Source organism: Gymnogyps californianus, chromosome 1, assembly GCF_018139145.2.
Source record: "Gymnogyps californianus isolate 813 chromosome 1, ASM1813914v2, whole genome shotgun sequence".
Classification (NCBI taxonomy): Eukaryota; Metazoa; Chordata; class Aves; order Accipitriformes; family Cathartidae; genus Gymnogyps; species Gymnogyps californianus.
The window spans coordinates 74,718,645-74,861,533 of record NC_059471.1 but is presented as its reverse complement, the minus strand read 5'-3'; the positions used below and the strand labels follow the sequence as shown (position 1 = coordinate 74,861,533).

At 42.4% G+C, this 142,889-nt stretch overlaps 2 protein-coding genes across 4 annotated transcripts; one reads left to right on the top strand and one right to left on the bottom strand.

Annotated features, from left to right (window-relative positions):
• Positions 1-23,987: 23,987 nt before the first annotated feature.
• Positions 23,988-40,791, bottom strand: RP2 (RP2 activator of ARL3 GTPase). Of its 2 annotated transcripts, XM_050901816.1 has the most exons (6): positions 40,651-40,791; positions 32,725-33,390; positions 31,000-31,114; positions 29,746-29,831; positions 26,373-26,478; positions 23,988-24,019 (listed from the first exon to the last, which is right to left on the bottom strand). In XM_050901816.1, the coding sequence occupies exons 1-5, from the start codon at positions 40,789-40,791 to the stop codon at positions 26,395-26,397; spliced, it is 1,092 nt and encodes a 363-aa protein (XP_050757773.1). In that variant the 3' UTR covers positions 23,988-24,019; positions 26,373-26,394. The 2 variants fall into 2 exon arrangements, with proteins under 2 accessions (XP_050757773.1, XP_050757766.1); XM_050901809.1 differs by lacking the exon at positions 23,988-24,019 and having other exon boundaries at positions 25,782-26,478.
• An 18,902-nt stretch (positions 40,792-59,693) lies between these two features.
• On the top strand, positions 59,694-139,117 carry SLC9A7 (solute carrier family 9 member A7). Of its 2 annotated transcripts, XM_050903354.1 has the most exons (17): positions 59,694-59,961; positions 96,868-97,067; positions 98,400-98,477; positions 99,203-99,279; positions 100,275-100,387; positions 101,750-101,855; positions 102,144-102,285; positions 106,344-106,449; positions 106,805-106,893; positions 107,008-107,121; positions 109,559-109,670; positions 111,075-111,228; positions 119,302-119,361; positions 124,333-124,396; positions 126,966-127,048; positions 130,432-130,537; positions 137,356-139,117. In XM_050903354.1, the coding sequence occupies exons 1-17, from the start codon at positions 59,694-59,696 to the stop codon at positions 137,602-137,604; spliced, it is 2,121 nt and encodes a 706-aa protein (XP_050759311.1). In that variant the 3' UTR covers positions 137,605-139,117. The 2 variants fall into 2 exon arrangements, with proteins under 2 accessions (XP_050759311.1, XP_050759322.1); XM_050903365.1 differs by lacking the exon at positions 119,302-119,361 and having other exon boundaries at positions 59,742-59,961.
• Positions 139,118-142,889: the final 3,772 nt, after the last annotated feature.

The following is a 142,889-nucleotide window of genomic DNA, read 5'->3' as shown; positions in this document are numbered from 1 at the left end:
CCCAGCTCGTGCGCAGCAGAAACACGGCGTGCCAAGCTGACACACAGCAAGTGGGGGTGACCGGAGGGACTCGCTTTAAAAGCCCACTGCTGCTCTGCTGCAAAATCCCGGTGCTAACGCTGCCTGTACCCTCCGGCTAAGAAATGCCAAGAGCCTCACCCACGAAATGCGCTGGAGGAGGGAGAGCAAGGGAAGAGATGAAATAAAAAAAAAATGAATAACTGCCTGGATTAATTTTTCAAACATGACTTTGAACAAATTTTTCTTATGAGATGTTTCATTATGGGATAATTCTTTAGTGTCCCAATTGAACCCCTTTAATGTAAGTTTTCCATAGAAACACAAGCAAAGCCCTGGTCGTGGCAGCTCAAATGGCATCATTAAAATGCAACACAGCCTACAACTTTTAAGTGTGAACAAAACCACAGCTTTTGCCTCCCAGCTGAACCACAAAACTAATATATTTTTGAACTCTTCATTAAAAACACATTTGTTTGCTCAGTTAAATGCCAAGATGAACTCTGAAATACCAAAAGGTTCAACTAAAAATCTTTTCTTTCTCTAACCCTTACACTATACAGTCATAATCTTCAGTCCCAACTTTACTTATTTCACCATCATGTACAAATATACAAAAAGCATGAAAGATATAGCTGACCCCACAAAATACCTCTTTTTTTTTTTTTTTTTGAAAGCCAGCCTTAACATATTGATTCAGAAACGTTAAATTAATTCACCTCAAATTAATGAGTGGGGGGCTCTTCGCTAGTAGGTAAAAAACCAGAAGAGTGCTCCCCAGCCTGGAAGGGTGCCAACCCTGCAAGCTCCCTGTCAGCAGCAAGTTCAGGAGCAGGTTAACGAATGCACAGGAGACGCTCACCCTCCTCTCCGCACACACTGTGCCAACAGGCTCCACAGTTCTACTCCTTGGGTGCATTTGAAAATGCAATGGGGTAGCAACAGAAACTGGCACGGAGACACAAAAAAGCAAAAAAAAAAAAAAAATTATAGGAACTAAAGGAAACTGTAGTCAGAGAAAACAAAACTTAGAAATGCACAGTAGCTTTCCATAAATACTGCCTGGAAACTAAGCGTCACCAGGGGAAAAAGTAGCAGGAAGATTTATTTCTTAAAATACAACTTTTGACAACAGAAAGCCATTTGGAACAAAAACCTGTTTTTGCAGTTATCACTACTGTTATACTATCATTCCCTCTGTAATTTACCATAGTACTTACCAACAGCCAAGCCTCCAAAACCAGAATTGCGCTGGTTGAAAACAGTGCTTCGTGCTTCTCTCCTTAACCATCCCACACGCTGCACTGCCATTTTCAAAAAAAAGAGATGGTTGCAGAAAAAAAGATCTGCCAGGGTCCTGGAAAAGGGCACCGAGACAGGACCGAGAGCTCAGACTGTGCATAACAGAGGCTCCGCAGCCTCTCCAGGCGAGCCCCTTCCACTCTGCGCAACTCTTCCTGCCAGAAAGCTTGTCCCGGCACTCGAAGCACAGATCTCCCTTGACGCGGCTCAAGCCCTTTACCAGGTCTCTCTCTGTCCTGGACCCTGAAGAGATCATCCCTTTCTTCTTTACACAGTTTACTTCATGTTTGAACACTTAACTCTTTTGTTAGTACGTCCTAGTCTTTTCTCCAGACTAAGTAAAACCCAGTTCTTTTCACCCTCTGCTCACAGGCCACATTTTCTACATTTCTGATCCTTCTAGTTGTTGCTGCTCCCCACCACCCTTTCTAAGGCTGGCACACAAAATCACTATGAGGTTGTGATGCCCAAATCTGGGTGAAGCCTTCCAGTTGAACCCTTCCCTACACAGAAAATACTCTTTTCTTGCTACGGAAAAACATCCTTTACTGTCATGTGAGTCCCACATAATAATTCTATGTACAGACTCCAGCGTGTTTGCTTTTGCAACAGCACAACTCTGTTGCCTCACGTCCTGGCCGTGAGCAGTTATTGCTGCTGGGCCCATCGCTCCCAGCCTGCAGGTGTGCAGCCGAACCCTCCTGCCACAGAGCTGCCCCTCAGCCCTCTGCTCAGCCCCATCCAACCCCTCCTTCCAGACTCCTTCTCCAATCTGTCAAAATAACTATAAGTTCAAAGCATCTTCTCAAATAGACATGCAGCTCCACCCAGTTTCATCCGGTTATTTAATGAGCAGAGTCCTCATTCCTTCACCCACATCACTGATAGCAAATATTAATTAATACTGGACCTAGGAGAGACCACTTAGATCTCACCAAATTCACCCATCTTGTTTGAAACTCATTAGTAAATATCCTCTCAGTTTTCTAAGCAGCTGCAAACATTCCTGTGAGCATTCCACCTAATCCACATTTCCTTAGCTTGCTTCTGATAACACGCGTTGTCTGATAACTTGCATCACCTCCTGTGCAATTCCCATCTCTCAAGTGACTTTCAAGACTGAATTAGAAAGCTGGTCTTGTGACACTTCACGTCTCCTTCACAATAAATAATCCCATGCATATAACAACTGCTGATGTGGGAAAGGTATTAGAAAATCATTTTATTATTTCCAATTTTTTACAGACTGTTTCGGATATCTAATGCATGTAGCCAGCTCCCCATGGACTACCAGTAACATTACACAGACCTCTTACAAAAGGCAAATGAAGATTTTAATACTACCAAGACAGCATAGATAATAAAGCCAGTAGTTTTCGAGATTACAAATAAATTATAGTATGAAGCAGAAAGGTAATAGTACTCTTCCCCTTATAGTTCTGGAAGAATCATGATAGGAACAAGTATCCAAATACCAAAACAGAATCCATCATATTTAACTGAAGAGATACTTCCAGGCAATACTTATCCTACAGGGACTGGAAGTAGAAAAGAAAAAGTCACCAAGCTTTAAGAAAAGTCTTCTAAAACCCTTACTAAGTATTCATAATAAACAGGGTTGGATTTTTGCTTGTAATAAACTGTGATCTGATGCTTCTTCTTCACAAGCTTCTAACAGTGCTAACTACAGTGAGTATTCAGCAGCTTCTCGATTTTTACCTCTCTTCCACATTGGCTTAGCCAAAAAGTAATTCAGTATAAATTCACAATCCCATTATAAAAATCTAAAGATAGTCCATCTCACCTTAAGGTAGGTCAGAGACGTGGAAAGCACCTAGCAAAGGCTGCAACTTTCTAGTACCTTCACTTACTTCCATCGTCACAAAAATGTTTCATTACACCTTTCCACAGCAACAAGCCTATTCTTAATAATAGCCACTGACTTAGTAATTCCCAGCAACCAATTAAAATTTGCTGGGAAAACAATTTCCCACAGTGGCTTACCCCATTTTCAAACAAACAATGCAGCAGGATGTCTAGAAGGATAGGTTTCATAAGGCAACTAACAAGTAACATCAAGCCGTTTTATGAAACGCTCTGAAGTCCTGGGCCCCTAGGCACTCAGATGGTGACCCAACGCAGCAGTTATTTAGCGCGTGCGTAGCGCCAGCCATTCTGCAAAATACTCCAAACTTCTTATTCGTTGCTTGAAATTACTTGTTACACAATATAATTAACATATACCTGTAAAAAAGCGAGTCAGGGGCTGAAACAACTGCCCTTACAGGGAAAAGCTACCAAGACCAACATACACACAAGATTTAAGTTAACCATCTAACCTAAGGTGCAAAGTTGTTTATATTCTTCGTATACTGGTAGGATATTAACATTAGTGAAACAAAGGCACGGGTCTGTAAGAGATCAGATGTAATGGGATAATTTAAGAAAAAAAAAAGTTTAGGCTTAGCATTAAGGAAACATCCTAGGACAGTCAGAACTGTTGGTCCATGTCCCCAGGGGAAGAATCGGAGGCTGCAGCTCTTGACGTTTAAACAAAGATTGGACAAGAGTTCTGGTAGCTGCACTGCCAAGACAACAAGCTCCGGCTCAGCGTTTCTCAAACCGGCCCGAGGGCAAGGCAACAACAAATGGGATCCAAGTATAAAGAGGAGGACTGCACAAAGTGGTTTATTCGGCCTGTCTGCACTGAGGACTGCACCTAGCCACATAGACATGCTGCTGTGGAGCAGCAAGTACTGTGCATCAGCTACTCCACAGCACATGTGCATATCGCTGCGTGTTGGTGAGAGCAAAGCAATCCCAAATAGCTATTCCACCCTTACGTCTCTCCTCCCTACATCAGAGACTGAGGGATATATATAGACACTGAGGGATGCTACAGTGTACAGCTGCATGCAAGGACAGTTACCGCACACCAGCTCAGGTACGTGCTTCCTCTTTTTCAGGACGAAATGTTAAGGAGATTCATAACTTCAGCCTGGTGTAGGATGCATCTCTCTCCGAAGAGTGGGTACTCCCTGCGGCAGGTCGCATTGCAACGCAGAGGGGTGTAGCAGAAAGGGACCACAAACGAACGTGGCAGAAACCTGCAGTAGAAGAGCTAAATTGGGGTAAAAGTATTGGGAACTGGCAGGATGCTTCCTGAATCCACGAAGCCTGGAATGGGGTACAGGCAGAAGTAGCAAATGTATTTTGGTGCTACCTACTACCAGGAGCTGGAGAACGGGGCTGTGAGCCACAGAACAACAAGAACAGGCTATTTATGAGGATCTGGAGCCAAAAAAATAAATCCAGTTCTTGAGGAACAGGAACACTACAAATCTTGCCATTAGCCACAGCCACGTGTTGGCCAGTTGGATTTTAACTGTCAATCCACCTCATTCGACTTGTACATCCTGTCGTAAACAGATGTGCTTGTGTGCACTTCCTAAAGCTGAGTGATGGCAGTACTATTTCATGTTATGTTCTGAAGGGAGATTCAAGTGAACATTTCAGAAGCAATAATCTAGATGACCTAGAAGCATCTTTTCCCATAGCTAATTTCCATTATTTAATGCAACTATATTTATGCACAGTTATGGATATCTTTAGTGGAGATCTTAAAATAAAAAATAAAACGATTCACCAAGTGTGAGAACTTCTAAAGTATGGTAACAGATGTTATGTTTCTGATGGCACAGCCATGCCATTCTCATACACTCTGCAGCAAGTCCCATGACCCCACCACACACACGAGACTCACAAATACTAAAAGTAGCATCACTGTTTCTTGCTGGATCATCCACACACTGACAATATAAAAGATGAAGGGCCAGATTTAGACTTCAGACTGAAGTAATACCACACTGTGCACTTCAATGCCTTCAAGTTAGATCTCTGGCTCCGAAACAACAAGAAACAACAAACCCCATAAGGCTTTAACTCCCCGTGCAGCAAATGAAAATGTCTTTACAGTGGGACTCAAAGTGCCCAGCATGTTCAGGACGGCCAGCTCACACACCAAAGAGGGAATGATGCCAGGAATCTCTCCTCTCACAGATTCAACTGCTGATTTACAGCCTTATAAACAGATACCACCTTCAGGAATCAGATCCATGCTTGGACGTTTCTTCCTCCTCTCCTCACCTCACACGCACTCTTCAGGCATCCAATTCAGCATTGTGTAAGGCCTCAGCAGTTGCCACACCTGCAAAGGCTGTGCCTCATTCCGCACCTTACCTTCCCGGCCCTCCTCTCCGTCCACCGAGATTCAGCGCCAAACGCCTCCTCCCTCCCAACCCCAGCTACCCTTTTCCCTCAACACCCTTCCCTCGCTGGACTCTGCTGCTGCCTAACTGGAGCACACAAGCACCCATGGCCATGCCCACCACTCTGCCGGGAGACCAGTCTGTGCAAGCTTTTCCTAATCTACGTCGTGCCGTTTAGCTTCGACCACTTACTCGCAGGATGGCCACCAACTGCTGGGTAGTGTCAGGGGGAGCTCGTGCCTCAAACCACCACCAGCTTTCACAAAACAAATGAGCCTGCTGAGCTTGTTTCTATCGTGGTCAACGCAAGTAGGGAAAAAAAAAAAAACCAAACAACCAACCCACAACTGACTGACATCAGTTAGTTTAAAGAAAAGATTAAGAATACTTTATGTCTGGGTTACAGGAGGAAAGCACTCTCACAGTTGGATGACAGTAGTCAAGAAAAGACCATGTCTCCTCTTCTGGATACATTAGGTTGTAATGCTCACCAGTGTACAACACAGGGGTTCATACAGGCTACAGAACATGCGCTTTCGAGTTTCTTCGAAACTGCTTGGGGTATGCGGAATTTGAGTAAAGTAGTGTGGACATACTGAATATTCCTGGCCTTGAAGGTGGTCTCAGTGCCCACAGAAAAATCACCCTCATATCAAAAGGTTTAGTCAGTATTTAACTGAATGATAGTCAGTTCCCAGAGGAAAAAAAAAGGGCAAGAGAAAAGTAACAAAGTGTTAACTTCAGTTGCTCATCACACTGATTTAAAGTACTTTCAACATCCTTCATCAAACTCAAGACACTGGTATTTGTGAGATTTCATAAGGAAAAGCCCCCCGTTCTTTCTTGGTCAGACATCTGATCATCACACCAGCACTCAAACTGTCACCTCCCCCTGCAAAGAAACCCCATAAATAAATAAAGCACCCAAGCTTTGCACTTAGACCACAAAACACAAGGCTTGGAGCACAATCAAGTGACAATTAATGAAGCAGCAGACACGAAAACACAGTAAACAAGACTTCATCCTTTGTGGCTGCAAATTCCATAGCAGCAACCAAAAATTAATTCTCCCTTGAAGATGATCTTAAATGGTCAGAAAGGGTTGGGGTTTTTTTTACTGCTATGAAAGAGAAACCTGTGTCAACTAACTAATCCTTTTCCAAAGCCATTCCTGCTCAGTCAGACAAAACACATGACAAGCTCCGAGAAACAAGCAGGGAAATTTTGGCCTCAGTGGAGTCAACAGGAATTAAAGTCAGTGCCAAAACGAAGCCAGAAATTAGCAAGGCGTTTATCTGATGAATTTGTGATTAGAACTCCTAAGCAACAAAACAGAGTTTATTTCTTCTCAAAATTTCCTGATGCAGACAGGGGGGGGGAGTGGAGGAAGGTGTTTGCAAGATCAATTTGTAATGCAAGAGAAGTATTCCTTTAAAGCACTCGCTGCCAGAAGAGCTTACTGTCAAAAAGAAAAATGTGACCTTTAATAAAATTGCCTATAAATATACCAATCTTTATGATTTCTTGTAGTTTATTAAAGTAAGACTTCCGCTCTATAAAGCTGTTGCCTTTACAGACGCAAAGCTTTTGACATTGTTTAGCAAGGGGTTAAACTAGACGTACAGAGACTGCCGCTCACATCAACAGGCTTCCACCAGTTCTGAGGAGGACAGCAGGTAACGCTGCCCCTCGCAACACGCTGGTATTTCTGCACTTCAGGCACACAAACGGCACCGAGGTCCCCTGTGCTACACTCACCAAACCCCATCAATGACCCAAAGGGAAAAAAAAAAAAAAAGAAAAAGACAACAGCTGGCTTTAATAGGTTTGCTCCCCAAGAGTTTTACATCACTTCTGCTTACCTGAAGCACAAAATCTTCTATAATCCTATCAGTCCTGGAAAGCTCAACAGAGAAAGTAAACACAGGAGCTGAGCTTTTTTTCCTTTGAGAATTGCCATCATGCAGTTAAACTCAGACTGATTAAAGCTCTCATGAAAAGGCAGAGGTGCTACAGAGTACCCTAATGTGGCATTAAAACCTCTAAAAGATAGATCTAAAGATGCTTTATTATGGCCAAAGAAGTCTGATATGGGAGCAAAGCAGGCTCAACTTCCATAGTCCTCATGCAAGGGCTGATAGTAATGCCATTTCTTCAGAATTAAATGTATATGACCAGTCTGATCACTGTAACGTAGTTACGCTAGTGCAACACCTTCAAATTGTTAGAAAACAGGTTTCTTTGATAGAATGAGCTTAATATAGATTCCCTAAAATGATTTCAAGGAGGAAAGAAAAAAAGCATTTAAAAAAAAAATTATCATAGGGTAGAAAATCGTTCGGAAAAGATTTGAGAACAAGTGCATCCTGGTTACTTTTAAGTGTTTTGAAAGTTACTCCATCAAACCAATGCTTTGCCACTGTCTTGTTTTTCCAGTGGTTCCTCTTGATACATAAAAGTAAGTTTGGTTTTGGAACATACTTATTATCTGTACAAAACACACATCAGCAATTGTATTTACTTTAAGTCAAACACACAGATTCAACTTGCTTAACTAAGCACAACTTATATATGTACAGGCATAAGAGCACAGAAGTTTTTGTTAAATACACAAGCAAAATACTCAACGATAACAAGCGTTCACTGAAAAAAGTGTTATATCATGAATGCTTTATTTTTCTAAGAATAGTAAAAAATACAACTTAATTTTTCAGTGGATGATGCTTTTATATATATACACATGTAAACCCACACAAATGTACTAGCCACAAAAAAATAACACCTCACATAAAAACACTGCTGAGGGAAAAGCCCCTCTTTATCAGACCTAGCAAACCTACACAAATCTTACAAAAAAAAAAAAAATCCCCAAACGTCTGCCAAAATATTTTCAGGCTGGTTGCAAATAATCTGAAAGTCCATACTGTCTGGAGTCTGGGACAGGAGACAAATTTAATTTGACCTAGCTGATTTATAGGGTCCCGAGAAGACTGTGAGACACTCATTAGAAATGCTGTTTTCTCCAACAACAAGGAAAAAGTTGGGAAGTCAAGGCAGAGAGAAAAGTGGACAGCCAACGGGAGACTACAAAGGCATCAAAGATATGGCTGGGAGCGATAAGTAGGAACTACAAATCACGTTCAAGTTCTTGTGTGAGGCTTTTTTTTTCTTTTTAATTTACTTTAGACTTTTTTTTCAACTCAACCCATTCATACCTCAAAAGTGGACTGTTTGAAATGTGGAAGTCAAGCATGCAGAAGCAAATGCGCAGAAAACAAATTTATTTCAATAATCTTAAGAAGAGAATGAAATGGCACCTACAAAAGCTATTAGACTTCAGCAACCTGAATTCATGCATATCCCTGTTTACTGTTACATATAGAGGCTTCTGAAAATCTAGAACAAATACACAGAAGACGCCAAACAAAGGATCTAAGACAGCACTTAAGCCAGATTAATCCACGTAATGGGAGTCACGGGGCTCTGACTGATACTGAGCTGATTGTCAGGAGTGCAAGCTTTCTAATAACTTACATCCCACCTTCTGAAGTTTCATGGCATTTATAGAGGAAGAAAAATGAAAACACCACACGTCAGATCTAGCAAAGAATCATATATATTCAGTTTTAAGCAATAGAGGAAAGACAAAATACACTAAGTGCTGATACATAAAGTCATTTTTAACCTCCTCCTCTTTCACTGAGCACAAGCCAGAGTCTTTATATTTGACAACAGTTGTACCACAGCTATTTCACCTCTGTATAGGCGTATAGATCCGATTAGAGCAAGTCAGATCTCCATCAAAATTGCAGAAGCATACATGGATGTAACCTGCTAGTCACTGGCAAAATCTCGTTCAATTGCCCACTGTAAGTAAACTCTTTGCACGCTAGCTGCATAAAAATGTATTTTGATCAATAATATGCCTACTACCAACTTCAACATACTTAAACATCTGAAAAATACCTGAATAAAGAAAAACTTTTAAAATTTTCACAAGATGTCACTGGGAAACTACAGTATGAGATCTTAAAAAAATACAGAAACAACAAAAAACCAAAACAAAACCACCTAAATAGATGGATACCAGTTGCAAAGAGCACACAAAACTATCTTGCATTATTTCTATTTATATAAAAATTTGGAATTATTTCATCCCACAGGTTTTTTCACCTTTTTCTTTTCTTTTTTGGCCCCAAAAAGTGAAGCAGCATTAAGCTAAGGAAGTGCAGAAAATTAATTTCTGTAACGTGGACAAAACATTGTGCAAAAATAACTTCCATAGAAGAATCAATACCATTAAGCAGGAGTAAATTTTACTTCCTATGTATGCCAACAGCCATTACAATATTGTTGCTCATAAACAAGCACCTTGCATTAAGATCAACTTTTTAGTTCCTCCCTCACTCTTAGCACATTCTGTCGCAGAGCTGCAAGTTCAAATTTGTCAGGCAAAATGCTTCACTTACTCCTTAAGATTGCTCATTTCATGCTACGCTGGAAATGATTATCTTGTTAACGTAAGGAAGACTGCAACTTCATTATCAGGTTTAAGTATCTGCCTTTCAGTTGCTTAAATGACAGTCAATTTGATTTTTGTAAAAGAACACAACAGCTCTTGAATTAGGCTGAAGTTGAAGAGTTGCTAGAACTCCCCCAAACAAGGTTAACGCTATCAAAGCATAGCAACACTGACGACCAGTAACCTTTCCCTTGTCAGATCAGCTGTCAGCGGTTCTTGAAAAAACACAAAAAACTATTTTCTGTGCTTGAAATGAGCATTTCTTCTCCTTCCTATCAAACAACATTTAACAAGGTTTACATTGCACTGCGGAGTAATCGCCTGTTATCACTATTTCAGTCAGTTACCTGCTGGGAAAAGAGCCTATTTGCATGAAAGCAGGAACAGGAGTATGAGTTTGTTACTCCTCTTCCCTTGCAAGTACTAATAAAAGTGGGAGAGGTATTACTCCTACCTCTCCTTCTGCTGAGGCTCCTCCTCACCAGATAATTGCTGAGCCTACCATTTTCTTGTGCGTCTCTGTAACTTGCTTGCATACTGCGTATTTTAGCTCCACCAGGTTTTTGGTGGCTTTGTTTGTTTGTTTTGGTGGGTTTTTTTCCATTAAACCCAAAACCTGGCTGGGACATGGCACTATTTCAAACGATGAGTCCTCTACAGCCACTTTGATATCAAAGCCTGCAAATTAACACTGGAAGAATATTAGAGAAATACAAGCAGTTAGAAGCAGAACAATAAAGAGAATTAAAAACTGCAAGTAATCCCACTAGGGACATTTTTTTCCTCCCTTGACAGGATACACACATTTCTCCTATACATTTTTGTATCCAGTGGTTCAAGATGTAAGATTTTCTATACAGCAGCAGAAAGAAATACTGCCATTTTATTCTGCTATACTTGATACGTAGGGAAGATTTAAATATTTGTGCATTAAAAACAATAATTTTCTCAATATCTTCATGCTCTTTAATCGAGCATTATTTAAAAATCACCTGGTCTGTTAAACCAATACTCACATTTTTAAAGTGGTATGAATGAAAGCTCAGAGCTTAGTTATGATTTTCAAGCCTCATGAACACCCGTGTTACTGTATCAGCCTAGCAGTGTATCAACCTAACAACCGAACTGCATCAATCTAACAACCAAACTATCCTTAGCAAAAAGCTTCTAACATTTGCAGCAGATACATCATTTATTTGCATATTTAAAGAATTTCAGTCATCCAGTATTACATGATAAACTATGTATCACAATTAAAAGCTATTTAGCACACAGGCATGTCCTATGCAGAAGTTTTCCTCCCACTACTTGATCATCTACCCAACAGCATATTCCAAAACAAGACCTACCTGTAAATTTAAAACACAGCTTGGAAAACACTTCGGAACACGGTCGCGCAGAATTAACTATTTGCAATAAATGCTCCTGGTCAGTTGTTTCGCTTAGCGCAGCCTGGTAAGCCGGGTACCACCCCTCCCTGTGGGGGATCCCAGGCAGCCCAGCGTCTACTCACCCACCGCACAGCGCTAACCCTTGGAAGCTGTTGGACTTGCTGTGCATCACACCACTCACGCAGGCGTGAAAGCTGCTCTCTAGGACACGAATGAGAGCCTGAGCCTTTCACCAGCAAAGGCTACCACACAGTCAGGAGCTTTTAGCAGATATGACAGACCCTCAGAAAACATTCAAGCAAGAATTTTTGGGGGGTGGGGGGAGAAAAGAAAGGGGGCGAGGGGGGAAGCCCTGGACAGTAGATTAGCGAAATAATACGTAATTCCCTCAAGACCGTGTGACAAGCATATTCATTTTAGCAACCAGTCAGGCATGTGTATAAACCTGTTTTTTAACATCTCCCTACAGCTCTAATTAAAACACAAGGAGGCATTAACGACACGATATGTTATGTTCAGCATTCAATTCAATAAGAAACACAGCTCTGTAATCTAATGCTGTAACAGGTGTACTTTAAAGAAGGAAGCACTCCAAAGTCTTCAAAGTTTAACAAGCTAAGGCAAGCATCCCAGTGTTTAATCCAGAAGAAAGTCACAACAAATAGCATCAGCAGTCACAAGTTTATCCTCCCACCTTCTCCTGCTCCTCTGAACAGGGTGACTTAACAAGTGCCAGTGGAGCCTCTGCAGCCATGCTCGCAGCTCAGGGTCTCTTCCATTTCTTTAAACCCAAGTAAAGCTTGTATTATAGCTCTACAAATGCAGAAGCTTTCGTTAGGCCCAAGATCACACGTCCCAGACTGCTCTAATCCCCAAATTCTTGGTCTCCTACACACTGAAATAAGATCTTAAATGTTGGAAAAGTTCAGATGCCATCTAGAGAAGGGTGACTTGGAAGTAAATAAATATGAAAGAGCAAACAGCCCAGGGAAACAGGGAGGTGGTTAGTAATTACACAGACATCTCTCCACAGAAGTCAACACCCAGGCTGTCACGTTACACTTCTAAAACTTCTTCGCCAGATACCATCTTATAGCCGAAATAAGTTGAAGCATCAATAAAAATAGTATCTATAAACACACTTTTTATGGGTTCTGAACATCAGATGTGCAGTTGTAGCTAGAAGATAGTATAAAGAAAATTAATTTTAAAGTGACAGTGTAATTGATCATTTAACATGGATAAATATAAAAGAAATCACCTCTCCCACTCTTTTTACTTTAAATAGCAGCATTAAGTTAAAATCAGCTGTGTGCTAAAATGCAAAATTTCATATAGTTATCTCACTTTTCAGAGGTGCCATCAAGCCCTACAGATCTCCGGCATCTCCCACTCCCACCTGACCCAGCCTCCGCCAGCACAAAACCTGCCAGGGCCCTGACATAACATTTTATACATCAGCTCTTCAAGATGCAAATAGCATCTGTTGGCTTCCATTACATAAATATCCCCGATAAGAGCTATTATTAACTTGTTAGTTTCCATTTTAAGTAAAGTATGTCAAAATTGCATTTATGTCTCCAATTACATGAAGCCTCAAGTGTTATAAGCACTTCAAATCTTCAGAAAAGAGAAACGTCATACGATTCCAGAGGAAGGGTTCCCCTCTCCAGAAATTCAAAAGCCCCTGAGTCCCCTTAGCTGTAGCTCCCACAAAAAAATGTGGGAGTGGGGAGAGATTAAGCTGGCACGATCAAACAGCAAGTTTTGGCTAAGTCCATTTCTGTCTATAATGCAAGAAGTCACCAACCAAAAAGCAACACCACCACTGAACTAGACAAAACAGCAAGCTTTTGGTTATAAAATGCATGGAGAGAATGATACTCACGCTTAACAAAATATTAACTTTTAAATTTCAGTTGAATACAACATTCTGTTATTAAATTGCCCTGTATTTTCTGAAGAGCGGGCATAATGCTACAGTGTCAAACCCATTCAGGTAAGAGCCCCCAAAACCACAAACCAAATTCTAAAGGAGACTTCTAGGGACTAAAGGAGAAAGACACACCACAGAAACAGAGGTTTATATAACATTTTCATCCATGGATCACAAAAGACACATTACAAAAATGGGTACGCGTTCCTACTCCGGATATATCCCAGGTCTCGCCGAGCTAACCAAAAATGTACAGACATCATGCCGTGCTCCTTACCCTCTGGGGCATGATGGTCAGAAATTCATTTCAAAGATTGAAATACGCTACCTAAATAGAACACGGGGAACATCGCAGGGGTATCAATTTCAAACTCAAGGCAGCTTGTACAGGGTTTAACTTCAGTTCTCACCAGCAGGTCTAACAAATCTAGCCATTTTCATCATGGCCTTGGACACCTGCCGTCACACCAGCCAAGAGTCCAGGCCACCAGTCAAGACACCCCACAGGCCAGCTGCAGCAAGCTCTCTGGGATAAATGCTCTACAGCACGCAGCACGTGGTAGCTACTACAGTGACCACAAGCATGCGTGCCTGCCTATGTGTAGATATATAAAGCTGTACAGGTAAAAATAATACTCAATTATAGCCAAGCAGCCTTTGTAAATTCTCCTCTGTAAGCGAACCACCCAGCTCTATGAAAACTACATGTATTTTAAAAACCAAAATAAAAAGCCCGCAACAATCTCAGGTATCCCAATAAATCCCAGTTGCAAACTTCCTGATTTTCTGCCACAGAGAGGAAGTCCACAGAACCGCAGAGAAGGAAAAAGCTGGGTTTATTCTAACACTACACTGAGATCCTCTAGCCCAGGCTATTACACTCACAGCGGATTTTCATGATTTTAGCAAGATCCTAAACGAACAAGCATCCTTGCCAATAAATGCCACTGCATATGTTCCTGCATCAGCTCTCTAGCAAATCTTTGCAGGTACCTGCTACACGTACATCATGCAAATAAAGCAAACAAAAAAAACCCTACAGTTGTGCTGACTGACCCAAATCAGGGGAATTTTTCCTGCTGGGGGAGGGAGGGAGGCCTGTTCTGTAAAAGGAACCTAGAAAGAGGAAACATCAAATGAACGACAGGTAATAGAAACAGCTGTCATTATTTTGATTACTTTTACTGCATCTAAAGCCCAACTCTTGCAGAAGACAGATTTCTTCTGCTCCTCTTTGGCACTAAAATCAGGGCATGTCATGTCTAGTCTGGAAAGAGGTCAGAAGTTCAGTTTAAAAAAAAAAAAAAAACTTTAGATCCTAAAAGCACTAACTTGCTTTTAATTTGAAAAGGCATTTTCTTAACTAAAGTGACTTCAAATTGCATTGTCTCCCTTCAGTAAGTGCAGGAGAAGGCTTTTCTGACGCCTCCTAAGGAACTCTGTGGCAGGCTTGAAAGTTACGCTGATGTGCCTTCATCCAGGTCGCCCTTTCCTCTCTAAACCCATCCAGCTCTCGCATTTTCGGGTTAGCTCTAACCATCAGTAAGATATAGTCTCGCTTTGTAGAGACTAGCAGGTGTGCTCGAGATGCTCTACAGAACAGCCCACAACAAGCACCAACGTGACGTAAAAAGTTGGCTACAGATAAAACATTTTGCATGCACCAAGACAAAATACAGTTGTCTTAATCTTTCAGTTTTAGTGCAAAGGCTCTTTTACGTTAATAGAGAGGCACAACAGCTTTTAAGTTCCTAGTGTATTTTAATCACAGGATTTCTAATCACAACTGGATGCCATCTCCAGCATCCTCTTCTCCTGAACATGAAAAAAAATACGGCTTTAAAGTACAGTGCAAATTTAGTGAATATTTTAACTAAAGTACATAGCCACTCATTATAACAATTGGCCAACAATAGCTGAACTCTTCAAATAACTATAAATGCTCTTTATAAGAGAACTGTAGTTAAAAACCAGGAAAAAAGCAGCATTTATTCTTCCCATTAAGATGTATTTTAAGGTGCCCTGTACCCAGTTCTCCCATTAATCATCACAGCATTATTTGCAAGTGGTACTTTTGCTACGTCCCTGGCCGCTAATCATACCGGTCGCCACACGCCCGTAAAACGAAGCCATATGCCTTTGCAGAAAGACGAGCAACATTAAAGCAAGCACCGTGCGAGGGAGGAAGGTTTGATTTGGAGAACCGATGTCGGGACCTTCCCGTTCCCATCCCTACAAGCACAGGGGGCACTGGGGCGCTATCCGCCCCCGCTGCCCAGGATGAAACTTACCTCGGCGGCGGGCCGAGCCGGGCCGGGCCGGGCCGGGCAGGCGGGAGGGCTGCGCTAGCGCTTCATTGTCAAACTCAGTTCTAGCAAGTTCCTCGACATGCTGGCGGAGCGGTGCTCGGCAGCGGACAAGCGCCCGGCTGTCTGTCTGTCTGCCCGGCTGTCTGTCCTCCCGCCCGCCCGCCCGCCCGCAGCCCGGCCGCCACGCCCAGCCGCGCTCCGCAGGGCCCCGCCGGCTCGGGGACCGGCGGGTCGCCGCCTCTCCGGGCTGCGGCGAACAAAAGGGCGCTTCGCCGGGGGCCGCCGCCGCCGCCCAGCCCCTGCCGCCCCCGCGGGCACAGCCCGGCGAGCGCGGGGGCGGAGCGGCGGCCCGACTCCGGCGGGGCGGCGGAACCGCCGCAACTTTTCCCTCCGGACGCGGCCGGGGCCGCAGCGCCCACGCCGGACGGGCGGCCCGCCGCGGCGCCCGGGGGACGCTGCCCGGCCGCCGCGGCACGGCACGGCCCGGCCGCCACCCCTGGCCCGGCTCCGCGCCCCCCCGGCGCCCCACGTACCCGCAGGACCCGCCGCCTCCCCCCGCTCGCCGCTGCTTCCTCCTCCTCCTCCGCCCGCCCGGCCTTGGCGCCAAACGACGCCGCCGCCTCCCGCCCGCCGCAGGCCCGGCGCCTCCCCCGCGCACAGGCCCGGCGCGGCGGCCCCGGCGGTCCGGCGCCCGCCCCCCGCCCCGCCTCCATGCGGGCAGCCCGGGCCGCGCTCACCTCCCGCCGCCGGCGCGGCACGGCCCGGCACGGCCCGGCGCGCCGCCGCCTCCTCCTCCCCTGCTCGCCGGCGTGGGCGGCCGCGGCCGTCAGGGCTGGCGCTCCCGCCGCGGCGGCGGCTGCTGCTGCTCCTGCTGCGGCGGCTGCTGCTGCTGGTGCCGTCCCGCGCCGGCGCGCATCGCCTCCGCCCGCCCGCCCGGGCCCGTGGCCGGCGGCGGCTCCCGCCCTGCGTGCCGGCTGCTCGGCGCGCCCGCAGCCAGGCCCCGGCCCCGCAGCCGCCGCCACTCCTCCTCCTCCTCCTCCTCCGGCGGCGGCGGCAGCCGCACAAGAGCCCTATTGTATTATTGACACTGCTGGGCTCCAGGCCCCGCCTCTTCCCCTTCCCTTCCCTTCCCTCCCTGCCCGCGCCGCGCCTTCCTGCCAGCTGCGCCGGCGAGCGGGCGGGAAGGGGGCCTGAGGGGAAGGCCTCAGCCCCGGGCCCCTCAGGCGGGCGTCAGGGCTGAGGGGAGCGAACTGCGCCCGGAACCGGGTGACGGGCGGGAGGCGGCTCCCGCCGCACTCAGGCGTTACTTCTCCCTTCGAGGTGCCCAGCGCAGGTGATAAGCCAGCGGCAGCGCCTCACCCGCGTCCCCGAAGCCACCGGCTACCGAGACCCAGCTTTGGGCTGCACGACTGGGTGGCGGGGGCAGAGGTGGCCGGGCACCTCGCCACATCCCGCATGCCTTCCAGCAGCTTCCGAGGGCGCCACGTGCCCATCCCCGCCCGGTCCAACACTAAATTGAGAGCATTTTACACAAGTGGCACAACTTGTAAAATGATGAGCATAAAGTCTACCTTCAGGCAGCTTTTAGCCAGCTATCGGTGTTAATCGTTCGGCCCGTGACAGAGTTCCCCATCAAAACAACATTTGATAGAAAGCACAGTAGGCAGCATCAGTTAGAATAAAGGAAACAACTGCAAAGATTTGGCAAGCTTCCTCCATTATTAGGCCCCACACCCACACACATTTCCCATACTGCTATTACCAAGTACCACTTGCATCAAACTCACTGCAAACCCCTTTTGCCTTCCTTACCAGAAAGGCTGCTGCAAAGAGATTTATCGGGAGAACACCCTTCGGCTGCTGCAGCCCCGTTCTCCGTGCAGACAGTAACTGAGGCATGGAAAGGCTACGAAAACTCAGCAGAGAAGGAAATCAAACCGGGGGTCTCAAATCTGGGATGCAGCCCTTCTCTCTGGGCCAGGCACAGAGAAGAAACAGCAAGAATATAATAACGAGGAGTACAAAGGAAAAGGAATGAAGAGATGAACAGCGAGAATGGCAGGGATAGTTTGGCATGCCTGTGCTGCACTTCTACAGTGTTTCCAGACAGCAGCCGAAAGATGAGGTGAAACAGATCGCAAGAAAGGAGGCACTGTTTCAGGCCAAATGTTCCATCTAGCTCAACAGCCTCCCACCTGCTCTACCAAGTCACGGGCCCCCTGCACCGACTTCCTCCTGGCCCAAGTGGGCATCCACAGTAAGATACTTCCCCCAAGTACTCTGCAAGTCTCCAACTACTTCTTGCTCAGATTTCCCAAGCAGGACGTGGCGCGTCTGTTTAGTAACCCTCAACAGATCAGTTCTCCAAGTACTCGTCCAAGTCAGCTTTCACTGAATCTGTGTAGGCTTCTGACTGTAAATCACTGCTGGCAAGGACTTCCATGGATGTACTTACTACCTGCTGCAAAAAAAATACGATCGTTTTTCTTTTGAATAGCTGGTTAATATTCCTGCATGTAATATGAAGTGTAGCTTTCTACAAATGCAGTTAGACCGCAACCAAACAGCGATGCTGACACGTATGACTTCCTTCACGCACCAGCAATCACCTCATTTGCCTTCTGTTCATTAATATATACTTGCCAGGAAAACACTCTGAGCAGGTTCAGAAAACCACAACATCAAGTAAAATACCAAGAACGCTCCCCCCCACTACCACCACCACTTGGAATCCTCTATATCAAACCGGGTGGTCCAGGCAGCAGGGCAGGCAATACTGATTTTTAGGCAAGAGATTTGAAGTCCAAAATGAAGAGAATTCAGAGTGATAAAACCAAGTCCATGCGCTATAGAAAAAGACGTGTTTTCTAGTCATAAAAGGAATTTAAAGTCCGATTGAGTTAAACTAAATAGAAACCATTTTCAAGTACCAATATCTTCATTGGATTTTAAAACAATTTCTATTTTTTGTGTGTCCATGAAACCTGCTTAGTAGAGTGTGTATATATAGTGTTTAAAGTATCCGTCATTCTGAAGGACAATGAAGAACGTATATTCCCATCAGTGAAGGAAACATTCCTATGAAGTTTCCTGCCAGATTACTTTATATATGAGTGACTTCATCAGGAGCAGATGCTGCCCAACCCGGGAAAGGTGTTGTGCAGCTATCTTCATTTCCCATGGCTGGAATCACACACACACACACACCCCCCACCCTGCACTGGCTGTCACATGTCAGGAGAAGACGACATCCAAACCTCTAGTTCTACAGTAAAGCCACAGCTGTACATGGTGGGGTCAGGGCCAAAAGATAGGTGACACGGGAAAACCCGTGGCAGAAAGTCCATGCGGTTACTAATTTCAGTAAATGCTTTTATGTGCAAATAAATTTTTCGTTATCTCATCCTGTATAACTTCTAGCAAACTATTTACCGTTTGATAAGAATTTACACAGAATTGCATTTACATTTGCTATGCATTTCTATAGGAACACCGAGCAAGATGAATAAATAGGAAGCAGATTGTACACTGTTGTTCTTTTTAAAAACATATGCAACACAGTTTCCACATTTTCTCGAGAAAGGATGAACTACAGATGCTCTTATGCACCTAGAGAATATAAGGAATTTACAAAGCCAGATGTTAACATGTTGATAAAATATAGCACAAACATGAAGTCTTCCTAAGGGAGGAATGCTCTGGAAACCAGAAGTATAAGAGATATGGTCCGGATAAAATAATGTATACATGTATACCATACTCAGGCTGAAACAAGTCATTATTCAGCTGTACAAACGCTGCCCATAGTATATTAGGGTATTAAGAAAGTTACACTGAAGTAATGTTTAACATCTGAGAAGTAGGGTCACGCAGAGTTTAACATGGACCGGAGCCACAAAAGAAGCATCTCTAATTGAAATACCTAGAAGTATTTCAGTGAATTTCAACAGAAAAGTATTTTTTCTACAAAATTTGCTATCTCTGATCCGATGCCAGAAAAGTAAAAGACAACAAACATGCCATAGTATCATGAAGAAGTAGTGGGGGGAAATAAGAATTGGAAAGGCCTGGGAGGTTAATTCATACCCCTTACCTCCAAGTCCTTGCAGCATTCCCAGCCTGCATGTAGAAGCCTCCATGGGCAGTGATTCTCGTTGACTCTGATAAAAGAAATACACAGATAGCCAAAGCCTGGTATACCACCTTTCTTTGAACTGTGCAGATGCTGCATAAAACTCACTTCATCAGCAGATCAGATACCTTTGATGAAACCTTGATACAACGTCCTTGAAACCAGAGCAAGCATTGGCAGCTACTGGCGAGAGACAGAAAAGCTTAAACTCCCTTATTTTCCTTTCACAATGAGCAAAATCATTGAAGTGTTACCATAAAGCACAAACACCCACCTGCAAATGAGAGAGCTAATTATCACTGTGGAGTATCTTTCATTCTTCCGCGGAAAAAAATGCAAAGCAGAACCTCATCTAAGGACGGCTAGCTGTCTTTAAACCCTCTCGTGACTAAAAACGCTTCTGATACTCACTATTAGAAATAGAAGCAAAGAGCACTCAGAGCTTCAAAAGATTGTCTTTACCTCTAACACTGAATCCAATCCTTTAGCACCTGTTGGGGCAGCTATCAAAAGATGCCCTCAGGTCATAGCACAGCCCTTCCATTTAATCTCCAGAACCCTTTAAAAAAAAGCCCCCGAGGTGGTTTTTATGGAGGGACTTCAGAAATGGGGGGGAAGGTCTCCCCTCATAAAAAGATCAGCACATTCAGACAAAAAAAAAAAAAAATACTTCCACAATCATGAAGCATTTACTCTCTTTAGAGCAAAATGTGCCAGGTTCACTTGCCAGGATCTGACAAGTTCAAAGTTTTGTGCTTAGGGAGATCTTCGATTTATCTTTCTCCTTCTGAGACAGTAACACAGAATGGAGAGGACTGCCAGCAGCTTTCAAAACCTATTAGTATTATGGCTCTGTACCTTAAACACATGCAAGTAAGTACCTAACAAAAAAGAATCAAAGAAAGCATCTTATGCTTGTATTAGTGAGGAAACAAATTGTGTATCTTGCCTAAAGGAGACGGAAAGTTAGCTGCCTCTACGTTGCCATACGTGCAGTTTGGGGGAAATCTCACCTACAGCGGTCAGCATCCATGTAAGTAGGGGGAAGTAAGGCTGCTGCTCCCTTCAGTGCTCAGAAATCACAAGTCAACAGTCACGCCACCCTTCCTCACCCCCCCAAAAGTTTGTTTCAATTTTTTTGTTTTTGAAACACACAAGTTTAGTGACTCCAACAGCAAAAAAGCTTTTCAAGTTTTCGTCACCATGACAAGGACAAAAGGTACCTAAAAATGAAAGTGGAGATTCTCATATGACTCTCTGAACTGAGACTTCATCACCACAATACTTGTGATAAAATGAAGTTGCAAAAGCAGAGAGATACATACCACCGTTATCCAGACACAGAGTCCTTCGAGCTCTCAGTACTGCAGAGGTGACTAGCCTTAAATTTAGCCTCATCATTTGGGTAGAATCTGTAATAGCACATTGCTTTTAGCCTTTGCAGTTTGGGAACATCAGACAAACACTCATTTAAACACTGTTCAAGAGCCTCTTAACCTCACCGTAATTTCCTATCTATCAACTTTACCCGATGCTTTTAAGGACAAACTTTCTACAGTGGTTTTAACAGAAGGATGTGAGGGAAATCCACATGTATTTGGAAGATCTCTTAGACCCTTGACGACACTGACAATTTTAAAGCCTTGTGCAACTGGAAAGGGGATGACTCGTACTTGAGAGATGCTGGTCACATTGCTTAATACATTCTGGGAAGGTACTCAGATACTCTAGCCGTGAAATTGTACATAGCTGGGGATTATCACTGGATGCCTAAAAAAATAAAGGAATGAGCAGTTGCACATTTTTCTTTGTGTAAGCAGAAAACTTCAGAGCTTTTTTTAAAAGCTCCTCTCACTTCCCCCTCCTTTTCTTCTCTCTTACTCAGAACGAGTGATGACTACACATGCATCAGGAAGACTGCATGACCACAAACATTACCAGCAACAGTCTTATGGCAACCAGGCATTCTGAAGAGATGAAAGCAGTAAAAAGCATTCTTCTATCAAACTGGACACCAAGATGTTAATGTCTGGCCTGTTAACATACTGTGACTCCCAACCATTCAGTGAAGCCTCCTGTACATCCTGCTTTTACCAAGTTTGATGCTTGTAAAGTTTTCCCATACGTAGATGGTTGTGTTGAGGCATACAGCTCAGACTAGATAGCTTTAAGAAAAACTTCCAGACTGGCAATACAGCAAGTTATTATTTTTCAGAAATTGTTATCCTCAGCAAATTGCTATAGCTCGTACTGCGAGCTCTGCAATGTCCAGGGAACGGGGTGGACCACCACAGAGCTGCCTTCCAACACACACTGCAGCAAGAATGCAGTACTACAGCACACAACTTAATGAAGTGCTACAGCCCGCTTGCACCATCCCACTCAAATCCATGCATGCTAGAGACAATACTTATGGTCAGCACTTATTTATAGCTGTTAATACTGTTGGACTAGAATTTAGATGTTTTGGATCAGGTTTAAACATGCCTTGGAAGAGCTGTTCCTGCAGACCTCCAAAGACCTATGTCACCCTTATGGATTCAGAAGGCTTACTCATTAATTCAAAAAAGAAATGACACAAAGGTCCAAAGGAGTCAACAGGGAACATGGTAGCAAAAATCCTAGAGTTTAGGAACTACTCAGGCAGGCACCTGGGCTGCTACTAGGTCTTAAAAGATTCATTTCGCAGCGGCTTTTATTAAATCTTTAGGAAAAAAGCCTGAGGAATCGACACCTTCTAGAAGATATTATCAGCCACGCTCATTTAAATATGCACAGAAAGCTGAATGCTGTATGAATAAAGCCTAAACACTTAAAAGCCAGCATTTCAGAGAAGATGATATTCAGCTACAGAGTTCTAGCTCATGTTTAAGTCAGTAAAACTCATTTTTGCCCTCATTAGTCAGAATGACTGAAGCACATATTTTGTAATAAAAAGTTTCAGGCCACTTTTTGGAACTGAAAAAAAACCCCATCTGTCCCAATTACGTAAGTGCAGCCTGGTATGTGGATTACTTTTAAATCCATTATTTTATGCATGGCTATTAGATACGACAAAAGAAAGTGGGTGACTTCCTAGCAATCGGGGCACAGATACAAAGTTTCTGCATGTTAGTATTTGAGGATGTGATTGGTAAAAATTGTGAAAATAGTTAAGGGCAGCTTTGCTATGACTTAGATACTACAGAAAAAAGATTACCAGGCAACTCGGATCCAATTGGGGTACAAAATATTTTTTAAACTGTAAAATTATACAATAATAGCTAAGTGTAAACCAAAAGCTTTGATTCTTTAAAGCTTCACTATTTAACTCAATATATTCAAAAGAAAGTTATATTGGTAGAGGACTTCGTGTTCTTAGCAAACATTTACGCTTCATGAAAGTTACCCTAGACCATCTCTAGTTGGAAGATTCTCATTTCTGACCAGTTTAAAGCTGAGTTTGGAATTTATGACATGTTTACCTGTTTTCAGATGTTAAATGGGATATACAAAGGAATTGCTTTCTAAACGAACAATTCTACTAGTATAACTACCACAATCCGGTTTTGCTGTGAGCACATCACTAGCATGCATCTAGTACCCAAAGAGGTAAGCACAGTTAAAAAGCACAAAACTTTTACAAGGTAAAAAACAAAACAAAAAGAAACAACCACATGCACACACAGATCAGGGAGAAGTGCTTTAACAGTCTCCATCCGGGAATCTCTGTACTTGTATCTCTACAGCTTGATATATGAATACCTTCTTCCATATTTTACTAGGAAAACTGCAGTGTAAAGGTAATCATATCCTCAGTGACTGTGGGGAAAAATCCCTGCTGTCAAAAATTCACCTTTTTTGGAGGACGGATGACTGCAGAGTTAATGCTTATTTTCAATTAGCTGTGAGTATCTATTTAAAGTCCCTGTTCAGGTTTTATACTTAATTAATGTAATCATGTTTTGCAATATTTTATAGTTTTAAAAAGTCTTCCAGAATCCAGAGTTTAGATTTTCATTGTTTATTATGAATCACATTCACAGTGCAATACAAATTACATAAAAAGCTATGCAACAAAACATACAAAGACTACGTGAAGTACGTACCATTCTGTAACACATACAATACCTGATGCTTAGGCTAGAAGTGTTCTTAACACCTATTAGCAAGAAATTGAAGTCAAAAGATAAATAATTGGATTGGAATAATTGGAAACTCCTTCATTACTTAGGTTTTTTTAATTAAAAACACTTTATGTTGGTAAGCAGGCTATCAATGTAAAAAAAAAAAAAAAAAGCAACACTCTGCTCTTTCCTAGCATGTGGAAAAGTTTTTCCACTGTTTCAAGCCTAAATTAATTTTCACTTAGTCATCCTGTCCTCCAGCAAAAGTAGTCACAAAAATCAATTTAGCACTTTGTTTCCAGAGCAGGTTGATGATACAAAAAATAAACTATAAACATACATATAATCACATGTCAGCATATAAGTTTGGACGTTTAGAGACCAAAAGGTCCAATATATGCACTGCTTAGACAAATTACACAATGACAGTTCTGAAGTACATTACACAATTTTAATGTACTGTCCATACCAGAAAAATACATTTACTGTACACATCTAGAATAATTCCTGCAAATGTTCATTGATGAGTTGTGCTAGTACTTTGGAGACCAATCCAAGATTTTTAGCTGTTTTCACAGTCTCTCCTCACACATATAAAAAAAATCCTGGCTAAGTGCAAATAAGTGGTAATTTCCACTACCAGTCAGATTCTGGTGGCAGTTTGATTTTATTTCACTTTGTCAAATAAAAACATTTCACAGAAGTGACACTTTTCTTACCTGCAGTACACCAATGGTTTAGTGACTTCAGGAGATATTCTTCCTTATTTAATCTATGCATAACTTTAACAAGAGGTCCTAAGGACATATTCGCAATATATAGCTTAAACTAAGGGCAAGCATTTGCCTAGTAGCAACAAAATGACAGCTCACATCATCTCTGGGACATGACAGAATTATGAATTTCAGGAGAACAGATTCCTTCATGTGCTAATTCTAAAAAAATTAGAAAGATGTGTTTTTAGCCACCCACTTTTGGAGCTCCAGAGCTGTGAAACTGATGAGTCGAGCCTCATTTTCAGTTAAGATGCACAAGATCTTCCCTTTTGACAGATGACCATAATGAGGAAATTATTGCTTTAGCACCTCAACACAGCCCCAGTCCGTTCAATGGATTGTAAAAGCTACATAAACTGGCAAGCCACAATTTTAATTAAGAAATTTGGTTTTGTGCATCTGCACACACAATCTGTTCAAGTATTAGAGGGCTTGTAAACCTGGATATAAGCTTTAAGTTCGTGTAGAAAAATCAGTAAGGATGTAATATGCAAAAATAAGTCAATCATGTATTTAATATCCATATAGATTTGCATTCTAAATATGCACTATATAGCAAGAAGCATCCTTACTGATCACTATTCAAATGCATCTCCCAAAATGCTAGTAGCAGTTCTTTGGTCTGTTTTTAGAATTAATCTAAAATAAACCCTACAGCAGCGGGTAGTACTTTACAGCCAAATTTTCAGTACTACTACTGAGCGTAAAACCCTTCTCCTGGGGTCTAGGGAGGAAGAGCTTTTTTAATGCCATCAGAGCCCTTTTCTGACTCCTGGTTGCTGTATGTCCCTTCTAGCAAACAACAACGGTGCCAGAGACTTATTGCTCTAAGTCCAAGGGAACCTCATGCATATCCCATACATGACTCGGGAATACCAGAGGCAGCTGTATCACCATAGACCCTGAGTGGACCCTTAGAGCATCTTCAGCAGAGCACTCATGCTCAGAATTCACCTCAAAGCAGAAGAGCCTGGTGAGTGCTCACTTACCAGAATGCTGTTATGACAACTCTCAGCATAAATGCTGCTGCAAACAACTTTATTCAAAAAAGATGCTGAACCAGAATAAGCCAGATGTACATTTTATAAGTCACACACTGCTTCTGAAAGCATGCTATAAGGAGAATTCATTTCAGACTAGGCTTTCAGAAAAAGTCAACGACTACAGCTTCCTCCCTGGCCCCCAATGAAGACAAATTTGCATGTGGGAAAGTTTTGAACACTGAGTTTCACATAAATGCACTTTCTAAACAATGTGTCTGAGTTAAAGATAACAATTACTACTGCATCAAATTTGGATCAGCTTTGCACTTTTCAAATATGTATTAACATTAGACTTTGACAAGAAATATTCAAGTGTCAATAGAAGTTTAGAAATCACTGTAAAAAGTTAGTAGAAAACCTCCATTGTTTCTGGAGTTGAAATACAAGTTTCAAACACAATGCATGTGGGGAGCTATGCCATTTACTCCAGTTCAGGTAATATGGTATTAAAACCACTAATAGCTTTATAAAAGGGATATATGAGAAATACAAAACCAAATGACAAAACTTCTCAGATACTACTGCAATATTCAAGCCAAGTGACATCCAAGTGTCGAGACAAACCGTACGTGAACACCTTCATGTTAAACTTCACATTCCCATCTGCATGTCAGCAAAGTTGTAGAAATTGTCTACATCTTGAGATGCTGATGCCTTGCTCTCCGATACAAAAACCTGTTTTATTAAACAAGGAAATAGTTATGCATCACTAGTAAAGAAGTTCAAGTAGTCTTTGCTCATTTGGAGCCAGTAATGGTTATTTTTATTTTTGCATTTCATGAGGGGCACAACTCTGTTGGTTTCCGCTGTGTGACAGAATAGTCCTAGAATTCTCTCAGCCCTGATGCACCCTTTGTTACTGTCACCTGTTCCTAGACATGCTAGCTGCAGTAACCCTAGCCTTCCACTGATGGGAATTAAAAGTTTGGGGCCTGATTATTCAGGGGTCACAGCTTCAGCTAGTGTCCATTTAGATGTGTTTTGCTTGGTAAAGTGAAACTCTGTCCAGCAGACGGGGGAAACAAACACACAAAAGCCTTAGACTACCATTAAGCTTTCCTTTAACAGAAAGGCAGAGTTTGTAAGAGAGACTCCCTTGCACTATATTCACCTCAAAAAACTTAGTTGCTTCTTCATCAGATGTTTTTTTTTTTTTTTAAATAACTTCAATTGCATTTGCATTTTGCAAAATTGATCAACTCACGTGAAAGTCCGAGCTCTAGGACAGTCATCTTTGAAAGCTTTCAGCAAATCAACTACAAACGCCTTAGGCAATGCCCAAATAATTCAGTGTAACAGTCTTGTGGCTGTTCATCAGTCTCAACATGCAAGTGATAGCCTCAATCAAAAACTTGAACTGAGTTCTTACTATCCTACATTTTCTATACCTCAAGAGGAAATCATCACTGTCTCAGCACATCAGTGTCGGCACAGCCAACTGAGCTATTCTGAAGTGCACTGGGACTGTAGGAATGGGTTATTCCAGATTACTGTGCTCCTACAGTCATCACTTTTCTGCTTCAGCTCAGAATACCACATGAATGTAAACTATGATAGTTGCTTGAATTGGTTTATTTAAACTATATTTTAAGATGAATATCCTGTTGTCCAGTAAACTTCAGATTTAAAAAAACAGATTATAGCATCACAAAGCAAGTAGTTTCCTAGACTGTTGCTTGGACGCACGGTAGACTTCTGTTTGAAGGGACTTGAGAACATCTGCTAATTATTTGGCAGTTGTTTGGTGCGACAGCGATTGGTACCATGGTCACAACAGTTGAATACCTTCTTTCAGCATCCTTCCCTACCAGGATACTACAATTTACATTTTGCAGAGTATTTTATGAATAAGTGATGAGACGGAGGAACAATACTAGAAAGCATGCCAAAAAAAGTGCAGAAGGTCACACCAGAAAGAATGTCAGAGGTAAAGAGTGCAGACGTACTTAGTCCACACAATAGGAAGTCTGCTTAAGTGCATAGCGTAGAGCTCTCCTTGTAACATGTTGTTTCTACCAAACAGCTCAAAAAACTCTGGTGGTGCTATTGCTGAAGAACTTTTCTACCCTTACTAGAGCATCTCCAGTTGTTTATCAGATTTATTTCAGAAACAAAAACCTGGTGAAATTAAGGTTATTAACAGGTGAATTTAATAATTTTTAACTGTGGTTTTCAAATGCAAATGTAGCTACCTGCTTAAAAGCAGATTAATCTCCTGCAAAGTCTTACAGGATACATATCTTCCTGAGAGCTTTTGACATTGTTTATTGATCAAGGATACCTATAATTCTTTCTGAGCACTATAACAACTCTCAAACACAGTAAGGGCAGCCAACAATGAGGTGAAACCATTTTACAGAGCATTCCTGAACCTCCTAGTAGTAATAAGTCTGAAGTTTGTTACTCCCTAAATCGCTTCTAAATTATGACCCAAGAAAGAAATACATTTTCTAAAAGATGTATACTTATGATATTCAATTATCTAGGGATCCATGCACAAACCCAGTGTTTATCAGAAGTTTTGGAGTTACATTTTATCAAAATAAAGATATATACTTCTCAGGAAGCCCAACGTTCTGCTTCTTAATTCAGTGCAGCAAGTATTTAATAAGTGAGGTAGATTTTACTGTGGAACCAGGCTGTAAACAGAAGTTTTAAATCCAGATGCAGTAAGTAATTTCACCTTTGGAACTGAACCCAAACACTACAGATCACCTCCAAGAACAATGCTTACTTCACAGCCTGAAGTGCACAGCCTAAGGTTTCTGGATGCATCTCATATCAGGGCATTCATAGTGTTATTATAACAGACACCAGTCATTTAGTGAGGAAAATATAACATTTTATTTGTTCTAATAATTAATATCACTTCAGTCTTTGAATAGAGATAAAGATCTAGAACCACCAGTGAATTAGCTACCCACTATCAGCTTTGTTCTGTACGAAAAAAAAAAATATGCTAACCACACTAAAAAAAGCCACTGTAAGCTCCTGCTTAAAGAGGCCATTTTTATGGTAAAATTTGCAGTGATGACTTTTGGGTCACAAGAAGAATCAGTGACATCACAACACTGCCCAGACTGTAGTTCTAGTATTCTCCAGGCTCAGAGAGCCAAATTAAGGCCCGCTACACATCAGGTTTTTGCTGGTGCAATAGCAAACACGAAAAAAGCAAATATTAGCTGCATTTCAGATGACTTATTACAATACGACTGTTTTCCAGAAACTGGGCAGTCTAGTTCCGAGTAACTCTTTCGAAAGGAACTGAAAGACAGCAAGGAGCTGTATGGACACTATGTCTCAAAGACATTCTAGTCGTCTTTGAAGAACTGCTTGAAAGCAAAGGGTTTGTCACTTTCTTGTTATCAGGAGTGCTCTAATTGTTTCCAGAAACTTTCTCAAAACCATTGCCACTCAGAGAAATGGGGATAGCAAGCAAAGAGGAGGTGTGGTGTAAAGCTACAGTAAAACAAGCTGACAGAAGAAAAAAGAAAAATGCCTTTCAAGGAAGGCATTCTGCAATATCCTATACAGCAAAAGTAAACCGTGAAAAAAGTTGAAATCCCATCATATTATCTTTGTCAGGGTTTAATAGACTAGCACAGCACAAAGCAGACTTCATTAAAAGACTTGGAGCAGAGCTTTTCCCCACTATATTTATAGAACTTGTTTTTACTATTATGTGAAATAACAGTTTTAAGTGGAAATCTTCTATTCTTCAATGTATATGGGGATTTAGTACTCTCTTTCCTAGGGCAATTTTTCTTGTGTCTGACAGGCAACTTAAGTTTTCAGTACAAAAAAACAAACCAACAACAAAAAACCAGGATATTCAGATTTTACTGTTCAGAAACCTAAAAAGATCGTGCAGTACGTCAACGCTACAGCTTGACCATGAAGTATCCTAGACATTCTGTAACATTTTCTGCCAATAAAGCTTACCTTGGTCCCACTAAAAACATCATTTATAGTGCTTCGACATCCTTCCACAGCACCATCTCCATTGAACTCCAAAGCAACCACTGGACCTAGAAGATAGTTTCATCTAGAATCAATACTACTTGTAAGCTTGGCATTGAAACAGTAGACTTCTCAACTCATAGGGAACTGTGAAGCTTGCAAGAAGCATTTTATGGTTTTTGATTGAGCAGCCATAATGCAGGATAAAGAATTAAAAACACTTAACCATAGCTTCAAAGTACAGTGTTATCTGAGAAGAAAATATCTGCAATTCCATGCTCATTTTTGCAGAGATTCTGGCAGGACTCCAGTTTTACTTCTTGAAAGGCAGCAATGGCACAAAAATGCTAAGGAGCACAGGGCATCATGGAAGTGAGTCAGACTATACTGCTCAAATAGTGAGCCATTTCACAGACATCTGGAGTAGGACTGAGTCATTCAGGCATTTTTGCCTCAGTCCCAAGATAGCAAACTACCTGATTTTTAGACTTGTTCTCACCCACTGTTTGCAGATCTCCTTTCTCTGGTTTCGTTCTAACACGTTATTTCTTCCCACATGGGTGCAAAATAGCCCTTAAACTAGACTGTCATCTGATAAGTCCAGTAACTTTTGTCCTGTTGCAATGAGCATCACAGACCTCTCACGTTACTATGAAAAAAATGCATGTTGCTACTAAGTTTGGGAGCGTGTATTGAGCTTTAGCATATAACAGATGGCAAGATGTCAGTAATTCTGCAGGAAGAGACAAAAACCAATTACAGTCAGATCAATAAAAGGCTTTTGAAATACTCTGACAGTACACCAGTTATAAACAGGAATTTAACACTTGCCTGGTTTATACACATCTATACTGATTTGCTTCAATATGTATAGAGAAACACTGAACATCCAGGTGGTTGAGCAGCAATGGCGATAAGTTAGAAATAGTGTAAAAACATGAGCTTCTTTTGACCACCCCAGACAGATCTGCATGTGCCACTGCTCCTGAGCTATGCGGTTGGACCACTAGAGGGGGGGCAGAGCCACAAAATACATGTGGAATAGCTCATTTCTGATGCCTTCACGAGTTTTGGCTGGTTTAGGGCCTCACTGAGGCTTCCAAAACTCATCTCAACTGGCTTTACACTATGCCCTTGAAACACAAATTTCTCTTTCATTCCTCTGTCTTCTCCAGAACTCTCTAATGACAGCTAGATTTCTATATCAAGAAGAGAAAGAAAACAGCACAAACTCACCTTTTTCAAGCAGTGGAATGAATTCTGATGCACACTGCTGGAAAACTCTGTGAGCATCCTCTGCCTTCATCAAGACTTCTTTAGTCTGTACCAGCTGAAAGCCTTTACCAGTCATCTGTTAACAGAGAAAGAATTCATGTTAAAAATTCTGCTAAGGCAGAGAGTTCAGCTCGAGTATCCAGGTTACACTGGAATAGACCCATTTTCCCCATTCACATTAAGCCACAGAGCAAAGGGACCCTTTTTGCTCTTTTCAAAGACCATTTGCTTCTTCTACATTTTTGTTTATTTTCATTCCATTCATCCAGATTTTCTCCTCCGGCCTAGTGCACCTAGAGGAGTAAATGTGAATGGTTTTGTTTTATATTATGGCCCAGGGTTGTGTTTTTTTCCCCACAATCCCTCACAAGCTGAAACTAATGGGAGTTAAAAGCATTCAGCATCTGGAGTCAAGCAGTTAGTTCTTATTAGTCTGCAATAGTTCAGTCAAGCGTTAGCTCAAAGTCTCATCTATCCACAGCTGAAGTTTTCCATTTTGGAAAAATAGTTACAAACTTTCAAACACACACAGCTTTTACTTCAAATGTGATGTGAAACTAAAAGCATGTGGAGAAGGAGCAACTGTATTTGTACTTCCAAAGCATCCATTAATCTACAGAGCAGTAAGATTTCCGCAGAATCTAACTAGTCTTTTAGCATCTTCTTAACTCTAATTTCTGAAGAACTACTAACACAGGAGAATACATCTATTACCCTCTTTACTGTAGCTATTCCTTCTTCAGAAAAAAAACAACCCATAAGTATCATTATCTCCCTTCACTCAAGTAGCTGTTAGTAACTCAGTTCCATAAAAATCCAGCTGGGCAGTGAGGGTGCATGGAAACACCCTAAAGCTTCCTTTCCTTGCAGTTAAAAACCCAAGGGAAAGAGCTCCATCGGTTGTTTTGTTGATCATACAACACTGGGATCAGCAGCTTTTGCAGATATCTCTCTCAGAAGCTGTAGCTCATGGTTACTGGCTCTGCTCTGTCATCCCTGGCACTCCAGGGTGCTAAAAGCAGCCAGCCACTCCCAGATTTTAGCCCCAGGAAAGCCCAGACTCAGCCAAGCTTGGGAGCTGCTGCCTCACAGGGGGAAAAAAAAAAAGAAAAAAAAAAAAAAAAAAGACAGCACCAGCTATTTAAGTAATCGAAGACAGCTGACCAGCCGTGACAAACACTCACTGCCTCTTCCAGAAAAAAAATTCCAATACTGGGTGGCAGGGGGATACAATTTAACATGTGTTTTTTAAAGTCTCTGTTAGTACTTAAAAAAGTTTCAGGACAGACTGTTTTGTTAGCTGTGACTTTTGGGGCAACAAGCTAACAAGTTAATTGGCTATATCCCTTTCACAAGCATTGCCAATCACTCTACATCTGGCCAAGTTCATCAAATCAACTCCACATTTTCTTCAGAACATAGCTTTGGTGTGCCGTGATGGAAAAGTACGCTGGAATTATTAGAGGATAGATGTGCCAGTCACAGCATGTCAGCTGTAAAACAACTGCCTGATCAGATGAGCTCCAGTCTCTTACATTGCTTTAAGGTTTTAAACAATGCAGTTGATCAGTATGGTTAGTAGACAACCAGAGCCTCTGCGTTCTCCCTTCAGGGAGCACCAGAGGCTGTCCAGAGGAAAGTTCAATCAGAAATTCAAAAAGCTGAACGCAGACAAAGGTCGCTTACCTCATCAATTAACTTCCTGGCATTTGCAGTTGTGTAGTCACCAGCAAAAAACACAGCCAAACACGATTCATCGCTGCTTTTCTGTCTCCGCCCTCGAGTTATTGGTATTATGCTCCTCGTAGCATCGGTAGAAATTCTGACAGCTTTCAGCTCCTCAGAGCTGGGCAGAGGAACATAGTCTTGGACTACAGCATCCTCAGGCAAAAGGCCCCAATTATTTTCTCCTGACACAGGTGTAAAGTCATGGATGTTGCTCCATGTGTTATTGAAGATACTCAGTCCAGCATCTTTAAATTGTAAAGCAAGCTCAGGATAATAGTACTGGAAACATCCGAATTTCATCCCTGTGGAGGACTCGATAATGGGCTGGGTGGCACAGCACAAGAATACCTCCAGCTTTCTGCAGTCCCGACTGCGAAACTGTTGGCAGGCCACTACGCATTTACAATCTTTGCAGTCACGGAAAAACACACTGCCTTTTATTGGTCCTAAAAAGATTTGGCAGTTTACGCAGTCATCAATAGTGATTGTAGCAGAATGGTCAAATATGTAGATACTACAGTTCTCACAGTCCTGAATGACGAATTGTTGCCCTGCTACTTTTCCAGGCAGTCGACCCACAGTTTCGTCTTTAAGTCCGGAAAAAGTGTAATCTTTGGGGTCAATCTGAATGAGGAAGAAAAAAAAAAAAGAACGTGAAAGTCTTCACATACAGAGAATATTATAATGCTAAATGTCAAGTGACTTGCATTAATTGAGGTAGCACTGAATTGTACAGGATAACCTGCCAGAAAACTCTTCCAAGAATGATGAAAGACCAGAAGCAGCTCTTTTAGCTAAACTATTGGAATGCGCAGTATTGAGGTACAACAAAGAATTGAAACTACGCTTCTGAGATGCTCCACGAAAAAATAAACTAACTCAGTTTGTCCTCTAATAAAGAAAGGGGGTGGGGGAGCTAGTTTTCTCTGTGAAACTCTAAACTGTTTCAACAAGGATGATGGTCCTGGGTATTATCATAATAACTGTAATAAATGAATTGGCCAACATACTTAAAGATTCATAGAGCTAGAGATACACAGTATTTCCTTTTCAAGTAGCTTGCTTTGTCATATTTTACCATACCTCAACACGTTGCAAGGAAACCTTGCTGCTTTCAAGCACTATCTCCTTTATTATGTTTGCAAACTACAAAGAGCTCGCTTATTTGTGCCACAGCATTATCTTGTGCCAACAACTACAAGATTTTTGTGCTAACAACAGCTATGTGATTGTTTTAGCTACGGCCAACAAGCAAACGTTGGCAATGGTGGTGCAGGGGGCACATTTACAGACCTCTCCTCCTCCACACTCCAGCATCCCCCTGCCAGGGAGGGACACTTGAGAGAGGCTGCGACTTTCCTTGGGACTCTCCATTGGGGAGCAGCAACTGAAAAGCCACACAACACCCAGGACGGTATGCGATACAGGTGGACAGCGTGAGTAATACGGCCCGTGCTGTCGTAACACCAAAGGAATCTGAGCTGGCTCATTTCTAGGTGTACGTAAGTCTCAAGACAACTACAATTCCCGGAGCAAATTCTACTCTGCCCTCTTGTGAAAGCTTATTAAAATAGCACTTAGAAGTGTACAAGTACCTGAACTAGTCTAACACAAGACCACTTCACAAACCTGCTATTTGATTATCAGCCCAAGGCCCCTAAAGTTTGCTGCACCGTAATCAGTGTTAATGTATTACAACAGTTTCTGTATAGCCCAATTTGTTAAGAAACTCCTCCTCCTCCTCCCTAGCATTTCAAACACTCACATGAGATTTAGAGACCAGAAAAAGGCATAAATCAGGATGAGCTAGTGCCAGACATTCACTAAACCAGCTCAGCCTAGGCAGTTTTTGTCCAGAACAGCTAATGGAAGCTAAAAGTCTCTACCAACCAATAAAATGTACTCCTTTATACACAACATATCTGACCTCCGGACACGAAAGGAGGTTTGCAGCTGATGAATCTTCCAAATAAAATGCAAGTTGAGACAATGAAGATGGCTTCCTAGAAATCTCCCCTCAATCATATTTAATACCACTAGTACACATCCAGGAAAGCTAGTTGGAAGAGTTACAAATAAAATTGGGAGGCTCAAATGATAAGGGACACAGCACGGAGACTGAGCCACACAGTATGATTAGGATTCAAACCCTCTAAGGTCTTAAGTCTTATGTAATGTTACATATTTGATCCATATATATTTATACTCATATTCTCTCATACTTGAGAATATAAGTACCAAAATTGTTTTTGGACATGTTCTTCCCAGGCACCTCCTAGAACATTTAGGTATGTGTGTGTATATATATATGTTGGGTTTTTTTTTTAAATAAGCTTGGGAGCCAGGCTTACTGCCCTCAAAACAGGGTACAGAGGAACAGTTACTTCTCTTAGGAAGGAGAAGTTCAAAGTTTCCGGAACTTACAGCTTTTTTGAAAGTTGGCACCTAAGCATGTCCTTCTAAATTGCTGTGCTCTAAAAAGCTTCTGCAGCAGCACTAGCTTGTCCGACACGGCAGCCTTTACAGAGATGTGTGAAACTTCAACTTCACCTTGCAATTTTATTTAGGCCTAGGTGAAAAACACTGGTTAGTCAGCTAACCCACAGCTTACAGACAGTTTCAAATGAGAGTGCTTGAGAAATAGTAGTTGAGTTTAATGATAAACAAAGTCAGCTTATTACCAGATTCAGGAGCTCAATTTTATTTCCTTGATGTAAATTAAGAGTTCTGCCCTGACACAACTCTTACTTCTCAGTTTGTTCACCACACTAGGGAGTTTGCCAATTTCCTTTAATTTTGCTTTGCAGTTTTCCTTTTAAAGATAAAGAGTATTTATTGACTAACACTGCCATACAGACTGGGGGGACTGAATGAAATATTTATCACTCTCTCCCCCCCACTGGGTTATTGCCCCTGTGAGGAGGGGTAACCCAAGAGACTGTAGCAGATCTGAGTGTTTCACTTCCCCTGGGTAAAAGAAACACGCCAAAGAAAGGAGCATGAAGGCAGAACTACAATTTTGAGGACGCATCCAACAGCTGTTAATATGCTCATCATGGAGTTTCACGCTCACCATCTCTGAAGTCTGCAGCTATCATCACCAGGTTAATATTAAATCACTGTGTCCACCTTCCTTCCCCTGTCAGTCGGCGCTAACTGCTTCTTAAGTTCTGTCTCAGCAACGTAGCAAAAAAGCAGGCTAGGAAAACGAAAAGCATCAGAAGAAGGTAACATCTGCAGCCTCATACAACCATAACCAGGGCAATGTAGATTTCTCTGCCCATTTATCTGGTGCAACTTTTGCTGTAAAAATCTTAAGCATGTGGCAGGTCGGCAAAAATCAACTGTTTGATAACATCTATTTATCCTTTACATTTGGATAAAGCTTCCAAGAACTTTGTCCAAATCCACCCATCTCACCCAGACAGATGCTTTACTCTCCACCCCTTAATACATTTTTAAATGTCTTTTTTTCCCCAGGCTGGTATATGTCCAAATGATGACAGTAGTTATAGAGGCAACTTTTAATGATTTCAGCTGAATTTAAAGAGTTTTTGGAGTAGATACGAGTCATGCATCAATAGATATGGGCAGAGCCCAAGGGTTGAAGCCTTCTAACGGAAGTGCTATGTGTAAGTTCAGGAATTGCTCCATAGAGTGACCTAAAATAACCAGATATGATGACGAAAAAGTAATCCCTGCTTACACAATATTCTTCCCCCTCAACAGAAGTACAGGAGTCTCATCTTTGGTTACCAGCGATGACATCGGTGGTAAGTCTGTTACAAAGGACTGGAGGACAAATTGTAAGGAGCAGGGATTTTAAAGAACAAAGAAAGGAGAGAAGTGAAGGCAAACAAAAGTTTGTCATGGTTGCTTTCAACTCTACGAAGTTCTGCTGCAACAAGTGCAAGGTGTATTAAGCAGCTTTCCTTCCTGCAAACACTTGTCTTGCAAGGTGGTCAGAGGCCAGACCTGAAGGCTGCAGACAATGTACGTCTCTTCAGCCACCATTATCCAGTTTACTGGCACCAAGACTAGGCAGCTCCCGTTTGGAAGAAGACTCAGAAGTACTAGACCCTCGCAGTTTTCAGTGGTAACTGTGCCTAGAATCACCAAGGATCCCAACAGCTTCTTGAACTCTTTCTGGTATGAGTTCATGTCTTAACGAGACTTTTTCACCGGGTCCATCAGGAAAGGAGTTTTAGTCAGCAATGATACACCACCACAGATATGAGAAAGTACTGCTGTTCTTCACAGATTACAGTGCTCCCCTAGTTACCTGGGTCTAGCCTGCTGAGCAAACAATAATTTGTAAAGTCTTTCTAAACCACTTACACTAAGGTCTTCTCTTTTAAATATCATTCTCAAAAAATCATTCCCTATCTCTCTAAATCACAACAGAGGGCAGTTCAGCTATGGACTTATATACAGGCGATGACATACAAGAGTTGGCTGCTGACCCAGTGACATTAAAAGCTGCAGCTATAGGGTAGGCACACAAACTTAAGAGGCTTTACATGCTATTTTTATCAGTAGGGGAATTAACAGAAAGGAAATAAGCAAGAAAAGTGCATTCCCAGGCCTAGACACTTCTGCATATTCATACTTGCATGGGTTTGGTGCCCTTAAGCACTGAGTTGCAACATTCTCTGGAGACTGTTTGTTGAAGTTACTCACCTCTGGCAGATTTCTACATTCTTAGGCAACAAGAAAAGGTGGAAAGAGGGACAGTATGTGCAGTTTGCAGTCACTACCATACAGTTTTTCATCTTGGAGCATCTCCTGCGCACCTTGACTATAAATGTGGCTGATACAACAGTCTGAATGCAAATTTCATTCTATTCTTTGTAATCTTCCCCTCTTCCAGAGGGCCGTAATAGCATAAAACAGTCATTCTCATACTTTTCTGAGCAGCAAACCATTGCCAAATACTGCAGATAGGAGAAGAGGAAGAAGAAAGGAAGCTACTACATGCCTATATCTGACTTAACTGGAAATATTGTTTAATATGAACCTGCTGACTGTTTCTCAGTTGACAGACTACGTTTTGAGAAATACAGCAGTAGTTCTTCTAGTGCACCAGGAAGCATAAGGAAGATGCACTGGATTTAAGGACAAAATATTTCATTGTTTAGTTAGAGAAAAAAAAAAAAGGTGATTTTATTTATATTCCAAAATAAAATATAAAGTGGCTACCTAAATGAGATCTAGCTAGTTCAAGATGCCCATGTCAGCTCAGACCACTCTAGCAGAATCCTGAAATGTAAGGTAACTAACAAAAGACTATCTATGATTTATGTAGAAAGTTAAACCTCTGAGTTTTTTTAAACTGTTTGAATACAGCCATCACAGCCCAATATAGCAACAATAGCTGCATGTTTCCTATCAACTAAAGCAGTTAAGCTGCAAGTCAACCAACACAAAACAAAACCTTACTTGTTCGTTCTAAAAGGAAAAACCATCTGGGAAGGAAAGTCCCTCTAAGCTTTAAATGCCATTGCGATCATAATTAATCCAATCCTACTTCTTTGAACGTGAGACAACAGCAAAAAAGACGATGCGGCTTTTTGTTTCTTCTCCTGTAGAGAAGGTCACAGCACGTGGGTGTATCTGACATCACGAGACACAAAACCCCAGTTCCTGTCTACACGTACCCATATTCAGTTACTGCTGTAGTTATCACTCTGGTCACGCATGTAAACAATGTTAGTCACGCAGAAGGTAGTAAGGTAGGAAAGAAAGAGGGAGACCAGGCACAGAAATACCATCTTACATTCCAGGTGAAAACGTAGCTGAAGAAGGCTGAGGAGAGCTGAGCACCACCAAGTTCCTCTCTCACACTTGGTCAGGTGTCTCAGTAGCGCTTTCCTGGTTTAATGTACTAAGCATACACCCAAAAGTCCAATGAAAGATAAGGCTGCAAAGAGCAAGAGAAATGGGCTTAAATATTAAATAGCCGTTCTTGAGCTGTACAGTACAAAATTAAACAGCTAATTTGATGGCTTCCGCAGTTCAGTAGCACAGCCCAAACTCACTGATTCTTCTGGTTTCTAAGAGTCTTTTATAGAAAAGGAGGAAGTTGTGGTACATGCAATATATTACATGCTTTTTTTTCTCCATGGGGATAGATTGTTGGTGCTGTAATAGCCTCATCTGTTAGCTTGAGCCTACTTCCAGCATGTTAACAACAGTCATCTCCTTAGCAACAAGGCTGGCTGTTCTCTGAATCAAGTGTTTCTATGTCCTGACTTTCCTCCTTTTAGTTTTGGAAGTTAGTGCCATATAAGCAGACTGGGTAAAAAGTCTCAAGTCTCATTCATATCAGTTGAGCTTTAGCTGATGAATTCGCTCTAAAATCAAATAATATGATTTCAAATACTCATTTAGTAATTTACTTCTGCACAGAGCTAAGATTTGTTCTGCTACTCTCAAATATGGTTTTGGTATAGTCTCCATGCAAGTAACAGGCTGCCATCCTCCCCTTCTCTCTCCAACGCTCCACTGCAAATATCCAGTACCAAGTCAAAGCAACAAGCCCAACACAGATCAACCGTCTTTATCCTCAAGGAACTGATTCCTCCGGGCCACGCGCACACTCTCTAGTTCATCTCCATCTGAGCTTGTCTTAATCTACTTGGAAGACTTAAGGGACACCCTAGAGCACCTGGCCAAGTTTAAAAAAGCAGCAAGCTAAGCATTCAAATAAGTTCACGCATTTTCTTTTCTATACTTGTAAAATATGGCCTAAAGGTTTGGGGATTTTGTTTGTTAAAACCACATCAATTAAGTTCATGGCCTGCCCCATTTTCTCTTTCCCCCACCCAAAGGCAGCTGGAGAGGAGGGAAGACCTAGCAGGGCTATGATGTCATGATATATTTAGGAAGTGAAACTTGAAACGAGGGTGGGAAGAAATACATTTAATCCAGCACTTAAGTGCTTTCCTGCTTGAGGCTTCATGATTGCCTTCAACAGGTCAGGAAACAGCACTGGGAAAGATCTGTCTTCATCTGTCACTTCAGGGAGTGATAGGCTAGTTCTAGTTCCTCTAGCTTTTCAAAAAAAAAAAAACAAACAAAACAAACAAAAAACCCCACCCAAAAAACCACAACCTAAACAAAAAGAACCCAACAACCCAAACAGCCAGGCAGGAAGAATAAATATTATTGACAGTCAGGACACAAGTTTTACGCCTCCACTGAAATACCAGGTGCGGGGACTTGGGCTCACACAGGCACAAACAGCTACCCAGCCACCCACTAACTGCCGTTACAGTGGTTTGCTCAGGTGAAGCACGGGCCCACGGGACTCCGAGCTGTATCAGAAATCCCGACGGCAGGCAGCATAAACTCACCACCCGCGGTGACTGTCACAGCCAAGCTGACGGCCGCCACCTGCCTGGATGCGCAGCGGGAGCTGCCCGCAGCATGCCATCCCACCGCGAAGCAGCAGCAGCAGCAGCCGCCGCCGCTGGGGTACGGCCTGACCGGGGACTGATGCTCGCACAGGCGGCAGCCACGGGATCCAGCGTGCCGCCCTCTCCGCTTCCACAGTTTGAGACCGCCTGCTAAAACCCTTAGGCTAAATACTTTATTTTTTTAAAATAAATGCACTTAACTGCACGGACCGAGCCGTAACAGAGGTACCGGGGCAGGTGAGCTCCCTGCCGGGGCGCCCGGTCCCCCCCCCCGCCTCCGCTCCCGTGGCGAGCGGCCGCCGCCCGGCGCAGGGGCCCTGCCACGGCTACAGCCCCACAAATCCCGGGCGACAGAAGACAGCGAGGCGCTGCCCGCCAAGACAGCCGATACCCCCCGCCCAGCCCCAGCCCCAGCCCGCCCCGGCAGCGGCTGCCCGCGGCCGGGGGGCAACGGCCGCCGCGGTACCTTGGCTCGCTGGTCCCAGCTGTACTGCGGCGCCTTCCCCTCGCCGGCCGCCGCGTCTTGGCCGGCTCCCCCCGCTGCCGCCTGCTGCTGCTGCTGGCCGCCCTGGGCCGGCTTCCTGCGGCGGGAGAAGAAGCAGCCCATGGCGCCGCCGCCGCCGCCCGGCCGGCCCGCGGGGAGAGGCTGGGAGCGCGGGAGCGCGCGCCAGCGTAGCGCCTCGCCGCCCCGCCCGCTTCCGGTTTCCCCCCGTCTCCCGTAGCGACCGCGACACTTCCCCCCCCCCGCCCCGTCCCGCTCCAACCGTCGGCGGGCGCCCGGGGAGGCGCCTGCTGCCGGCGGGCGGGGCGGGGCCGTCTCTGACAGGGGGAGAGGCCCCGCCGGCGGCGGGGGGTGGGGGAGGCAGCGCACCCCCAGGGCTGAGGGGACCGGGGAGAAGCGGGAAAATGCGGTTTTTCAGTGACTGCCATCGCCCACCCCGCTGGGTGAGGGTGCCCTCGCACCCGTCCCGCAGGAGCGGGCTGCCCCGGCACCGAGCGCGACCCTTACCGCTTCGGAGGGCACGGTAAGTGCTCGTGAACCAACAACCCTAACGGGGTGGAACGGCTGCCGCCTGTGGGAACCCCTGTCCCACCTGAAGCCGTACGCGGGTTGAAGCTGTGGGAAGTCGGAGGCAAAACGTCAGGTGCGGCACGTAAATATAAACCGACTAATCCTACACCAGGTCATTTTCTGTCGATGCAACCTGCATTGTAGGCAAGTGCGTTGCCCTCTGGATGTGTGACACCACAGGGATCGTCGCCTTGCTCGCGCTTCTGAGAGGACTGCGCCAGAAGACCCAGCTTCCTTGGCTTCTTGCAAGTGTTTCAGAGCACCAGCAGCAAGTGGCAGCATGAGAACCCACGGTGTCCTACTGCTTTGTGCCTTCCTTTGCAAATAGTCGGGCTTTCAATGTGGGTTGTGGTTTGTTGTTTGGGTTCCCCCCCCTCCCCCCGAGAAAAAAAACCACAATTTTTATCAGACTGTCCAATCATTCAAAGACATTTTCCCCAAGATTTTACAGATTTGATTCCTGGGGGTAGAGGGGAAAGACTTCAGAATTGTCTCTGACGCTTTGTTACCCAGTGGTGGGTTGACCTCGGCCAGCTGCCCACCCAGCTACTCACTCACTGCCCCTCCTCAACAGGACAGGGGGAGAAAAGGTGGAAAAGCTCGTGGGTCAAAATAAAGACAGGGAGATCACTTACCATTTACTGTCACAGGCAAAAGAGACTTGACTTCAGGAAAATTAATTTAATTTTTTGCCAATTAAAAATAGAGTTGGATAGTGAGAAACAAAGATTAAATGAAAACAACACCTTCCCCCCACCCTACCACTTTCCCTGGATCAACTTCACCCCTCCATTTCCAACTCCTCTACCTCCACACTACCACCGCCCAAGCGGTGCAGAGGAGTTGGGGAATGGGAGCTGCAGTCAGTCCATAACAGCTCCTCTCTGCTGCTCCTTCCTCCTCACACTTTGCTCCAGTGTGGGTCCTTCCATGGGCTGCAGTCCTTCCATGGGCTGCAGTCCTTCAAGAACTGCTCCGGCATGGGCTCTCCACGGGCCGCAGTTCCTTCAGAAAATATCTGCCTGCTCTGTTGTGGGGTCCTCCATGGGCTGCAGTGTGGATATCTGCTCCACTGTGGTCCTCTCCATGGGCTGCAGGGAAATCTGTGCTCTAGCACCTGCAGCACCTCCATCCCCTCCTTCTTCTCTGACCTTGGTGTTCACGCTGCTGTTTCTCACTTTGTCACCTCACTCCTCTCTCTCACACTGCTACGTAGTGGTTTTGCCCTTCCTTAAATATGTTTTCCCAGAGGTGCCACCGGTGTCGCTGAGGGGCTCAGCCATGCCCTGTGGTGGGCCTGTTGGAGCTGTCTGGAAGTGGCTGTGTCCGGCATGGGGGAGCCCCTGGCCTCTCCTCACAGAGGCCAGCCTTGCAGCCCCCCGCTGCCAGCGCCTGGCCGCCTACACCCAATGCATACCCACTTACAAAACTTCAGAGCCATTTTATGTAAAATAAAGGATGGCATTCCTGCTGTAGGAGCAGAAGAGGAAGAAGAAAGGAGAAGCCCCAGAAAAGCAGCAGAGAAGTGCTCTGACAGTTGAGCAGGCTGAAAGGCTTGCCCAGCTCAGGGCCCCGGGGACAGCAGAAAGGAGGAAGCAAGACCAATTGGCCAGAAACGGTTGCTAAGGAAGGGGGTGACTGACACCCTTTTTGGCATCAGCTGTACTGCGAAACCTTACGCCTGGGCAGGTGTGAAGCCTGCTCTGAGCTTTTGATGCTACAGTTCAAGTCAACAGCTCAGCCAGCGCTGCCAACGACAACACAAAGTACAGTTTTACGTCTCAGCTACAGTGTGGATTTACTCTATGAGCCACTCGTCTGGGTTTCTTGCGCACTGGCTGGCTGGATCCTGGTCTTTCACCGAGCCCTCTGTGCACCATCTCTTTCCACGGTGTGTCCAGCTAGGGCAGCTGGAGACAGTTTGCAACTGCAGGGAGTCTGATACACCATCACCTCTTCTAGCTCACTCTCTTGAAGTCTAACAGTCCTCCCAGACCACTGTGTAATTTACACAGATTAGTAAAGTTCTGCGGTCTTTTGGCAACCAGGCTTCTCTTTCTGTACATCCATTAAAAAAATAAATTATTTTTAATAGAAGGAATAAAAAGAACATTTGATACATTTTTGTTAAAAGCTAAAATATAATTTAATTAATCTATGCAAACCCTAAAACTACATTACCAGAACATTGTTACCTCACATTAATGGATTATCTGTCGTAACAGAGGACTTCACAGTCCATGTGTGTGAAGAGACTTCTTCCCCTACTGAGATGCAGCCGGCTCTACAATGTAAAAAAAAGGATGAAAGTAAAATAAGGATAAATGTAAAATACCTCATCACCGATGTCAGTAATGCTTCACAAAGGTATTTAAATGCAAGAGAAGAAGGTAACTTTTACATTTCTAATGAGCAGATGCAAGGCAAATGCAGGTTTCTGAGTTGGGATTTTTCCATGCTGCCATGACCAATATACTTGTCTTGCAAAATTATCAGTCCCATAAAAATACAGGATTTTTATATGGCTACAGCGGATCAGGACAGACCTAGGTTTTATCTCTCTGTCACAACACAACCTTTCAAGCTCCAGGGTGTTCCCCAACACCAAAGCACCAGAATATTTATTCCAGACCAAATTAATATGACTTGTGATTTATGACCACATGACTTCTTAAGAAATTGCAAATGCCTAGTTCAATTCTTCATTCTCTGTTCATATGCCAGCCAGACCCAACCCTCTTGGCCTCTGAGATTTGATACAATCATAGCCCGAAGTGTAGTAATACAAGATTGCAATAATACCATAGTCACTACCAACCATTATTATACTTACTTTAATTTCAACAAACTGCTGTAATTGGTGATTTCCCTTGTGGGGATGTTGTGAAATAGATCTAATTACAGTCTAATACAGAGCTTTGTGATCCCCAGACAGTAGTTTCTAGATAACTGAAAAATAAAACATTTTCATTGTAAAGGTTATATTCTAAAGGATTTGGTGAAAGAGACTTGCCAGATCCATACCTTCTGGGCACATGCAGCTCACAAGGAGCCTTTCAGACCTCCGTTGTCCTTCTGAGGAGGGCAGTGACTCTGTTTCAGCAAGAGAGAAGTCCCTCTCAGGCAGATGGGCAAAGCATGTGCATGGGCTGTGTCTCTGTATAGGCTGGCTTTTATCCCCACATAGCTTTGTAGTGCCTGCTTATCCACAGGTAAGAAGATCCTAACTCCCTTTCCTCCTTTTCTTGTTTGACACTCTTGTGCATCACCCCAAAGGCACAGGGAGGGAGCTGTTCTCAGTAAACGTCGGGACCTGGAAGTCTGCCCGGGTCTTGAACAGGTAGCGTAAGGAAGCGAGAGCTCAGTGTGTGCGCACCTGCACTTCTCCTAACACCAGGAAGAATCAGGTTCGCTCTGTGCTGTTGGAAGCTTGCCAAAACGCACAAAGCTGAACTTTCACAATCTTCTTCTTAATGAGATTCATTGTATTCTCTGTGTGTGTGTCTCTTAAAGCTCTTGAAATCATATCTTTGCGACAAAATCTGAAGGGTGTCTTGTTTAAAGCAGGTTTTTAATCCTGTTGGTTATAGAGAAGACCTTGAAAACATCACCTCTAAGACATGAAAATCAAGAAGACAAAACAAAAGAACTTAAATACTACTACTTTCTAAAAGCTCATTTCATGTTTTCTATCAGGAAAGCTTATAAATCCTGTGCTTGAGATCCTGGCAACTTATCTAGAATTGGTATAAAGCTTTGAAAAGGATTCCTCGTTAAGATTAGATTCACCTATACTCATATGAAATTGTGAATTACAGATGAGACAGATTACACCTGACAGTGGCAATTCCTTACATAGCATTCAACAGAAAGGAAGGGAAGGATACTTTACTGCTGGGTTCGCTCTCTGAGGCTATGTTCTGATACACGTTTAAGACAGAACTGTTACAGAAAGCATCTCTTGCCTCCAGCTGTTTATTTAAATCCCCAACCACCTATGCAGTGAGACAGCACAAATGTTTGTACAGACATGTGGTAAACTGTGTTGGGGAACTGATGAATGTGAAAAACAACCATTTCAATTAGACTTCTGTGCATTTGAGTCTCATACAGACACTCTTTTTTTGCAGAAGCAGATGACAAATATACTGAATAGTATTTTCAAACAGCAGTCATCACATACTCTGAGATCACATTGCCCTTTTTTTGGTCTCTCTAGCAGATTCTCTACTGCCGGAGACTCTTGCCAGACTGAACACCAACAGAAGCTAGTCTGGAACTTGAGACCAGGCGGAACAAATAATATGGCTAATTTTGTGATAAAATACACTAGAATCTATTTTGCATTGCTATTGGTGATTTTGGACTAACGTCCTCCTGTTTTTCAAGCAATATATGACTTTCCAGCATCTCCTTGCATATAGAACTTAGCCCTCGTCACCAGTAAATTTGCTGAACCACACTACTGCTGGTCAACAAGAGAATGCATGTTTTTTTGTAGCTGTCCCCAGCACAGAGTCTGTTAACTGTGATATACAGCTTTAATGCTGGGGTTATTAAGTGGGAACAATGGACAGGTGCGCCTGTGTCCCAGGTTACTGTGAACTTACATGCTATGATAAGGAAAAGCACAAACAGCAAAACTGAATAGTTCACATTTGCTAATTTGTTTGTTCAGAAATGACCTTCCACATATTCCCAATGTAAATTACCTTCCCTGTAAGAAATTACATCATGTCCACACATCTTTTTCTGTTGCTGGTGTTTGGGACAAAGATGAGCAGAGTTCTATGCAGTACATGAGACTCAGACAGAGAGCATACTATTTAAAATCATTCTTAAAAGGCACTACACAGAACTACAAGTAATTTCAGAAGATTTTTACTGAAGATCTAAATAGTCAACAATTTTAAAAAGGCATAAATTAAATATTGTTGGCCAAATGAATGAAAGAATCATTTGAAAGTAGACCATAATGTATTTTATCCTATATAGTTGAAGTATATATCCTATTATTAGCATAATGGACAGCATAATGTATGATACAAAACCCACATTAATTCTGAACTTTGCCACAAGCTGTCTCTGGCAGAAATTCTGTAGCTGAGAGGGTCACAATCTGCTTAAGGGCTGCTAATGTAGTGAGTGCACTTACTCAAACAGAGCACAATTAAGTTTTCGGCTATAAAGCATATTCTTGTTTAGCAATTACAGGTTCATAGACCTTACACAAGAGTCTAGATCCCAGATCCTTTTTCGTGATATGAAGAAAGCTGCCATAACCAGCATGTTGCCCAACATTCCGCTTGCCAGAAAAGCTTGCGTTCCACCTGAGCATCTAGCTGAGGCAGACAGACTCTTCGGTTTAATGTTAAATGAAAATGCCATGTAATGACAATAAAGTTTATGGAGTATATCTTTTGTGGTTTATGTTTAATGGGGCAGCAATTCAGATAACAAGCTACAGTGCTGATTCAGCAAGGCATGTATGCACATGCTAAAACCTACAGATTTCAGTGGGATTTAAGCAAGAGCAAAGAGTTAGGCACATAGTTAAAATTAAGATGAGCTTTCACGGCTTGCTGCATCATAGCCCAGCAGCCCTTACTTTCTTCCCTAAGCTTACAGGACTTCTTTTGTTCTAAAGAGGCACTCCAGTTCTCTTTGTATCCTAGTTAAAATTGGCAAGATCATCTGCCAGCATCTGCCTCCAGTTACGTCTCTTTATCCTTTATCCAGGTCTCTAGCACCTAACGTTGGGGTGCTCCATGGAGCACTGTTCCAAAGGTGGGCTTTTAAACAGTTTTGATCTGTCACAGTCATCATGTGGAAAAGGAAAGCCAAGAATGCACTGAGTAAAGGTTGCTTGCTCTTATCACTTAATACCTTGCCATTTTTAGAGCGTAGATAACTTTTTGACTGCAGAAGGATAGAGGTTCTGTTTAGTTTTTTTCTTGCTTAGTGTCTGACATAGTATCAACCCTCTCTCACTGTTGGTTTGAGCTGCTGCTGCGGCACCGGAGGGGGATTGCTGAGGCCTGGGGCAGACACTGTCCTCCTAATTCTGGTGCAGGAGACCATCAAAGACGGGTAGTTGGAGTTAGCAACATGTTAATTTGCTATTGTACAATTCATCAGAATTTGTCTATCATCTGAAGTCTTATTTTACATTGTTGCACAGTCTATTGATGCTCTTCCAATTTCAAGCTCTTAAAAATAATTTTGTGGAGTGGCTTTATCTATGGTGCCAACCTGCCATGCACATTGTCCTTGTGGGTGAGCAGAGTGGCTGCCTGATGCTCGCGGGGAGACTGGCAAAAAGTGAGAAAAGTGGGATCTCCAACAAAAACGTAGGAGACATCACTTATCTGGACCTTGGTAGAATCCTGGCAAAATATACTCAAGGGCTGCAGCAGTGCTGGACTCTGCCTACATTAATTTTAGGGAATTACACAGGAATCTGTAACCCTGAACAATCCCCACACAGGTCAAGATTTTTATCAAACTTCATCAGCATCGTAATGAGCCAGTGAATCAGATCTAAACTACACATTTAAATATTCATTGTTAACTGTAAAAAAGTCCTGCTGTTAGAGTAAACAAACACAGGATTCCACTTGTTTTGCCTTTTCTTCCCTTTCTGTCTTTCAGCAGAATGTGCAATAAACATTCTAGACACTGTTTTTGGAAATACTGCTACGTCACTGTAAGACTCTGAGGAATAAATTAGTTAAACTGTTGATAACACAAAATCGCAAGGGATTCTGCAGAGATAGCAGATGGAAAGAAAATACTGAAGTAATTATTATTTGGAAGAGTTTAAACTCTAAAGCTTGCTTGCATATTAGGAAGACTCATTGCACTAAGACTGGTTTTCAAATAATGTAATTTGTGCTGAAGGAGCAAAAATGTTCAGTACAGAAATCAATGAATTAAAATGGTCAGACAGAGAGGAACTGGGGTGGAATGAAAGCTATGTTCTCTTGCAAAATAGACCCATTCACCAGAGAGAGGTACGAATTAGACAAATCTGACATGTGGAAAGACCTTCCTCTCAGTCCAGACAGATAGAAACACAGATTTTAATACTGCAAGGTGACATCCCAAAGGAATTCTGTGATCCTATGCAGGGGCAAGTACACTCCATGTAACCTACATATAGTTTAGGCAAATTGATCTTGACTTAAAGGTCAAAAGAAGGGAAGCACAGCCATGTCATGAGAATCTGGTGCAGAGCTGGCCGATGAGCAATGGGAAAATGGGAAATGTCTTTGAGTTCAGGCAAATGAAGTCTCTTCTCATTCAACCCTGTGCTGTTTTGATGAATTTCAGTCCCTCTCTTTCCAGGAGCTCAGGAGTTATTCAAACTGCAGTAACCTCTCTAAAAATTTTTCAGCAAGAGAGGCGTCAGGACAAGGCCAAATAAAAAAAAGAACCAAAGTCCAGTAACGATGGCTGACATTGGGAATCATACTTTACTGTTTCAGACCTATTCAGCAGGATCTATGTCCCCAGCAAAACAGTCTATTAATTATCTCTGGTTTTAATCAGATAAGGAAAAATCTGTCTCTCCTCTACTTCTGTAAGTGACTGCACATCTTCAGGGCAGGCAAACTATCGAAAAGTGCCCTTTTTTTCGAGTTTGCAGTACTCACTGGGATCCACTGCTGCCAAACAAACTAGGTTCGTGGGTAGGTTTCCTTAGCCCTAGCATAGTAGGTCTACTAGTTAGATATGTAACTCTGAGTTTGTCGCCTGAAGAAATCTCTTTGTAGGCAGTGAAGAAATACTTTGGGATGGCAATTCATCTCAGATAAGCACTTTTGGATGGTAGGTAACCCGACCTATCTATCTCAACTGTCTGTTTTTCTTTGTTAACTGTAAAGTCAACGAAGGGTGATGAACACAGACTTAGACTTAAAAACTTTAGCTGTCTAAAGATGACCTTCCAAAGCTGTTTTAGGTAAATCACACTTTTTATGCTGAACTGTTTATCATTGATTATTTCCAGCAGTTCTCTTTAAGTTATAGGTGCTATACATAAATGAAACCACAGTCCATGCCAGAAAGGGCTTACATCTGGAAAGCAGCTAAGCCAAATCAGCTCACACACACATTAAAGAGGTGCCTGCTATAACAACTCAACTTCAAACAGCTGGCTAAATTATACTCACTTGTTAATTATGAAGGTGATGTATCTGTTTAGATAAATATAATCAGTAAATAACCCTGGATCATACCCTGAAACAAATCCATTAAAAATCTTATTCAGGCATATGAAAAGAGGTTCCAATTTAAATACTTTTGTAAGATAAGGCAAACACAATGTTAATTTTCTGGATTACACTGGTTTGTCGTAAATTTTTTATATTGCCTGTTTAAATTGATTTTCTTTTAAAATAATTTTTTTTGAAGTTCCTCTCTCTATTTTGCAGTTATTGTCCTGGTTTAACCCCAGCGAGCAACTAAGCACCACGCAGCTGCTCCCTTACTCCTCCCCCATCCCACTGGATGGGAGAAGAATTGGGAAAAAAGGTAAAACTCGTGGGTTGAGATAAGAACGGTTTAATAACTAAAGTAAAATATAATACTAACAACAATAATAATGAAATATAATAATAATAATTGTAATGAAAAGGAATATAACAAAAAAAGGGAAAAAAAGGGAAAAAAAGAAATAAAACTCAAGGAAAAAAACCAGTGATGCACGTGTGCAATTGCTCACCACCTGCTGGCCGATGCCAGAGCAGCAATCCGTCCCTCCCAGCCAACTCCCCCCTGTTTATATACTGGGCATGACATTCTATGGTATGGAATATCCCTTTGGCTAGTTCGGGTCAGCTGCCCCGGCTATGCTCCCTCCCAGCTTCTTGCACACCTGCTTGCTGGCAGAGCATGGGAAACTGAAAAATGCTTGACTTAGCATAAGCGCTACTTAGCAACACCTAAACACCAGCATGTTATCAACATTATTCTCACACTAAATCCAAAACACAGCACAGTACCAGCTACTAAGAAGAAAATTAATTCTATCCCAGCCAAAACCAGGACTGCTATTTACACACCAGAGGACTAGAGAGGAAATAATAGAAAGCAAAAAGCAAATAATTAGAAAACATAAAAAATACAGCCAGGTGCCGTGAATGTAAAAGAAGTGCACTGGAGAAAGACCCCAAACCCCAGAATGTGAGTGAAACCGAACTTAAGTGAAAATAAAACAAAATATGTCTTCCACAACGAGCAACTGCACTTCGTCAAAATGTCCATGCATCTCTCTCAGTTGCGGGAGAGCACTGAAATACTTTCCACTGACGGGCTGTTGGGGACTGACTCATTGCACACTCAGTGTGGCTCAGAGGCCGCAGAATATGATGGATGAGAAGGGAAACCATGGGAACAGGCCCCATAACTCTAAAGAACGTAATTTGTCTGTCTCAGGATGTCCCGCAACCTGCTGGCTGTCCTGCCAAGAGGCTGCGCCAGCAACTCCCTGTGAGAATGCTGATCTCCTCCTACCGTCCTGTGGGAAAGCCTGGTTTCCTAATCACACAGTCATGTTCAGTGTTTTCTGTTGCCACGTTCGTTGCCATTTCCACCTCATCTTTGTGCCAGTAGATTCTTTCTGGCAGCCCTGGTCCTGCCTCTCCCTGCTGCCAAAGCCAGTATCCCAGGCAGCGTGTCATTCCAAGCCTCCTTCTCTTGCTGCGGGGACTCCGACCCTCTAAGGGGATGTCAGCAATGACGGCTTCACCTCTTCAAGGGAATAGGACCCACACAAACAGGGAAACAGAACATTATTCTTTTGCTGATGTTAAAAGAAAATGTTACTCCTCTTTGATTTTCTGAGTTACTGCAGAGAAGACATTGTCGATTTTACCTCCTGGTTCTCATTGCCATTCCTTCTTGCAGTGGTGTTGTCGGGTTCCTTATTTCTCCACATGAAGACAATAGCAGGAGAGATTAATGACCATGTGTGATTAGCTGACAATGAAAGCATCTCTGCAAGACATTTGCGCTGCTGAGTGTTTGGAATTTCTGCTGAATTAAAAACTTTTCTCAATTTTATCCTGGCAGTGGGACAAAATTTGGGCCAGCATAAGTCTGGCAGTAAGGTGGGGTACAGCAGCACAGAACTAGCACGTATGTGATAGTTCCTCTGTAACCTTGGCTTTTCCCCAACCGTATCAGACTGCTACGAGTGACTTTGACAGTGCCTTGGGCTTAATACCACTAGAGGTCATGCAATGTACTTATTATCTAAGCTGCTTTTGAAAAATACTCTAATCTTCCACATCTAGTAGATGTATTTGTACTGACTGTATTTGCAGACACTGCTTTGGCCTCTAGATGTCCCTGCTCTGTATGCATGTAATAACCATGCCACAATAAATCACCCCATCTGTTCTATTGCCCAGACTTGGAATTTATCTCAAATAGCACACAACTGGGGAAGGATGAGGAATTGGGAATATGCAAGTAATATTAGCATGAAAAGCCTTCTTTATAGAATGAAATATCCTGCCCACTAAAATAAGGAATAAACAGGGAAAGACAGTGCAGTGTAACATCAAATCCTTCATTACAATAGCCCAAGCGGTGGCTTGTGTCTGACCTGACTACTGTGATGCTGATTCCACTAACGTATCTGCCTTGGACTTTTCCTATCGTGGGGGTACAGCTTGAGATAATATTGATTGCATCTTGAAGCAGCTGACAACTGCTGTCTGTCTTTTGATTTCAAGCCTTTTGGTGTCTTTCTCCTCTTTGCCTTTGGCCAGCAGCCTAGCAGTCAAGCAAATAACAAACACCCCTATTTGTATCATCCACATCCAGCTCCACCTCGAATAGGCATGCTTTTAGGGAGCTGTCAGACTTCACATTGTGTCACAACTTGGCCCAGCCCTACTATCATCATTTTTCCAGTAGATGCAGATCTGTTGTGAGAGGTCTCAACTGTTGGAGCCAGCATGTTTTCCTTTAGAGCTTGCCGGTGGTATTAGCCAGGGTCCATCAGGAGCTAAAGCTTGCCCAATGGCACTGCCCTCACCAGCCCGAGTTTGCTTATTCTTGGAAAAGAACAACCAGCTCCCAGTACTGTCATCACCTGATCTTATTCTGCACTTATGTCTGATCCTCATCTTTCAGCTAGGCAGCCCCTTCTGCCTCCCTGACTCAGGGTTCTCCCAAGTTGTGGGGAACTGGCTGCCTGCATAGCCTTTTGAAAAACATGTCTCCAAATTTCCTACACGATTTGGCAGACCCTGTAAAATGAGATCAGTAATAGTCAATTAGTTGTTTAGTTTCCACAGTAATAAAATCGGTTGTTTAGTTTCCTCAGTAATAAAAATATACAATTAAATTGTTCTCATCCTTTTGAAGCACCATTCTTAGACTTTCGCCAGTCGGGAAAACTCTGGAGATAAGTATTGTTACTAAACTAGATATTACATTCATAATCTCATCATTGATAATCTAATCTCATTTTATCATACATTGATAATCTCATCAATGTATATAAATACCTGAAGAGAGGGTCTAAAGAGGATGGAGCCAAGCTCTTTTCAGTGATGCCCAATGACAGGACCAGAGGCATTGGGCACAAACTGAAACACAGGAGGTTCCCTCTGAACATCAGGAAACACTTTTTCACTGTGGGGGTGACCCAGCACTGGCACAGGATGCCCAGGGAGGTTGTGGAGTCTCCATCCTTGGAGATGTTTAAAAGCTGTGCAGACATGGTGCCGGGCAACTGGCTCTAGGTGGCCCTGCTTGATCACGGGGGTTGGACCAGATGACCTCCAGAGGTCCCTCCTGACCTCAGCCATCCTGTGATTACTGGCCAGTTAACCGACATTCTGTCACTCTCTTAGTAAGTTATTTATGTAGGAGATTTCTTAGATTATACAAATTGTATTAGTATATTGTTAATAATTCAGCCCTTTCAGCAGAAAAAGAGCCTATGGAAATACGGCAGGCAAGTCATACCTTCTTACCAAACCACTAGGCTTCTTTCAAAACTGCAGAGCACAGTGTCCAGCATGATGGGAGCCATTTATCACTCAAGCTCGCTTCTCCGTGGGTGTTTTAGGATCTACTATTTACAGGTGTGCTGGTTTTGGCTAGGATAGAGTTAATTTTCTTCACAGTAGCTACTATGGGGCTGTGTTTTGGATTTGTGCTGGAAACAGTGTTGATAACCAGGGATGTTTTCATTACTGCTGAGCAGTGCTTACACAGAGTCAAGGCCTTTTCTGCCTCTCACACCACCCCACCAGCAAGGAGGGTGGGGGTGCACAAGAAGTTGGGAGGGGACACAGCCGGGACAGCTGACCCCAACTGACCAAAGGGATATTCCATACCATATGACATCATGCTCAGCATGTAAAACTGGGGGAAGAAGAAGGAAGGGGGGATGTTCGGAGTGATGGTGTTTGTCTTCCCAAGTCACTGTTAGGTGTGATGGAGCCCTGCTTTCCTGGAGATGGCTGAACATCTGCCTGCCGATGGGAAGTGGTGAATGAATTCCTTCTTTTGCTTTGCTTGCACGTGAAGCTTTTGCTTTACTTATTAAACTGTCTCTATCTCAGCCCACGAGTGTTCTCACTTTTACCCTTCTGATTCTCTTCCCCATCCCACTGAGGGGGGAGTAAGCGAGCGGCTGGGTGGTGCTTAGTTGCTGGCTGGGGTTAAACCACGACAATAGCAGAGCTTGTCTTCCTGCGGAAGAAACTAGAAGTTCCTGATTTTTTTTCCAGAACAAGAGCAAAAATAAGTACCTTCAGACATAGCTTCTCGAGATAGGTCTAACTTTTTTCTTTGTTATGTCTAGCCATGCCTCTGGGATGCCTAATTCAGATGAAGCCAAGATACTTAGCATAACTTTACTTACAAAGATTCACTTTCTAGCCTATGCAGTGCCTACAGGCATAGCGTATTGAGCGTGTTCAAGATTTAATCAAACATAATTTTGACTTTCTGTTTCTCTATCAAGAACAGAACAGCGGGCTTTTCCAGGAGAGCTCTGTCAAAAGATTTAGTATAATTGTACAAATATAGAATAGAAATATTTTATAAAAAATTTGAATGCCACAACACTGTACCCACATTTTTCCCAATCTTTCCTCCTTTGCGCTTTAGAACTGCGTTTGAGGAAACCTTCTGTAGGCACTGTTTCTGGTAGTGGCCAACTGATAGCTGTCAGTAACAGAGCATCCATGTGCATGCTTGCAGTTTCAAATGATGTTCACATAACTCCTCATAGGGCTAGACAAGATTAGTTTTGTGCAGGAGGTCAAATTATAGTTCATGTGCCTCAACCGAGGCTCACTTGCTCTCTTTCAGAACTTTTTCAGAGTCTTCTGGCACAAGTTGAGCCGTGGCACTAGGATATTGACTTGTTTAAATAGTTATGGGGAATGTGGTGAGGAGTGATGAGTGATGAGAACAGTGATCACTTAGCTGCTTCTTTGAGCAATTATAACACTGAAAGTCATAACCATGATTTGCACCTGCAAAGGGTAGTGAACTGCCGCCTTCTGAGGAATAAGAGAAAACCTGCTTTTTCCCTGGTAGAATGACACTTTCTGATATCACATACAGCTAGAAAGGAAAGGCAATCTGTTTGGGTATGAGGGAGATGGCAGAGCACCCTTCTGTAGATAAAATTTCTAGTCATATCCCTCTCAGACACTTTGAAAGTTTACCATGACATAAAAGCTGTGAGATGCAGCTGCACAGTGAGTGACTTTTGCACCTTGCAAATAGCACAGAACAGCTTTTACTCTAGCTAGACTTTTGTCTGCTGGAAAGGCTAATGTTGATTTCTGCATTTGCACTGATGGAAAATGGCAGTTCTGACATTTTCTCAGATATACGACACCTCTGCAGAACTGGTACTAACAGAGAAATGTGTCACAATTGTTAGCACTTCCAACAAACTGGAGATTGGAACAAATTTGTTTTTCGGTAAAAACATGACATGTTCTTCAGAATTTAATTGCCGAACACTTAGTCATCTTTAAACTCATGTCTGCAATAGGGCATGTTTTATGGGATCCCAGGGTGTGGCGACATCTTACATGGACACAGGAATGTAGCCCACAAGACGATCCCACTATTGCCGGAAGTTGGCTATAGGTTCAAAACGGGTTGCCATTTTAAAGTGCAGTAATGGGAGGTTTTGGCTTAAAGGGGAAGAAAGGAGAAAGAAAGGGAGGCGGTAAGGAGAGTGCTGACATGCTAGCTGCTCTGCAAGGTTGACCTACCTGCTCATCAACTTGCTACTGCATTCTGGATTGATGTGCTAGAAAATCTGAGTGTGCAAGGGAAGTTGCATAAACACGCCACATATTAAGATATGGATTTGTTTGATTTTCCAGGTTGTTATAAGCACAAGCAACTGTGAGGCCTTTCTCTATCAGAACCAGTCCTACAACGGCATGTCAGATCAGTGAAAATCTCAGAACTGCTGCTTTCATCAGCACAAAGGGCCACCCTCAGCAGACTTGCGTAATACAGAAAAGGTCTCGATAGAGTGCGAGCTCTTCAGTGTTACTGACAAGGAGTGGACAATGTTACTGCCAATAGCTCAGAGAGAGAGCAGCGCTTGAAAATAGGAGCTCCCATTTGCCTCACATGACATTATTCAACTCTGGGAATAAGAATAAACCTGAAGTGCGTATCAGTTCATGTGATAACAATGACTTTCATAACAAAGGAAATTATAAAAATGCTGAATGGACTATTTGATGGTGCTTCTGGTGGGATGAACTTTTTAATAAGAGAAGACTGGCAGGCAAAAGGAATGGGGTGGGCTGATCCATATCTCTCTCTATGGTGTTTTGGTCAGACTCATGTGAATCAATCCTGCTAGTCAATCATCAACTACGTGCAAATGCACATATTTATTAGCATTTAATACCCAAATCCTCCTGCATCCCTCCAGGTATGGCTGAACTCTGTTGAATGGCTAGATTTTGTCCTTCGCTCTATTTCAGTGCCATCTCATAGCTTTAGTTTTAAGCCTCTGATACCTCTGTTGTGATCCCACTTGGCCATTGCCTTCCATCTCCCTAAGTACACATCATTGTTTCTGCCTCAAGTGTGGCCTCTCAAACAGCAAGCAGATCAAAGACCTCTGCCTGGGACTGGATAAAAAATAACAAATGGGAAGAAAGCAGGATTAGAACAAAATGACAGTTTTGCTAAGCAGGCAGGCTGACTTCTGCAACATACATGGTGGCCGCCAGGCAGAGGTAACATCCAGGTCTCACCTGTAGAGAACATGAAGGAGGTTTAGCGCAGAACAACTTGGGAAGGCAGGTGGAGGCCTGCCAGAAAAAGTTTGGAGCACAAACTGTAACCGCAGGGTTATCACAGTGACAGAGCTACCCCTTGAGGTGAAATTACTGATGTTCCTAATGGACTGAAAACACCACAGCAATCTGCTAGCTACACTGCTGTAAGGAATTGAGCTGTGTGAACACAGCTGTCTTACAATGATGCAGCCTGGTTTACAGGGATGTATAGACAAGCTCAACTTGATACCTTTTTTCTTATTTGATATCATACGCTCCAGATGATCCTGTTTAAATCAGTTAAACTATTCATGCACCATGATACCAATCCATGAGTGTAAAAAGACAGCAAACTTTGGCCTGTATGAACCAAATATACTGTGCATATCAAATTCCCTGGCAACAACATATTAGACAGAACACTGAGTTGAGGAGAACTTAATTACATCACTATTAAACTTTGACGCCCTAAACGGACAGAAACTATCATACTGCCATCACCAATTTGTGTATGGGATTTAGTTACATCCACGTAGTCCAGAGTAAGGATGAGTTGTGCCCAATTTTATGCACAACAGTGGTGAACATAATTTTTTTCATTCAGTAAAAATATTTTGGGACAGTACGTACTGATGTATTGATTTCAGTGGAGGTGTTCCTGGGATAAGGTGATACCTGTGCAGAGGTTACAGGGGCAAGGCAGCAGTGAAAACACCAGTAAATGTGAATATGGAGGTTTAAAGCTTGTGCTGATGGTAGCACTGACACGCCAGACTATGGATGAATGCTTTCCTCCACAAACAACATAGTTCAGCTGGGGGGGGGGGGGGGGGGGGGGGGAAGGAAAGTAAAACTGGGCTAGTACGCTTAACTATTAGAAGAATTGCCTGGATATTTCTCATTGTTGCCTGGAGAGCAAGAGGCATAGTGCATAGTGAACTGTGCGAATGTTGAAGGATAAAACATAGGTTGGTGGTGGAAGACTTTGCAGAAAGTAACTTAAGACCCTGACTGCAGCTCAGCTGAGAGGTAGATGAAATTACAATATATGTGGAAATTGTCTTCTTAAAAAGAGCCACCATACACTTAGTGACAGACTTTACCCAGCACTATGCAGCACACAATTAAAAAAAACAGAAGAGAGCCTGTTATTGCCATTCAGGTTTTTATTTTACAACTTTATCAGCATTATACATACTTAGCACTGTATTGCATACCTGTAGTCTGCTGTGAGGCCTGTAGGTTGTTATATCCTAAAGATATACATTATACTGCATGTAGGTTGTATATCCTAAAGATACACAATAAAGATTTAGCGGTATAATGCTCTCATTATACCAGAAATGTTAATTTTGAATGTGAGATTTAACGTAAGGCAGTCTTGAGGCAGTAATTTTTAATGGCTCATGTAGGTTTAAGAGCTAGGTCTTCAGGGCAAGTTAATGCTTTTCATCTCTAAAGAGGTTTACAAATGATGGCACTATCAATGTAAACTTTCAGCCCTACACAATCAAATATTTAAAGGTAATTGCACATAATTATACCAGATTTTGAAGGTTGTTGAGGAGTTTGCATAAATACCATATTTAAAAGGACTACATATAAATACAAATGTGGATTTACATAGCTGTCACCTTGAAATGTTCCTAAAAAGGTGTCTCCTAAACAAAAGTATATGTGACAGAGACAATTCCAGATCCACTTGCAGGAGGAGAGAAACTTTGGAAGAGAGACTCTTGTAACTAGAGAACCCCAATAAATACCCTCATAAACGGCCAGGCAGCAACGTTAAGAAAGAGGACAGCACTAAAGGAGATAGGATCTGCTGTATAACTAATTAAACATGTGGCCAAAGGTATTCTGCTTTCTTTTTATGCAAAATAATGGCTAAAATACATGTTAGAAGTTGTGACTGAAATTAACAATTCTGGGAGAAATGTCACAGGAGCAGAAATGTCTGCACTGCTCACACCACCACTGGAAACTGGGAGGGAATTCCTGGTAGCCAAAGGCGAAGCACACTCCTGCTGAAGCTGATAAAAACCAAAAACCCCACAAACCTGAGTTTTACAGCGTTTTGTATTTCTTTAAAACCAGACATTTTCATTACTCGGAATTCCCCGTTTTGTTTTGTTGGTTTTGTGGTTTTTTTTAAAGAAAGGGTTTGCGATTCATTAAAGAAAAAAGCTAAAGGAGAATGTCCTGATTTTGGCTTGTTTGCAAAAAGCAAAAAGTGATTTTTCTTTCCCTCCCCCAACTCGAGATCATTTTAAAACAGTAGGCATATGCTCTTTTTTTCAGCAAAGAAATGTCAAATGAAAAATATGGACTAGCTCTATTAATTTCCTACAATTGTCTTGCTTCCTAGAAGCAAATCTCCAATAGGATGTATTCGGATGGAAAACCCCAAGTTAGCAATTTGTGTTTAGTAAGTTTTCCTGTATCTGGCAAAAAAAGAAAAAAAGAAAAAAGAAAAGAAAAAACTCCACGTGGGAAAACACTCGAGTGAGTATATTCTCACTCTTTTGTGAGAACTTTTGCAAATTCATAGAGACCCAGAGCGACCAGTGCCTGCGTTTATTTCCTACCAGGTCTCACGGAGCCCATCAGCTCCTGGCCCAGCTCCGTCCCGGACAAGGGCAGAGCGGGCTTCAGGGTGATGATTTTCAATACCGCACCCGTGTAACAGCTGCTCACCGGCTTGCTGTGCGACGCGGGGAGAGCGGGACCGAGAGCGGGACCGGGACCGGACGGACGGACAGACCCGGCAGCGCTGCCCGCGCCGCCGAGGCGGCACCTGGGGTTCCTGAAGCAAAACCGACCCCGCGGCGGGGTAGGGCAGTTCTCACCCACCCCGGCGCCTCCCGCCGCTTCACCTCCGCCGTGCGGGGGCGGCCGGGACGGGCACGGAAGGACACTACATCGTCACGACGGACGAGGCTACACTCCCCGACCGCGGCCACCGCCGGCGGGGCTGCGCCTTTAAGGGGCCGGGGGAGGCGGTGGCGGGCGGGCTCCTGCGCGCCGGGGCCGCTCCCTCCTTCCCTCCTCCGCCGGCCGGGCGCTGGGCAGTGCCCGCGGGCCGCCGCCGCCGCGGGTGTGGGACGGGAGCCGCGGCAGCCTGCTCGCCCGCCCGCAGCCATGGCTCTGCCCCTGCGCCGCCGGCTGCCGGTGCTGCCGCTTCTCCTTCTGGCAGCCGGCGGGCTGGCGGCGGCGGAGCGGAGCAGCGGCAGCAGCAGCGCCATGGAGGAGCTCGCCACCGAGAAGGAGGCGGAGGAGAGCCACCGGCAGGACAGCGTGAGCCTCCTCACCTTCATCCTGCTCCTCACCCTCACCATCCTCACCATCTGGCTTTTCAAGCACCGCCGCGTCCGCTTCCTCCACGAGACCGGCCTGGCCATGATCTACGGTGAGTCCCGCCGGGGCCCCGGCACCGCGCCTCAGCCCCGCTCCCCGCCTCCTCCCCGGGCAGGCGGCTCTCTGAGGGCCGGTGTCACCCCCAGCAGGTGCCGGGAGAGGCGGGGGGGGCGGCGCGGCGGCGGCGGCGGGCCCCGGTGCTCGGCCGCGCCCCGCCGTGTCGCCGCGCCGGCGCTCCCTGAGGAGAGGCGAGGTGCGGGCGTGCGGCTGCGGCCTCGCGCCCCCCTCACGGCTGGCGGGCGACAGCGCGGGGGTAGGCCGCGCCCCGGGGGGAGAGGGAGCCCCGCCGTGGCAAAGCCGGTCGGTGCCGGTGCTCCTGGATCGCCTCCCCTCCCCTCGCCGGCGCCTTTCCTCGGGCCGGGGGCAGAAGGAGAAGGCGGGGGGATACGGCCCGCTGCCTCCCGTGCGGCAACAGAGCCGTGTCCTGCGCAAAGGTGCGCCCTGCCACCGTCCCCTGGCGTTGGAGTGGCTGTGCTGGCAGGGCACGGCGTTTTAGTAACCCTCCCCGCTGTAGAAAGCGAGCCTGCCGGTTGTGCTTCTAGAAGTTTGGAGTACCGGGCCATGCAGGTCATCGCAGTAATGATTTTGGAAAGTGTTATCCAAACACCCTCACCGTGCTGTGGCACGCAGTGTGTAAAAAGGGGTGCGTTTAAACTTTGATGCTCTGGGGTTTGCTCACTGGCTGTTGGCGTGCCGCTGTCACGGGCGGCCTGAGTTTGCTGGTTACCGACGGACTGCAGTGACACCCTAGACAGCGCCCACAGCTCGTCTTGAGCCCACTTGGTGGAATAAGCACTGTACTGAGTTGAGTTTGTCCTCTCCAGCCCCCTTCTCCCCCAGTGAATGGGAGCAAAGGGAAAATAAATCCCTCAGCAGAAGCTGTGTTCTCCCCCGCATTTGTGGGGCGGATGATTCAGAGGAGCTGGGCTCTGTGCTGGTACTGTTAATGGCTGGCGCAGAAGACCACAGGTGAGCCTGAACCCGCGGCACGGAGTACTTGCTCCTCGGCGAACTCGTGCAATTGTATTTCGTGCGCAGTTTGCTACGCAGAGCATAAACAGTTGCAATAAGGAGCAGCCATCCGTTTAAAAAATGATTTGTCTGCTGGTGATTGGCTACTGCCATAGCACCGGGGGCACTTCTTCTCCTTCGTGAGCTGAATCAGTTCCTGTTGAACGGTGTGAAACACCTGCCTCATGTTGGTTGGGATAAGCATATTGAGGGTAACCACAGATGAGAAATTCGGCACTCAGGGGGAGAGGGAAGGTGAACCGTTTCCTCCCTGATGAGTACTACTGCTCTTGAGAGCTATGTGATTGCTTGCAAAGCAGTGGAATTTTCCTCTGCTGATGCTTCACTTAAACCATCCCAATTTGCTCTTAGTCACTATCTCTTTGCTGCATTGCTGTGTATTTCACATATGCTTGTTGCTGAAAACTGACAAATTAACGATTGGGCATATAAGTAAGTTATGCATTAGCATGATAATGCTTAGCAGCTGAATAGTGCTCAGGAGATGGTAGATTAACTGTATATGTGCTGATTGGAAGAGAGAGGGTAAGGTTGTATTGAAGATGTTGTTTAGATATTACCCTGGTGTTGTCACCTTCAGAAAGTTTATTTATGTTTGAAGACCACTTCAGTGATTTAGATGGTTTACTTTTTGGTGGAAATCTTGTATACGTGGGAGCGCTAATGTATGCAATACAAGTATGAGGGCATCAAGGGCATTTGGGTATGCGTTTTGATTAGCTGTGTAGGAAATAAGAAATTATTCAACTGGAGAACTTTTGCCTCTCATTAAACTCAAACTAGTTTAAGATCCAGTTCCTGATCGATGAAATGGATGCTAGAATCCCAATTTGATGTACAAGTGCTGGTATTCTGTGTTAGCAAAGGCACTACACTGTAGCCCTTTCTGCACCACAGGCAGCACTGCCAAAAGAATGATTGGTGTGTTGCATGTTCTTGGTGTGCCGTCGTTTAAATCATTTCGTTTTCATAGATCCTTTCTCAATACACCCACCTTCTAGATGAGCTCCTTTAGTATACCAAAATACATGCTCTTGTCCCTCCCAAGCAAAATGACTCTTGCCGTGTCGTGGCAAGCGTCTGAGGAAACATGTTTAGCGAGTTACGTTCCTTTCTAACACTGTTAGCCTTCATGCCAGTAAAGCTCTGCTGAGGCCTGGCCTCACTTAAGTGTTTTGCAGACCTCCTTTAGAGGAAAGAAAAAAACATAGCAAGTGTCATAGTAACTGTCTGTCATACTTCTGATAACTAGGCTTTATTCTTCAAATAGGAGTTTCTCCTCTTCCTTCTTTGTCACTTAGAGGATGGCAGTTAAACTGAGAGATGGATTTCTATTTTGCTGATAACTTGGTATCTGAGAAATGCATGTTTTTCAAACTATGTATGTATTTAAAATGCATATATTTGATCAGTCTGACTTGAACACAAAATTATATGGCAACATTTCAACCACAGAGTTTGTAGTCCTAAAACCACAAGTATCTACAATGAAACGGTACTGGGTGTCTAGGTGCTCTCGTAAGGATGTATTTCACAATATGTTATTGGTGTAGGCTCCACACTCTGCACACTAGGTAACTTTCACACAGTTTTATGGTCAAGTCTACAGCACTTGTACCATTTGCATTCAATTTTTTCTAACAGAAAAATCGAGGTGTTTCTATCACAGCAGTTTTCAATGCTACGTGCGTAAGTGGCTTTCATTTACAGAAGTAAGCTAGCACTTCAGTGCTGATTAATTTTTATCGTGGAGACAATGACCTAGGAAAAACTGTCTTGTTGCACCTAAAAACCCTCCAAAACTGTTGGTTTCAAAGTGATGAATCTTTGGATGATTGTATTAGATCAAATACACATTTGACCTGAGCTAGTTAGAACTGCAGGTCTTGATGGCTGCTTGTTTCTTTTTCTCTTTAAGAAGAGGTGATGGAGCTGGATTTCTTTTTTTCTTATCTAGCCATGTTAATTTACAGTAATGTGCAATGAGACCTCTTTCCTTGAGTGCAGTAGGAATCGGGTGCCATGACACTGGCTTGAAATGGTGAGCAGGGAAGCTGCCTCCAGCCAGACCTTTAACTAACACTTCTCACTTATCTTTTCTGAGAATCTGGATATGAGCACATCCTGTTCTACTTTCATGATGTCTCTGCTGTTGATTTGATCATGTTTCTGTTAAAGACAGCATGTGTTTGACCGAGCTAAAAAGACCTGTGGCCCAAGTACTGCTGGTGCTGCTGAAGTCTGCATTTCTTCCAGACTTTGAGTAGCACGTTTTCTGCTGCCCATTGAATGAGAGGCATCTGTCATGCCTGACAGTTTCAGTGTGGTGGTCTAATTACCCAGGCCTCAACAGAATAAAGGCTACTGCCGTGTCCAGATTTGCTGTGTTTTATATAACTTCATTGTGCTAGCTGCTTCGATTGAAGATTGAGAAGTCATTAAAATCATTATGTAGTCTTTCCATGTTTCTGATTTCCTGTGTTGTCACTGTCTGTTCAACAGACAGTCACTGCTTGCTGTCTGTATTATTCCGATGTGTTAAATATCCTTCTCTGGAAACATCTGTTAAGAAGTGAAATAACATGAGGTTGACATGAGTGTTTAATGACTTACAGTGCTGCTTTTTTTGTGATGTGCAACTTAAAATCTTATTTTTGATGAAGCAATATGAAGGTTACAGACCTCAGCTGCACATGCTAGATCTGACAATTGTGTATGTGAAAGAGGAAGTGACCTAACTTTTTTGAACATCTTAAAATACTTTGCACCTAAAGCTGCAGGTTCAGGTGCAATGCTGATTTGAATTGATTATGTACCATGTCATCACACTGTGATTATCCGCAGGTCATCCCACAAGATGCATTTGGCTTGTAAAGTGCTAAATACAACTGAATTCTGGTCTTGAAACTGTAACAAGGGTGTTGCTCTGTGAAAGTTAAATACTTGCATGGGGCGAATGTTCTGCAGCTGCTCCAGCAACAGTATTACTAATGCAAATCATTATGGAGCAATTAAAAAAAAAAAAAACCCAAAAAAACCAAAAAAAAACCAAAAAACTGAAACAAAAAAAACCCCACCAAACAAACAACCCACAACATAGCAATTAAGGAATTGAGACTTTGCTGACACACGTATGCCAACTTGTGATAGTGATCGTGATGCTCGCTTTTCTTTGTGCTGGTCTGAGTCTGAAGGGTAAAGTGTTCTGAGCTGTGTTTTTCCTGAAGAGGTTCAACTCTGTGTTTCGCAGGTTTCTTCACGCTCTGCCGAGGAGCATCCCCACGTGGTAGGGAGCCACAGGACATGGACTGTGCATCTTGAGAGCCCAGGGAAGAGCTTAAGGATGGGAAGTGATGGTTGGTCCCCTGCACTGCTCTTTAGGAAGCAGCTGTCTGGATATGTAGGTGTGTCCCAGCAGATCCAGTGGTATCACTTCCATTAGGCAATTAGTTTGTCCCTTTCATAAGTGATAATTTTGGTAACTGGCAACCCACACATCAGCGGAGGTGTCGGTCCTACCAGGTACCTTCTCGACTGTGGGGTTGTTCTGGTACTGCCGGAGGGCCACATAGGAGGTAAAAGCACTGGAGGTAAAAGTAAAAGCAAAACTGGACTTGGGTACAGAGAAATAAAAACAATATATGAAGAGGCATATAAAACTTCTATTACCTTTTGTGGGTCAGAAATGAGAGAGATGAGGTAAATGGTCAGGATAAAAATATCAGATTTATTGTGAAATACTCTGTATCAGACAAAGTGTCTGTATCCACAAAGTAGGTACAGAAAAGGCCTATTTTTATCTCATCTGGCTGCAGTGCTCTCTGTTACAATTCTAGTCTCTACGCATGCTAGAGATGACCTAATACATCTCCACGGCCATCAAAATAATGGCAGTGTTGGTGTTTAATAAGCCACTTTTACACAACCATTCTAATACTAGATTTAGGAGCATAACTCTGAGCACCCAGTTTTGAGAACATTGTCCTTTCTCTGGCAACCTGCATGTTCCTCCTGGATATTCCTTTAAATCACTTGGTTACAGGCTTTCAGAGTGAGTCTTGCTCAATTTCTTGGCTTCTCAGGACATTTTAATCGTATTGCAAATCTTGTCTCTAAGCTTGTTTTGTGGCCTGTGACTGGGTGGAACTTAAAATTTTGTCTTGTGAGAGATTTTGGAAGAAATGCTATATCTCTGTTATTAACCTACCTGTATTTCAGATTTGCTCTTCAGGTGGGGTAGTTGAATGGCTTATAAATTGCTGATGTTTCTGAAATGTCTTTGGAGTATAATTCAGCTGTAGTCCTCCGAGTAGTGATTTTGTGAGTGGGAGGTTTTTTTGTTGGTTTTTTTTTTGAGGGAGGGCAGTGGTTTTAATAGCAATTAAGATAAATTAGTTCATTTTAATGTTTGTTAGCTTCAGCTTTATGAGATGTTCTATTGAAGAAGCACCAGAATACCCTTCTGATCACCAGCATGAGCCAAAGAAGAGAGAAATGGCAAGCCTGGATTTCCTCTATGTGAGGAAGCCTTTGGTGACATAACTGGCTGTTAAAGCTGGTACTGCTCTACAACACCACATGGTTGTAGGAACCAGGCGGAGGCTGAAGGGGAAGGTGTTCCTTTGCATATACTGTAATTCTCATCTGAATTAGAGAGTTATGACAAACAGATGCCAGTTCTGTAATATTGCAGAGCTTGCACACGTGCCTGCCTTCTGCTCCTGCATGCATGCTCAATGACTGCTTGTGTTGGTAGGAGTGTGCTGAACTGAGGGTAGGTAACCTGATGTCTGGTGCACCAGCTGCTTCTCGGACAGTGAGGTGGTTCTGCAGTGCATGACAGGTTAGCGTTGCTCTCATCTGGGCCCTGTAGGAAGGAGCTTGAGGCTTTCCTTAGTCCACTTCAGAAGATTTTTTGCAACCATTTCCAATTTTTCTTTGCTACCTTGCAATAGAATTATGACTCTAAACAGGTCCTCCAATGAATCTTCCTAAAACAACACAAGGACTGAGCTCCTCTGTAGATGCAGAGCATCTGCAGCTACTCTGGTAGCTTCTGCTCTTGGTGCAGGTGAGAGAACTGAAAAGGGGACAGTGAGGGAGTGTATAAAAGCTGTCAAGTCCTACAGGATGCCCAAAGCTGCTTCAGGTGCTGATAGTGTCCCCATCTCAGTGCTGCTCTACTCAGTCATTGGGGCTCTGTATGTTTTTGGGAGGAGGTGGATGGGACAGATCAGGTCTGGGTTTTCAGCTGTCTCCTTTCCATTTGGTAAGTTAGGCCTTTGTTTTATAGATGATCATAGATGGGTAATAGGGAGTGTTTCCTTGGCTATGTTAACAAAAACCCATGTAGGAACTGGTGCATAATATTATCTCTGGGTTTCACAATACTGCATTGGCTTATACCTTATGCAAAACAGAATGAACAATTCAGATATTGTTCTTTCCAATATTTAATTAAAAAGAATTGTGCTGGACTGAACTGATTCAAGCTGTGCCTTCTCTTGCAGTGTGTCTTTTATAGACCTTTCTCACTTTCTGTGCTATAGGAAGACTTGAGCATCACCTTCACCCAAAGCAACTACCCACACAGCAGGAAGTGCCTCTGGTTCACCTGTACAACCAGTCCTGCGCAGCATTTAGGTGCTGGAGTGCAACCTGTGAAACACCTTTCTAAACTACTGCATGTCCTGGGCTCACTAACAGAGGTGAAACTCTAGACTTCTGCTGTGTGTGCTCCCAGCACAACTGGAAACAGGCGTAAGCCTTGCCTCTGACTTAGTGCGGCCCAAACTCTCCCTTCTTGGTGGACTAGCCTTGCCTCCAAGCCGGGATGGTTTCCTGCAGCACACACAGATAGCTCTGGAAGCAGTGATGGGAAGGCTCTATTCCCTGTGACAGAAGAGTGTCATGGTTCAGCTAGTTATGCTCCTCGTGTCCTCTGTCCCACAAACCTCGCTTTGTGGGTGCATAGTAGTCCTTTTTCCCCATCCTTCCTTCTGAAAGTTGGCCTCCCCTTACTAACCTACTATGTGGAGTAGTTCAAGACAACATCGTAAAGAGCTGGGTGAAACCTTTCCCTTGCTTCTGGTAGGGAGATATTTCCACCCCATCCCCTCCTATCTGAACAACCATTCTCTCCATTAGGTAGAGGTGGCAGTATCCACCCCCCTACAGATCTAGAAACCAGAAATCTGAAGCAGGAACAACAGGTCAGCCATCATTAAAAAAAAGTAAGGCTCAGAGCTATGGTGTGTTATAGGACACCTCCTGCAGTCCAGAACTATGTATCTTGGCCTGTTAGGGGCCAGAAGTAAAAATATTTTGCAGTTCCTATCTAGTCCTTTAACAGGTGCTGCCTATCATGGATGCTCTTTCCTTGCTCACGTGCCGACTGCTGTGAGTCTGGCATTGAGCTGCTGAACTGTCCCTGTGCGTTCAGGAGACAGCCTCAGTATTTAACTCAAGGTTGTTGTTTCCACTCTGACAGCCAGAAATACCAGCTTGTAGACTTAATTTTTTTTTTTCAACAGGGTCTTTATTTGTGACTCAGGATTAATGCTTTATCCCCATTTAATATTAAATACAGCCTTTCTCCCCCTGCTTTAGACTAAGTGGTGTCTATATTGAAAGGATGTGATACAAGCAATTATTTTTTTAGAAGGGTATTTATCTTGAAGGTGTTTTTACTGGTGTTGTAAAAAATACACAGTTCTCAGCAGATCAGATCTTTTCTGTGTCTACCAGAGATGGGTAATTTAGCTCAAACGCACTGCTTTCCGCCCCCCCCCCATTAAAAAGCACTTCAGCCTGCAATTAACTGAGTGTGAAGGGAGAAAAGAGAAACGGTATAAAACTGCCCTTTTTTTTTTTTTTTTTTTAAATGCCCTGGAATCAGACAATTCGCTTTACTTTAGAACTGCCTAAACGCCCTTGAAAGCTATGGTGGAAGAAGCTGGGTTCTTTTTATCAGGGAGAAATAGTTGAAGGCTCCCCCTTAATTAGAGTAGAGGAGATGAACTGTGCTCTTAGCTAGGGGAGGTGCATGGTTTCTGTGCTTTCTTCCTGGCTTCAGTATTTCATGTTTATTTTCAAAGGCTGGGTTTAAGCTCTGCATTTCTCTTGATACAGCTGTACGTGTGAGTGATGCATAGAAAAAGATCGCACCCCTACCCGGTAGGTCTGTCCTGGCAAAGTTCGTGTAGATGCAGCACTGCTGCCAGAAGGTGTTTGTGGGCTTACTTGTGCTGCTGCCACGGATGGCCCAGCAATGGGGTAGCTCTGCCGCCGCTGGAGGGTCCTGCCTGTAAAGCCGTGCTGGCGGGGCTTGCAGGTCTGCTGTAGTCTGGGCTGCTTCTCCATAGCTGCCACTTTCTCTGCTTGCAGGGCTTTCAAACTACCCCCACCCTGTTGAAACAGATTTTAAAGGCAGCTGGGGACCACTGAAATACCTGGTGCAAACTTTAAGTGCACGTAACGAGTGTATTACTAGTTCCTCCTCTGTTACCTTGTAAGCCCCTTGGGAGGGGGCAGTTTGAACAGCAGAGCTGTGGGTCTAATGGGCACCTTGGTATGCTGACTTTGTGGAAATGTTTAAATAAAGTGGTATGCTTATTCTGAGTGCCATGCCTCTCCATAGTTGTCTTCACTTCTCACTTATGCTTAAAAAAATAAATGGTACCGAGGAGATTTTTTTTTTTTTTTTTTTTTTAAGTGGATGCTCTTTGACTTGTTCTCCTGCTCTTTCATTATGAAGTTGGGGGACTATTCTTAACAAAAAAAGGATGGAAACAAAGGAGCGTGGTATAAATGTATTCTAAAATGCAATTAACTTGTCTGTGCATAAGATGACAGTCTTCAATGTACTGGCTGTGTGTGGATGTGCAGTGTATGCACCTGCAACTCTTATCTTCAGCTAGTTACTGATGATAAACCTGCTCGTGTGGCTTGGTGTCCTCTATGTGTGAGATTCTTCCCTGTGTAGGCTCTGCAGCAGGGCATGCTGTGGCCGTGCTCAGTGCCAACACATTGGGAGTGTAGTCATTGCTTCTGAGGCTCGGATGCTATCACATTAATTCAAGAATTGGATTAAATATGAAAACTGCTGTTAACCTTTGCCATTGCTTTGAATCTGAGATACTAATAGAAAAATGTTATAACTGATGATAGTTTAAAAATATCGTGTCCCACAAGGATATGACTAGCTTTTGATTTGTACTCTTTGAATCCATTAGAATGGATACTATCTGTTTCCACACTAATTCTGAGAATTTTTTTTTTCCCTCCACTTCTTAGCACTTGATATCAAGTCCTTCAGTAGTGAAAGGGGACATGCATTTAAAGTGTCATATACCTCTCTGCTGTTGTTTTACTGCTGCACCATCCTTCCCATTTGCTCTTTCCTTCATGTCAGTCTTCATTGTGCTTACTGATTGTGTAATGGCCTTTCTCCTGGGAATAGTTTCCTTATCCATGAGACAGCTTGACTATTCTTCCTTAAATTGCCTTCTTAGTGAGCAAATTGTTAGTGTTTAGCCCCACAATCCACCTTCTCCTGCAGCTAGAGATCTTGCTTTACAGCCTTTGCTGAACATACAGATCACTTGCTCTGGAGTTGGACACTTGCCCTATCCAAAACTCTGCTGAGGCTGGAGATTGTGTATTTACATTCCCTGTATACCCAGCACTGTTATTTGCAGTCTTAGGATCTGGCTGTTTTTGTAGGTGAATTACAAACTCTGCTTTTATACACTGTGAAATATTTTTAAAAAATTAAATTTGGAGAAGTAGAGGCTTCATCTGGGCATGTTTGAAAGTGATCTGGGTTGGCTTTTTCCATATAACGGCGATCATCAAAGACCTAGCTAGGTTCTACCTAATTGATGCTGTATTTGCTTGTCTGTGTATGAGCAATGAAGTTGATAACCTAAAGTGGTTGAGAGAGAATACAATTAACGCTTTATGTTTGCTAGTAGATACCATATTTAAACTTGTTATTCTTGGCCTGAAATACCAACTTATTCCAGCTGACTTTTAGCTTTGCTATGTAATTGACTGTTTCTAAGTAGCCTTCAGAAGCTGGACTCAATAGAGGAGTTTGAACTGGCACATGTAGGGATCTCCATGGAAGGGGCAATCACAAGAGATGTGGAGCAGTGCTTGGAGTTGGCATCACCGGCTACGCTGCAGTTCTGCAACGGCTGGAAAATACAGGAATAAGCATGGAGGAAGAAAACTTGTGTAAACGCTTATTCCTGTTGTGGAAGTGCCACCTGATCGTTCCTCCTGGGTTATCTTTGATATTCTAGTTGAATATTATGTAATCTTGTATATTAAGAGCAGAGGAGGGTGACTGTATGTGACCTTCCACAGACTTGTCTGGCAAGGTTGGCTGTAGCATCCTTCGCTGGCTCACAGAATTGAAGCAGGCACTTCTGCTTGTTTAGCTTGTCTTGAAACTTTATACTTTGGCAGTCGTGACTGCTGCACAACATAAAAGGTATGGTTTTGTCATACCTATCTGCAATACTAGTGTCTTGCAGGGAGCATATTCCCACCAGACACTGTTTACAGCGACTAGTTCTTGGAAGGATGTATTTTGAAGACACGATAGTGTGAGTGAAGTAGCCTTAACTCTGGAATAGATTTTCATATGGGCAATTGAGTGTCAGTACAACACTTCAGCCTAACCATTCTTGCTTTTCATCTCTGCGTGGCAGTATATCTAACTTGGCAAATACTTTGTTTATGAAGCTGATTTTTATCTCTAGAAACTTTTAACCTTTTTTCAACCATGTTCACATGTGTTAGAGCAATGTGTTTATCTGCTCAGCCCCAGACACATTCTTTAGACTTCAGGAGCTTGAATGGAAAGATTGTGCTTCTGTATCAGGTTTAGTTTTTCTCTGAAGTTCTGACTTACCAAGTTCTCGGGGTGTTTGCTGCTCCCAAATCTCCCTCTCTGAGAGAAGGAGCCTCCTTAGAACACACACAGATTTCTTGCGCTTCCAAAAAATCCGGTGGGTGACCATCCTCCTAATGATTTTTTTACAGAGATTCATGGATATAAAATTAATCTTTTCCTCAGCACTGCATGGCTGAAGAGCTAGTGAGTGATTTCCTACTGGTGACCTGCTTGTTAAGATGCAGTAACTAAATATAATTGCAGCATACTCAGTTTTTACGTGTGCCCGCATGAAACAGCGAAATGTCGACATAGATATCGTGGTGATACCTAGTACTTGATTATGTCCCCCTTCTCCATACATTAGCCTCAGAGAACCATAAAAAGAGTTTATTGCTCTTGCTGGCAAATGCTTGAGTATTTATTTCAACGTTTTCAGTTTTTGATCCTAATAGTTTTGGGATCTCTTCCAAAATGTAAAACATAGGACAGTTACATTTCTTGTTCTCTGTACTTCAGATGCAAATACCTAATCTTCTCATTGCATCAGGTGCTTATGATGTCAGATACATAAGTGTTTTGTCAACTCTAATTAGGAATAGAGGAAACTTTGCATTACATGTTGTGTGTACGTATGACAGAGCCCCTCTCATAAAGACTGGGGGTTGGGGCAGGAGGTGTAAGGACAAACTACTTCGCGTTTATGAACACTTTCTCCTTAGCCTGTTGAAGCTAAGGCCCCCCATCAGGGCCTTAATCTTTAGGTGCTGCTTAAACTTATAGTTATGTTCTTAAAAACAAAAACAGACAAACAAACCCAAAAACCACCTCTGAAGCATTTGGTTTGCTACACTCACTGGCCAAAGTCATAGGTTCTCTTTTCTCTGTTACCAGACCACAAGCTGTTTTTCTGCATTAGATGCTACCTCTACCACAGCTCCAAGAGAAACTAGGGACTCAAAAATTTGGAGGATGATGTCTATATGAATTTTGGTAGCCTCCTTTCCCTCTTCTTTCTTCATACATGAAGTGCTGACAGATAAATACAGATAAATCTTGTCCTCCAATGGTGCCTGTGGCTTTGACTATTCTTTTCTGGTCTTATCTTTTAGCTCTCCTGAAGGAAGTACTATACTTATTCTGCCTGCCCGCTTTTTTGTGGGAATCACTTAAAACTCCTTCCTTGTAATTTCTCTGCTTTTCCCCAAGGCGCATCCAATAGCTTATCTTAATGCTGACAACCTGGATTCCTCTCCATATATCAATCAGACCTACTTCCCCCCCCCCCCCCCCCAGTCTAAACTAAAAATCTTTGCTCACTTCCCTGCCTCTTGGGAATGTGTGGGAATTGGCTCAAGCTCAGAATGGCTGAAATAACTTCTTGTCATTTTTTTTCTTCCTCCTGCTACTACAGTGTTGTCCATCTCTCAGGCCAGTTCCCTGAGCACTGCTGAGCATCTATACCTTGTCTTCACCTGCAAGCTGTTTGAGCTGTGCGGGTTCTTTCTAGGTAACATATATGTAAGATATTAATTCCTATCTCTCTCTACACAGCTACAGTCCAGGCTTTCATTGCAACGTTGACTCCTTCGACGTTATGCTTCTCAAGGCACAGGAGAAGAATCGTGTTCAGATTAAACTTTTGCTGTTTGTGTTATAAGTAACTTTTTTTCCTTGACCCTCTCTTGCTTTGTTGCTGTGTTCTCAGCTGTCCTCCTGGTTCGGTGGGGTTTTTGTTTTAGATTTTTTTAATAAATGCTATATGAATCTGTTTTTGCAAAGTGCAAGGTAAAGAAGCCACTGTCTCTAGGAATATTTAATTATAACAAGAATTAAACTAACATTATTTAACTTGCTAATAGGCTGTGTCAAAAGCAAGACCTACTTTTCAGTCCTTGGACTTCCAAAGAAGGCTTAAAGTTTGACTCATGGGCCAAGTACAGATTGCTCAGCTATACGAAGAAAACTTGGACCACTATGGTGGAAGTCACCTAAACTTGGATGACTATTTGCAACCAGGGTTATGTCATAGAATTTTCTTGGAATGGCGAGTGAGGAAATTAACTCAATTTGTAATACTAGATTGTAACAAATTTGTAAAAAACCCAGTCTTTTAGTGAATCTAATCTTCTGAGATCTTCAGAACCCTTAATTGCAGAAGAGGGCAATGCTTAAGAACAAAAGTTGGCAGCTTTTGGAATGGTGGCAAAGTGCCAGAATCCAAATGATGCAATATCTGCATGGTGTTTTCTGGACGATTTGATCCTTGAACTGGTCACATTTCTGACCCACGTGTGTGCAGCCACATGCAACACGCACGCCTCAGAGTGGAATTACTTGCTTTCCGGAATAACCTGTTCTTGTGTAATACTCTCTATCTGAGCACGGAGAGAGTTTTCTGATGCTTCACTTGATTGGAAACAGTATTTCTTTGCATTTGATTTAGTATAGAAAAGATACTGTTTTACATGTGGAGATGGTATTTTTTCCTAACGACACCAGAAAAACTTGTCAACTAAAGAAACTTAGGTGCCCTCTTTCTATTGTCCTGAAACATAAACTGAGTGTATATTGTATGGAGAACATAAAAGGTCTATCAATCATATATTGAAATAAATATATGATCAATGGCAGTCTGATGCACCTTAAGTAATCATTAGGTATACTCCTAAATTTGACAATTCTTACTATAGGTGATTTACCTGTTACATTGTATTTGCCTTACTGGTTGAGAAACTTGAAACAGCAGCTTGTTGACAAATATGGATTTATGGGAAGTTCCTGAGCAGACAGGGGTTTTATGTGGTTCAGAGGTGGTGGGCTGATGTGACCAGGAGGGTGTTCTGGGGCTGGTAAAAAAGATTGGGAAGATCTTTACTCATTCCTGTTAGCACCTGTTTGCCAGAGGTCCGTTCTGTAATGCTGGGCTTCGGCATTAAGGAACATTAATTTAAAAACAATATCCTATTTTTAAAATGTCTGAAAAAAGCTCACTTTTGTATTGTAACTTAAACTAACCAAGTTCCATGGACTTGGGGTTACTACTAGGATGTCACATTTGCAGGACGTGTTCTGCTAGACAAGTGGTTGTATTGACCAGGAAAATTTATCTATGACTTAGGGTTTGATGTGCTTGAGGATTGAGCAGCTTTGTTGTAAGCTTCAGTGAGCAGGAGATCAGCCAGTACTGAAGAAGTCACCTACCCTGTCTGGAAGAAGTTGCAGAACAAATTTTTGGGGCAACAGGTACCCCAAGGAGAAATGCTTGGCTGAACTTTATCTGCAGAGGGAGATTTAACCAAGGAGAAGGTATTGGATTCAGTTAGGCTTATCGATATGGGCTGAGAGACTGACTATGGGAAGACACAAGTAATCTGGGGGGGATATGAATTTTTTTAGGGGTGACAAAAAAATGGCTGGAAAAAGTAGCAGCTTTTCTGCAAGGAAGAAAAATATTCTGATTACTGGTCTAGGCTTTTCATTGCTATATTCCTGTGCTATTTGGCAGACCTTTCTACGTAGTCTGTGGGTCACAGTCCAGTAACCTTAAGTCTTTGAGGTGATAAATAGGAAATCCTGAAAAAGAACACTTTCCCTCAGGAAGTTAACTGGGGAGGAAGCTTCTGGCTATGGCTGGGGTTAGGCTGTTGAGCTATGTGGTATATGTTCTCAGAAGTCAATGTGAGTTGCACCACCTGTGAACCACCACAGCTATATTGCTCAGCCCGTAAAAATGTTTTTAGTCACCTGTTTATGCCACTGCTTTTTTCTTTGTACTCCTACTTGCTTGGCACACCTAGCATACCTGAAGGGATGGTGTGATAGCAGGAGGCAAGGGAATGGTTGGGCCACTACTACTCATCAACCTAAAGTTAGGATCCAATTCTCCTCACTATGCTTTATACCTGTTTATGTGGGATGAAAAAAAAAAAAGTGTGTGTATGTATTTACAGATCCATGAAATACCATATTAGCATCCAAGCATTGTAAAGCCTTAATAATTTTTGCCTCTTAAAGATGGAAAATAGTACTGGATCTGAAGTACGCAACAGGAAATGTTTGCTCAAGGCTGCTCGTGAAACTCTCTGCTGAATTCAGATCATGAGTTGTGATTCTGTCCTTACTCAGTGATTTCCACCAGCATTGTCTCTTCTGTTCAGGGAAAAGCAGAACCCTCTGCTCTGAAGCAGTTGCTGCTGTGCATGCTCTTTGCTCCGGTAATGATCATACAGGGCCCCAATTAAACATGATCTGACTTTGCATACCTTAAATGTGCCTGTAACATGTCCATGATTTTTGCTTTATAGCAGCTGTGCAAAGCAGGCAGGCTGCCATATCCCTTACGGGACAAGTGCGGGTGCTGGAGTGCTCTTTCCCCATTGCTGAGTTCTAACCTGGCACAGATGCATGTAAGTGACTTCTTGTGCCTTTTTTTCTAGCCAACAGTTATAAGGAGAGATGATTTTTTTTTTTTTATGGGTGTCTGAGTATTGATAAAATAGTTAACAAGGGAGTTTCCTGGGCTTTTTTGGTGTTTGCCATGAGTGTCGTAGTATCGGGCACTGTGTGCATTTCTCATAAGATCCACTCAGTCCTTTATTTCTGTTTGATTCAGTGCAAGATTTTTAGCTACTGTTGTGACAGGAGAATTGTGGCACACCTTGTTAACTTTCAGTTGAATTTAATGATAAATCTTCCACTTAGACTGCTGGAAAAGATGATCTTTTGCTCAGAGAGTAACCAAAGCTGAACCCAGTACTCGAAGCAACTCTTTTCATAGTGCCCAGTCATTATCCTGGTTTCTGAGTATGTAGATTTTATACATTTAATGATATTATCTGCCAGATTTTTTTATTGTTACGTTTGTGGTCTAAAACTTGGCTGACTGCAGTCTGAGTGTTTTCCCAATGATCTGGCAGTTCAGTCTGTCAGCATTTAGCGTGAATAACTGGGCCCACCTTTTGTCTATCCAGAAGGTGACACTTTCTCCTGCACCCATCTGGATCTCGTAACCTGAAACATTATGGTAACAATGATAATGCTGTACTCGTCCTCAAAGTTCTGCTGTTCCTTCTAAAATATTACAGTTATTTATGCCAGAAGGAAATGATAGGCTAAATAGTCTACTTGCTTCCTTATGATAATTAGCTTTGATCTCAAAACTGATCCTGTATATCCTGTGGGTTTAATAGCTAGGTAACACTTTACTGTAAGGAGCAGTTATCCAATTTGAACTTCCATTTATTATTGCTTAACCTGCTCATATTTTATAACAAGTCCTCTTAAATTGATACAGCTTGTTAAAAGCTTTGCAAAAAAAATGCAATGAATGTGCATTTACTGGGTTGCATTATCTATTGTGTAATCTATTTTTAGAATTTGGGAGGCAATTTTTTATTCACATTGGGTTATAGCAGAAGCACTGTGCAGCTGGTTTGCTGCTACTTGAGGGAAGGCTCACTGAAGCGGTAATTCTCTCAAGGTCCTTGGCGTGAACAGACATCACAGCAGTAATTTTTCTTTTCTCAAGAACTAGTTTAATTGCTACAGCTTCAGAACGTATCACTGTCAGGAGCTGATGTGAACATACTTTTTGTACAGAAGCAGCAGAATGCTCCACAGTGCCTGTAACAGCGTTTCAGCATATCCGTAACCTCATTTTATTTTTGCCATTCCTTCTTTCTGTGAGTTATTGATCCCTAGACACAAAGGAGTGGGGAAAGGTAGTGTTTCTGTGTATTTGGGAGGGAGGGTGCTGCGAAACCACTTTATTTATATGGAAGCACTTTGCAGCTTTTGAAATACAGTGTCTGAATGATGTAGTGCTTCATAAACCCTTTTTGACTCAATTTCCACCATCTTCCTGTTTTGTTTTGAAGAGTGTGTACGTTTTCTAGCTGACCGTTGTACAGATCAGCAAATCTTCAGTGCATGCTCTGAAAGCTTGGATTTTCTTTGGATGGATTTTCATTATGGCTCTATTGCCGTTTCTTTACTAAAGAAAGCCTGCATTCATAAGGATTACTGCATCTGTGAAGGATGAAGAATAAGTAGGAATGATGAACTCCAGTGGTCATGAATGGACGGATTGTCCCAGGCATTTGTTCAGTTGTCAGTATATTGTGAAGTATTTGGGCTGGCAAAAAATGTTAGCTTTGGGTAACATACTCGTTTTATTAAAAGCACAGTAGAGTACTCGGAGAGAGTGTATTCCAAGACAGCATGTGATGTACTAGTGTATCTCTCTTCTTAAGTGTGACTGGTTTGTTTATTTCTCACTAAAAGCTTGTAACTTTAGATTTTAATTCTACTTTCCATTGCCAGGTGCACTTGTTTTATCAGACAAGCCTTATCAAAAAGGTACTCGCAATTCAGAGTGGGATGCTGCGTTGTGTTATGCCAGGAGCACTGAAGAAGGAAGACCTTGCTGTACTGGCTGAAGATCAGAGTTGATTCTGGAGTCTGAAATGTTCCCTGTGTTCGCAAATATAAGTAGTACTGTGACCAAGAGTTGTGTGCCTTCAGATTCTACTTTGCCCCTGTTGTGGTGGGTGGTAGTAAATGTAAGTTTTTTTTCCATGGTGTTCTGATAAAGCACTTTACCGGTTCTACCCTCAGTGATACTAGTCTCTTCTAAATACAGTGTTAATCAGGAGTAGATGGTCACTGGGCAGTTGGTGTAGTCTTACGTAGCATGCAGCACTTTGCAGTGCTCCAGTACCAGAGCAACTAAATAACATCTCACATTACCAGTTCGCTCTTGATAGAACAATCTGGTTCAACTGCGACCAACGCTTTAAATAGATAAAACATTAGACAGCTAGTACAATGTCAATTAAAATAAAGAATTAGAATGAAATTGTTTGGTAAAGCGTTTTGCAGGGTATGGGTACCTAGTGTGCCTGGCACTGACTGTGCAGATCAGCACGGACATGTCTCTTGTGACTGACTGGGGCTTCTGATTCCATTGGTACTAACTGGTTTAGCAACTGCACAAACCAAATATAACACCTCTTAATATTGTATAAAAAATATAACGCTTATGTGAGTGTTATTTATTGCACACAGTATTAATATTCTGGTCTGAAGAAGGTTTTCTTGCCTTTTGAGTTTTCACTATGGAATCTGTTCTGGTTGAGTCAACAAGCAAACCTGGGGACTTTCATACAGCTGCTGAAGTGGCAAATGTTAGTGGTGCTTTTTGAAGACATCTATAGTTAAAGAGGTAACCTTTCCTGAACAGTATTTTGCTAGTGACAGTTTGTTACTGTGCTGGTTTTGGCTGGGATAGAGTTAATTTTCTTCACAGTAGCTAGTATGGAGCTATGTTTTGGATTTGTGCTGGAAACAGTGCTGATGATACAGGGATGTTTTAGTTATTGCTGAGCAGTGCTTACACAGAGTCAAGGCCTTTTCTGCCTCTCACACCCCCCACCAGCGAGGAGGGTGGGGTTGCACAAGAAGTTGGGAGGGGACACAGCCGGGACAGCTGACCCCAACTGACCAAAGGGATATTCCATACCATATGACACCATGCTCAGCATGTAAAACTGGGGGAAGAAGAAGGAAGGGGGGGATGTTTGGAGTGATGGCGTTTGTCTTCCCAAGTCACCGTTAGGCGTGATGGAACCCTGCTTTCCTGGCGATGGCTGAACACCTGCCTGCCAATGGGAAGTGGTGAATGAATTCCTTGTTTTGCTTTGCTTGTGTGCGTGGCTTTTGCTTTACCTATTAAACTGCCTTCATCTCAACCCACGAGTGTTCTCACTTTTTTACCCTTCTGATTCTCTCCCCCATCCACCAGGGGGGGAGTGAGCAAGCGGCTGTGTAGTGCTTAGTTGCCGGCTGGGGTTAAACCATGACGGTCCTTTTTGGTGCCCAATGTGGGGCTCGAAGGGTTTGACATAATGAAAGATTTGATTGGAATGTGCCAGATCAAATTTATAGCTGTTATTGCTGTTTAGCTATTAATTGACAGGCTCCTGTGCTTGCCGTGGGGCTTGCTTGCCTCACTGTATGTGAGTCTAGTGCTCGTTAGTGGCTGCATTTTGCTTTCGCTGCTTGCTGTATTGCTTATCATCTCACTCTGCTGTGCCTGGGAACATTTTGATAACAGCAATGGCCATGCGCCTGGGCTGGCAGATGGCCAGGGCATGGCTGCTGTTTCTGTGCTGCTGTACTGGACAGGCTGGAACTCCAGTGTGAACTCGAGTCAAAGGGACTGTGACCTGTGGATGAGTCCACTCAGGAGCAGGACACCCCGAAGCATCTGTGGCCGTGGATAAGTTCACGCCAAAGCATGTGCATCTCAAAGCGTTGGTGGCTATGGTTATACCTGTGCTGCAGCAGGTACACCTCTGAAGGGATTGTGGCCCAAGGATAAGTCCACACTGGAGAAGGTACACCTCGAAGCATCTGTGGCTGTGGATAAGTCCATGCTGCAACAGGTACACCTTGAACCATCAGTGGCTGTGCATGAGGTCATGCTGGAGCACATGAAAGCATGTGGCCGTGGATAAACCCATTACAGAGCAGGTACACCCCTGGAGAGACTACAGCCATGGGTAAGGCCAGGATGGAGCAGGTTTACTTCTGAAGGCATTGTGGCCCATGGAGAAGGCCACGCTGGAACAGGTGCACCTCAAAGTGACTGTGGCTGTGGATAAGTCTATGCCACAGGAGGTATACCCCTGGAGAGACTGTGGCTCATAGATAAGGCTCCACTTGGAGCAGGTACATCCCTAAGGGACTGCAGTCTGTGGATAAGTCCAAGGTGGAGCAGGGGCAAGGGGAGGAGTTCATTGCGATGTTAAACCCTACAACCTGGCCCAAAGGGACCAGGGCTGGAGATTGTAATGGAAATACCTTTAAATTGTTGTAACCCATGATTTGAGTTGCATGTTAGAGGAATTACTATAGCAGGAACCATCTGAACCAGTGGAGGACCAGCCTTACAAGAAGCAGCGCAAGTGCAGCAGTGACCTGACCTGAGCTGGCTTTGGTGCCTGATAACTCCATGCAACGCACCACCTCTCCTGTCCTGAGTGACCACCATAACAGGTGGAGCCCAAAGTCATGGACTAAATGAACTCAGTGGGCATTTTGTGGGCATTTTACAGGGGTGGCCCATATACTAAGGGAACGATATCTGTGTATTATATCAAAGGATGGGAAAGGTGGTGATGGTTAATGAGGATATATTGGATAGTGGGGGACCTGAGCATGACGTAAATGGTATGGAATAAGGGGTGGAGAAATGGTGATGACAATAATGACAAGTCTTGCATAAAGAGCCTTTGAATAGCAAACTAAGAGCTTGAAAATAGTAGCTATTTGAGATGTATATATTTAGAGGGAGGGAAGCAAGGGGGAAGAGATTTTCCCTTGATGAAGACGTAGTGCTATATAAACCGTCTAGGCACATATTTTGAATATTGTTTTCTTCAGATTTTCAGTGAAATTATTTTGCACTCAGTTGCCATCTTTAGGATCTCTGCTAGTAGTAGACTTGAGCACACAGCGATGTGCTTTTTTGCAGATCTCTGCTAATGTACGTGTGTTCCCTGGTTTGATGGGAATTGGTATGACTGCATTTCCTGACATCATGACATCTGTGATTATTGCTGATAGAAGTTGTTAATTGAATATTTGCACTTCTGTACACATCAGTTGCCCAGCTGTTATCTGTCAGGCTGGATTTGCATTGCTATAGTCATGTCACAGATTTTTTTTTTTTTTTCCATGTTCCTATTTGATAATTTTGATAGGTCACACTGAAGGAACTGGCCTGTATAGTACATTTGTACGAACCAGCTTCCATGCTAGTTCTGGCACAGAAAATCGAATAACAATGTCCAATATTACTATATCCCATGGTCATGTGGACTCCTAGGATATTTCATCAGGTCTTTTGGAAACTGCAAAAGCAATGACTATCACACTCCAAAAGTGTACTAGACTAACCTGTGCTCTACTTGTGTCCACTCTAAGAAAATGCATCATCATCTTTGTGTCAGTGTACCTCACCCGTGCTTCAGCTTTAGCTGCGCTAGCCCAACTTTTGCTTTACCTTGGGCTCAAGGATGCTGTGTTACCAGCAGCAATGAAGATCAATTCCTAGATATTGTTGGAGACAGAAGGTGTCAAAACCAGCAAATGACTGTGTACAGTTGACTTGAAAGGTCTACTTTACTCATAGTGTTGTCTCTTCTTAGCTTCTAGAAGAGAGCTTGTATGTGGTATATGGAGCTGTTATCATTAACGTGTCTCTGTAAAGCTTTCTTCCTTCCTTCTCCTATTCTTTGGGAATATGGTTGCTACTTTTGGGGGGTTCACACAACAGTTAAATCCTGTGATGTGTTTGCAGGGGAGTGCTATTACTCCATCTTGCTGTAAGGAGTCGTGGCAAGGAACAAGATCAAAAGCATTCACTGAATCTCTTTTAGTTGTCCCTTTTTGATGCCTGCAATTGGGATTTTTCTTCTCTGTGCTCCCAGATATGCTCTTATGTATCAGTGAAGCTTGGAAAGCCCACTGCTCTCGCAAATCAGACCTCTAAATAATTGTTCAAGAATGCCAAGTCACGCCCCCTCGTGAAAAGTGGCTTGTGGTTGTTTGCATCACCCAGAAGCTTTTATAGACTCAAGCCTGGAATCCAGCTCTGCAGGCAGCATGGCTTTGCTTTAAGGCTTTGTCACTCTTGGAATAGACCCACCTTGCTGATATCCTTTCCAAATTTTAACAAACCAGACATGGTCCTAGTGCACAGCAGCCTCCTGTGAGTTCTAACAAGTCCAATCTTACAGTAAATCCAAGATGTGTGTTGGAATGAGGCTGGATTTCATGTTTGAGCTGTCTAACCCAGTGCAATGTTCTCAGGTTCTGCCTGCTGATTTCTGGGAGCGGAGAGCAATTTTCTAAAGCAAACTGAAATGAAGTTTATTGGGCTGCATGTGCAGAGTGAGACACTTCAGTTTGCTTTAGAAAATTGTGTTCTGCACAAAAATGTGCTATTGGAGTCAAGATAAAGCAATGGTAGCAGTAATGGAGGGAAGAGACAAGTCAGGGGATGCAGCTCCATGCAGTTCTGGTTACAGCTTCTTTGCACTTTGCTTCTTGCTGAGTGTTTATGTCTTTGCTTCTACAACCTGTCGTCATCCAGCCATCTTCCTCCCTCTCTGCGCTATGTCATGGTGCCGTCCTTGCTCCAGCGTCTGTGGGTTTTCTCGTGTCCCATGAGTTTGTGCTGTAGTTTTGATCATGGTAAATGAGGAAGCCTAGGTAGATACCCAGGACTGTTTCTAATCTTTCATAACCGATGGCAGAACTGTGATCGAAGCCTCTTTGGAGATACTCATAAGCTAATTTGGATTTTATTTTCTGGTGTAGTAAGTGATTGTCATAACAGCTACAATACAGAGTCTTTTCTCATATTGTAATTTTTTTTTTTTTTCCCAGAAGTCTTGACTTTCTCTTTTGAATCCCCTTTTTAAAAAACTTTTATGGAGGTCTTTAGTTAATCTTTTACAGCAAATTTATTTTAAAGCACAGGCATTAATAAGGATAGGACTTAAGCCTAGCAAAATAACTCATACAAATTTTATTTGACAGAACTTGCCTTGCTTTTATGAGAGATTTCCTCAGAAACTGGAACTGTGAAATGTCATTGTTCTGACAGAAATATTTTCTACTCCTTGTCTGCAAAAAATCAAGTTACTTTCATGCAAGCACACCTTTTGCAAAATCTGCAGCAACATTAGGTAAGGATACCACAGAGATCACTCAGTCTGTCAGTGTTGGATTGCAAAGTCTTGAGTCTTGTTGACATCTCTGCAATTTGTCTGGCCTTAATATTTAATAAGCCTGATACTCTGCTATCTCCAGAGTGAGAGCAGTTCCTTTAAAAACCACCTTGTGCCTTTGCTGGAGTTCTCGCCAGGCTCTTTAAATTCAGAGGTGTGCTTGCAACACTGTCTGGAGGGTAAAGTAATAATCATCAATTTTATGGCTCCATACTCTTGTTGTATTAAACTTTTAAGCAGTTTGCAGAAAGAATATATAGCACAGCAGGACCTTGCTTTTGCTGCTCATGAGTGAGAACTACTGCAAGTCTCAGGTTGCCTTTTCAGGAAGGTGAGTATTAAGAGGTAGGTGACTTGGCAGAGGCTGCTTGTCCAGGCAGCGCTACAGCCTGCATGTTCTGATGTCCGCTTGATGCCTAGTGGCTCACTGGGACCTAGACCTTTCCAGAGGGAGCTGGTCGCTGAATGCACAGATGCATGAGAAGTGCAACCCGCATCCATCGGTGAAATGGCAACAGTCGAAGCTGCAGATAAAGCTCTGCTGATATGCTAGAAAAGAGCAGCTGGGGCTGCTCCATGAAGACAACCTCTCTTTTTTTTTTTTTTTTTTTTTTTTTGGTCTCCTGCCGAAAGCAATGGGGAATCTTGGGGAAATACAGTCTGAATAAACTGGTTTGGGCAGCATCTGTGAACATAAGGGCTCTTCCATTTCCAAACTTCTGATTTGAGTTCTGGTTTTGTCTTTGGATACACAGGAGTCAATTTTCAGGATTGCTGTCTGCAGGTTCCCACCAGCTGGACTTATTTTGTGGTAGTGGAAAGTGTTCATCTTCTGCACCTTGTATCCCAAATTTGCTAGCTCCAGTTGGAGGTTGCTGTTTGAAACACTTACCTTTTCTGGTTTTTTGGGCAGTCTAAGCAAAGAATCTGACTTCTTTCTGCAAACCCTTAGCCAGTAGAAAGTCATGCACAAATTATTGAAAGAATTTGTCGTTACATTGGCATATTTCACCAAGGAAATCCATGCTAAACATAATAACACTTTGAATTATTTTTGTGTAAGAAGCTGTGTAGCTGAAATTGAAAAGCACTGCTCTAAGTTATGTGGTTTGAGAGTTTTCTAGAACTCTTCCAAAAAACTTTTCAGTTTTTAAACCCACGGAAGTGGCTTTTTTTAGGTCTCAAAAGTGGTTTTAGCAAGTAACTTTCAGCTGACATCTAAAGGAAAAAAACAAGTAATTTTTCTTTTTTCTTTTTTTTTTTTTCTTTTTCCCTTGGAGGCTTGATTCAAATTTTGATAATTTCTTTTTCTCTTTAGTTCTGTATGTGAGTTGCAAATGCTTTGTAATAACATCTCATTTTTGTCCTAGTAAGTCTTTAGATTTTGAACTTGAGCTTGAACTTTAGGATTAGATTTGTTTGTCAGACTTAAGTTGGTGCTTATACTTTGACACTGTAATTTGTTTTGTTTGCTGTTGATTACTGTTCTTTTTTCCCCACCCATCTTGATGAACAACCTGAAAGATAAATGTGTGGGAGCTCTTGCAAACTGCTAATGGCTTTTAAAAGGCAAATCGTTAAATCAGAACTCTCTTCAAGTGCACGAGGGACTTTCAGTGTCCACAAAAAATGACCTTCATTTATAGCGCTTCTGTGGCTTTTTTAACAGGAATTGCACAAAGGAGATTCAGTGTCTGCCCATGGGGTGTAAATGAACTCAACTCTAATACTTTGAGACATGTTAAAATGTAGCTTCTGGGATGTAGGAAGTATCGTGTTGGGCTGAAAATGCTCTGTTGGGCTGGAAGCCCTGAGCAGTGGGATGAAAGGAAAAGTTATCTTCTGGCTTGGAGCAGTAATGGGAGGAACAGGCAAGCCTAGGCTCTGACTGGTTTCTCTTCTTAGCTTGTAAGCTTGGCTGCTTGGAAGGGGATGGGATGAAAGCTGTGCCCAATGGCTTTGGGCAAGAGCCATTCACTTACTCTGGTGGCTTCCCTAAATGTCAAGGTATACAGAGTGGTGGTACCAAAACTAAGCTTGGTGGAGGCAAAATAGAAGCTTGCAATGAGTTGCCCTAGATGCTTTACCTCCACTGAAGTAAATCTGCAGTCTTTATGCATTAGCTACTGATCCAGCTTTTGTGCTGTGAGGGTATTAATAAGTGCACATACACTGCCATTTAACCTGCAAATTCATACAGTAATAAATCTTGGAGTAAGTACTTCTTAAAGTTTCAAGAGGTGTTTTTCCAAATGTCTAGATAATCATCCATCTCTTAACCACATTGTCCAAAAGCATTAGTACTAGTGTGTAATTTTTAAAAATAAAAAGCTTGTTGTAAAGACTTGCATGTTCTCCAAGGGTAGCGCTCTCTTGATGAACAAAGTTGACAGATGTAGACTGTCTCAGCACTTAAGTGCAGGGTGGTGTAACCTGTTATCTATGCAAACCAATGTTTTAGGGTTTTTTTTTTTTTTTTCAGTTTAAACTACTTATCTGATACCAGAGCCCTAACAGCCACATCACTATTAAATGAGGTACTTTTTTTTTGTGGTTTGGGATGGCAGTTGTAAGCTAGACAAAATGCATTATATTGTATTGCATGTTCTTGTCACTGGCATTTGTATTATTCTGTCAAGCATTTTCTTAGTCTAAGAAAAGAGTATATTTGGAGAAGTGAAAGTGAAGTGAAGCCAGAATTAGCTGATGCTGTATTTTACTTGAAAAATCTAGATGGAAAAGTAAAAAGTAAGGCCTTGCAGGTTACATCTGAGCAGTAATGTGGCTGATTACTTACTCGTGTATGCAAAAATGGTAAAGGACGTGCATGGTGAGCAGCAGTGCTTGGTTTCATGGCCTGCTTACTCTCTGTGCTACCTCGCCTATGTGGGTGTGAGTCCATCACCTGTGCTCTAGTTTTATGGGAAGTGGGAGTTGTTCATGCTTCTGATGGCAAATGTGTAAGTTCCCAGGTTTTTATATATACCATGTGCAGTTAATTCTTTTAAAAGGAAGTTGACTTAAGCAATTGTCTAACTGAACTAGTTAGACATAGTTAACCCCTTGTATTGATAAAAATCACATCATGAGAAACAACTTAAGGAAGTTTGGAGGATGTTTTAGTGACACTTATCTGAAGCAGCCCTGAAAGTGCAGTGGTGTGAAGCAAGTGAAATATAAAGATCCTTCTTTTGGCTTGGTATCTTCCTGAAAGGGTACACATCCACCTTTGGATGCAAGAATTTCTTTATAGTGATTATTTTGCGTATGTCCAAACCCAAGATTGTAGTGTGGGGCTGGGAGTTGTTGTGTTGAAACAGTTTGTGTGGGAAAACCTGCTGGTTCAATCTGAGAATCTCTTATGTTTGTCCTTGAGGTTGTATTTGTTTGAAAGAATATGCAGGGGAGAGGAATGAATGGCCAAAAGACAGCATAAATGAATAGCTTTATGCACTTAAAATGGCTAGGATAAGAGCAAGCTCACGGGGTGTGCGGTGATTCTGCTCATGTAAGTGAGATCAGCCTTTGGAAGGATGTTTTACTCCTTACCTTTTTCTGTCCTGCCAAGGGGTCTTGCACCAAGCCTCTGTGGTGTCAGTAGCTGCCCTGGATGTCAGTGGGTCAGATTATTCCACGTAATGGGAATTGGTTGCTCTTGATCTCTAATAAATCTGATCTTACTAGTGCTCAGCTGGCACCTTTGGACTAGGAGGGGACATGAAATCATAGGTTCCCAACCATGTCTGTGCCACTAGGGAGACATACTGGGGTTAGACTTGACGTGGGATGCAGAGGAGAGCTGAAGCAGATATGATTGCTCAGGCACCATGCTGGCACCACTGATGCTAAAAAGGCTGGAAGAGATGGCAAAAATGTCAGGCCAGAGCAGCACCTGACATCTGTCAGGAGCAGGCAAGAAGGTCTCAGTCTGTACTGGGGGCAGAGCAAGAAGGTCGTGACTGGGAACGGTAGGGTGAGTTTTGGCTGGACTAAGGTAATGCTTGTACCAGTTTAGGAGGGAAGAAGGAGGGTGGTAACAGGCTGCGTAGGAGGTTGGGAATTGCAGCTGTGGGATCTCTGGACAATGTGCTGCTTGTGAGCAGGCTGAGCTTTTGGCTGGCTTTTCTTGTTGCAGCTCGAAGTGCAATCTTTCTTCTTCCTCTCTAGCTCATGGGAATCAGTCAGGAAGACAGAAGTGTCACAGAACTGCTCGTGCACCGCAAGCTGTGGCAGCAGTCATTTGCCTGGCTTCTGCAGTTAGTACTAAAATAACTGCTTAAATTTTACGCTATATGTGAGAGCAGAAAAGGCAGTCTTGAGCAAGTAATAGTCAATTTCTTTGATCCTCTGTTCAGCTGTCAATAAGGTCCTGAAGAGTATTTCCTGGCTTTTTTTGGTTCCTAGCATGTCAGGTGGGATGGATGTCAGAGTAGCTGGGTCAGCGGATTAAACAGCTGTAGAGTGGGATTAAGAATTGTGGCGTGTTTGTGGGAAGGCTACAGCCACCAAAGTGCCCGTACTCAGAGCAGTCACCCAGAAAGGCAAAACAGAGGGAATATGCGGCTCCTCAGCTCTGCTTTGGGAGACATCTGTAAGTGGCAGGTTGCCCCTACGAGATGGGATAGCTCTTCTGATGAGACTGTGTGTGTTTGGATGTTGCAATAACAAGACTTCTATGGTCAAACATAATGATCACAGAAAGCCAAAGTTGTCATCTCGCCGCTATTTCTGTCTTTTGGGTCGGTGCATTTCCCTGTAAGCCACAGTCTTGTTTACAAGTGCCGGTTGGTCTTCTGCCCACAGCTACAGAGCGTGGGGCTTGCCTCAGCAAAAAAGATTTCCTTCAAAATTCAGTCAGCTCAAAACCTTTGTCTGTCCTACAGGTAGGAGGTTGTGTTATTAGTAAATAGATGGGGCTTGGTGCAAAAAGATCTTTGGGAAGAGAGAAGTACTGGGAAGTTCCTCTTGAGACAACTGAAAACCTTTCTGATGCAGATTTGAGTTCATTCGCCTTGCTCAAACTTTTTCCTGTTCTTTTCTTGCCAAGACTTTGCTTGGGCCCCTGTCCTAATCAGAAGCTCCCAGAAATGTTTTTTAGGATGAAGGCCTCCATACACATCCATCACTTTAAATATCCTTCAAATGAGCGAAGGCCTGAGGCTGGGATGCAGAACTCCTCATAGCAAAACAACAGGTTTATCTGTAGTTAACAGCTCTCCTTGTAGTTATTGGTGGTGTCTTTGAACCCCAAGTAATGCCGAGATGGATGTATTTCCTGCCCCTTCCCCCTTCATCCTCTCCTTCTGTCAAACATTCAAAATTAAATGACAGTGTCAGCAGAGATTGCTGTGGCTTAATGAGTTTCAATTGGGTTGCAGATTGAAGCCTGACTCCTTGCAATGACAGATTAATAACTCCTGCTGAAGCTTTACAGCACATTTTAGGGGGGGAATAATTATTGTCTGGGCTTTTTTCTTTTAAACTGGGATGCTTCATTTCTTGCTAGTGCCTGAGCCAGGTGATATTATTGTAAAGGTTTTTGTAACAAGCGGCTTGATGGTATTCTTTTTCGGACTCTGAGGAGCTTGTGGCCTCCTGTTTGAGATATGCTGAGTGTTTCTAGCATGCATATGCAAATGGAGAGAAAAGCAGTAACAAAACACAATGATTAAATAGGAAGTTTTCTGTTATATACTATAGAGCTGCTGCTGCTCCTGCTGTTTGTTCTTCTCAGGTGCCTGCCAGTGTGGTCACCAATGTGCCTGGGGGAAAGAATCTCAGTGTCTGGGGTTTTTTCCTCATCTGGCTTAGAAGTCTGTGTTGAAAGAAATCCTTCAGCTCTGCTCCTGCCACAGGGGACTGGGACCAGTTGCAGTTGGTGCCCTGTTAGGGAGTCACTTCTGTATGGGGCAAGGAAAGGGAGCCACAGTGGAGCAGAGGTTAGTGTCTTTGTGGTTGCCATTGCTGCTCACACCTCTAGGAATGTGTGTGGCGTTAGTACGTGTATGGCTTTCACTGCTTTGGGTTTTATAGCTAAGAGGGGATACTTATATTTTTGAAAGTATAAAGAATCTTTTTAAATGTTATTTATAAAATATTTAGCAGCAAATGCTTTGTTAAATCTATGTTGCATGAAACAATGGTTATGCAGTAAATGAACTTGAAAACATGTGAGTTGTGAGATTAGTTGCAGACTCTGACCTACTTTGTAATCTCTGACAAATACCTATGTCTTTTATAACTGTGGTATCTTATTTCTAAGTTGAGAGTGTCTCTTTAAATTGTCTTCTGTGGCTTGTCATGGCTCTTCCACTGAGTCACTGCTGAATTTGGGAATTGGGTCAGGAGCCTTGACTCATAGTCCTGTGCTTGGACAAGAGGCCACATGTTCTTACCACAGGGCAGCAGTTTCTTCCAGGGCTGAGCCTTCAGTTTAGGCTGTTCAATATATGGTGTGGGGTTGTGGTTTGTTGTGGTTTTTTTTGCGTTGGGTGGTTTGGTTCTCTTTTAACTCTCTCTCTTTCTGGATTTTAGATTCTAGGGGAGAACACAGGGAGCAATTTTTCTTACTGGGTATCATTTTGCCACATCTTTATGATCATGTTTCTGTGGTTGCAATCTTGCTAATAGTGTCTATTCATCCCTCCAAGTTATTTGGAAGAAACTAATTTTTCTGGAGTTATAACTCTCCTGTGCAAATGTGAAGCTATACGTGAAACTTAATAATTCTTCAGCAATTAACTACTGAAATTCCAAAGCAGTCTTCTGTTTAAATCTCTCGATAGTTGTATTTTTAAATTACTTTTTTCTACCTTAAACCTGTTCTTTAATCCCATCATCAGTAAGAACATGCGTTACAAAATAAAGCGTATCTGCCTGCTTTTGTAGTTCATAAATTTTTTTGACCATTTCACTATACATATGAGTATGTAGATCAAACTGACATGACATGACCTGAAAAAGAATTAGTTCCCCTAGGAAAAAGCAGAGCAACAGTTAGTTAGAAGGCGTTTTTGACCATCACAGACACTCTTGTGGGTTTTTTGGAAACCAAGGCTTGTGAGAAGGTGAGGGTGTGCATGGTGCACACGTGTCCAGCAGCGCAGAGCCAGCAAGTTAGTTTGACATTTGGTCCTGCACAGTGTCCCAATAACTTTTGAGTAATCTGTTTATTTAAATTCAACACTATGCTTAGTTTGGCTTATTTAAAAAGTGAATAAAATGCTTATTACAAAGATGCCCTTGATAGCATACTGCTACATTTGCCTACAAGGAAGAATTATCAGCTTGTTTTCTGTCTTTTAACTTCCTTATCTAAAATAGGCCTAAGGCAATGACAAAGCATGACCTTGAATCTGTTATTCAGTGTTTGAGGTTTTGGATATCCCCAAAATTTCCTTCAGACTTCAAGAATTGGCATCACCTGCCTCTATTCCCTGTCGAAAAGTGCTTTTTTTTTCTTTACTGAAATGCAGTGAGGACTTGTCTTGTGTTTATGCTGCTGAACATAAACTGCCAAAGACGAGGATTAATTTCAAAACAGGCTTCCCATTTTTCAAGTCTCACATCTTCTGCAGCAATGTGACAGGCGGCTGAATGCCATGCTGGCAGCGTTGCACCATTAAGAAAGTAGCTAATTACAGATGCTGAGTGTGAGACACTTAATGGAGGTCTGGAGCTCTGCAGTCTCTTGCTTAACCCTCCTTCAAGGGGTCGTATAGCGGTATTCCTCTGCACTCCTGTATGGGATAGGACAGTGAATGGCAAGCAAATGGTATAGAGAGGGGTTGGTAGCACTTCTGGAGGTGGTATGTAATGTTTGATCTGATTTTTTTTTTTTTTTTTTTAATGTGCAACATTACTGGCTCAGTTCTGGATCAGAAATAATGCTTGAATTACTTTGTAAGAAGTGTTGAAACTTCCTCATAAATCACTGTCAGATTTGAAGGTGTGGACTATGAGGCTCAAAGGTTGACCCTGTATTAGAAAAATACTTTCTCTGTTGGTGTTTCAGGCTATTTGAAGTAAAACTTTCCAACTGTGGTATCTTGATGCACACAAACATCCTATAGTAAAACAAGCTGTGTATTATTATTACTCTTTTGCCTTGAAAATACTCACAGGGCTTTCTTTCATCCTTCTTGCCAAGTTTTTCTTCATCTTTGTTTCTTTGTCTTTGAGCTGGTAAAAAGTTCAGTTTGGGAGCAGGGAGGAAAAATCTAGACTTTGAAGTGTAAGAAATCTTTGGGTCACTCAGGGCCATACTCATGTGAGTTTTGGCTATACGCAAGGATAGAGATTATACAGCCTTTTTGGATGGCCTATTCTGGTGCTTAGCCACTTCATTGTTTAAAAAAACAAAACCCAAACCTTACCTAATTTTTTTTCCCCCTGCATTGCAACAAGTTTGTTGCCTTTAGTCTTAATCACTGTGTGCTTTTCAGAAGAGTCTGTCCCTCTCTTCTGTCTTTCCAGTAGACAGCTGCAAACAGCAATAAGATCTCTGCTGAGCCTCCTTCGTGCTGAAACATGGTTAATACAAACTGCACTGCACAGGGAAGGACCCTCAGTATTCAGTGCCCCGCTCTTTATCAGGAGCATATGAAAGAAACTGTATCTAAACAGGTTTGAGTTCACAGATTGATCCAGTCCACTGATTCACAGTTCACTGATTGAACTGTGTGTCAATGAGTGCAAATACCTCTGGTTGCTGCAGACTGCTCCCTGCTGAAGCTCCCTGAAACCTCAGGGCTACTTCTTCAGCAGAGAATTGGGCTGGAAACCATGCAGAGCATGGCTCTGACCAGGGACAGGCGCTTGCACATGCCTATCTGAATTCATATTCTCACTTCAGTGACTTCTGTGCTCAAACAACACCAAAAGTGAATATGCCATTTTAAATAGCATATTGTTAGATTGGTGTTGACTATGTCTGAAGTCTAGGGTTTTTTTGTTGTCGGGAGTGATTTGTTTTAAAAGGGAAAAAATATTCCCAGCTTTTTAATGCTTCATTTTCAGTAAGATGTTCTTTGTGTACCAGCTGCGTGATCGGCATTGTACAGGCAAGATACTGGCATAAATGTTTTCTCTGTAAAAAGTGAGAATGCAAGTCATGCATACAGTGCATTAAGTATTAATTTTTGAGATTATCCTTTCTGAGAGTCTTTGTGCAGTAATGTAAACTTGCCCTCACAACAGTTACCACAAACCAAAACTTTGAAAGTAAGGCTCTTCTCAAATTTTGAAGTATTTGTAGCCCATTTCTAGCTTTTTTTCTCTTGTGACAGTCTTGCAGTAGAAGACAGTGCTGGATTAGTGGCCCTAGAGGTTTCTTTTTTGAAGAGGTACAATGTTCTTAAGCAGTCAGATAAATATTTCTCCATAAACTCTTCACCAGTGAGACCTTGTGGTGCAGAAGTAACACAGAGTTTGTGTAGTGATTCTTCTGTATCCGTTCCTAGCCTCCAGCATCCATACCTCCCCTTGCTTCCAAATAAGCAACAGAGCTATACTGAGTTTATGCTTGTGTTAGCAGTCTAGAAGTAAGTCTAGAGAATCCCACTAGGTTTGTCCATTGAGCAATTCCAGGTCTCTCTTTTCTGTTTTTGTTCTGCAGCTGCAACTCTGGTGTTCCAGAAATGGTTGAAATCAAGTATCCCGAAAGAATTTATAGAGGATGCCCTGGCCTTCCGTATAACACTTAGTGGCAGGCAGCTTAGAAGGGCATCCTTTCTGAAGCTGTAAATCAGGCTGTTCAATCTGCCTGAAAAGCGCTTGGGTTTTTAGGTTTTTTGGGACCTCGGGGGCTTGCTAAATATATAAGCTTTGTTAATGTTGCTTTATCAGGTGAGATGGGATGTAGAAATCATCTAACAAGTTCAGTAACTTTTTAGTGTGTAAAAGACTTGATATTCATTGGAAAACTGAAAATACTTCCATATGGTTTTCCATAAAGACTTTAAATTTCTTTGGAAAAGCATTAGTGACTTCACAATTTCTGCAGCTCGTGTCTCTGTCAAACGTGTCCAGCTGACGCATTTCACTTTAATGTTCAAAACCTGTTATTTTGGGACTGTATGATAAGTATAGCAGTATGCCTGTACCTTTGTAAGGTCAGGGAACTTTCCCTTCTTCTAACTCATCTTTTGAACCACCAGGTGTCTACTATTTTTTGCTAATGAAGCTGGCCATGGAATTCGTGTGGCCTCCTTGGCCCCCTTCTGTTTTCATACCTATTTCCTTCAACAACTGAGCCATGGGTAGCTTTAGCCACTTGACTGCTTCTGCTGGCATCTTGCCTCAACACTGGCCACCCCGGTCCCAGCTGCATCCTGCTGCAAGACAGCAGCCTGGCAGCAGGGATCAGATGTTCCTGAACTGTGTGGTGCTCAGTGCAAAGGTCGTCCAGTTTGGTATTTTATCAGTAGAAGGTGTATGAAAACAGGGTATTTCCCTGTAGCTGTGTTAGCTGGGCCATGGGACACTGAGGGTTAAAGGATGTTTCACTTCAAACGCTGTGTATCAGTTATGGATATAATTGGCATATCTTCAAAACTTGTTTTAAAATAACTGGTATATTTTATTATGGGGGGAAAATGTATGAGTGGATTATATCCAGCTGTATAATGCAATCACATCCTGCTCTCCAGTGCCTCTTACTAACGCAATAGCAATGAGGGTTTCCCATCTGCTTTTGCAATGTATTCATTAAGAACAGTCTCTGAGCCAAAGAAGCTATTACGTCTGTCAGTGTCCCCCTCTCTATTCTCAGCTTAGTAGCAGTATAGATTTGGCTTTGTGCCACTGCTATGCTTAAGCTCATCTGTACAGTTTTCATTCTGGCTTCTGATTTACTACAGGATTTCTGGCTGATGCTGGTTAGATCAGTTTTTAACACAGACAGTCTTCCTGATGTATTCTGTGAGCCTAGCTCTTCCTAGGTGTGAGGGGGGTGAGAGCCGCAGAAAGCTTAGGTTGCTTGCCTGGCTGGGTTGGTGAAGATGTCTCTAGCCATAACTGGTAGTGCAAGTGGCTTGGAGGTGACTGGCCGTAACCTGTCACTTTGTGCAAAGCTGTGTTTCCGACACATCCGTCATGCCTAGCTGTAAAATGCTCCGGGGTCGTTAGGAGCATGCTTGTACAAACCTCCATATTTAAATTGTCAGCATATGAAATTTCATTAAGTAGATTTATCTTGCTGAGGGGGTTTCTTCCCCTGTGTTCTCTTTGAGTATGTACTTCTCTTTTCTAAATAAAATACATCTTAATCTTCCAGTTACTTTTTAATGATCTTGTTGCCGCTATGTTCTCTTGATCGTAGAGAAAGAGGGCCGGAGGCAAGCTGCCCACTAGTGTCACAGCTACTACCTGCTGTACCTTCTCTTGCATTAAAACTATTTTTCCACTCTGAACTTGAAGAGAATGAGGTATGTTCTTTTGGTTGGCTTTTTGGGGGTACAATTTGGTTACTCTCTACACTATGCTATAAAGATAAGTTTGTTTGGGGTTTTTTCTGTGGCGTGTGTGTCGTGGTTTAGGCCCAGCCAGCGAGAAAGCACCACGCAGCCGCTCGCTCACTCCTCCCCGCCCCGGTGGGATGGGGAGGAGAAAATACAACGAAAGGCTCATGAGTCAAGACAAGTACAAGGAGGGATCACTCAGCAATTATGGTCATAGGCAAAACAGACTCAACTTGGGGGAAAAGAAATCAATTTAATTTTGTTACCAACCAAATCTGAGTAGGATGATGAGAAATAGAACCATATCTTAACAACACACCTTCCCCCCACCTCTCCCTTCTTCCTGGGCTCAGCTTTGCTCCCGATTTGTCTACCTCCTCCCTCCCAGCGGTGCGGGGGAATGGGAATGGGAATGGGGGTTGCGGTCAGTTCATCACATGTTGTTTCTCCTGCTCCTTCCTCCTCAGGGGGAAGACTCCTCACGCTCTTACCCTGCTCCACCGTGGGGTCCCTCCCACGGGGGCCAGCCCTCCATGAACTTCTCCAGCGCAAGTCCTTCCCACAGGCTGCAGTCCTCCACAAACTGCTCCAGCGTGGGCTTTCCCACGGAGTCACGGCCTTCTCCGGGCCCAGCCACCTGCTCTGGCGTGGGGCCTCCACGGGCTGCAGGGGAATCCCTGCTCCACCATTAACCTCCATGGGCTGCAGGGGGACAGCCTGCCGCCTCACCACGGGCTGCAGGGGAATCTCTGCTCCGGCGCACCTCCTCCCTCTCCTTCTTCACTGACCTCGGGGTCTGCATGGCTGTTTCTCTCACATCCCACTCCTCTCTCCACTGCAGTTTTTTTCAGCAGTCTTTTCCCCTTCTTAAATATGCTATCACAGAGGTGCTACCACCATCGCTGATGACCTTGGCCTTGGCCAACAGTGGGTCTGACTTGGAGCCAGGGAAGCTCCTAGCAGCTTCTCACAGGAGCCACTCCTGTAGCCCCTCCCCCACTACACAAACCCCTGCCACACAAACCCAACACAGTGCGGTAGGATTTTTTCTTTGGTATACCTCATTTATTCTCTGGTTATTACCTGTCAACTTCATCTACCATCTGGGGAAACAGATCTATGGATGCAGAGTGAGGGTCACAGGGAGCAAAACCAGCATTGACTACTGACTTGCCAACAAAAGGATCAAACATCCATCTTCATCTTGCAGTTGTCTGGGATGAGAATTAAATTGTAGATCATCCTAAGGCGACAGGGGAGCCTTTAGTAAGTGGGTATCAATTTGTTTACTTAGCAGACGAAAACCACTTTGACTGTTCTTATACGTTCTCTCTGCAGAACTGGAGTTGTCCCAAAAGTCAGGTTTCTTTCACCCAGTGTGCAAAAAAAGCAGATTAACACAGAGTTGAGATATTTGTTTATTTCATGTCTGCACAGAGATGGGTGCTAGGTGGTAACTCCACAAAGCTAGCACACCTGGTTAACACACAGTAAAGCATTTTATACCTTTCGAGCAACAGTTATCAGTACTTTTACAGTTTCACTTAGTTACTCTCATTCCTATTGGTTCTTGCAAGTCTCATCTCCACTTAAAGTCGCAGCATCCTCTTTTTTTACTGCGCATGTTCTGTGAGGAAGGGGCTTCTGTTGGTAGGGGGCTCTCCCTACCTAAGGGTGGGTTTTCTAGTATGTTAATTAGGATAGTTCACTCAAAGTTCAAGTAGCTCTTTGTATGCCCCTGTGCTTACCTTGGTATTTCTTTACCCACTGACTTATGGTGTCATCATATTTCTCTTCTCAAGGTCACGCCTCGTTAACTAAGTAGCATCCTTTATTTTTGTTTCTCGCATATCTCCAACAGAGTCTTGTTCTTTTCTTAGTACATTGTAAAAGGAACGGTGCTCACTTAAAACCTGGTGCTTCTCCAGCCTCCTGACATGGCCCTTCAATTAGGTTACAAATTATTTTTGTCATTGTGTTTGATTTTTATTGTGTTTTTTGATTTTATCTAGGCTGGCTGAGTAATTCTTCTTATATCCCTGAATCTCAGGTCTTTTATGATTGCTCATTTTTTACCTTTATTTTTGTTTTTGTGACATGTGGAAAATGCTTGCAAAAGACACGTAGCTAGCTTCTTTGTGCATGTCATCCGAATTTTAGTTGCAAAGTTTGCAGAGTACGCAGGAGACTGTGCAAAAAGCATTGTTTGCTTGCTTACAATTGCCAGGCAAAAAAGCTGCATCCTTGCTGCAGCTGTAAAATATTATGGCAAACATCACTGTTTCAAGTCAGTTATGGTCACATGTTTTCAGCAGTCGTTATTTGCCGGCAATGGTGTGTCTACTCAGTTCTGTCCTTAGGTAGGTGAAATGTATTTGATGTGTCCTAGTGTTTAGCCTCTCGTGCAACTCGGGGTTTATGCATTAGAGGTGTGAATGAGGGTGAGGAAGACAAGACATGAAATGGAGTATTTTGTTTGTCACTTCAGGCAGATACCAGATTTTATAAATTCATCGGTAGTTTTGATGTGCTCAGGGCCTCTCTTCCTCTGCAGGAAACTGAGAGTAACGATTCACTGCAAAATGTTTATGATGCACGTACACTTGTAAGGCTCATGCATTATACCTGGGATGTTATTTGAAACTAGAAAGTTAGGTACAGGAGTAGCAAATCAGCCTCATGGATTTTTAACTCTCTTCCAGGACTCATAGTTGGGGTGATCTTGAGATATGGGACTCCCTCTACCAGTGGACATGACAAGCCGTTCAGCTGCTCGCAGGAGGACAGGCCGTTTACAACCCTGCTGGTCAACGTCAGCGGGAAGTTCTTTGAGTATACACTCAAAGGGGAAATAAGCCCTGGGAAGATCCACAACGTGGAGCAAAATGACATGTTGCGAAAGGTGAGGGTAGACTGTTTCTTGTGGTTGGCTGAGTGTTTCTCCTTTATCTATGCTTCCCTCTCTCCTCCCCCCCCCCATCCCATTTGAATGTTAGGTAGTATCAAGTGTCTGTATTCCTGATAGTTACAGCACTTCAATGCTTAATTCAAAAGCACCTTCTGTATCATATCGCTGCCAGCGAAACTGTGCTCTGTTACATGTATGTAGTGCTTTTTCAAAGCCCTTGGTTGCTGTTTGAAGTCTTAATGTACGTTTCTAACATCTGTAGAATTCATGAAGACCAGCTGAACAAAAAAAGCATGATGCTGCCTTGTGTAATACAATATAAGGAAAATGATCATTTCTTAGTGAAAAATGACTGTTCCTTAGTGTTTTTTTTCCTAGGGTTTTTTTAATCTGTTTATTGTCAGGAAATAGTTACTGCTTACATCCCTATAATCCACCAAATGAGACAGTCTGGTATTGAAAATGAAATTCATCTATGAACTTACTCAGATCTGCTATTTGGCTTCTTATTCTATTCAATGTCAGGAATTAACCACCTTTTGTGTGTATCAAAGCTAGACTTTGAAGTATAGGATTGAGACTTTAAGGTTTGTAACCTAAAAATAGTTCTTTCTGCTGACTATGAAGAGAGCCTAGGTGTCTGTTTAGATAGCTATAGCAGACAGGTACATATAAAGTTAGCTGAAATTAATCCTGTTCTGGGAGTGCACACTTGTGTTTGTCTTCTAACTTGTGCTTAGACAGGGGGTGAAGAGAGCCTAGTTAGTCTCACAAGAGTGCAGGTCTTCTGTTTGGATTTTAAATGTTGTTTTTCATTCTTTACTGTAGTGTAGTCTTTCATGGATATCTGGAGCTTCTACTGAAATACATGGAAGTGATGTATGATCCCAATTCCTGAAAACCAGTCTTGTATCTGACTTGATTGGCTTACAATAACCGTGCAGTGGCGAGACTTGCAAAAAAACATAAGCTAAAATAGCATTTCATCTGCAGGTGTATGAATATCATGTACCCCACAGTAAGAGAGATCTTCTCCAGTGTCATTTCTATTAGAATTTTTTAATTTAAAAAAGGGGACTGTGTTGGGGACTGCTGCAAGATTATCATTGGTGATGGATGTAATGCCTGTTTTTTCTAGATGCTGTTTACCAAGAAGAGCTGCAGCTTTTCACTGCTGTGTATGTATAGAGCTGACCAGTATTTTGGAGGGTCAGCTTAGCTATTTCAACAACCAAAAATAGTAGCTGTCAGAAAATGAAAGAGGAAAAAGACCTAACAATTTGTGTATGTCTGTTTCTAACTGAAGTTTCATATTTTATTTTTTAGGTAACATTTGACCCAGAAGTTTTTTTCAACATTCTGTTGCCTCCTATTATTTTTCATGCTGGTTATAGCCTGAAGAAAGTAAGTGTAATCATTTCTGAGAATAACCCTTTCCTTTTTTTTTTTTTTTTTTTATGTGAGACTGCTTGTTGTATTCAGGAGTGCAGTCTCCATTTCAAGCATATTTTTTTTTTTAATAGCAGTAAGAGAAATCTCGTTTCCTCCATAGATGGTTAGGTCATATTGTTTTAAGAGAAAATACATGTACTTTTTACTATAAACACATTAAACTCTATTTAATCTTGCCGATTTGTTTTCCTTAGAACTTTACCAGAGGTTAATGTCAGTTTCATTTAAAGTAGAAGATGTCCTGCTATGAATTGTTTTGGTCCTTCTCAAATATCCAAAATGCAGTAAATTATGCTGAGAAGTGGACCCAAACCTGAATCCCAGTGGGGATGTGCCAGACCCTGAATGGCAGAAGGGCCTAGATTCTGCTCTTGCTTCAAGATACCATGAATTGGTGCTGGTTTTCAGTTTTGCAGCTAACTCTTACATCTCTTATGAAAACATCTGTGTGGAAAGCTTCCTGTCAATAAGCTAAATGTAGGATTTAATACATGGTTCAGATTTGGTTTATTCAATTTATTGAAATTGGACAGAATTTACATTGCAGTAATTGAAGCATTTCTCTGAAATGGAGGAGTGTTTCTGTGTATTAATGCAAGTGTAGTAGTGTGCTGTATGTTTTTGAACAGGTGATAAACTTGTGTAAATAAGTATATAAACCCATTTTCCCTATGCAGAGACACTTTTTCAGGAATTTGGGGTCCATTTTGGCTTACGCCTTTTTAGGAACAGCAGTCTCTTGTTTTATTATTGGGTAAGTGAACTCTGTGATATCAGTTCCTTTCTATACTAAAGTTCAAGTTGATAAAGTGTATGTGGAGCCTTCCAGATTGCCTCAATTTTGTAATTTATTTGTTTGAGGATTTTATTTGTATATCCTCCAGACAAAATGCAAATGTAACTTTTGCTGATATTTATCCCATTTCTAAACAATACTGTCACTTGAAATGATATTGTCAAGTTTGAATCGCTTGACAAGTCCACAGTACTAAAGAGCAGCGTTGAGTTTTTGATGTAATGGTCCAGTCTAAAACAAAGCCTTGTTAGACTCTTACTGGAATTGACTTTAACTTGGATTCTGGACGCTATTTGTAATAGAATTTTAGCTATCAAACTTCTAGAGATGTCCCTCTCAGTGCCCACATGCATGCGTGCGCGCGCTCTCTTTCTCTGCATATGTGTAGATACATAATTTTATGTGTATATGTACGCACACGTTTAAGATAGCTAGTCACAGTTTACTTGCATACAATCTCTTATGCTGCTAATATTACTGTGTCTGGTGTATAGATATTCTGAAATACAGAAATCTTGAATTGCATAGGTGACCTTGGTTTGTCTCTCAAAGAATTTCACTAGAGAAATACTTTGAAGGCTATTCTTAGCTCAGAGCTTTTGGCCTATGTGCTGTGTTGGGAGAAGCAACACTCGGGGGAATTTTGAGCAGGGAAATGTTCCCTTTGGAAAAAGGAAACAACCTGTAGATTCTGTGTACTAGTTGTGTGAACAGATTTCATGCTTTGCTTACTGGTTTTAAATGGTATCTTCTGGATCATATATCGCTTGACTCAGTTCATAGGGAAAAGAAGAAAATTAATTTTGAGAGCTTAGCACTAAACTGTGGCAGTGTCCCACAGAGCTGTAGCATAACCAAGGCCGCCTGAAATATTGTTGCTTGTGCTTTTCCTTTGCCTGTCTGAAATGCACCAACTTGTTTGACTTGGACTGTTTTATCCTTTTTCTCTTCAGGAATCTCATGTATGGGGTTGTGAAACTAATGAAGTTGGTGGGTCAGCTCTCTGATAAATTCTATTATACAGACTGCCTCCTCTTTGGAGCGATAATATCTGCCACTGATCCAGGTAGCTTGCTGAGCATTTTTTAATAACCTTCCAGAATAATCCTATTGCTAGGATTTTGGGCTACATAGCACGAAGATATTAACAGCACTTTATTTTCGGTTATGTTATGCTAGTATCTCTGATCCTCTTCTCTGAAATGCATGCGAATTCTGAGTGTTGTGAAAGCTGTTCTCTGTCGGTTTGGTGCTGGACTGGTATGACGTGATGGTATGTTTGGGGAAAAATGTAACTTTCCTGTTCGAATACTTTAAATATTTTTTTTTTCCTCAGTAGGTTTTTTGTTTAGTGTGCATCAAGTTTAAGACTGCAAATAGATGAAATTATTACATTGTCTGGATAGCAGGACTTCCTTGTTTAGCTACATTGCTTGGGACATTGGATAATTTAAGAGCAGTATTTGAGGCTTTTAGGCTCTTTAGGTGTGGGGAATTTTTTTTGTTTTCCTTCAGAAGAACTTCATGTTTTACAAGTTTAAGCAGAAGAATGCTCTTCTGGCAAAGTAATTTGAGCTTTTGCCAAAATAATCTAGTCATCCTTCAAAGTCCACCAGGCTCGCATAGGTGTCACTGTTTGACAGGTCAGTCTGGAGAGCTGGAGTGTGTCAGGGGCTGGGGTAGGGAGTGGTGAAGTATGAAGCTTGACATTTAAAACAGCTTATTTGAGGTGCTCAGTGGTGATTTGTGCAAAAATGGGAAGTAGCTCCTGTGATCGAGCTGAGCTCTGAACAGCTGGTGGTTGCACGCAATTTATGCAAAAAATCACCATGTGATTTCTGAAGCTCATGTATGGGAACATCTTCAAGATCATGGTCTTTCATCTCAGACTTAAGTTTCTTGAAAAGATGGTTGTAAATATTTAGCAGTCTTGCCCTTTTCAATTTCTGCGCAAATGCATGCTCCTGTGGCATAGTGTATTCTTTGGGGAACACTTAGGATTATTAGCGCTATTTTACAATGGCTGAAATAATAGAGCTATGTCAACAGTCCGTACAGCCTTTAAAAGTAGCAAGAGCTGCACAACGTTTTGTTGATTATCTTATATGGAACATGTTCTACAAAAAATATCAGGGCTTTGGTAGAAGTGCTTTGTCTTCCCCATGCCCCTTGATCATGGGGGCTTTCCTATAAACACTGTGCAGATGGGAGGACAACAGAGCCACCTCCTAATGGAGCTGCCCTAAAACTGATGGTGGAATTGCTTACCTATAGATAAACATGACTAGTCTGTTTCCCAGTTTAATTTTGATCCTGTACTTCAATTCCTGGGTTTTGTTGCTTTAGGCAAACTGGAAAGTCTGCTCTGTCAGCTCATGCAGTCGTTCCTGAAGTCAGCCAGGGCGGTTTTTCTCTTTTCTTTCTGTAGTTACCGTGCTAGCAATATTTAATGAGCTGCATGCTGATGTCGATCTCTATGCCCTTCTGTTTGGGGAGAGCGTGTTGAATGACGCTGTTGCCATTGTATTATCTTCGTAAGTAACTACCTGAATTTCTACTCTGAAATTACTTAATTGCTTTTGGTATTTGTCTAAAATAAATGCTTTTTCTGAGAAATGTTATTTTAAATTCAAATGGATTGTCTTGAACTGAGTTAATAAACATGGCAAACATTTGCCAAGATCCCTCATGCACACATACACCAGAAGGGCAAATTTGCCTTTAGTATGGGATTGTCTCTTCTGTTGCTCAGGTGTTGCTATTATGGAATAAAACTTTTCTGATGCTGCTTCTAACATCTCATTGTGTTATGCTCTTTCTAGATCTATAGTTGCCTACCAGCCAACAGGTGAAAATACCCATGCTTTTGATGCAGCAGCATTTTTCAAGTCTGTTGGTGTTTTCCTGGGAATATTCAGTGGTTCTTTCATGATGGGAGCAGTGACGGGGGTAGTGACAGCTCTGATATCCTTTTACACGTTTATCTCTTCCAGACTAGATGCCACATTCAGGTATTAACAGGGCTCTCCTGTTTCCAACTATAGCAAAGTTGACTCTAGCTTGTTTTAATCTGAGTGTGAAGATGTGATCAGTATTCATGTGAACTTTGTCTATAGAAAGGCACTGTAGGTACCCACAGAAATCAACTTTTTCCAGTATAACTGTGGCCACACTAGAAGTTGTAGTGATGTTGCTGCACACTGGAAGCCAAGGGGAGGCCCTAAATGGGCATGTCCTAACGTTCAGTTTCTTTTTATGAAATTAAAAATTAATTTTTATTGTTAGGCTTGAAAGACATCTCGTATGATACCTGAGATTTGATTCTGTCTTCAGCAAAATCGTTAATAGCTATTTCTGACCCCACAGGGTTCTTTGAGTCCTGCATTTAGACTTTCTGCCAGAAATCTGATGTCACCGGTCTTGGCTAAGATTGTATCTCTACCAGAGTTAACATCGTAACATGATGTGCTTTGCATAATGTGTCCTGTTCTCTTGAAGCTTACTGCTGCTATTTGATTAGAGCTCTGAGGCGCTCAGCAAGCAATTTATGTGGGTTTTGTTTTAGGCTCAGGCAGTAGACCTTAAGCCTGATCTGCTCCAAAAATCATGATGCTTCTTCAGGAAAAAATTAAAATTCTTTGCTTTCAGACTGGCTAGTATAACCGTATTTGAACATATCCCACATTGCTTTGATCTGCCTAGACTTCTGAACACTGGCCTAAAAGGGGTAAAATGTGATATTTTATACAATAATCATGAACCTGTGACTCTTCATCTTAAGCAATAATGTCTCACCTGTATGTTGTTATATACACACTGTGCAGATTTGTCTGATGTCTCTGCATAATGGAAACCCTTCAGGTATAAGGGAGAAGATGTGCTGTTGGTGCTTTAATGTTTGGTCTTCCACTGATCTGCAATCAAAGTGACCCAGAACCATGATTCTTCATCTAGCTTTTAGGCTACCGGCCATCCATAGCTCTAGCTGCTCAAATGCTGTTGCTGTGTTTTTTGGCTTGCTGGTTGGCTACTAATTACAGCTGAAATGCATTAAGATCTATTTTGTAAAATCATGCTTCTGAAGCAGCAATTGGTTCTTGCTGTTTCTAATGTTTGTGCTCAGGAGGGTGATATGAGGCTGGGAAGGGGGAGGCTGTTCAGAAGACAGCCTCTGTGGTGGGTTTTTAGGGGGGGGGAGTTGGTAGTGTTGTTTTGGGTTTTGTTTTTTTTTTTTTTTTAAAGAAAACAACAAAACAAAATCCTTAAATTGTTCCTCAATTATACAACTTTATTTTCTTTTGGAAAAATACTTAATGTCATGCAAAACTGTAGAAGCAAACTGTAAATTTGCATTTTACTCTTCATAGCTGATTAGAACCCATAACTTCAGTCATGAATGAAGTTAATAGACTGTTATTCCCGTAGCTGTGAAGTACCTATAACTGTACCTCTCTGAGTGAGGGGCTTCATGCAGTCATGCATTGTCCTTTGAAAACAGACAGAATAGTTAGTTTCCAAATATGATGCAGGTAATATACAAGGACTTGTTCTGGCTTTCAGCAAGCTATCTTGACCTCACTCTCTGTGGTTATTTTTATAACAGTTAAGGTATTGTACCCCTCTGTATTTTCTTTCTAAATTGCAGAATCTGCCTGGTTGAAATGAAGTGAAGCAGAAGGCCATGTCTAAGGAATAAAAAAAGAAATTTAAGAAACCAGAAATAATAATTTAATTTGAATTAACACTTCAATTTGGTCAATTATATGAAATAATAAAATGGTTTTTTGCCTTACCTTTCTCTCACCTTCACCTTCCTCCAAAATGATGAGCACAGGTTTTCATTTCAGATTGAGTGAAATGTTTTGGTATGGTTACTTATAACAGCAAGGGTAATAATGAATTTGATTCACAAAGCTGCCAGAAAAGACTGGAAATAAGGAATTGCTTCTGACAAGGGCCCTTGCCTAACTTCAGGGGAAGAGGTTCAACCTCTTCCTCTCCTGTGGAGTGACTGTGGCTATCTAGTTTCCTAAGCATCCATGAATGCCTTTTGAGCCAGGCACTGGGATAAACTTGCGGTGGGATTATCTGAGCGCTCTGTGGGAAGATGGGTTCTAATTGTTGCTACGGTGGATGTTGCTGCTTCAGAAGCATGATCTTAGAAAATAGGTTTGTTGGGGTGGGGGGGAATTCAGCTGAGTGTAACAGTACATCCTCAAAAGTTTTAGAGAGATGGTTTATGTGGAGAAGTGGCTGTGTGGAGAATTAACAGCTGTTTAAAAAAATGCTGAGTTTTATATTTGGTGTAATGCCAACTGTCATGGAGAACAATTTTTATTTTTTTTTTTTTTGATGGTTTAGGCTTTTGTTTTGAGGGCAACCTTCTGACAAAGTAGGATTGCAGCTGAAGGTGTGGCTGGAGTATGTGTTTCAGAGCCCTTGCCTTCCTCCAAGTTAGCAGAGAATGCCAACAAGAAGTAGATGTGGGTGGGGAGCGGGTGGCTGGGCTCAGGATGGCTTCATCCTAACCAGGCTCCCGTTGAAACGCTGCCAGCTGTTAGCCTGTGGCGTTCATCACTTGTGGCTTGTTGTGAACGCCGTATTCTGTGCTAAAGCCCACAGGAGACTGTTTCGCCTGAGTCTTCTGGGCTACCTGACTGCTGCTTGCAGGAGGCAGTCAAGAGTGCTGTGAGCCCCAGACCTCCCAGAACCTGTGAATTTCCTGTGAAAAGCAGTGCTGCTCATTGCTTTTAACATCCCTATCCCATATTGAGCCATGACGCCCCAAGCAGCAGTGCTGTCATGAGCTTTAGATTGTGTAGTGCTGCAGAGAGCCCAGGATGCAGCTGTTTTATGCATGGAGAGCAATGGTGGATGATGGTGCAGCCTTGATGTGTCCATTGAGGTACTGGTTGCATTCATATGAGCAGGGGAGAGTGCTACCGCCTTACTGTTTCAAGTGTCCTTGCTGTGCTCTTGCTGTCCTCCCACTTGGATTTCAGAGAAGATTGTGCTAGTTGTCAGCTTTCAGAAAGACCAGGGATCTCTCTACCACCCCTGTTAGCACATGATTTCTTTCTGTGTCTTCTAGTAGAGTTGCGCACAGCTGTCTGCACCTCAGGTACAGTGAGCTGTTCAGTGTTTACCTGCTGCCAGAGTAGTGATGAGGAAAAAAAACCACCAAAAATTCTATAAATATGTGAACAACTTTTTTGTAGTATGTGAAAAGCTATATTTAACACTACTGAAATCTCTTCCACTTCTTCAGTAGCTGTATGAACTGTTAATTCAGTGTGTTTGACGTTCCTCAAGTTTTGCTCTCCTCTGGAAGATGAATTTGTTTTTTCATCCCATTGAAAGACTGATCTGCTCTGAGTTGGCTTTTACTCTAAAACACATCAACACAAGGAGAGGAAATGTATTTTGTTGTAGGCAGGATTTCTGTTTTGCCTCAAAAGTACAGAAGTAGCCATGCTTGCTGAAAAAGACTTGTCAACAAATCTGAGCAGAAAAATTCTGATAAATCTACTTCATCTTAGGGTTGCTGTAGTCAAGAACAGCCCTGTGAATTAAATGCTTCTGAATGTATTTTATGCTTTATTTAAAGATGAGGGGGGAGTCTTTATTGGGGGTGGGGGACCGGGGGACAGGACACACCAAACCCAAAACAAAAAAAAACCCGAAAAAACAAGACAGACAATCTAAAAGAAACGCCAGCTATATATCCCTTCCCTGCTGGCACTTTGCAGGGAAACGTGGCATAGAGTAAGATATTACCTCAAAGAGGTGGAGCCACAGTTATGCCATGGATATGCAGGAAAAATATCCAAAACTGACTGTTGCAAGGGGAGACCTTGATTCTGAAGTTTGTCTTGCTGTGATGGAATTGATGTTTTTCAGCACTAAAAGTGTTTTGTTTTCTAACTAGCATTGGTTGTTAGCGCATAAAAGTGTTTTTCATAAATACTGGGTACAGAGAAGCCAAAGGATTTATTTTTTGATCCCTTAACAAATGACTTAACGTGACGAAGTTTACCAAGTTGCACTGCTTCCCCCTACTGGAAACGGCTCTCTTCTTCCTGATGTCCTGGAGCACTTTCTTGCTTGCAGAAGCTTGTGGATTTACTGGTAAGTTGTTGGGATTCAAGCACACGGAGGCAGAAGTCCTGTCCATCTTAGCAGCCATTTTTCCACTTTCTCATTGAAACTTTCCTTTGAGAAACATGATGTTGGTACTTGAAGCTATTTTTACATTCTGTACAATGTCGTTGAAGGTGCAGCTCACTGGGTAACAAAGGCTTTTAAGACCAACGGTTTGGTTCAAACACCACCTCCCCAACCTGGAGTCTAACTCACTTGAAAATAAGGTTCATAAAATCTCAAGGTTAGGGATGATGTATAAGTTTAATGGAACTTGGGAAAGGAAAATGTTTTGAGGTCACACAGTAAACAGGCTAATTTTTACATGTGATTCTGTTCACAGGTGTGGTGGCTGTCCTCTTCTGTGGAATTACCCAGGCACATTATACATACAATAACTTGTCAGTTGAATCAAGAAGTCGCACTAAGCAGGCAAGACTGTCTTTCACCTTTTATACAGTGTATTGCTGTAGTAGTCCATGTACTATTGTTTTTGAAAAGCATCTTTATTGCTTGGCCTTTAACATGTGACTGTTTTCTCCCTAGCTCTTTGAGGTATTGCACTTTCTGGCTGAGAACTTCATATTTTCCTATATGGGTTTGGCACTCTTTACTTTCCAGAAACACATATTCAGCCCAGTTTTCATCATTGGAGCTTTTGTATCCTTTTTCGCTTTGTGTGAGGATTCTCTGTTATCTTATGTGCCTGAAAACTTGTGGTGTCTGTTGGCTTTAAGAGGATGGTGGCTGACCTGAGTTTCCCTGATGTATTACAGGCACAATAATTTTGAGAACAATCTTTGGTTACCCCTTAAATCAAAGCCCTAAGGCCTCTGTGCCACACAGTTGTTGGGTCTACCTGAGCAAGTGCTAGAAGTCATATAACTTCAATAAATAAATAAATGAATATGCTTTACTGTGTGACTTGGCTGTTGACAGCCAGCAGTGCTTGTGTTGCTGTTGTATTTGAACTTTGGAGGCCTAGAAAAGCATTAATTTTTCCCTTCACTTGCAATGGTCCCTTGAAGAAAGCAAACAAACTTCAAGTAAATAAAGAGGATTGTGGATGAACAGATTATCTTTGAGCAAAGGCCCAAAGGTAGAGGTCAGGATCTCAGGTGATGGGAGGAGGAAGGAACTGAGCTGTGGTACAAAGGGTGACATGAAGGGTACATGCTGCTGAAAGGTGCTGGTGTTGGAGGTGGGTATCCAGGTCCCGTTATCCCTGGCTGACTTGGTACCTGGCTCTCGAATTCCCCAGAACTGAACGCTTTTGTAGTAGTCACACTCATGTAAGCTAGGAATAACTAGATTCCTCTCTGCACCCTGCCCCTGTTGAAATGGTTTATGTAACTATTTCTTCACTATATTTCTGGCTGCTTGAAAATTCAGAGCAATTTAAAGTGTGCATGAAGCAATGGGAACTAGTCTTCTAGTCTTGATTTCTCTCTGCTGCAGAAGTAGGGCTATTGGCAATGGAGATAAAACCCAGTGAAAGAACATATAAAGATGGCCTAATCTGGAATGTACTTCTTTTCTCTTCTTCTTTCTACTGTTTTCTCTCATCTCTGTACTGCTTCTAGGGATTTATCACATTTATCTTTATTTTCCTTTGGCCATTTACTTTTCTGAAACAGTAATAAATTTTCTCCTGTGTCTCCTCGTGTCCATTCTTCTGACCTAAAAAATGCTCCAGAGCCCTGCAGCCATTGGATAAAGACATGAACAGAATAGTTGCATCTGGTATACTAAGCGTTGTAATTTTTCATCTTTGCTGTTGCCTTCTGTCCTCTCTCAGGTTATGCTATCTATCTTGGGTTTGTTTTCAGTATTTATTTTGTTCCTTTCTCTTGCTACCCACCTATGTTTTATTACATTTTCCACATCTGTTTCTACCACTGCACTTAACCTCTGTTGCCTCTTGAGTCTTTTTCTACCTCTGTGAGGAGGGCAGCTAGTACTAGCACCCACATTTTGCCTCAACAGCTACTGTCTCCATTGAGTTAACACCTTGCGGGGGTGAAATGTAGAGGCGTCATTAGCTGTTGGAAGAGAAAGGTTGGACTGCAAAGGCAGAGTTAAAGCCTCAGTGTCATTGACAAAATCCTAGCCATTATTCCTACGTACATTGGTCATGATGGCTTCTGAGGTCTGATTTCTGCAGTCCTCAAAAGGACTGCTGTGAAAGTTGTTTGGACTAATTACATGAAGCTTTTTGTACAAAGTAATAATAAAAATCTTATTTTCCTAGAGACATAATTTCCTGCAGACAGTATTGCTTTACTTTAGCTATGCAACAACCAGGTGTATCTAGAGCTCTTAGATGGTTTTATTTCTTTTCCATAAGACAGCTGTTTCATTCTTCTAATGTTGTTATCCCAGCAGCAAATGATCAGTGTTTGGTGGGCTTCTGGTTGTGTTGGTGTTTTATAGGATTTCAGCACATCACTCTAGTTTGTCCCAAAGTGTTCCTTGGATGGTGGAGGGTGTATTCAGCTTTCTGCTTCTTCACTGGAATCACCGGATGTTTTACACCACACTAAGGGAGGGAAGGAGCTTACCACCTGCTATCATGAATTTCTGCAATACTCTTTTTGAACATCATTCTAGTGCTGACGAGTGGGTTTTGGATTTATCAACCCTGTACTCTTAAGTGCTTGCCAGCCAATAGGAGATTTTGCCTCTGCAGCAGCAGTAATGGAGTGGCCACTTGCTGGTCTTATGTTGGTTTTCCTTCTGTATATAGGACTGCATTTCTGTTGGTCCGAAACACATAATCAAATGGCAGTGGTGATAGTTGTTTAAAGTGTGAATTTTTTAAGTAAAGTCTTCATTTGTACAGCTGGTAATTTTAATACTGGGTATAACTTCACTGTGCATTAAAAAACTTGGTTGTATTAGTTTAAACTTACGTTCTGTGCAATGAGTTCTGTGTGCACATATTTGGTGAAAGTCTGTTTTATATAGACAGAGATAACAAGAACACTTGCTATCATGATGTAAACCTCTCACTAAAACAGAAGCTTCATGTTAGAGCTAGGTACCCAAGAGTGCATACCTCAGGAAACTGAAATCCTTAACCCTCAGCTGTGAACAGATTGCAATCTTTTTGGGCAGAGCTGCACACATCTACCCTCTCTCCTTCTTGTTGAATCTGGGCAGAAGGCATAAGATCAGCTGGAACTTTCAGCACATGATGATGTTTTCAGGTAAAAGCAAAAATGTTTGGTAAAGCAAAAAAAATCTTATTTTTAACTCATAAGCAATTTGTAGTACTACCTTCTGCTTTTATAATCCACATCCATGCATCCTGAATAGAAGACTTAATGGTTGTTGCAGCGTGCCATCATGTATCTTTCAACATTTACAGAACGTGTGTCATGTCTGGGAAGAGTGACATCTTGAAATGCCAGCTGCTGGCAGCAAGCAGTCACCTCATGTTGGGAATAGTGTATTTGTATTTGAAGTGCATCTGAAGGGGATGGGGGAATTGGGATGTATCTTTTCTAGAAGGTTATTTTTAGCTGAGATGATGTACACGTTGTGCAGAAACAGATATCTGCTGAGAAAATAGAGGCGTATTTATGGATGCCCTCTCCCACTTAGTTGGAGAAAGCAAGGTATTTGACTTAAACTCCCTTATGATTTCTGTCACACAGGTAACTGTTTAAGTTTGTCATTTAAAGCAAATCATGGAGCGTGCGTCTGTGTGTCTAAACATGTGCATCCTCAAGAAGTGCCAGGGATGCCTCTGTACACAAGAGGGTGTAAAGAAGAGGGAGCCAGGCTATTTCCAGTGGTGCCCAGTGACAGGACCAGAGGCAATGAGCACAAAATGAAACACAGGAGGTTCCCTCTGAACATCAGGAAACACTTTTTACTGTGTCCAAGCACTGGCACAGGTTGCCCAGAGAGGTTGTGGCATCGCTGTCCTTGGAGATATTCAAAAGCCATCTGGATGTCGTTGTGGGCAACCTACTCCACATGACCCTGCTTGAGGAGGGGAGTTGGACCAGATGACCTCTAGAGGTCCCTTCCAACCTTAACCATCCTGTGATTCTGTGATTCCCCTACTTAAGAAGTCTGCAGATGGCCAAATGCCATGGCTTGTCCTTGCTAGTGGAGTTTCATAATTGGGGCCGGGGAGCAGGGGGGAATATAGTCTGCCTGTGAACATGTTATTAACTAGAATATTTTTCCAGCTCATAACAATTTCATATCAAGAACTCACGCTACAGTTATGGAATCAACTGGAAAAGTGTGCATTTTCATTTGGATTCAGGGAGCTGCTTGATTTCCATAATATGTTTTGCTGTTGTCCACAACTTGTTTGTTTCTGCATTTCTTTCCTGTTAGTTTCTGGAAATATTTACAGCTTTTCTTAGCACTTGTGGATTCTATAAGTTACAGAAAACTACTGGAGAAAATTATGTTCTAAATCATCCCAGGGCATAATTTATCAGGGAAACTGAGGGAATTAAAACTTGCTGGAGCCCAGTGCTTTCTGCCTGTCACTTTGTGCCTATGTGGCAGGGAGGGAGCAAGGAAATATGCTGTGTTACAAATAGCGCGGTTGCGCTTCTGAAGCTCTGCTATTTCATTCTTTCACATAGGTCTCAGGGGAGCCATGGCGTTTGCTCTGGCTATACGAGATACTGCTACCTACTCACATCAAATGATGTTCTCAACAACTCTCCTCATCGTCTTTTTCACTGTGTGGATTGTTGGTGGAGGTACAACTCCCATGCTGTCATGGCTGAACATCAGGTCAGTATGCAGCTGTATGCTGGGGAAACTTCACTTTTCAAGTGGCAACTGTGCTAATTGCGCATAGTCCTACAGAACTTGTTTGATGCTTGCTAGAGGTGTTCTAGGTATTTAGAACATTATGTTTTATAGAAGAAGGTGCTAGTGCAGGCTGGTGAAGAAAATGTACTGATGCTGCTGGGATTTGGCCTAAAGCTCTCTGATGCTCTGCAAGTAGGTATCTAGGTCCTTGTCAGCCCAGTAGGATATGGAATAGTGTTTCCCAATACAGCAGCCCCTATATTGAAAAGAAAGAATTAATCTAGTCCCATATAAACTTCTCTTCCTATTATACCAAGACATTTCCCTGTCTTTTGGCTCTTGGTAATGGCCCTGTTATGTTTTTTAAGTTAAATGGAGTCTTTAGTGGGTGGTGCTAAACTGAATGCACTTTAAACATCTATCCAACCAAACCTGATGTTATCTAAACAACTGGGATAAATGGGATCCTGCTAGTCTTCTGGGTGTGTTTCCTCCTATTTTGAGGAGACCTGTGAAAATGCTAAGTAGCGTGATTGTAGACATTTGTCTGTAAATCCTGGCCAATACTTAGTACTTTCAGGCTGCAAGTACATTTGTGTTTGAAGATACTTATCAACAGAAGTGCTAGAGAATTGTGTATCAATCATTGTCAAAGACTACATATGTTATCATTCTGTGAAAGTTTTGGCAATTAGGGAGGCAAAGGTAAATAGAGTGGAATTAAAACAATACACACTGTACAAACCCTTCAGTGCATTTTTTGTATGTAAATTATTTGTGCTCTTTGGCACTTGAAAGCTTACTTTGTCTTGCTTTCTAATTGTGCTAACTGGAATTTGTATCCCATTGTTTTTTCCTATCCTATCACAAGACAATCTTAGGTAAAACCAGTTTCAGTCTTTGGAAGAACTGATCCTTCTTAGGGCCTGGTGCTGCTTTTGGAAAACTTAAGTGAACTGCTTGTGGCAATAGGTAGCAGGTGCTTTCTAGGTTGTCAAAAAAAAAAAAAAAAGATAGGACTCCCAGAAATGCTTGTGAACTCTTCTCATTGAAGGTAGCATGCTTCCAGCTGGAGACAGCATTTCAGCAGTGTGTAAATCACTGTAAATGATCTCAGCTGTAAATGATCACTGTAAATGATCTCTTTTAATACTGTAAATGTATCTCAGCTCTGACTAACAGCAAACATTGGGAAATCATGGTTTCCTTTTTTTGGTGCCAAAGGAATCCATTTATGTCCTTTAAAACTGTCTTTAAATGCAAGTTCCAGATGTTTGGCTAGCACACCAGAAAGAAGGCCTGTAGTCAGGCTCTCTGGAGGTCATGTCGCTAACAACAGGTAATGCAACACCTGGTGTGAAGTCAACGACAAAACCAATTCCAGTGCAGTCATGAATGATCATGAGATACCACATCCTAACAATATTTCTAAGCCCAGCCTGACTGGTTTCTGTCCCCATGTGAGAGCTGTGTAACAACTTTAAAAAGGTACGTGGGATAGGTGCTATGTGCAGCTTTCCATTCGGCACCTCTGACAACAGAAGGAGATTTCTGTCCAGTGGTGGTGTATAAGGAACAACTGTACTAATACACCTCCACAAGCAGGGCAGGCACAGTGTCTGCGTAACCGGCAGCATGCATAGACTGTCTGAGGCGTGGGGTACAAGGGAGCAGGAGATGAGTTCTGGCCAGCAGTACACAGGTAAGAACGCTGCTTGCAGTCTGCTTGCAGTGGTTGAACGAAGTCTGCCAAGATCTGCCTGCAGCCTCTGCAATGGTCAATGTGAGGATATCCCTTGTCTGATCTCCACTTGAGTGGATTCCAAAGCATCTTGTGAAGCGTGGCTGCAACCAGGTTAACAAAACTGACTCTAACAGCTCTCATTGTAGGTGCTGGCATCCTGAGCCTTCTGCCCTGCTGCCTGCACCTCTTGTTGAGGGAGCATAGCTGGGTATTTCCTTCAAACCTTGTCATCCAGCAAGGAACAGGATGTGCTGCTGACCAACTAAGTGAAGAGGAATTGTGTTCAGTCTGCCTGTATCAGAAGGCAGCTTCTGAGTGCAGTTAACCATTACCTCTGCCACACAGCTCCTTCAGTTGTCAGCAGTAGGACAGGACTGAATTCTAGCATGTGGCCCAGCTCCTGGCCAAATAGTTCTGAGGTAGCAGCTTTCTTCTCCCCGCCCCCCCCCCCCCCTGCCCTGAGCCTAGGAAGCAGTTTGTGGAAGCATCCAAGAATATGCACTTACTCCTTTAGCAGGACTAATCTGGTTCAGTAATGAGACTCCATGAGCCTGGCTGAGTTGCTCCTGAAGGGAGAAAGGGCTAACACTGTATCCATTCCAGGCTTGCCCTTCGGGTACGCTCTACTTGCAAAAATCGTTAATGTGGCCAACAAGGCAGAACAGCTGGAAAGGCTATGATACCATTCCTAGAGGAGTAGCTGCCAAAAGGTAGTTGGCCTAATCATAGTTTTGAGTGTTTAGCTGTAGTTTTTTGGGAAATTTACCCACCCTTGCTAGTAAGCAGTAATTTTAACTGTCATTTGTTTGGCATGGTTGACAGAAAATAAATAGTTAACTTCCTTATTAAGGGAAGGATATCATGTAAACAAGGGAACTCTACATAGGAAGTATTTTAGAGAGCTGCATGGGTCTGCCTACAGCTGCCTTGATAGGCACTGCTCTATTGATCATAGAATCATAGAATTGTTTAGGTTGGAACAGACCTTTAAGATCATCAAGTCCAACCATTAACCTAGCACTGCCAAGTCCACCACTAAACCATGTCCCTAAGCACCACATCTACATGCCTTTTAAATACTTCCAGGGATGGTGACTCAACCGCTTCCCTGGACAGCCTGTTCCAGTGCTTGACAACCCTTTCGGTGAAGAGATTTTTTCCTAATATCCAATATAAACCTCCCCGGCTCAACTTGAGGCTGTTTCCTCTTGTCCTATCACTTTTTACTTGGGAGAAGAGACCGACACCCACCTCGCTACAACCTCCTTTCAGGTAGTTGTAGAGAGCAATAAGGTCTCCCCTGAGCCTCCTTTTGTCCAGGCTAAACAACCACAGTTCCCTCAGCCGCTCCTCATAGGACTTGTTCTCCAGACCCTTCACCAGCTTTGTTGCCCTTCTTTGGACACGCTCCACACCTCAATGTCTTTCTTGTAGTGAAGGGCCCAAAACTGAACACAGTATTCAAGGTGCAGCCTCACCAGTGCCGAGTACAGGGGGATGATCACTTCCCTAGTCCTGCTGGCCACCTATTTCTGATACAAGCCAGGATGCTATTGGCCTTCTTGGCCACCTGGGCACACTGCTGGCTCATATTCAGCCGGCTGTCAACCAACACCCCCAGGTCCTTTTCCACCAGGCAGCTTTCCAGCCGCTCTTCCCCAAGCCTGTAGTGGTGCATGGGGTTGTTGTGACCCAAGTGCAGGACCTGGCACTTAGCCTTGTTGAATCTTACACAGTTGGCCTCGGCCCATCGATCCAGCCTGTCCAGATACCTCTGTAGAGCCTTCCTACCCTCAAGCAGATTAACACTCCTACCCAATTTGGTGTCATCTGCAAACGACAGATGATGATGATGGAGACTGCACTTTTTGAGACCACATGAAATCAGATTTGTGCCAGGAGGTGGCAGCCGTGTACAGCTGATCAAGAATTAGAAACTTGGTGCTGCTAAAGTACTCTCTGTGATAGAGCCCTTTCTACTGGAAAGCAAGAAGTCGTGTCTGACCTTACAGATTTAAGGAAGGGACAAATTAGTTTCCAGCTGAATTTTGGAAATTTGCTGCTTTTCTTTTTTCCATCCCTTTCTACCCAGTGGAAGAGGTAGGCAGGAGGACATGAAGATGAGATGCTGTCCGAGTGCCTTGCTCAGCAGCACAGTGTATAGTTCTGATGCAGTCCTGAGGCTGTGCAGAAGGTAACTTGTCCCTGGGGTTGCCTGGGATGCTTTCTGAGCCTTGGCACTTTCCCATTAGGTTAGATCGCAAGAGGCTGGAAATAAGTAGTGCTCCCATACAGGATTATTTAACAGAAAAGAGGTTAAAAGATAAAAGGTGGTTTGCTTCCTAGATTTAAGTGAAGGGACATAGGAAACTAATGCCATTTGTGTGTTGGACTTAAATGTCAGGATTTGTGTGGACTCCTAAAAGTCCAGCTCTGACGTGAAGCTCACACCAGTTGTATCCTGGTTGACTTTGGCCTTTGTGGAAGGAAAGATGGAAAGCTAGTCAGCCATTACAAAGTCCTCATGAAGTAGTTGGCCTTGCTGCAGTGTGGAGGTGAGGAGAAGACAAGTGCCTGCTTTAACAAAGAGTCGACTAAGCTGACTGATCCTTTAGGCTGGTTTAGCTTGCCTTGTCATTGTGTGGCAGAGTGGTGTTACTGTAATCCTGTGGATACTGGTTGCCCATCAGTGGGGTTTCTGGGTGGCCCCTTCAATAGTTCCTGTGGGCTGCGATGGGCTGAGCTTTTTCCCTAGGAATTGCAGGCGCTTGTCTGTTGTACTGGGCAAGTCAGAGGAGCTAAGACAGACGTCAACACCAAAGGGTCTTATTTAAGGTTGTGCCTGCACGATTTTAAGTAGAACAGTACCAGAGAGCTTACTCCAGCCAAGACTTTCAGCCTGGCCTGATACCACTGCGTTCATGGGGAGGTAGTTGCGTGCGTGCATGCATGGGGCAATGCCTACACGAGGATCCAGAATTGCTTTGCTGTGGCTTAGAGGCAGAGGCGCATACTTTTGGCCGCACCATTAATTGCATAGCAATTGGGATGCATGCTTTGTTCTTTACTTTTGGTGGCCCCTTCTCCCCCATGATGTGAAACGTATTAGAAGTAGGTGAAGGATGGAGAGGCTAACATGAAAATTAAGTTTTGGTAAAGTGAAAAGCAGTATAAGGAGGAAAATAGGGAAAAATGCCCTCTGCCTCCCCTTGCTCTGTTCTGAATGTCTCAAGTAATCGGAAGAGCAGGTATCTTTCCAGATATGGTATGTTACCAGTGTACCAGGGTCCACTGATCAGGCTTAAATGTACAGCTAAGCAGAGGACCTATGGTTTGTAGCAGAGACTTAACTTTAGTTTACTGCTTAACTGGCTGGGAAAGTGAGGTCATGATGGCAAAATCCGAGTAACAAATAATGGGATCTTTAGATGCTTTTCGTTTCTGCCACTTGATGCTGAGCAAGTTAAAAATTAACACCAGAAACTGGAGTTAAAGCCATGATGTCATGTGTTTGAATTTCTTGGCTATCAGTGAGACGTATCCAAGCATGTGAGTAGTAAACAGTTATACTTTTCTAGCAGTAGATTTTTTTTTTCTTAGAAACTAAAGCATTACTTGGATATTAAAAATATAGTCTCATCCTTTGAGACTAAAACAAAGAACAATTTCCTGCCTGAAGTTTTAACAATTTCAGCAAACTCGAGAGCCCTGTAAATCAAAACCACTGGCAAAGTTCCTCTTTTCAGAAAAGTAGCTGACTTATCGTTTCATTTATCTGTCACAGGAAAAAAGGGAACTCCTAGCATTTGTATTGCAAAATAATGTTTTTTGCATTTTTCATTAGAGGTTATTGACCTGGTTCTTTTCATGTTGAATGAAGCAACACGTAGATTAATGCCTTCCTCTCCTTAATAATCTGCTTCAAATGAGGAAGTTCATGTTTATTTTAATGAAGTAATTTCAGTTCTACTTAGCAACTTTTTTCTAAATCTTAAGGCATTATATCTTTCAATTTAAAATATTTTAGGTATCTTTCTACCATAAAAGTTAAAGGTTGCAGAGACAATGTCAACTTAGATGTTTACTGCCTTATGTCTGACTTGGCAAATACAATCTCTTTAAGAGCTTTCTATTTAGTGATACTTTTTTTTTTTCCTTTAAAAGAGCAAACTGAAAAAGAAATCTGGAAACACTAACTCTCACATAGCTGCTATGTGAACTACCTGACTATCTGGGATGGCAGTAAAACTGAGAGCTTGGTGGCAGTCTCAGGTTATACTCTATTATCTTACCCAGGGTGGTCCAACGATAAAATGTGCATTTCTTAAATACCATGCTTCAGTGTGCTGCGGTGGCAGGAGGCGAGTGTTGATGCTGGGATCCAGCCTTGTGTTATGTTCCGGACTGGAGTGGGGGATGTCTGATAGAAGGTTACATCCTTCTGTTTTGCAGCCTGTTTCCATTATTCTACAACTTAGATCCTTCACTTTGCTACCTTCTAGCAGCTCTCTGCTGCCCTTGAAGGACAGATGCACAGACACACGTGCTGTCCCTTGTCCTCTGTTGTGGACTTTTTCCTTTCACCGTATCTTTTTCTGCACTGTTTTCTCCAGTTGTCTTTCCCTATCTATTTTCTCCCATCTTGTTCCTTCTTTCCCAGTCTCTAGTTTCTCATTATCAATCCTGAATCTCTCTTAATGGAGGTGCAGTGCAGCCTCCGAACCTCCAGCCTCACCTCCCTGGGTCTTTCCCTTGGTAGAAAAGAGACTGCCTCCTCTTTTGGATGTCTGGAAGTAAGCATGGGAGATGCTTCCTTATCTCTGTTCTTGTGCTCTGAAACATAGCAATTCACACCAGAGAGAAAAAGTGTGGGGAAGGCCCAGACCCTTTAGGAATTGGGTTGACATGTATCTAGAGCACATGGGTGATATGGATTTGACTGCCAAGCTCTGGAGAGCCTCAGCAGGCAGTTTCAGGAGTCATTATCTTGGTTAGGTCAAGTAAAGAAATACCCAAAGGCACCCTAAAACCAACCCGAAACAACTTTTCCTAATTCCAGGGTTTTTTTAGTGGATTGGGGTTTATGTTTTTTTTAAAACATGGTGGTAGGAATTCTCTTCTCCCTCAGCCATCTTCTGAGAAACAGTTGCACTCTTCCAAAATAGCTAAAATTTTCCAAAAATGCTGCACTCATCATAGACATCTGGGAAAGCTTCAGTATACTAACTTGGCAAAGATACAGCAAAGAGAAAGAAGTTGTAGAAGGAAAGTCATTGGGCAGTTTTTAATTTTCATTTTTGCTGCATATGCAGAGCCGTCTCAGTGTTGGCCTTTTGGAGCAGAGTGCTCTGACCTGGAATGTACATTGGTATGGGAGAAGAGCTGTTGAACCAAGAATCCAACACAAATCTATCCAAAGTCTGGTATTTGCCTCGGCCTTCAAGGATTAGATGAGTGCATGCTCTTCGTAGCACAAGTTATGGCCTTAAATATTTGGTTCGTCAAGATGTCAGCCTGCAGTCAGGGTGTGTACACCTGCTCTTTGTAAAGTGAGGCCTCTGTGGATTTCTCATCATCTGGGCTTTTGTTTCACATAAGCAATATATAGTTAATATAGCATGCCTTCATGGAAAAACAGGGGAAAAAAACCCTCCAAGCTGCTAAGGAATTTACGTGGAAAATACTGAAAACCAAACATGCTTTCACTTGTGTTTTTCTTTTTTTTAAGTACAATTGAAAAAGGCAAAGCAAGGAGTAAAAACACACTCTGCTATGACTGGACATTAATTATGTTAAAGATTGTTAGTCAATTGTTAGTTAAACCAATGGAGTGATTTAGTACCTATTACCAGTTGTTTTGGACTGCTCTGGAACTAGGCAGTATTGATGGCCTCTTTCATATATGCGTAGCTTCCTGTGATTACTTTCTCTAATGACTTTTTGTCTTTTAGACCATGTGCAGGTCCGAAGTGGTAGGAATTGTCTTAGATCAGCTCTGTCTCTGTGTAGCAGCTCTCTTGAGAGCTATTGAATCTAATTTTCTGGGGGAGGTAGCCTGTCATGAATACAAGTGTTTTGCCAGCCTGAATCTGAACGAATGAAGAATATTACTGGACATCTCAATCATAAAGTGCTGTTGTTAATTTTTATGATTTTTGTCACTTTGTTCTGCCATTCTTGTATACTTTGTCTTTTTTTGACTGGGTAGGGGTTGTTTTGTTGGTTTGCTTTGTTTTGCTAGGGAGCTCTGTCAAGCTACCATCTCATGAGCATTTTGTTACTCACATTGCATTCTTGTACTGTACCAGAGTTGGTGACCATGTTCCATCGGTGGAAGAGATGAGTGAAAGACGCTGGCTGTATTTCAGGTGACACTGTGCTTTCCTTGATACCAAATTAACCTGGTGCTTGGCTTTCTTAATCTTTCTAACACTAAGTGTGTGCTCTTTTTCTATACTATGGCATGCTGCTGCTGCTTCTCCTTTTCTGCAGAGTGCCGTAGATGTTCCTCAATTCTGAGTCTGTTCTCTTCTTCTGAGCTGGGAGAGTGTGGATCACACATCATGTCTTTAGCTTAAAAAAAAACCCACAAAACACCACATCCTTTAACTCTGTGTATGGGTAATTAATGAAGCAAAACTAGCATCTCTGGCCTGGGAAGACTTGAAAGCTGAGAAATCATGGATGCGATTCTATGATCCTTATTCACACAGGTATTCTTAAGCATTCCTTGGGGTTATTTTGTACAACTGTTCAGGTTGGAAGGGACTTCATAGACGGTTTAGCCCAGCCTCTTTGGGGATGTATTTTAAAAACCGAGGGTTATCACATTGCTTTATAGGAAGATGCTAATAAGAGTGGAGATAAACCAGAATCCTAGTCTTCTCCAGTTGATTGTTTCTCGAACTGATACACGGATACAGAGAGAAGAAAAAAATAAATCTCTAACTGGCATCTATAGGGGAATGTGTATTTGTATGTACGTGTGTGTATGTATATATATACAGAATACTTACGTAAAGAAAACTCTTTGGGATGGGGCAATGGTAAGTTTTTCATGTTATCTTGTCACACTTGAAGGTTCCCAGTGAACTACTAAATTTGCCAGAGATGCAGTATGTTAGCTTGTACAGAGAATCTGAGAACTATCATCTATTACAGTCACTCCTGGCTGTTGCCACAGTAATTACATATCCTAGAATGTAATAAAGCCTGGTATTTTGGTAACTTGTCATCTGTGTGTTGCAGGGCCTTGGAAAGGTTTTTGAAGTATCAGAAGAAATGGTTCCACCCATTTTAAAACGACATAGTGGAGAACTTGAAGTAGTTCTATCTGCTTTTTTTACCATTCCTTTCCATACATTTAGTTTCCACTTTGCGTTCCACATTTTGTGTGTCAACCATTTTCTACCACAATGTTTAAATTACTGAATTATACATAGGCTTAGCATTTGAGGGATCAAATCTGAGTAACTGCTCTCCTGTGTGTGATGCTGGAGTTGTAGCTGTAGAATAAGGACCAGGAAGGTCAGAAGTCAGTTAAGAGCGGAAATGTGGTGCTTTGGTATTGGGCATTAGGAGCTCAATGGTAGTCCCTTTGCTATTACAGAGCTCTTAAAGTGTGAAAAGCCTTTTATGCCTTAAAGACAAAAAAATATTTTCATTAGGGAGGAGTGAAGAAATATACTTAAATTGGATTAATTTTTACTGCAGCATACTCTTGTCTACAGATTCCAGTAAACTTCCCAAGGCAGAAGTAAAGGTGGCTGAACTTAGTACTAGTAACTGTCTGTACTGAAGTATTAAGGTATCTATCAAATACCTAACTGATGCTAGTGGGGGAAATAGATGTATTTTTCACCAGTTTTGGGATAATATGCATTGTTACAGCTAAAAGACTGCTCATTCTTCATCTGACATCTGCTTGTTAAGAGTTACTTATTTGAATTGCTACTGTACACCCTCAGGGAATCCACACACAATTGCTGCAATGGGCTTTCAGAAAGGGTGGAGGGGAAAACGAAGATGCTTGCTGGCATCTGCACTGCCCTGACCTTGGCTGTCCCGCAGCTGACGTGCCCCTCAGTCCCCATCAAAGAGACTGTGCCTCTTCAACAAAACACTGTTTTCAACCAGAGCTTGATCACCTGCCTTTCTGCTAGGGGGTTTGAGCAAAACACCACAGTCATTAGCAAGGCTACCCTCTCTGTGCCCCCGATCTCTGAGAGGGGATCTGCATAAATCAATCCAGTAACACTTTTTCTTAATTTAAAAATTGGTTAAATAAATGAGAACTGATATTGGCCTTTACAGCACATTTAAATTATAGAAAGCTTTATAAATGTACTTAAGGATGTGAGATAGATTTTTTTTTTTTCTTTTAACTACCAGAAAAAAATTATGTTGAAGACCTACATATATCAGCTTTACTTGTACTTTTAATTATGGAAGTAGTTAAGTAAGGATGAAGTATCTAAATGTTTTCTGTGCTTCTCTTCACTGTAAAGGAGGTTGGGAGAGACTTGACTGGTTTTTGGTATTGTTTTGTTTCAGGTGATAAGGATGAGATTTTCTTAGAACTTTGGGGGCAGGGCCTGCAATAACGTGATGCTTGTCATGAGACCAGGGTGTATATACCTTGAAACTTAAACAGGCAGACTTGCTACAAAAAAATAAAGCTTCCTATACAATTCATGCTAGAGTAGAGGATAAGAGATACAGTATGCTGGTTGACAGATACAAAAAGTAGTCGTGGGAATTCAAAATAGTAATGTATTTTGTGTTAATCTGTGAACTCAGGCACACACTTTGAAACATGAACTTAAAAGTGATTTATAGAAAAGAATTAATTAGAAATACTCAAAATATAAATTCACCTGAAGAATAACTTTGAAAAAAAATTTGAAATGGACAAGTCTGTGTCAATGTACTATTTCAATATTGAAAGAAACATCTGTAGTAAGATTCCCCCCGCCCCCCCCCCCCCCCAAAAAAAAAGTTGAACCATTTTAATATAGAAAAGCTCTCTTTCTCTTTAGCACAACAGTGAACCCAGCACCTGGCCTGTGATGTACTATGACTTTTCACTGAACAGTATGGTCATCCTGCTTTGGTCCTCCACTAAGCCCCCTTCCCCTGCCTAAGGGCAGTTAAAATCCCCAAAACAAATGCACAGCCTTGTAAGTCAAGTAAAAGCTGAGACATTCTGAATTGTTTGGTTTTCTTATGTGCTGTGAAGTGAATGGGTAGCCCAGTGAGTTAAAACTATTTATGGAATGCAAGCTATGTTCTTCTTCTGGAATGAGCTTCTTGAACTCCCCGTTCATATTGCCAGCTGCACGGCTAACATGAGTGTGGCTGCTGTGCATATTGCATTGAACCTCCCCAATGTGCAGCTGGAGTTTGGAAAGCCACAAATCTTTTCTTTTATTTTTACGTATATTGATAAAGGAATGCACAATCTTATATTTGTTGCCATACTGAGCAAGTTTCCTGACGTTGCTTGTCAGCTTTCTGCATGAGGCTTCATTAGGTAACTAGTTTGTCTGCAGAAAACCCTTCTTATCATGTCTTCGCTGCTTAGTGATAGCCTAAACAGTAACATCTAAGCCCTTGTAACCTTTCAGAGCTCTTGTGTGTGGCGTTTTGTTTTAGCATGTGTTACAATCTAGTACCCAATCTGTCTGTCCAGTGTTCCCTTAAACTGGTGAAGCTTTTTAGTCTTGAGGCTGGTCAGTGCCAATGAATTCCCAGGCTAAATGTGCGTAAGGGTTAAGATGACTCTGTATGTGGAAAAAGGAAGTGATGAGGAAAGAAAAGAGACTGAGGAAAAAATCCAAGCAGAGGACTGGGTCAACACTAGCTCTATATGAGGCTGCTGCAGGCTGTCTTAGTTAGGCCTAGTGGCCTTCTAGTGGCCTTCTGGATTTTCCCTGAACTACATTAAGTCATGTGAGGCCTTGGATTGGCCGTGAGTCCACAAGGATGACTTAAAACTTCAGTTCAATGCCTACTTTTCTTCTTCTATTGTTCTATTAGAAAGTGCTGCCCTGGAAGTTATTTGAAGGTGTTACCTTTTAGTTTAATCCATGCCATCTTTTGTGCCTGAAGGTAAATCATGTCTGGATCACTGCTTGCCTTATGCAAGCACATGTCCCTGGGACACACAAATGGTATGGTCTTACCAGCAAGGCTCTGTTGGTTTCTGGTGATCCTCAGGGTCGTTGCATAAACACCATGGCTAGAAGCAGCTGACACAAAGTCTAAGTAACAAAGAAATTGCACTAAACCAGCTCAGTCCCTTCCAAGAGAGGGGAAATGAAGAAGTTAGCCATTTCAGACAATATGTTTTTGTTATTGCATGCATTTTCCTACACTTATGCAACATGGTAGGACTGAAACACATTTGAGACTGACAATATTACCTAACATTTGAGGTTGGAGGTCTAGGTTCTACAAGACAGCACAGAGATTAAGGCATGAATAGGATTTAAAACTAGACAAGTCTAATCTTAACAAATAGCTACCTCCAAAACAGACCAGAAAAACCTGAACATAATTACAAGGATTAAATGCCCATCTTGGATAGAAGCACTATGTAAAAGGATGGTTCAGTAATAAGATGCTCGCTAACGATGCAGAAGTGAGTAGACAGTTTCTTATTAACATATTATTCTGTGATCATCCACCGTTGCATTATACAGACCCTCCCTCACTCAGGTGGGAGGGTGGACTGGACAGACCTCTTGTTAATCCACTGTGGCTGTGTTAAGTGAATGAAACTTGCAGCAAATTAATATTATGAGTCTTTATAAAGTGTTTTTGTTGCTTCACACAGTGCATTAAAACTTGATGTGTGTGTGTGGCTTTTTTTTAATCACATATTTGAGCCATTCTCAGGGCTATGTGGCAGCCAAGTTATCTGCTGCATCAAATATTTGGGCTGGGCTTATCCTTAGCCTCTGGTTTCTTGCTGCTGGACATGAGGGATTTGCTCCACTGAAGAGGATGTCACCCACAGTTCACCTTTCAAGCCAAAAATAGTATTTGCCAGTGTCCTAAAAGAACTGGCAACAAAGGTAAGCAGTTAAAGTTGATGCCGAGATGGAGTTAAAGCTGTTATCTACAGGTAGCTGCTGCTTGAGTGAAGAAGTATCTTGTTTATAGCTATGTAACTGCAGGGGAATAATGGACAGCTCTTTCCTCAAACTGTTCTTATAACCTCTCTGAATGCAGCTTTGCTGGGTGCTTAAAGTGCTTTTAAAATGCATTCTGCCAAATTTACAGCATTTGCAACCCTCAGTAACACCACTTGCTTTGTTTTCCTAATGTTTCTGTAGGGTTGGGGTTGACCCAGATCAGGATCCTCCACCTACTAATGACAGCTTTCAAGTCTTACAAGGAGTAAGTAATTACATAACTTCTCTATTAGGCTGATCTTATTTTATAACTAAGACGATAAAGAACTGCAGAGGCTATGTGCATGAATAAAACCTTTCTCTCCTAGCTGGCAAGTCAGTAATGCATTTTACTTTATAATACTCAAGTAATGCCCACTGAAAAACATTCTGTGGTGTTGGGTGTAATGCTGCAGCGTTCAATTTTTTTGTGTATACGTATATATATACGGCATCAAAAACCTTCCCAAATCTACTAATACACTCTATTTAACAATGTGCTTTCCTCTTCCCCCACCCACCCAACATGCTTGCTTTTAACATGCTATGGCATAAACAATCCTCCCCAAAACTGACCCAGAGATAATTCTTTTGACTTCTGTTCAATCATTGATACCAAATTTTGGCCCTTAGACTTGCTTAGAATCAAAGATTAAGCTTGCTAATCCGATCTCAGCTCCTGTATACCGTACCACAAGCCAGCTGGATCTTGCCTGTACTACCTACCACCTGTATGAGGCAAAAGGAGCACTGGAAAATTGTCACTTATATTCAGCAACCTGTTGCTGTGAATCTTTAGTGCAGCTTTCTATGCATCAGTAACAACCCAAGAGTTTACTTTTTTCCCCTGCAATATGCTATTGGCAAACAAGACTATTGAAAGAATGTCGTTCATAGCAGAAGTTTCAGTTTTCCTTATCTAGAAACTGAGTGAATTCACGTGAGGAGTGAAAGGTCTGGAAAAAAATAACCAACCCAACATCTCCTGAGGCTTAACTGAGAGCTTCCTCTGTCCAGACCTTAGTTTACACTCTCCCAGAGTACTGCTTGACACTAATTGTTCAGTAGCACAACTGGTTGCTTGTGTAGGAACCTGCTAGAGGAAGTTGAATGACAGGAAAGACTGATGACTTTGGACCCAGAGGATGCTTAGGGTGCAGGTGTGTGAACTCTGCTTTGTAAACGTCAGGTTGTATGATGGTGGTGTTCAGGCTTGTCACAGATACACGCATGGGATACTTGCTGTATTTGGGATCAGTTTTCGTATTAGTGGTTTCTCCTGCCTTGCCTTTTTTTTTTTTTTTTTTTTTTGTCACAGGTGGTACAGGTAAGAGTTACTTGCTCAGGAAGCATCTCTTTCATTGCAGAAACTGCATTAGGCATCTCTGTGTTCTTTGTAGAAGCCTGTGTCCAGCATGCAAAATAGATTCTGAAATGGTGGGTTTGAGTACCAAAAAGGGTGAACTTGGTTTTGTATCTGTCTCGAAGCAACCAGAAGGCCAGGCTTCAAAACACCTTTTACAATGAAGGCCACAGTTATTGCATAAAACCAAGGTTAGGAAGTGGTATCGTGGTAAGATGGCTTTGGCCAGTTCAGACTGAGCTTGTCAGGATTTGAGGAATTGCCTTAACAGGAAACAGAGCATGGGTATTCTGTTCTCATTCAGTGTCTGGGTGGAAATATCTTGTTTGCTTTTTTCCCATGTAAACATAAAGCACTTACCCATTTATTTCCCTCTTCAGCTGTGCATTGCATTCCTAATGGAGTCCATTAGTCAGTTCCCTTTGGATTCCTCCTTCTTTCACCAAGCCAAGATTAGCAGCACGTCACAGTTAAAGAAAATGTATCATTTGGGATGGGGAGGGGATGAAAATGTACTAAGCTTTAACTCTTGGTGGATCATGGATTTTTTGCAGATCAGAAGTACACAGGGCAATCCTGTCTTGTTCTCTTCCAGTATTTTGGAAGATGATTCATACAAGGTGTTCTCACTTCATCTGTTTTCGTGTGTTTAACTTTGGCCTTTGGCCAAAAAAAACCCCAAAACAAAACCAAAACACCCAAAAAACCAAAACAGTAACAAAAGTAAAAACAAATGCAGCTGCAGACCAGCTGGTGCAATGACTTGCAGCACTACTAGTAAAGGGATTATATTTAACACTGTTAGCACTTCTGAGGTTGGTCTAGCACTTAGGAAATATGCATGACCTTCCTCAATTGTGATTTTATATGGATTCCCTGTTAAGCATGTTCCTTTTAAATGTGATGTATTTCATCAGGTTTGTGAGAGTTTATCAGGTATGGTAAATTCCCTTGTTCTTCCAAGGAAGCAATAGGCTTAAGAAAAGAACATCAAATAGACCTAGAGTTAAGGAAGCCAACCAAGCAATGAATAGGGATCAGTCTGGATTATTCCAGTTCATTTATTTGGGGAGGAGGATGGGGATGAGACATCAATGAGGCTTATTTGTCAATTTTGGACTTATTTCTATATTCATTATCGCATTAACTGTGTGATAAGCTTTTAGACTCAAGGGAACTTGGTGGTAGAGGGCTCGTTAAGGTAACTTGAGGGCAATGAAGAGGGCCTACTTCTCTGCAGTCATTTCTGGTCTTTCTAGGGAAAGTAACCTTCTCACTATAAGCATGTCTCTAAATCGCTTTCTTCTGCAGTGCAAGTACAGTATTGAAGTAATTTGGCTTTTTTGGACAGGACTTTATAACGTGAATGATTGGAATATATGATTTGGCTTTTTCTGCCTGAAATAATTGAATGTTTTTATCTTATTTTTAGGATGGCCCAGATTCTGAAAGAAGGAACAGGACAAAGCAGGAAAGTGCTTGGCTCTTCAGGCTATGGTATAGCTTTGACCATAAGTATCCTTTCGAAAACACAGCTTGGCTTCAAGGCATGGAATGTTCGCTTTTTTCCTTTCCATGTACCCATATGTAGCCTTAAGCACTTGAGGGAGTCAAACAGGAGAAAGATCAAGTATTTGACAGGTTCAAGGCACAGAACTGAAGCTTGAACTCACTGACTCAGAAGACGGACCTTTCCTTTCTCTAATGCATGGTATGTCACACTTGCTGGAGGACAGAAACCAGTCAGTTCTAGGAGCTGAAGTTCCCTCCTAAACAATAAGACAGCCAATTAACTATTTCAGATCCTCTGATTTGTTCCTTTAATCTGTTCTCATCTTCACCGATGTTCATAGCACAAACTAGTTTCCTAGTTCATTGTACATGTCTAAGCCCTGATTCATTGCTCTGAAGAGCCATCTGCTTTTGTGATCAAGTCCTTTTTGGAAACCCATTGCTGATATGGGAAGTTCTGGAACTGAAAATCTACATGTGATCCAGCGTATTACCCTCAGTATATCCAGAACTTCCTGTGGGTGTTAAAGCAGAGAGTGTCCTTGTGTGTATATAGTACTGTACAACATTTCTGAAGCTGTTATTATACTATTTAGATAGCCTTGTTTAAGCTTCTGAGCAATTATTGTGTAGCTGTCCTGTCTTTCATGCTTATGTTTTTTTTAATCTACTTAGCATATTCTTAATCAGTATATCATACAGGCGCTCCTCCTTAACAGCTTACATTCACTTAGTGGAAAATGGCAAAGATAATCTTGTGGCCATGGCAAGTCACACCCAGAAATTCGAAGAAGTTTCAGTTGTTGATTCCTAGTAATTTCTGGGGCAGTTAAATATACATAAATACCTGTGACAGGACCTTAATCTTGTTGCAGCTTGCATCTGAGAAGTGAGTCTTTTCACTGGGGTCTTGGCCATTGGTTGATGAGACATTGCTGGCCTGGTTGGAGCACAGTAGTTTCCTTCCATGCCTTGTGCATCAAGATTTCCCACCCAGGGAAACCCAGGTATAGTGTTGAAAGCATTCAGATCCTAATAGCACTTGCCTGTTCAGGATAAAATCTGTTTGTGACTGATGCTTTCAGATGCAGTAGTATTGGGCCAAAGCCCAGAAAGGACTGTATGTGCTAGTTTAAATATTCATAAATGTTAGTAATTTCAAATTAACCCTTTGTTGTAGTGGCTGGTGTCAAAGTGTATTGAGGTCAATTTTTGTTATTTTAAAAAAAAGAAGACTTCTGTGGTAAGAGCATGGAAGGATCTGGCTGTGGCTGACTGCTTCTTTTTTGCCTTTTTAAGAAGGAAGCAGAGCCATCCTCTTCCCCTGCCTTTACAAAAGGGATGTGCCTGATGAAAAAAAGTAGTTGGCAATGCTGACTTCCCCTTGGCTGACGCTAGCACAAGTGCAGTGCCCAGCAGCTGCAGCAAGGGCGGGGGGAGTGCTAGGTGAAAATTACAGCTTAATTAGCTGTTTCACAGAAACTTAAAGGATGCTGGTAGTGCATTTGCTTTTTCAGTGGTGACTAGCAATTTTTAGGGAAGGTTTCTATGAAGTTTGTGCCAAGGAAACTGACATCCAGAGGCAGAACTGTCTTACTGTATCTTAGAGGTAAAATTCTGTTCCTTTTGTCACAAGGAGACATTCAGATAAACATCGGCTGGGTGGGCTTAAATTGCACGGAAGGGATGGTCTTTAGAACTGCCACCTCTATACCCATGGCTAAATGTCAAAATATTTTTTGCTGATGTATTCACTTGGTTTGTGGGTAGAAAGGCAGATTGTCTCAAAATTCATTCTTTGCAAGGGAACTTAACTTGAAAAAAATGCGAGTAAAATTCACTTGGCAGTGTGCTCCAATGCTGGCTATTGCCTGCAGAGCTCTGTGTGGATGCATAACCAGGAACTTCATTCCTGTGGAACACAGAGTTCATTTAATGTCATGGGCTGTTCCCTGGGTTCACCCACAATTGTTAAACACAAAGAAAACTGCAACTTTGATGAAGTACCAGATGTCTTTTACTGGGTTTGTTTTATTACGACCCAGTCACTGCATGCCTGTCTGCCACAGGGCAACGTGGAGGCTGGTAGGTTAGTGTAAGGGCGAAGAGTTTATTTCTTTCCAGGACTGGGTGTAGCTGCACTGTTACTGGAGGAGGGAAGGAGGAAACATAACCCTGCAGTGGCATAATCATGCCATTATATGCTCAAGTAAACATGCTATGCCAGGCTCTGCTAAAGGGGAGGGATACATCTCTGCTAAATCAGCCCCTTTTTAACTCCCTCTTTCCCCTAAGCACCTTGATCTGTTGCGAGGATCAGGGAAACTGTTATAGTCACAAATGGACCTGATTCTCTCTGTGCTTAGAGGCCTAAGAAAGTAACTAGAATACCTGCAATATATATTTACATTTAAAGTAATCGGACTGACTTAAAAAAACCTCAAAAACCAAAACCCAAAACAACCCAAAACCCTGTGGTCCTGATTTCAGACAATTTTTGGAAGTCTTAGCACTCTCCTCCTGAGCTCTGTTCTTGTGCCAGTCAAGATCAGCGTGCTGCTCTGTAGCAGGGACACCTTTTTTGACTTGTGAGCATTTCCTTGGACATATCATCATTCTGGAGTACTAGTGTGAACAAATATGGATTTACCTGGGGGCAGGCCTATGAAAAGAGGTGTAAAGACACCTTCCTTTCCCACCCCCATGCCCCTCAATGTAATCTAGGTATCATTGCTTTCCTTCCACGCTGTGTTACATGGTTCTTGCCATACAGTTTTCCCTTTGCCTTTCTGAGGCTCTGTGTGGTAGGTGTATGTGCACTGCAGAGATGTCCTTGAGCCTTACCAGACTAAGATCTCTGGTTGCATCCCTGTGGCTCACTGACCAGCTAGCAGTTCAAGTGGCTGCATTGCTTTGAGGACATTGGATGGACAGTATTTCTTTATTTCCCTGTGTTGAGCCACATAGGTATGTCACCTTGTTACCTCTAGCTTGCAACCTCGACACCATGTTCCCATCTTCAGGGCAGAAATACCCTTGGACCTATTAACACTAAAGCACTTGTACCTCTGGTTGCTCCGTTTGGCTCCAGAGAGCCCAAAAGCTGGAAACATTGCAACTGTTTGAAACCTCTGAGAGAGTTAGCTAGTTGCCCTTGCAGAAAATGTGTGAGTAAAGAAACTGCCCTTGAAAGGATCAAGGGGAAAATGTTGGGGGGCAGATGTCTTTATTTTTTTTTTACAAATGCAGATTTTTTCAATGGATGTTTTATATAAAATTATTGCACAGTACATAGATCAAAGGCAGAACCACACTTATGTACAATTGTCCCTTTTATTTTCAATAGTGGTTTTTCAGCACTGATGTGTTTTCCTTAACTACTTAAGTTATTTAAAGCCAATTCTCACTCACAGTGGCCCTCCATTAACCACAACTCTACCCAGCTGGTGTGGCCTGATAGCCCGCTGTCTGACAAGTCCCCAGGTTTATGATGTAAGTAGAATGACTCAATACTTGTGTGCTTTGTTTTTTATTTATTTAACTTTAGCAAAGTAGGGGTTTTTTTTTCTTTTTAGGCAAAAGGTTGGTGTGATACACATACTGCAAGAAAGTGCTGTTTCATCCTAGGTGGAAAAGATTTAAGATACTCTCCCCTAAGGCAACAGCTTCTGTTAGTAGAAATCAGAGATGATCTTACTGTTCAAACAATACATTAAAAAAATAACATTTAAGGATATTGGAAAATTACAGACCTAATCAATAAACTAGCTCTTAGTGAATCACTTCAAAATACTGAGCCCCTTCTTAACACTTTTGGACAAGATTCTTTTCCTGTTACTGCTAAGGTTGTGTTGAGGTCTCCTTCAGTGAAGGCACTGACACATTTACCCATGCCGGAAAGAAATCTGGTAGAGCTTCCCTTCATTGTTTCCACTGTGAAATTTGAGACCACATTTCAGAAACCGTTAATCAGTTACTTATCTCAGTCTAGCAGGTTGCTATACTGTCTTTACAGCCATGTCTTGCAATAATTAATGCTTCATTCTCTTATTACTCTTGAGGATCCTGATACATGTCATTCCTATCTGTACAGTGCTTCTGAAATCTACAACTTTTTATGAGCTGCTTGTAAATAAAACCATAGTACTATGTGGGATCACTCAAATTTGCAGGTTGTCTGGAATGGCAACATCTCTGCTATGTTCAAGTAGTCTTGGAGCAGATTTCTATTAATCTTTTCCTAGAGAGTTATGAATTCCACTTCCCTGCATTTCTTTCTGGTATCATTAGCATCTTACTTTTACCTGATAGTAAAATTTCAAAGAAATTTGAAATGTCTGCTGCCTATTTTGAGCTATTAGTAATGCAATAAACTGGCCTTGTTCCCATCTTTGCAATGCCACTGGAGATCTTAAAACAGATCTAGGCTGGAAGGCATCCATCAGACCAATTAGCCTACTTGTGTGTTGCCCATGTGTCTATCTATGTATGATCTTATTAGTTATCCAGTAACTGAGGATCTAACACTCTCTCTCTCTCTCTCTGGATGTTAACTGCATTGTTAAAAATGCTTATAAGGCTGCATACTTTGTTAAGGTGTGTAATGTGGAATGTTCACATTGTATACTCTCTTCTTGTTCCTATTTTGGTGCATTGCTGCATTAGTCTTAGGAAAGAATATAATTTTGAGATTTTATTTCTAGTTTCTTTTAAAGATTTCTGAACTCTGCAGTTGCTTTATTGCTTTTTGTTTCTTTGCATGGCTGGCTTTGCTACAGCACTGTGACTATACCATTTTATTACTGGCTAAGAAGCTGTGGAATCTTTTTGCCTTCCTATTAAGTGCAGGTGAAGCAACTGAGAGAGCCATGTCTTTGGGGGAACAGAAACTGCTTGGAATAGTTCTGCTTTTGTGAGGTATTTCCAGGAAAATTGAATGGTACATCTGAAAGAATGAACGACTGAAGACTTTGAATTAAACAAACAAAGAAGTCTGTAAATACTCAACAGAATGTAACATAGCTGGAAAATGCATTTCAAAAAGAAGTAGTAAATCCTAGATCTCATTCAGGTGCATGTCTGAGCAGTTTTGACATCTACATAGAGGAAAAAAACAGAAGAAAGCATACAAGTATGTGGTTGTACTGACTGTATATTTGTGTATTGTTTTCAGCTTTTGTTGTTGTTTTTTTTTTTCCTCTGGCTTTATTACAACTTTATTTAGAATTCATTTTCACTTCCGTAAGTGGGAGTACATCTTTTTAATGAGATGCCAAAGGGGGGTTTTAAAGTCTGAAAGTCAAATAATCTTATTACATAGTCCACCTACAACCTATTCCTAAGTATGAGATCGTGTCCTCTAAGCTTGAATTTGCATGGCATACATGTAAGGTTCCGAGTCAGCACACAGGGGTGAGGTATAGTGGATTTTTTCCAGAGCTGTCATTACTATTCCTTGCTGATGTTCTCCCACTGCTTTAAGACTGTGCCACTAGGCTCACCGTTAAGTGTTTCCTACCCAAACAGAATCCAAGTTGGAACTTAAAAGCATAAAAGGTTGCTGTAGTTAGTGATTAAAATGATAATTTTCAAAAATTCACTCCTCCTATTTTTCTCTCCTGATGTTATCTTCAGTGCATGACCATTTGGCAGGGCTTTCCAATTTATCCCAGACTAATGTAGGTCACTTTTTTTCTTCCCTTTTGACATGTCCTTTGAAACTTTTAGTAATTCTCTTTTCATCAACCATTTATCCCATTTGGAAGAAGCATCTGTGTTATCACCTGCTTCTGATGAAGCACTCCTGGGGATTTTTTTTTTTCTTGTTTGTTCAGGGGTGTGTTTTGTGTCCTACATACTCTCCCACTGATTTTTTTGAAAGTTTATTTCTTGCACCATACACAGTGTGACAACTTGGTATGAAAGTAGAGGGAATTGAATTATTTTTCTAAATATGCAGTCTATATAAGTCTTGGAGGAGGTAACTCTCAAAATTGGTAAGAAAACTGTTCAGCTGTGCCTTCCCCTGCCCTTTCTTAGTGGTTCTAGCTTCATAGCAAAAATTGTTTAGTTTCCTTGATGAATTTGAACTCAGCTGAGAAATAGAGAAACTCTAAGTGGAGCATCAGATTTAAGTTGTAATATATTTTGTATGCATACTACTTGATGCTTTTGTTTTGGAGCCACAAGATAGGTAACTTCTGATGCAAGTTTTGTCATCCGTGATGCCTGCGTTGCATTCAGCACCAGCAGCGTACGTGATGACTACCAGCGCTTTGTATGTGCAGCATACTTTGCATGTGCTTCTTTTTGCATTGCCTTAGGAGGTAATAAAGACTAGCTTTGTAAGCAGTAACTCTAAATAAGCTTTAGCTGTTTTAGCGTCTCCAGCACACATTCTTAGGACCATGAGCGGATTTTACCACACATGGGGCAGAATGCTGTGAGGCCCTTCAGGGTTATGGTCAGCATGTCAAAATTCAGTCTTGTAGGGTTTTGGATTTTAGGTACTTAGCCATTCTAGTTTGTCAGTTTAAGTAGTGAAGTTCAGACCTATGTTTTTTGAGTGAATTGAAGCTATTCCTACAGAACTGTAGGGGATTGCAGAGGCCAGTTTAGGGTTATTCTTGGAAGAATTTCAAGTCTCCAGGGATCTACTTGGATACATTTCCTGTCTTTCTTGAAAGAATTGTTCATGCTGCGTGAAGCACAGTAGGTTTATTCACCCATCCTCTTTGCTCGCAAACATAGCGAATCCGTATACTACATGGGAATGTTCATGGATGTTCTCTGGGGAAATAAATGAAATAAATTGCCTGCTGCTTGCAGTGCTATTCAGAAGTGAAATAAATAAGTGGAACTTGGCTCATGCAAGGCAATGTTTGTTAACTGTGAGAGAAAGCTCAATGTTTTCTCTGGAACTGATCATGTTTACGTACATGTAAGTATAGCCTGGGACAAACCAGCAAAGACTGAGTTAGGACTTGCCATATAATATAAAGCCTGTGGCTCTCTCCTTTCAGTATCGTGCTTCCAAGAGCTTTTCAGCCTTTTGGGGAAGCTCAAGTGTAGTCTGTGTTCTAACCAGTTTCTTATCTGATAGGTGGCTGCAAGGATTTGCTGTTAAATAGCATTGTGATAGCATTTGGGAGCTTGCTGCAGCTGCTTCACGCGTGGCTCTGGTATCGCAATACCTCCTGGTGCGCTGTTAGCCCTGCCTCCCCCTCCTTGGTGCTTCTCCAAGGGCAAACACCATGAAAGGCAACTTGTCATAGAACTTCTCAGCTTCTTCGACATCTTAAAGCATAACCAGTTAACAGTCACAAACTGCCTGTTTCTTACTCGTTTTTCTGCTTTTCATCTTTATTTGAATGTCTTTTCTTCAAAACCAGAATATATAAGGATATCAGATTTTCTTAAACAGCTGATTATTTTGTGTACCTTTTTTAATCATCTTGGTTATGTCCCTCAGACTTTTACTCTTTTGCAATGGAAAGCTTGTAAAGGCTGTTTCTGCCAACTATAGCTGAACCCTTTAATTTCTGCCTTTTTTCTTTTTAAGATAGTGACAGTAGTTCAGTGTTTTCTTTGCAATCAAAGAAAGCAAGTGTCCTAAACTGTATTTGCTCTTTGAGAACAGTGCTCTCTATCACAGTAACCCTGTCTCTAATAAGCGATGATAAATTTGGATGCCACAAAGGTTCTGAGAAATTAGCATTCATTCTAAGTAGGGCTTGTCTTGCACCTGACACCAAACTGCACCATTTCTTTCGTTGGTTTTGGTAAACTCCTGACACCTCTTCCAGTCCTCGTTAGTTAAATATTCTGTATCATCTAGAGGCTTCTGCTGCTTTATTTTGGCTGATTATCGTTCTGAAATAATGACAGGAAGCTTTCCCAGGAAGTTTTATTTAGCCAGGCACTGCATTTTGCATTGTGGACAGGTTAATCAGCATGTTCAATCTCAAGTGCCCTGAACTCCGGTTCTGCAATACAGGTAGGGCTTTCTGGTCAGGCTGATCATGGGCATCCTATCTCACGTAGCCCATGCCCTCCTTCCTTTGCCGAAGTGGAAGAAAATGATGTATTTTGAGAATGTAGCCTGATCAGTGTCCAACCTACCGAGGAGAACAGCAATACACATACTTACATTTCAGCTCTTGCTAAGCAGTATGGAGCTATTCACATGGGGAAATAATTGCTTTCAGTTGCAAGAAAGCAAGCTTATAGTACTGATAGAATTTTCTTCAAATATGAGGAAGCCTCATTTTCTGACCAATTCAGCTGTTTTGCCTTTTACCCAAGACCATGTTAAATAGGAGTGAAACATGGTACAGTTGCTTCCTGTTGTATTATGCTGTGTGGAGAAATTAAGTGTTTTGTTACACTTTAGCAATTTCTAGTCTCTGACCATATACTTCATCCCATCTCTGCCAAAATAAATTCACAGGGTTTTGTGAGTGTGGGGGGTTGACCCTGGCTGGATGCCAGGTGCCCACCAAAGCTGCTCTATCGCTCCCCTCCTAAGCTGGACAGGGGAGAGAAAATATAACAGAAGGCTCATGGGTCGAGATAAGGACAAGGGAGATCACTCACCAGTTACTGTCACGGGCAAAACAGACTCGACTTGGGGAAAAAATTTGATTTGATTTATTACTAGTCAAATCAGAGTAGGATAATGAGAAATAAAACCAAATCTTAAAACCACCTTCCCCCCACCCCCTCCCTTCTTCCTGGGCTTAACTTTACTCCCGATTTTCTCTACCTCCCCCCCTGCAGGGGGACAGGGAATGGGGGTTTCGGTCAGTTCATCACACGTTGTTTCTGCTGCTCCTTCCTCCTCAGGGGGAGGACTCCTCACACTCTTCCCCCGCTCCAGCGTGGGGTCCCTCCCACAGGAGACAGTCCTCCACGAATTCTCCAATGTGAGTCCTTCCCACGGGCTGCAGTTCTTCACAAACTGCTCCAGCGTGGGTCCCATCCATGCGGGGCAGTCCTTCAGGAACAGACTGCTCCAGCGTGGGTCCCCGTGGGGTCACAAGTCCTGCCAGCAAACCTGCTCCAGTGTGGGCTCCTCTCTCCGTGGGTCTACGGGTCCTGCCAGGAGCCTGCTGCAGCATGGGCTTCCCAGTGTCACAGCCTCCTTCGGGCCTCCACCTGCTCTGGCATGGGTCCTCCACGGGCTGCAGGTGGAGATCTGCTCCACCGTGGACCTCCATGGGCTGCAGGGGGACAGCCTGCCTCACCATGGTCTTCACCATGGGCTGCAGGGGAATCTCTGCTCCGGCGCCTGGAGCACCTCCTCCCCCTCCTTCTTCACTGACCTTGGTGTCTGCGGAGTTGTTTCTCTCACACATTCTCACTCCTCTCTTCTGACTGCTGCTGGTGTTGTGCAGTCTTTTTTCCCCTTCTTAAATCTGTTATCACAGAGGCTCTACCACCGTTGCTGATGGGCTCAGCCTTGGCCAGCGGCGGGTCCAACTTGGAGCTGGCTGGCGTTGGCTCTGTTGGACGTAGGGGAAGGTTCTGGCATCTTCTCACAGGAGCCACTCCTGTAGCCCCTCCCTGCTCCCAAAACCTTGCCACACAAACCCAATACAGTGAGCCACTTTCTTAAATGATTTTGAAAAGAAAACATATCAGAACTAGTTACAAAACCACGAAGCAAGCACTTTCTTGTATCAGTCTTTCGTACTTCTATGGCTCAGGAGTGTCCCTAAGAACTAGGTCAAGTAATTCTCTATTTAGTACCAGGTAAGAGTAAGCAGTTAGTTTAAAAGACTGTGGTTAGTTTTCGATCTGTAACAAAAATTTGTTGAGGAAACCTTGAATATAAAGAATTTGGGCCTAATGAGTTCTTACTAGTTTGCATGAGTCTTTTACTAATGAACTTGACTAATTAGCAACAGATGCAACTCGGACTTTGTATCTGGAGTGATTTAATTGTGCTTAGTCTCCAGTCTTTTTCCTGTACTGCCTTCTAAATTGTCATGCAAAACCCAGTGTATACTGCTCACGTCTCCTGTACTTCTGGTAAACTTCCAGTGCTATTAAAGTCCTAGTTACCTGTTTCTAATCTAGTTCTTGGATTCAGCTCCCCCTCATCTCTCCACAATAGCAGTAGTTATACAGAGAGCAGTAAGCTGATTTGCAAACGCTGGGTTCAAGGTTATTTTTAACGTTTCTTAAGGTGGAACTTTACCGCTTACTGCTTCTGTATTGACACGCAGGTAAACTCTTCTGTTGAGTTACCTTCTTGGCAAAGACCAGATGTTGTGCACTGTACAAAGTTTTTTCTTCTTTTTTTCCAGAATCAGGAACAGCTTAGAGAAGAGGATTCTGATTTTATTCTGAATGATGGTGACCTTACTGTGACATACGGTGATACAACAATAACTGCAAACGGTTCTTCTGGCCCCCATACAGCTACCACTAGCCTTGACGGCAGGAGAACAAAAAGTAGTTCAGAGGAAGCACTGGAACGTGATTTGGGAGCAGCAGATCATGAAGTTACAAGCAGGGGTACCCGGCTAGTATTTCCTCTGGAAGACAATGCATGATTACTGACTCAGTAAAAATAACTCTTGCTCTGTGGATGGATCAAGGAAGACTGCAGGCCACTGTGTCACTTGAGGTGGGGATGTTTATTTAAACAAGTTAACATGCGTAAGTGGTTTTACTAGGGTCTGAAGATGTCACCTATTTTTTACTCAAGATGCTGACAGTGGGGTTTTCTAAATGTCTGAAAACAGACAAATGAGAAAACTGGTCATTCCCCTCTTTTCAACCGCATATTGAATCCAAGTATAACTAGCATGCTGCAATTGTCTTGTTCAGCTGCAGCAGCTCTCTCTGAAGAGAGGTACGTGAAAACATTATCATAGAACTGAGCTTGTCTTGGCTTAGCTTGGGAATGTGGAAGAAGAAATATAAACATGATAATTATTATGAGATAAAGGATGTATGTGTATCTGAATGTGGAGAGATCCATTGTTAACTTCTCTCGTGAGGTTGAGGAAACTATGAAGCAGAACAGGACAGTATACATTAGGACTACAGGTGCATGAATGCAAGACTCTGTGGGGAATCTGTTACTGCAAGCTGTACCTAATGTATTTCAGGGAAAAAAGGGAAAAGAAGATTTCTTCACTGGCCATGTGTTTAAATAGGAAGGCAATGAGAGCTACTCGTCCCTTTAGCTTTGGGCAACTTGACTATTACTATTAGCCTAACTTCTAGTGCCTCAAAAGAAAAACATCCAGCTTCCTGTGGTCTAAGACGTACCTGACCCAACACAAGTCCGGAGCCAGGCTCTCTCAGGTAGAAGTGATGAGGTAAAACTTTCTCTCCCTTAAGGTTCTTAAAATCGGATGAAGATAGTTGGAAACATATCTTGGGCTGGGGAAAACAGCAGATAAGAGGAGGAGGGGGGAAAAGAGAGAGAGAAGAGGCAGTATTGAACTTGCATGGAACCATGAGGTTTCATATTGCTCAGAAGAATCCATGGACTCTGCTTACAGTTCTTGTGTGTGATAAACAGCAAACATCTAATTAAACAGACAAACAAATACTACTGGCTTTACCATTTGTGACTATCCTAAAAGAAAGGTGTTTACTCTTGTTCTCTTTCGCAGAGTAGATGTGAAACTTCAGTGGGGCATTGCACAACAACATATAAGCTACAGAAGTGATGAACTATAGTATCATCTTAAATGTGAAAAGGGAAAAATCTTTGCCTAGTATTTAGCCCACTTACATGTAGGCTAGCTTTAACTTATTGCTAAATGCTTTTTAATTTCCAAATGAGGAGATATCATTGTCTTTGCCAATAGCTGAAAATTTATGCTTCGAGGAGCAGTTCAGCTATTTAAAGCATGCTAAAATGTGATTTCATTCTCATGTCTCAAAAGGTTTATTTTTTTAAAGAGTTCTGTGGCCCACTAATGTGATGTAATATCAGTTTGTCTAAAAAGTGTGTTTTTCTTGCTGCCATTACAGTTGTTCCTCTCATAAAATTGTGTGTGAGTAAATACCCCCTCTGTTTTTCCTTAACTATTAAACTTAATGGGCTGACTTTGGTACGAGAACTTACTGCTGCAGAGAAACATTGCAGTCGTATTGTCTAGTCTGCTTTCTTTCAAATGTGTTCTCTAAGGAGTGATCTACCTCCTTGTCTGTTCCTCCAAGGTAAATTTGTAAAGGGCATTGATCTGTAATGACTGTCTGACATTATTAAGAAAAGAAACACGAGGAAACCAGAAGCCTTTTTGTGGAAAAACTGGAAGACCAATACAGTCTGAGCTCTGCTCTTAAATGGTGAAGAGTAACAAACACTGATGAAGATCTCTGAGCAGAACAACTCCTTTTCAGTTCTCATCTGCTTTCAAGGAAGACAAAGCAGATAACAATGATCCATGCTATTTCTACTGTTTACACGGCTTGTTTTTTCTTTTTTTTTTTTTAAGTGCTCTGGCAGTAAAAAAAGTAGTTTCCTCCTAAATGACAAAAACAATTGCATTCATTTTGGACAAGTCTTTGGGACCCATGCTGTCAATGCTGAGTTGAGGACTTGAGACTTCTACAACAATTAGAGTTATTAGCTGAGTCATATGAACCAAATTTTGGGTTGAGACAGTTAAACTCACCCAAAATAAATGGACTTAATACAGTGAGGCAAATCTTTACATGCAGCTTGATGCTGAAGCGTACCAAATCACTTTGGCTGAAAAACAGAGCCTTATGCAGAGAGAGATCTGTTGTTTGGAAGAAAGATCAGGTACAGATTCTGGAAGTAGAAATTCTCTTTCATTAGCTTCCTCAGGAAGACTAAATCTCTTAAAAGCATCAATAAACCATCCCAGTGCAGATGCTTCTCTGTCTGTGTTTTTAATTCCCATAGCAAAAATACACAATTGAATGAAGTTCACCAGTAAGCCCAAATGCGGTTGTGAAAGAGCAGCCAAAATAGACGGATCATTGGTGAGAGGTGAGGAATATAATAGTCTAACTTGACATTCAAAAATTACTTAAAACACTTGCCCAACATGGTGAGGAGAGGCCCATATACACAAGCTTAATTTTTATTCATATATTACAACAATGAATTTTATTCCTTGATTTTTGTCTATTTTTCATTTTAAGTCTTCTTCCAAAATTGGACTTCACTGCCAACAAAAGGTAAGCTAAAACATCGAGCCTCTTCTTGCTACTGACACCAATCCTTGTACGAAATTCCCAAGGGATTCTTTTACTGAAAAAATGGGAAAAACAAAAAAACCCTCCTTGTCCTGAAACACTGCATATTTCACCAACTCTCTAATAGATCCTTTTTTCTTGTGTATATCCTTTTGAAATAATAGTTTAATACTTTCAATTCCTTTCCAATAAGATCCTGAGCTGGCAAGAACTTCACTGAACCATACCAGCGGATGTATATTTTCTTACGAACTTGGTGTGAGGTTTTGAATAGAAGACACAGATTAAGACTGTAATGAACAGCAATCGATACATATTAATATCCTCTTCAAATTGAAAAAGAAAACCTGTAAGATGATGGTCTTCACTGAAAAAAGTATTGCTATACTAGCATAGGATGTTGTAGCTTATGTGGCTGCCCTTATACTTGGGACCGAGCAATTTCTCCTTGTAGTTTTTTGCTTGCTGCATCGTCAGCCTACTACTGAAAATCTTCACCTGAAGTTGCCAGGAATCTGCTAACTTCAGTCCCTGGAGATGGGCAAAATGAAGTCCCTAATCTTATTTCTGTGCTTCATAGAAGCTAATACTGACAGTAAGGCAAGACTGTTCTGCGGTTGCTTGAATTCCCATGCAAACAAATCTTTCCAGTTTACTTATGTTAAAGGCCACAGCAATCCACAAGCAGTACACTAACATCGTATTTAAACAGACTAAAAAGTTATCTAAACCCTTCTGTGTATTCATCTATAATGTTGGGGAGGGGGGATTAGAAAGACTTTCATTTACAGAATTTGGAAGAACACAAACACTATCTAGAAAACTGGCATTTTTGTGCTTTGCTTGCTAGTTAATTCAGTGTGTGTGAGAAATGATCATGTTTTGAGTCACCTGTACAACACTGCACAGGTTTTTGTGCAAAAGAGCAAATTCTCTTAACTTCCATGGGACTACAGGCATTTTATCAGTTAAAGCTGAGTAGCTATGAGCAGATCCTGTGACTGCTAAGAGCAGTACCATAGCAGCCTCACTACAAACAGGGGCATAACACTGGATTTTTCAGGGCCCTGTTTGAGAGAGGTGTTCAGAGCGCTGCTTCCATTGGCTTCAGCAGTAGCTCTGATACTCGATCTCGAGTTATCAGAAAGGAGGAATGCTATGACAAGTGTGTTTATGCTGTGCGTTACATGTCTGCTATGCAGAGGAAGGGTACAGAGTAAGCTACCTTTTCTGATAAAGACTGAACAAGGGTAAAGTATCACATACTTGGTACTTGACCACGTCTAGCCCTATTCCAAGGATGCAAGTTTTTTGGCCTATGAAAGGACCAAAAAAAAAAATTTCTTTTTTTCTTTTACGCTGAAGGAATTGCCTTTGGGGAAAGGACTGCAGAAATTTTAACTGGAGGGAAGAAAATCTAAGCTTTTTTGGCTGAACTTCCAAAGAGCTGATCTGAACCAAGTACATAGTAAAGGTTAAAATGATGTCTACTACTAATATGATAGCTACTACATTTTACTCCTGGGGGGAGGGGAAGACCTCATAGTAGGAAGTCTAGATAGCATGACCAGATCCTGTGATTTTAATCTTTATAATCAGTGAGACAATCTGTAGATTGGCATGGAAAGCGTGGTCCTTCTTGTATGAGTTCAATTTAACTTGAACTGCAGTCTCTTTTCAGACAGTATTGGTCGAAGGAGATGCTTTGAGTCTAATTTGTAACAGTAAAACCCTGGAAACTAATATGCTTCACATGCTTTTCAAAGAAAGGTTCAGTGTTAACTCTGTTTGAAGTAGCTCACAGGAATAACATGCTTGACCTCAGCCTTGGCAGAGATGGTCTCTGCCTCTGCACAACTGTGGGAATGGAATTCGAGTAACCAGAAGCCTCAACTTCATGTGCTTTTCTTTAAGATGCGGGTGAGGGGAGGACCTTTTTCGGGGAGAAACCAGAGAACTTACAGATGCATCAGCAGGGAGTATTCCGCTCCAAAATACTGAACTCGTGAGCCGCTGAAACTTAGAAGCAAGGGAAGATAAACCATGATGAGGAGGCACAGACCATCCGGCAGGAAAGCAGGCAGTAAATATCCCAAACCGGCTATGTACGATCTCGGTCATAATCAGAGTCACAGAAAGTAGGACAGAGCTGCTGAGTAGCTTGAACACATTCCTAAGAGAAAAACACGTAGAATAACAATTTCAAATGTCCCTATATTGAGAAATGCTCTTTGTAAGAAGCAGCCCATGCAAACCTTATTTGCAGTGCAGGAGGAGGGTCTTGCTTCCCAAGTTTGGGGAGGAGAGTTTAATACTGCGCAGTGAGAAACCACAGATACTTCCTGGCCTGGGATTTTTGGGAGTGCCCTTCTGAAAAATAACTTCCAGTAGAAATAAGCCTGCAAAGTGAAAGAGAAGGAAAGTGTGGAGGAAATAGTGAATTACAAAGCCAGGAAATGGCTTAAACAGGCAGCTTTACTGTGGGAACGGCATTGTAAACAATTGCTACTCTTAATCTTGCAGTCCTAAATGCTGAGAAGTTTTGTAGGCTTCTGCATACCTTATCCTAAAACAAGGACAATGGGATAATGCAAAAGTAATTAAACTACCCCATCCTAATTGATCACAAAATCAAAGGCTTTCACAGGGA

What these genes read in the sequence shown, in the direction of transcription:
- RP2 (XM_050901816.1), bottom strand. Translation starts at nt 40,791, where the DNA reads ATGGGCTGCTTCTTCTCCCGCCGCAGGAAGCCGGCCCAGGGCGGCCAG. An exon ending in CATTCCACTGCTTGAAAAAG is followed by an intron (nt 29,832 to 30,999) that starts GTGAGTTTGTGC and finishes ACTATCTTCTAG; the next exon opens with GTCCAGTGGTTGCTTTGGAG. An exon ending in ATGTTTTTAGTGGGACCAAG is followed by an intron (nt 26,479 to 29,745) that starts GTAAGCTTTATT and finishes TTAATAAAACAG; the next exon opens with GTTTTTGTATCGGAGAGCAA.
- SLC9A7 (XM_050903354.1), top strand. Translation starts at nt 59,694, where the DNA reads ATGGCTCTGCCCCTGCGCCGCCGGCTGCCGGTGCTGCCGCTTCTCCTT. An exon ending in GTTGCCATTGTATTATCTTC is followed by an intron (nt 101,856 to 102,143) that starts GTAAGTAACTAC and finishes TGCTCTTTCTAG; the next exon opens with ATCTATAGTTGCCTACCAGC. An exon ending in CAAGTCCCCAGGTTTATGAT is followed by an intron (nt 130,538 to 137,355) that starts GTAAGTAGAATG and finishes CTTTTTTTCCAG; the next exon opens with AATCAGGAACAGCTTAGAGA.